Source organism: Callithrix jacchus, chromosome X (assembly GCF_049354715.1).
Source record: "Callithrix jacchus isolate 240 chromosome X, calJac240_pri, whole genome shotgun sequence".
NCBI lineage: Eukaryota > Metazoa > Chordata > Mammalia > Primates > Cebidae > Callithrix > Callithrix jacchus.
The window spans coordinates 68,505,772-68,645,120 of record NC_133524.1 but is presented as its reverse complement, the minus strand read 5'-3'; the positions used below and the strand labels follow the sequence as shown (position 1 = coordinate 68,645,120).

The following is a 139,349-nucleotide window of genomic DNA, read 5'->3' as shown; positions in this document are numbered from 1 at the left end:
GTGAAACATCATCTCTACAAAAATACAAAAATTAACCAGACAGGCCGGGCGCGGTGGTTCACGCTTGTAATCCCAGCACTTTGGGAGGCCGAGGTGGGCGTATCATAAGGTCAAGAGATTGAGACCATCGTGGCCAACATAGTGAAACCCCGTCTCTACTAAAAATACAAAAATTAGCCGGGTGTGGTGGCACGCACCTGTGGTCCCAGCTACTCGGGAGGCTGAGGTGGAAGAATCGCTTGAACCCAGGAGACAGAGGTTGCAGTGAGCTGAGATTGCACCACTGCATTCCAGACTGGCGACAGAGCAAGACTCCGTCTCAAAAAAAAATAATAATAACTAAAAATTAACCAGACATGGTGACACGCACTCGTGGCCCCAGCTACTTGGGGGGCTGAGGCAAGAGGATCCCTTGAGGTTGGGAGGTCAAGACAGCAGTGAGCCATGTTTATGCCACTGCAGTCCAGCCTCCACGGATGACAAAGCGAGATCCTGTCTCAACAACCAAAAAAAGAAAAATTCATATACGAGAAAGTTTAAGGCAATGATTTAAAAACTAGATAACCAGCCAGGCGCGGTGGCTCACAACTGTAAATCCCAGCACTTTGGGAGGCCGAGGCAAGTGGATCACCTGAAGTCAGAAGTTTGAGACCAGCTTAGACAACATGGTAAGACCCCATCTCTACTAAAAACACAAAAATTAGCCAGGTATGGTAGTGCATGCCTGTAGTCCCAGCTGAGGCAGGAAAATCGCTTGCAATTTAGGAGGTAGAGGTTGCAGTGAGCCAAGATCACGCAACTGCACTCCAGCCTGGGTGACAGAGTGAGATTCTGTCTCAAAAAAATAATAAAAATAGGCCGGGAGTGGTGGCTCACACCTGTAATCCCAGCACTTTGGGAGGCTGAGGTGCATGGATCACCTGAGGTCAGGAGTTTGAGACCAGCCTGGCCAACATGGTGAAACTCCGTTTCTGCTAAAAATAATCCTGTCAGCTGTGCGCCTGTAATCCCAGCTACTTGGGAGGCTGAGGCAGGAGAATCGCTTAAACCTGGGAGGTGGAGGTTGCAGTGAGCCAAGATCATGCCATTGGACTGCAGCCTGGGCGACAAGAAACTCCATCTCAAAAAATGATAATAACAACAACAATAATAATAAATAAAAATTAGATAACCTTGTCCTTCTGGGAGGCACTTGCTTAATGGTAAATACAGCAAGGAAAGCTGCAATTAGATTTAAAAGCAGACAAGCAAAAGTCTACAATGAACAGTCCTAAGCTGCTCTGCTTAGTCATGCCCCGTCCAGGAGAGAAAAAGACAGCACTGGGTGGCACCTCCTTTTACCATTTTGACAGGGGACACACACACACACACACACACACACCCAACTTCCTCCAAAAGTTCAGACCACACTTCAAAGCAGCCATGTACAAACAAGTCTGTTCTCGTTGCTCCAAAAGCTGAATGTCCTGCAGTCTAGGGTTTCTAAAAGAGACAAATGGCTCATGCTGGCACTCTTAACTGCTGACGAAGGAATATTGCCCTTATACTTCTTAGGTGCAGTCCCCAAGTAGCACCCAGAAGCTATAAGAGGATGCACTTCTTGGTGTTCTTCTTTGTGGCAGAGTAAAGCACAGCTCGGCCAGCTTCAAAAATACCTCTTGCACCCCATCCTGCATCAGGGCCAAATATTCCAGATACTTCACAGCCCCCACCTGCTTAGCCAGGGAAGTGCCTTGATGAGGAGTTGTGGGCACTAGGCTCTGCTTCTTCACTGTCTCAAGGTCACTTGGCAGGTCCCTCTTGGTGCCTACCAGCAGTTCAGGTACATCGGGGCAATGATGGGAGACCTCTGGGTGCCATTTATACCTCACATTGGCATACGAGGATGGTTTGCCAATGGAAGAACAAACAAAGATACTGGTCTAGGGGCAGGAGAGCGTTTGCGGTCAGTCATACTCATCTTGGCCAGCAGTGTCCCACACATTCAGGCTGACGATTTGGCCATCCACAGATGTCTGGGTGCTATATTTGTCATAGATAGTGGGGATATACTCCTCAGGAAAGACATTGTTGTATAACTGATGGGGAGGCAGGTTTTACCTATAGCCCCATCTCCTACAACCACACATTTGATTGTCTGCATTCCTCCCTTGCAGCATTATGTACAAGAACGAAAGAATATTCAGAGGTATTTGGTCAATGTAGGGAGCTAATGCTTTCTAAACATTCTCTCTGAGGAGAAGGTAAGGAGGATAAGATGCCCCCCACACTCTCTGTACCCTTAATGCCATAAAAAAATCAGCTGCAAAAGGTTGTATAAGTCGAGTTCTTACCCTGGAGTCTGTGGACTACTAGAGGATGGGCTTCAGTAAGTCCTAGAAGCCTCTTCTGAAGTTGTGTACAATACTATATATATGTGCATAAGTGAATTTTTCTAGAAAGAAGATCCAAAGCTGTCACCAGTGTCTCACAAAAGACTGTGAGTCCAAAAACATTAAAAACCATTCATACACATAGGTATTTGTGTTACAATGTTATCATAAGGTCTGGAATCACGGTATCGAAGGTACTCAAATATTGTAGGTGCTCAATAAATGTTTAGTAATTTTTTAAAATCATCATAGAAGGTTTCCAAGGTTGAATCAAGAAACATGGCTCTCACTTTGGGTCTCTGGCTATAGACCCAGGAGATGAACGTCCATTCCTAAAAAAAAGAAACATCACAATATTGGAGAGAAAGGCAGACAAGTCACACTCAGCTAGACAAATGGTTGAGAGTCCAGGCTCTGAAGTCAGAATGGCTGGAGTAAAAACCCAGTTCTCTCTCTAATCTTTGTGAACTTGGGAAAGTTTTTTTTTTGTTGTTGTTGTCGTTGTTGTTGTTTTTAGGCAGAGTCTCACTCTGTCACCCAGTCTGGAAGGCAGTGGTGCACCTCAGCTCACTGCAGCTTCTGCCTCCTGGATTCAAAGAAATTTTTGTGTCTCAGCTTTCCGAGTAGCTGGAACTACAGGCATACACCACCATGCCCAGCTAATTTTTGCATTTCAGGTAGAGACAGGGTTTCACCATGTTGACCAGGCTGGTCTTGAACTCCTGGCCTCAAGTGATCCACCTGCCTCTGCATCCCAAAGTGCTGGGATTATAGGCATGAGCCACCACCTGGCCAGAGAAAATTTTTAACCTGAGGTTAAATGAAAAAAGTCATGCGTAGTACTTATTAGTCCCTCTCACATAGACAGTACTCACTAAGTGTTAGAAGCTACTATGTCTTCTTAATAATTCTTCTACTATTCTACTACTACTGGAGAAGGCAAAAATTCTGTAATGTGGTTACAATGCTAGACAAACCAAGGGTCTCATTCCTTTCAACCTTATGTGAGTAAAACTACAGGTCATAACACCGCCATACTCATCCATTTCTTCATGAATCAGTATTTCAGAGTAAATGATATGGCAAAGATGATCTCCAAGAAGCATGTTTACTATGAGTTCCTATTTTATACCCTTACATTAATGCCCCATCAATGCCTTGCCCTCAATTTAGATCCCAAAGTACTACACTTTCTGAAGGTTCTTAACTACTGCCCTAATTTCAGACCTAATTCTTATAATAGTGCCTTCTTTAAGTGTCAGAGCACAGAGGAAAGGGCGTTAAATAATCATATATATCTGAGGCTGGGCACGGTGTCTCATGCCTGTAATCCCAGCACTTAGGGAGGCTGAGGTGAGTGGATCATGAGAACAGGAGATCGAGACCATCCTAGCTAACACAGTGAAACCCCATCTCTATTAAAAATACGAAAAATTAGCCGAGCATGGTGGTGCGTGCCTGTAATCCCAGCTACTCAGGAGGCTGAGGCAAAGAATCACTTCAACACGGGAGGCAGAGGTTGCAGTGAGCCGAGATCACCCCACTGCACTCCAGCCTAGGCAACAGAGCCAGACTCCATCTCAAAAATAATAATCATCATATATATTTGGTTACAGAAAAAAATATTAAGAATCAATTTATTTCTCACCTTGAGGATTTGGGGAAATAGATACATCACCCATCCTGTTGTCTTACTAGCTAAGGTCTACATTAGGCCCATATGATTGGCAAAAACAAAATAAACAGAACACCTCATTTTGGTCACAATTAAGAAAAGTGAGCCAGGTTTGGTGGCTCATGCCTGTAATCCCAGCATTTTGGGAGGCTGAGGTGGGAGGATTACTTGAGCCTGGGAGATTGAGGCTGCAGTGAGCTATGATCACAGCACTGGACTCCAGCCTGGGTGACAGATGGTGACCCTGTCTCAAAGAGAAAAGAAAAGCGGCCTTCAGAGTATACTTTCCACAAGGCCACTAGGGGTTGCTCTCTGCCCACACGGTGAGGCCGCCCACCTTCTTTAGCACAGGTTCCACAGTTAAAAGAAGTCCAGAGCATAATTTAACTCTGGTAGGAAACCACCCCAGGGTATTCACTGACCATCAGACTGTTCTTTTTCCAACCAGGAATAGGCATAAGGATCAAACACACAAGGTCGATAGAAAAGGGGCACAGTCACCACCACCTTCCTCAAGAATAGCCTTCTCCGACTTTCCTGATCTGGATAAATTTATTTCCCCTCTGAATTCCTACAACAATTACTGTCTATGCAACTCATTTTCCCAGCTTCCTCTAGGTATTATCCAGTGTCCAACACCTCTGCTCAGAGTCACTGCTTTCAGAACAACAGGACAACTTAGGCAGTTGCTGAACCAGAGTAAAACTCTTAGGCACAGGTCAGGCACAGTGGCTCACACCTGTAATCCCAGCACTTTGGGAGGCTGAGGAGGACAGATCACTTGAAGTCAGCTGTTCAATACCAGCCTGGCCAACACTCCAACCTGGGTGACAGAGCGAGACCCTGTCTCAAATAAATAAATAAATACATGAATAAAAACAAAATTCATATTGAAACTTAATGCCCAAATGTGGAAGTACTGAGAGGTGGGGTTTTCAAGAGGTGACTGGCTCTTGAGGGCCCTGTCCTCATGAATGGATTAATTCATTAATAGGATTAATAGATTAATGGCTTAATATGGGCTTGGAACTAGTGGTTTCATAAGAAGAGAAAAAGAGACCTAAGCAAGTATGCTCAGCCCCCTCACCATGGGATTCCCTGAGCCACCTCAGGACTCTGCGGAGTTTCCACCAGCAAAAAGGCTCTTACTAATTGTGGCCCCTCGACCCTGGACTCCCAGCCTCCATAATTGTAAGAAATTTCATCTTTTCTTTTTTTTCTTGCTCTGTTGCCCAGGCTGGAGTGCAGTGGCACGATCATTGCTCACTGCAGCTTCAACCTCCTTGGCTCAAGCCATCCCTGCACCTCAGCCTCCCAGTAGCTGGGACTACAGGCACATGCTACCATATTCAGCTAATTTTTTATTTTTTGTAGAGACAGGGTCTCCGTATGTTGCCCAGGCTGGTCTTCAACTCCTGGGCTCAAAGGATCCTCTTAGAGTGGCCTCCCAAAATGTTGGGATTACAGGCATAAGCCACCACACTCAGGAAAGAAGTACATTTCTTTTATTTCTTTTCTTTTTTTGTTGGAGGCAGAGTTTTACTCTTGTCACCCAGGCTGGAGTGCAATGGCGCGATCCTGGCTCACTGCAACCTCTGCCTCCCGGATTCAAGTGATTCTCCTGCCTCAGCCTCCCGAGTAGCTGGGATTACAGGTGCCCACCACCACGCCCAGTTAATTTTTGTATTTTTAGTAGAGACGGGGTTTCACCATGTTGGCCAGGATGGTCTTGAACACCTGACCTCAGGTGATCCACCCACCTTGGCCTCCCAAAGTGCTGGGATTACAGACGTGAGCCACTGCGCCCGGCCAAATTTCTTTTCTTTATAGATTTAAAAAAATTTTGGGGGGGGCTGGGCTAGGTTGTGTGAGCCTGTAATCCCAGCACCCAGCACTCTGGGAGGCCGAGGCGGGTGGATCCCCTGAAGTCAGGAGTTCAAGACCAGCCTGGTCAAGATGGTGAAAACTCCATCTCTACTAAAAATACAAAAATTAGCCCAGCATGGTGGTTGGCACCTGTAATCCCAGCTGTTCGGGAGGCTGAGGCAGGAGAATCATTTGAACCTGGGAGGCAGAGGTTACAGTGAGCCAAGATGGCACCATTGTGCTCCAGCCTGGGTAACAAGAGTGAAACTTCCTGTCAAAAAATATATATATTTCTTTGAGATGGAGTCTTGCACTGTCGCCCAGGCTGGAGTGCAGTAGCACAATCTTAGCTCACTGCAACCTCCACCTCCAGGGTTCAAGCCATTCTCCTGCCTCAGTCTTCCAAGCAGCTGGGATTACAGGCACCCACCACCAAGCCAGCTAATTTTTGTATTTTTAGTTGAGATGGGGTTTTGCCATGTTGCCCAGGCTGGTCTGTAACTCCCAGCCTCAAGTGATCCACCCACCTCAGCCTCCCAAAGTGCTGGGTGCTGGGATTACAGGCTTATACCACCCAGCCCGGACAAAAAAAAATTTTTTTGATCTATAAAGAAAAGAAATTTGGCTGGGCGCGGTGGCTCACGTCTGTAATCCCAGCACTTTGGGAGGCTGAGGTGGGTGGATCACCTGAGGTCAGGTGTTTGAGACCAGCCTGGCCAACACGGTGAAACCCCGTCTCTACTAAAAATACAAAAATTAGCCGGGCATGGTAACAGGCACCTGTAATCCCAGCTACCTGAGAGGCTGAGGCAGGAGAATCACTTGAATCCGGGAGGCAGAGGTTGCAGTAAGCCGAGATCGCACCATTGCACTCCAGCCTGGGTGCCAAGGGCGAAACTCTGTCTCGGGGCGGGGTGGGAGGATGGACAGCTTGTTTACCTCAGCACCAGCATCTGGCATTACGCTGTCCTGTTAAGGATCCTCGACAGCTTTCCCCTCCTCATCATCACTACTGTCCACACACTCCCGGAAGTTACACCGGGCAATGCACTGCTACGAGGGATTTTCAAAAGGGGGAAAAAAACTCTGAATGCTAGTAGCAAGGAAAGGATCTACCTAAAAAGGCAAACAATAAATAAAACAGAGCAACGCATGGCTCAGAGAAAAAAGTTGCTATGGAGAAGCAAGAGGAAACTAAAAATTGAGAGCTCATCATAGGCACAAGGCACTTTATCTTATTTAAGCCTTTCAGTAGCTCTGTGAAGTGGATATAGCAGCTTAGAGAGCTTTAGGTATTCCTAAAGGATTGGAAACTGGGAGAAGCCTGGAGCTGTAGAGACAGCACCCCAGAAGGCTCCTGAGTTAGTCATTCACTCCTAACCTTGGTATTACAGTGTCTTATAAGTCTTCCAATCTCATCTAGTAAAGCAGTAGTGTCCAATCTTTTGGCTCTGCTGGGCCACATTGGAAGAAGAATTTCCTTGGACCACACATAAAATATACTAATGATATGATGAGCAAAAAAAATTGCAAAAAAAATCTTTTTTTTTTTTTTAAAGAAAGTTTACAAATTTGTGTTGAGCCACGGGTTGGACAAGCTTTCTTAAAGCATCCCTCTCCACAGTCTGCCAAGCAGTCAACTTTCTCCTAGACTAGATACACAGTACGAAAGTCCCAGCCGGGCACAGTGGCTCACGCCTATAATCCCAACACTTTGGGAGGCTGAGGCGGTGGGGACCACCTACGGTCAGGAGTTCGAGACCAGCCTGACCAACATGGTGAAACCCCGTCTCTACCAAAAATACAAAAATTAGCCAGGCTTGGTGGCGTGCACCTGTAATCCCAGCTGCTTGACAGGCTGAGGCGGTAGAATCGCTTGAACTTGGAAGGCAGAGGTTGCAGTGAGCCAAGATCACACCATTGCACTCCAGTCTGGGAAACAAGAGCGAAACACCATCTTAAAAAAAATAAAATAAACAAGAAAGTATGGCTCAAGCATAGGGAAAAAAAGGCCCAGCAATTGGCATTATTAGTCAAAGACATTAATCACCTGTCTTAAATATGTTTAGTGAGCTAAAGGAAACCATGGACAAAAAATTAAAGCAAATTATTGAAATAATGTATGAAAAAAATGAGGATATTGATAAAGCGATAGAAAATAGAGCATGCAGAAGAAAGGATCACAAATTTGAAGACAAGTCAATTGAAATTATCCATTCCAAAGATCGGGGAAAAAGGAAGGAAGAAAAATAATCAGAGCCTGAGAGACCTATAGGACATCATCAGACATACCAACATATGCATTTTAGGAATACCAAAAGGAGCCTGCTGAGCAGTCTAGGGAAAAAAAAGGAATACCAAAAGGAGAAGAGGAAAAGAAAAAGGAAGAACTATGTATACAAATATTTGGCCGGGTGTGGTGGCTCACACCTGTAATTCCAGCACTTTCGGAGGCCGAGGTGGGTGGATCATGAGATTAGGAGTTCAAAACCAGCCTGATCAACATGGTGAAACCCCGTCACTATTAAAAACACAAAAATTAGCCGGCCATGGTGGTGTGCACCTGTAATCCCATCTCAGGAGACTGAGGCAGGAAAATCACTTGAACCTGGGAGGCATAGGTTGCAGTGAGCCAAATCGCACCACTGCACTCCAAACTGGGTGACAGAGCAAGACTCCATCTAAAAAAAATTATTTATATGTATAGAAATATATATACATATATTTAGTTATATGTAAAACTACATATACGTATGTAGTTTTAGAGACAGGGGCTCACTCTGTCACCCAGGCTGGAATGCGGTGGTGTAATCATAGCTCACTGCAGCCTCGAACTCCCTGGCTTGAGTGATCCTCCTGCCTCAGCCTCCTGAGTAGCTGGGACTACAGGCATATACCACCGTGTCTAATTTTTAAAAATTTTTTGTAAGGATAGGGCCCTTACTGTGTTGGCCAGGCTGGTCTTGAACTCTTGACCTCAAACGACCCTCCTGCATTGGCCTCCCAAAGTGTTGGGATTATAGACATGAGCCACCACACCTAGCCAGAAAAAAATATTTGAAGAAATAATGGCCAAAAACTTCTCAAATCTGAGAAAAGACATTAATATATATGTCAATAAACTCCAAGCAGAATAAACTCAAAGAGATCCACACCAAGATACATTATAGTCAAATTGTTGAAACCCAAAGACAAAGGGATAATTTTTATTTTTTTAGAGACAGGTCTCACTATGATGTTGCCCAGGCTGGCCTCAAGTGATCCTACCACCTCAGCTTTCCAAAGTGCCAAGATTATGAGTGCGAACCACTAGGCCCAAAATAACCACTAAACAAAAGAAACATAACATACAGAGAAGGAAAGAAGGGACTCACAATGGTAAACTACCAGAAAAATCAACTAAGTTTTTTAAAAAGGCAGTAATGGAACAACTGAGGAACGAAACCAATATAAGACAAAGAAACAAACAGATAAATGTCAAAAGTAAATCCCTCTTTATCAGTATTCACATTACATATAAATGGATTAAACTCTCCTAGTAAAAGGCAGAAATTAGCAGATAAGATTTTTTAAAAGATCCCTCTATATGCTGTTGATAAGAGTCTCATGTTAGATATAAGGACACAAAGAGGTTGAAAGTAAAAAGATTGGAAAAGATACTGCATGCAAATAGTAACCAAAAGAGAGCTGTGGTGGCTATATTACTGTCAGACAAAGTAGGCTTTACACCAAAAAAGTTAGAAAAAGGCTGTCCTTTTTCTAACTTCTCAGAATTGCTGTAGTGCAGCGTGAATTCTTTTGTCTGTACCACAGAAGTCCCACTCCCTGCTGTTTGATGAAGTGTCTTCCTTGAGTGGCCAAAAGCAGTGTTTTCACACCGAGGCTTTAACTAATAAAAATACTTGAGGCGTTTCCACAGTGCTTCCCCCGCAGGTGGCGCTGCTGTAGGATAGCATTTGGCACGGCCAGCTCCGTGGGCCACTCTGGTATCTCAGGGAGACGCATGGCCCATCAGCTAGTCTGGGAACCCGCCCATCTCCCCGTGACGTGGGCCGTCTGTTCCCTTCCAAACCTGTTTCATACAGTTCTTCAAAAACTGGGGTTTGAACCCGCATCTTACAAGCTGTGCATAAAAGATAAACATTCAGCTTAAGGAATTATTAAACAAAAACTTGCAGCCAGGTGCAGTGTCTCACGCCTGTAATCCCAGCACTTTGGGAGGCTGAGGCCGGCGGATCACAAGGTCAAGATCAAGACCATACTGGCCAACATGGTGAAACCCCATCTCTACCAAAAATACAAAAATTAGCAGGGTGTGGTGGCGCATGCCTGTAATCCCAGCTACTGGGGAGACTGAGGCACAAGAATTGCTTGAACCTGGGAGGCGGAGGTTGCAGTGAGCCAAGATCGCGCCATTGCACTCCAGGCTGGGTAACAGAGCGAGACTCCGTCTCAAAAAGAAAAAAACAAAACAAAACAAACAAAAAAAAGGTTTGTACAGCAAGAAGATATAACAATTATAAATATAAACATATATACACCTCTCTTAGTCCATTTTGAGTTGCTATAACAGAATACTCAAGCATGGGTAATTTATAAACAAAAGAGGTATTTAGCTCACAGTTGTGTAGGCTGGGAAGAGTAAGGGCATGGCCCTCGCTTCTGGCAAGGGGTTCATGCTACATCATAACATGGCAGAGAAGGTCAAAGTGGAAACAGACACCTGTGAACAAACAAACTTGAGGGGCATCCTGACTTTGTAACAGCCCATTTTTGCCAGGCACGGTGGCTCACACCTGCAATCCCAGCACTTTGGGAGGCCGAGGTGAGTGGATCACCTGAGGTCAGGAGTTAGAGACCAGCCTGGCCAAAACAGTGAAACCCCATCTCTACTAAAAATGCAAAAATTAAGGCCGGGCTCAGTGGCTCAAGCCTGTAATCCCAGCACTTTGGGAGGCCGAGGCGGGTGGATCACAAGGTCAAGAGATCGAGACCATCCTGGTCAACATGGTGAAACCCCGTCTCTACTAAAAATACAAAAAATTAGCTGGGCATGGTGGCGCATGCCTGTAATCCCAGCTACTCAGGAGCCTGAGGCAGGAGAATTGCCTGAACCCAGGAGGCAGAGGTTGCAGTGAGCCGAGATCGCGCCATTGCACTCCAGCCTGGGTAACAAGAGTGAAACTCTGTCTCAAAAAAAAAAAAAAATTCAAAAATTAGCCGAGTGTGGTGGCGGTTTCCTGTAATCCCAGCTATTTGGGAGGCTGAGGCAAGAGAATCACTTGAACCTGGGAGGTGGAGGTTGCAGTGAGCCCAGATCATGCCATTCCACTCTAGCCTGGGAGACAGAGGGAGACTCTATCTCCAAAAAATAAATAAATAAGAAAACCCATTACAAAAAATTATTTTATTTTATTTATTTATTTTAAGACACAGGGATTCACCATGTTGGCCAGGCTGGTCGAACTCCTGACCTTAGGTGATCCACCCACCTTGGCCTCCCAAAGTGCTGGGACTACAGGCGTGAGCGACCACACCTGGCCAAAACAATCCATTCCTGCAAGAACTAATCCAGTCTCATAAGAGCAGAAACATACTCCCTACCATAAGAGCAACACTAAGCCATTCAAGAGGGATTTCCATCTCACTCCATGAGCCAGACACCTCCCACTAAGCCCTACCTCCCAACATGGCCACATTGAGGATCAAATTTCAACATGAGTGTTGGTGGGTACCAAATCATAGCAGCACCTAATAACAGAGTTATTCGCCAAATATATAAGCCAAAATATATAAGGCAAAAATTGACAGAATTGAAGGGGAAAATACTTTAACAGTAATAGTTGGAGACCTCAATACCTCACTTTCGATAATGGCCAATATAACCAGACAAAGGATCAATGTAGAAATAGAAGATTTGAACAAAACTATAAACTAATTAAACCTAACAGACATATACAGAACACTGCACCTAACAATAGCAGAATACAAATTCTTCACAAGTACACATGGAACATTTTGAGTAAAGACCATATGTTAGGCCACGAAACAAGTCTCAATAAAATGAAACAGATTGAAATAATCTTTTGTGATCTGATCACAATGAAATGAAACTAGAAATCAACAGAATTACAACTAGAAAATTCACAATTTGTGGAAATTAAACAACACATTCTTTTTTTTTTTTAAGATGGAGTCTCACTCCATTGCCCAGTCTGGAGTGCAGTGGTAAGATCTTGGCTCATTGCAACCTCCTCCTCCTGGGTTCAAGCAATTCTCCTGCCTCTGCCTCCTGAGTAGCTGGGATTATAGGCTCCCGCCACCATGCCCAGCTAATTTTTGTATTTTTAGTAGAGACAGGGTTTTACCATGTTGGCCAGGCTGGTCTTGAATTCCTGACCTCAGGCAATCCACCCCTCCTCGGCCTCCCAAAGTGCTGGGATTACAGGTGTGAGCCACCGTGCCCAGCTGTAAACAACACATTCTAAAACAATCAGTGGGTAATAGAAAAAATCACAAGTGAAATGAGAAAATACCCTGAGACAAATTAAAATGAAAACACAAAATAGTAAAACTTATAGGACACAGTGAAAGCAGTGGGAAGAGGGAAATCTGTAGTTGTAAATACATATATTAAAAAAAGAGGCCGGGCGCGGTGGCTCAGGCCTGTAATCCAAGCACTTTGGAGGCCAAGGCGGGCAGATCACCTGAGGTCAGGAGCTCAAGACTATAAAAAAAAAAAGAAATGTTTCAGCCAGGTGCAGTGGCTCACGCCTGTAATCCCAGCACTTTGGGAGGCCGAGGTGGGCAGATCACTTGAGGTCAGGAGTTTGAGACCAGCCTGGCCAACATGGTGAAACCTTGTCTCTACTAAAAATACAAAAAATTAGCCAGGTGTGGGGGTGAGTGTCTGTAATTCCCACCTACTCGGGAGGCTGAGGCAAGAGAATTGCTTGAACCAGGAATGCAGAGGTTGCAGTGAGCTGAGATTGTTGACTGCACTCTAGCCTACACGACAGAGCGAGACTGCCTCAAAAAAAAAAAAAAGAAATGTCTCTAATTAATAACCTAAACATACACCTTAAGGAATGAGAATAAAAGAGGAACCTTTGGGAAGCTGAGGCAGGAGTACTGCTTGAGTCCAGGAGTTCAACACCAACCTGGGCAAGAGAGGGAAGGAAGGAAGGAAGGAAGGAAGGAAGGAAGGAAGGGAGGGAGGGAGGGAGGGAGGGAAGGGAGGGAGGGAGGGAGGGAGGGAGGGAGGAAGGAAGGAAGGAAGGAAGGAAGGAAGGAAGGAAGGAACCCAAATAAATCAGAAATGAAGATGGGAACATAATTACCAAACAACTTTCCCATCTTCACAGCCTACACCTTAAGATTAAAATGTTTAAAAACCCAAAGGGAGAGGCTGGTGGTAGTTGGAGGGTCACCATGAAGTTCAATCCCTTCGTGAACTCTGACCACAGGAAAAAGCACATGTGTCACTTCAGTACCCTCTCACATGTGCACAGGAAGATCATGTCATCCCCGTTCTTCAAGGAGCTTCGGCAGAAATACAATGTCCACTCCATGCCCATCCGCAAGGATGATGAGGTCCAGGTAGTTTGAGGACACTACAAAGGTCAGCAAATTGGCAAGGTAGTCCAGGTGTACAAAAAGAAATATGTCATCTACATCGAGTGGGTGCAGCGTGAAGGCCAACCGCACAACCTTCCATGTGGGCATTCACTCGAGCAAGGTGGTTGTCACCAGGCTAAAACTGGTAAGGATCAGAAAAAAAATTATTCAATGCAAAGCCAAGTCTTGATACGTTGGAAAAGAGAAAGGCAAATATAAGGAAGAACTTATTGAGAAAATACAGGAATAAATATAACCTGTTGTGCAACCATGGTTTACCTGTAGATATTTAGGCTAGTGTGTGTTTGGAACGTTACAGAATGTCTCTGGAACATTTCATTTCCTGTTTTGTTACTCGTGGCTCTGTAAATCTACTTTTGCAATTTTGATTAATAATTTTATGAATAAAAATGGGAAATACTTAAAAAAAAAACAACCCAGAGGGAGGTATTGAACCTGCCTTTGCAAAATTGTTACTGAGACAGTGAAAGAGATCTAATTTAACTGACTCCATCTTGCTTCTAACCTCCAAGCTGTCCTTGTTCATTCCTGGGCGCAGGCTGAACTAACTTTGAGAAAAACTTAGTTTATAGTTTAAACAAAGATGGTAACAGTCCTTTCCCAAAGCAGACCTCCTTCTTGAAGGCCTGGGGACTAGACTGCCTTTTTTTTTTTTTTTTTTTTTTTTTTTTTGAGACGGAGTTTCGCTGTTGTTACCCAGACTGGAGTGCAATGGCACAATCTCGGCTCACCGCAACCTCCGCCTCCTGGGTTCAAGCAATTCTCCTGCCTCAGCCTCCCGAGTAGCTGGGACTACAGGCACACACCACCATGCCCAGCTAATATTTGTATTTTTAGTAGAGATGGGCTTTCACCTTGTTGACCGAAATGGTCTCATCTCTTGACCTCGGGATCCACCCACCTTGGCCTCCCAAAGTGCTGGGATTACAGGCTTGAGCCACCGCGCCCAGCCGTAAACAGTAATTTCTAATCTTGTGACTAACGTTAGTCCTACAAAGGCAATCTAGGCCGGGCGAGGTGGCTCACGCCTATAATCCCATCACTTTGGGAGGCCGAGGCGGATGGATCACGAGGTCAAGAGATCGAGATCATCCCGGTCAATGAGGTGAAATCCCGTCTCTACTAAAAATACAAAAAATTAGCTGGGCATGGTGGTGCGCGCCTGTAATCCCAGCTACTCGGGAGGCTGAGGCAGGAGAATTGCCTGAACCCAGGAGGTGGAGGCTGTGGTGAGCCGAGATCGCGCCATTGCACTCCAGCCTGGGTAACAAGAGCGAAACTCCATCTCAAAAAAAAAAAAAAAAGAAAGAAATTACGGTTTACAGTCATGCAGCTGGAGGGTGCAAGATTCTGACCCTCCCTAAACTGCTCCTAAGATAGGTGCTTGAGATATTTTGCAGACCCTGCCCTTGATGGATCAGCTGGCACCACCCAGATCAATAAACTGGCTCATCTGATCTTGTGGCCCCCACCTAGGAACTAACTCAGCACAAGAAGACAGCTCTGACTCCCTGTGATTTCATCTCTGACCAATCAGCACTCTTGGCTCACTGGCTTCCTCCCACCCAGCAAGTTATCTTTAAAAATCCTGCTCCCAGGATGCTCTGGGAGACTGATTTGAGTAATAATACAACCCTGGTCTCTTGCAAGGCCAGCTGGCTCTCCTTGAATTGCTCTTTCTCTACTGCAATGCCCCTGTCTTGATAAATTGGCTCTGTCTAGGCCCTTGATAAGGTAAACCTGTTGGGCAGTTACAATTGTCAAGAACTGCAAAGTAGGCCAAGTGCGGTGGCTCATGTCTGTAATTCCAACACTTTGGGAGGCCAAGACAGGTGGATCACATGAGGTCAGGAGTTCAAGACCAGCATGGCCACTATGGTGAAACCCTGTTTCTACTAAAGATACAAAAATTAGCCAGGCACAGTGGTGTGTGCCAGTAATCCCAGCTACTCAGGAGGCTGAGGCAGGAGAATCACTTGAACCTGGGAGGCAGAAGTTGCAGTGAGCTGAGATCACCCCACTGCACTACAGTCTGGGCAACAGTGTGAGACCCTATCTCAAAAAAAAAAAAAAAAAAAAGAAAAAGAAAAAAGAACTGTAAAGTATAGAATACTACAGAATACTATCAATAATTGTATACCAACAAATTGTATAACCTAGATGAAATGCATAAATTCCTAAAAGCACATAATCTACCAAGACCAACCCATAAAGAACTAGAAATCCTGAAAAGATCTATAACTAGTAAGGACATTGAATCAGTAATTTAAAAAAATCTCCCAACAAAGAAAAGCCCAGAATCATATTGATTCACTGCTGAATTCTACCAAAAATTTAACAAAGAATTAACACTAATCATTCCTTTTTTTTTTTAACCTGAGACAGTCTTGCTCTGTCGCCCAGGCTGGAGTGCAGTGGTAAGATCTCAGCTAACTGCAACCTCCACCTCCCCATTTCAAGCAATTCTCCTGGTTCAGCCTCCCAAGTAGCTGAGATTACAGGTGCACACCACCACACCAGCCTAATTTTTGTGTTTTTAGTAGAGATGGGGTTTCACCATGTTGGTCAGGCTGGTCTTGAACTCTTGACGTCATGATCCACCTGCCTTGGCCTCCCAAAGTGCTGTGATTACAGGCGTGAGCCACAGTGCCTGGCCAAGAATTAACACTAATCTTTTTGATAGTCTTCTGAAAATTTAAAAAGGAGAGACCACTTCCTAGCTTATTCTATGGGGTCAGCATTACACTGATACCAAAGCCAGAGTAAGACACTACGAGAAAACTATAGACCAATATCCTTTATGAATATTGATGCAAAAACCTTAACAAAATGCTAGCAAACCAAATTCAGCAACATAGTAAAAGGTAATAGAGCATAACTAACTGGGATTTGTTCCTAGAAGGCAAGAATAGTTCAACGTAGGAAGATCAATCAATGAATATAACTACATTAATAGAATGAAGGAAAAAACCACATGATCATCTCAATTGATACAGAAAAAGTATTTGACAAAATCCAACATCCTATCATGATAAAAAAAAAACCAGTAAACTAGGAATAAAAGATAACTTCCTCAACATGATTTTTTAAAAAAGGCTCTATATGAAAAACCCATAGGTAACATCATACACAATGGTGAAAGATTGAAAACTTTCTTCATAAGATAGGGAATATCTGCCTTCACCACTTCTATTAAGCATAGTAGTGGAAGTTTTAGCCAGTAATTAAGCATGAAAAAGAAATAAAAGGCAACTAGATTGGAAAGGGAGAAGTAAGATTATCTCTTTTCATGGATGGCATGATAATATTGTGCTAACCTACTCTATATTAGCCAGACAGACTCCATTTTGCTGAGAGTCAGACAGACTCCATCTTAACCTCCCCCTCACCCCTCCTGCCATTTCTCCGTTGAGTACATATCTGGGTCATGTTCCTATACTGGGTCATGCTGTACTTAGAACTGTAGAAACATATAACCATTGTAACCATATCCTGCCTGGCAAGCCCACTTGTTATTGTGAATACCTTCCTCGATTGATTGTATGACAAGTACTGAATACCCCCCTTGGTAACCAACAATCAAGGAAACCGCTTCTGTATACCCTCCTTAGTAATCAACAATCATGGGAACCTCCTGCCTCCTGGTTACCAGCCTCCTTCTCTAACTCGATGTAAATTCTGCTTCAGCTATGCTCCCCCTCCTCTTTCCTAAGCAAGGTATAAAAAGGAATCAAGCCCCTTCCTTGGGGCTGAAAGATTTTGAGTGCTAGCCGACTCTCGGTTGCCAGCAATAAAGGATTCTCAGTTGGAACTGAGTGTGGTGCTTTCCTTCTAACTCGCTCGGGTATAACAGTATATATACACAAAACCCTAAAGATAACACAAAAAATGATTATAGCTAATAAGTGAATTCAGCAAAGCTGTAGTATACAAAATCAACACACAAAAATTAATTGAATTTCTATACACCAAAATGAAAACTACCAAACATTGCTGAATGAAATTAAAGAAGGCATAAATAAACGGAAAGATATCCTGTCTTCATGGATTGAAAGATATTGTATGATGAATTACTCCTCATATTTTTATGATAAAAATACGGCTCACACCTGTAATCCCAGCACTTTGGGAGTCCAATGCTGGTGGATCATGAGGTCAAGAGTTCAAGACGAGCCTGGCCAACATGGTGAAACCCTGTCTCTACTAAAAATACAAAAATTTTGCCAGGCGTGGTGGCACATGCCTGTAATCTCAGCTACTCAAGTGGCTGAGGCAGGAGAATCACTTGAGCCCAAGAGGCAAGAGGTTTCAGTGAGCCGAGATTGCACTACTGCACTCCAGCCTGGGCAACAGAGCAAGACTCTGTCTCAAAAAAAGAAGAAGGAAAAAAAAGAGAGCCCAGAAATAAATCCTCACATACATGGTCAATTGATCTTTTTTAGTTTTTATAATAAATTGACAAATTAGAGATGTAAATATGGGGTCCAAAGTGATGCTATGACTCATGAATATAAGTGGAATAATTAAATCAGGCTGATGAACACATTCAGCGCCTCAGATACTTACCATTTTTGTGGTAAGAACATTTGAAATATACTCTCTTAGTGATTTGTGTTTTGTTTCATTTTGTTTTATTATATTTTGTAGAGACATGGTCTCTCTATGTTGCCCAGGCAGGTCTCAAACCTCAAACTCCTGACCTCAAGATATCCTCCCACTTCAACCCCCCAAAGTGTTGAGATTGCAGGTGTGAGCCAGCACATCTGGCTTCTCTTAGCAATTTTGGAATGTACAATACATTATTATTTACTATATTAATTACACTGTGCAATATATCTCAATTTTTTTTTAGATGAAGTTTCCCTCTTGTTGCCCAGGCTGGAGTGCAGTGGCAGATCTTGGCTCACTGCCACCTCTGCCTCCCGGGTTCAAGCAATTCTCCTGCCTCAGCCTCCCAAGGAGCTGTGATTATAGGTGCGTGCCACCCGACTAATTTTTGTGTTTTTAGTAGGGATGGGGTTTCACCATGTTGGCCAGGCTGGTCTGGAACGCCTAACCTCAGGTTAGGCCCACCTCAGCCTCCCAAAGTGCTGGGATTACACGTGTAAACCACTGCACACAGCCTTATATCTCAAATTAAAAAAAAAAAAGTGTATCCCTCCTGTCTAATTGAGGCCTTGTACCCTTTGACCATCATCTCCCCATTTCCTCCACCCCTCACCCTCTGTTAAATACCATTCTACTTTCTGCTTTTTTGAGTTTGTTTTAGATTCCACATATTGTGAGAACAGTATTTACAGCACTATTCACAATAGCTCTGTTACGGAATCAACCTAAGTGTCCATCTGAATAAATAAAATGTGGTATATATACGCAACTGAATACTATTCATCCATAAAAAACAAGGACATTTTGTCATTTGTGGTAACATAGATGGAACTGGAGTACATGAGGCTAAGTGAAATAAGCCAGGCATGGAAAGACAAACACTATGTATTCTCAATTGATTTTTTTTTTATTGCATTTTAGGTTTTGGGGTACATGTGCAGAGCATGCAATACAGTTGCATAGGTACACACAGGGCAGTGTGTTTTGTTTGCTTTCTCCCCTTCACCCACATTTGGTATTTCTCCCCTGGCAATCCCTCCCCACCTCCCCCTCCCACTGGCCCTCCCCTTTTCCCCCTATAGACCCCAGTGTTTAGTACTCCCCTCTCTGTGTCCATGTGTTCTCAATTTTTCATCACCCGCCTATGAGTGAGAATATGCGGTGTTTCATTTTCTGTTCTTGTGTCAGTTTGCTGAGAATGATGTTCTCCAGATTCATCCATGTCCCTATAAACGACACGAACTCATCATTTCTGATTGCTGCATAATATTCCATGGTGTATATGTGCCACATTTTCCCAATCCAGTCTATCATCGATGCGCATTTGGGTTGATTCCAGGTCTTTGCTATTGTAAACAGTGCTGCAATGAACATTCGTGTGCACGTGTCCTTGTAGTAGAACGATTTATAGTCCTTTGGATATATACCCAGTAATGGGATTGCTGGGTCAAATGGAATTTCTATTTCTAAGGCCTTGAGGAATCGCCACACCGTCTTCCACAATGGTTGGACTAATTTACACTCCCACCAACAGTGTAAAAGTGTTCCTTTTTCTCCACATCCTCTCCAGCATCTGTTGTCTCCAGATTTTTTAATGATCGCCATTCTAACCGGCGTGAGAAGGTATCTCAATGTGGTTTTGATTTGCATCTCTCTGATGACCAGTGACGATGAGCATTTTTTCATATGATTGTTGGCCTCATATATGTCTTCTTTCGTAAAGTGTCTGTTCATATCCTTTGACCACTTTTAAATGGGCTTGTTTGTTTTTTTCCTGTAAATCTGTTTGAGTTCTTTGTAAATTCTGGATATCAGCCCTTTGTCAGATGGGTAAACTGCAAAAATTTTTTCCCATTCTGTTGGTTGCCAATTCACACTAGAGACTGTTTCTTTTGCTGTGCAGAAGCTGTGGAGTTTGATTAGGTCCCATTTGTCTATTTTGGCTTTTGTTGCCAATGCTTTTGGTGTTTTGTTCATGAAGTCCTTGCCTACTCCTATGTCCTGGATGGTTTTGCCTAGATTTCCTTCTAGGGTTTTTATGGTGCCGGGTCTTATGTTTAAGTCTTTAATCCATCTGGAGTTAATTTTGGTGTAAGGTGTCAGGAAGGGGTCCAGTTTCTGCTTTCTACACATGGCTAGCCAGTTTTCCCAACACCATTTGTTGAACAGGGAGTCCTTTCCCCATTGCTTGTTTTTGTCAGGTTTATCAAAGATTGTATGGTTGTAGCTATGTTGTGTTGCCTCTGATGCCTCTGTTCTGTTCCATTGATCTATATCTCTGTTTTGGTACCAGTACCATGCTGTTTTGATTACTGTAGCCTTATAGTATAGTTTGAAATCCGGTAGTGTGATGCCCCCCGCTGTGTTCTTTTTGCTTAGAATTGACTTGGCTATGTGGGCTCTCTTTTGGTTCCATATGAAGTTCATGGTGGTTTTTTCCAGTTCTGTGAAGAAAGTCGATGGTAGCTTGATGGGGATAGCGTTGATTCTGTAAATTACTTTGGGCAGTATAGCCATTTTCACAATATTAATTCTTCCTAACCATGAACATGGAATGTTTCTCCATCTGTTTGTGTCCTCTCTGATTTCGTTGAGCAGTGGTTTGTAGTTTTCCCTGAAGAGGTCCCTTACGTTCCTTGTGAGTTGTATTCCAAGGTATTTTATTCTTTTTGTAGCAATTGTGAATGGCAGTTCGTTCTTGATTTGGCTCTCTTTAAGTCTGTTATTGGTGTAGAGGAAGGCTTGTGATTTTTGCACATTGATTTTATATCCTGAGACTTTGCTGAAGTTGCTTATCAGTTTCAGGAGTTTTTGGGCTGAGGCGATGGGGTCTTCTAGGTATATTATCATGTCGTCTGCAAATAGAGACAATTTGGCTTCCACCTTTCCTATTTGAATACCCTTTATTTCTTTTTCTTGCCTGATTGCTGTGGCTAGAACTTCCAGTACTATATTGAATAGGAGTGGCGACAGAGGGCATCCTTGTCTAGTGCCGGATTTCAAAGGGAATGCTTCCAGTTTTTGCCCATTCAGTATGATATTGGCTGTTGGTTTGTCATAAATAGCTTTTATTACTTTGAGATACGTCCCATCGATACCGAGTTTATTGAGGGTTTTTAGCATAAAGGACTGTTGAATTTTGTCAAATGCCTTCTCTGCATCAATTGAGATAATCATGTGGTTTTTGTTTTTGGTTCTGTTTATGTGGTGAATTACGTTGATAGACTTGCGTATGTTGAACCAGCCTTGCATCCCTGGGATGAATCCTACTTGATCATGATGAATAAGTTTTTTGATTTGCTGTTGCAATCGGCTTGCCAATATTTTATTGAAGATTTTTGCATCTATGTTCATTATGGATATTGGCCTGAAGTTTTCTTTTCTTGTTGGGTCTCTGCCGGGTTTTGGTATCAGGATGATATTGGTCTCGTAGAATGATTTGGGTAGGATTCCTTCTTTTTGGATTATTTGGAATAGTTTCAGAAGAAATGGTACCAGCTCCTCGTTGTGTGTTTGGTAGAATTCGGCTGTGAACCCGTCTGGACCTGGGCTTTTTTTGTGTGGTAGGCTCTTAATTGCTGCCTCGACTTCTGACCTTGTTATTGGTCTATTCATAGTTTCAGCTTCCTCCTGGTTTAGGCTTGGGAGGACACAGGAGTTCAGGAATTTATCCATTTCTTCCAGGTTTACTAGTTTATGCGCATAGAGTTGTTTGTAATATTCTCTGATGATGGTTTGAATTTCTGTGGAATCTGTGGTGATTTCCCCTTTATCATTTTTTATTGCATCTATTTGGTTGTTCTCTCTTTTCTTTTTAATCAATCTGGCTAGTGGTCTGTCTATTTTGTTGATCTTTTCAAAAAACCAGCTCTTGGATTTATTGTTTTTTTGGAGGGTTTTTCGTGTCTCAATCTCCTTCAGTTCAGCTCTGATCTTAGTTATTTCTTGTCTTCTGCTGGGTTTTGAGTTTTTTTGATCTTGCTCCTCTAGCTCTTTCAATTTTGACGATAGGGTGTCAATTTTGGATCTCTCCATTCTTCTCATATGGGCACTTATTGCTATATACTTTCCTCTAGAGACTGCTTTAAATGTGTCCCAGAGATTCTGGCACGTTGTGTCTTCGTTCTCATTGGTTTCGAAGAACTTCTTTATTTCTGCCTTCATTTCGTTGTTTATCCAGTCAACATTCAGGAGCCAGTTGTTCAGTTTCCATGAAGCTGTGCGGTTCTGGGTTGGTTTCTGAATTCTGAGTTCTAACTTGATTGCACTATGGTCTGAGAGGCTGTTTGTTATGATTTCAGTTGTTTTGTATTTGCTGAGCAGTGCTTTACTTCCAATTATGTGGTCAGTTTTAGAGTAGGTATGATGTGGTGCTGAGAAGAATGTATATTCTGTGGATTTGGGGTGGAGAGTTCTGTAAATGTCTATCAGGTTTGCTTGCTCCAGGTCTGAGTTCAAGCCCTGGATATCCTTGCTGATTTTCTGTCTGGTTGATCTGTCTAAGATTGACAGTGGAGTGTTAAAGTCTCCCACTATTATTGTGTGGGAGTCTAAGTCTCTTTGTAAGTCGTTAAGAACTTGCCTTATGTATCTGGGTGCTCCTGTATTGGGTCCATATATGTTTAGGATTGTTAGCTCTTCTTGTTATATGGATCCTTTTACCATTATGTAATGGCCTTCTTTGTCTCTTTTGATCTTTGTTGCTTTAAAGTCTATTTTATCAGAGATGAGGATTGCAACTCCTGCTTTCTTTTGCTCTCCATTTGCTTGGTAAATCTTCCTCCATCCCTTTATTTTGAGCCTTTGTGTATCCTTGCATGTGAGATGGGTTTCCTGGATACAGCACACTGCTGGGTTTTGGCTTTTTATCCAATTTGCCAGTCTGTGTCTTTTGATTGGTGCATTTAGTCCATTTACATTTAGGGTTAATATTGTTATGTGTGAGTTTGACACTGCCATTTTGATGCTAGCTGGCTGTTTTGCCCGTTAGTTGTTGTAGATTCTTCATTATGTTGATGCTCTTTAGCATTTAGTGTGATTTTGGAATGGCTGGTACTGGTTGTTCCTTTCTATGTGTAGTGCCTCTTTCAGGAGCTCTTGTAAAGCAGGGCTGGTGGTGACAAAATCTCTGAGTGCTTGCTTGTTCGCAAAGGATTTTATTTTTCCTTCACTTCTGAAGCTCAGTTTGGCTGGATATGAAATTCTGGGTTGAAAGTTCTTTTCTTTAAGGATGTTGAATATTGGCCCCCACTCTATTCTGGCTTGTAGTGTTTCTGCCGAGAGATCTGCTTTGAGTCTGATGGGCTTCCCTTTGTGGGAGACCTTTCTCTCTGGCTGCCCTTAGTATTTTCTCCTTTATTTCAACCTTGTTGAATCTGACGATTATGTGCCTTGGGGTTGCTCTTCTTGTGGAATATCTCTGTGGTGTTCTCTGTATTTCCTGCATTTGAGTGTTGGCCTGTTTTGCTAGGTGGGGGAAATTTTCCTGGATAATGTCCTGCAGAGTATTTTCCAGCTTGGATTCATTCTCTTCATCACATTCTGGTACGCCTATCAAACGTAGGTTAGGTCTCTTCACATAGTCCCACATTTCTTGGAGACTTTATTCATTCCTTTTTGCGCTTTTTTCTCTGATCTTGGCTTCTCGTTTTATTTCATTGAGTTGATCCTCGACTTCTGATATTCTTTCTTCTGCTTGGTCAATTCGGCTATTGAAACTTGTGCATGTTTCGCGAAGTTCTCGTATTGTGTTTTTCAGCTCCTTTAATTCATTCATATTCCTCTCTAAGGTATCCATTCTTGTTATCATTTCCTCAAATCTTTTTTCAAATCTTTTTTCAAGGTTCTTAGTTTCTTTACGTTGATTTAAAACATGTTCTTTTAGCTCACAAAAGTTTTTCATTATCCACCTTCTGAAGTCTAATTCCGTCATTTCATCACAGTCATTCTCCGTCCAGCTTTGTTCCCTTGCTGGTGAGGAGTTTTGGTCCTTTCTAGGTGGCGAGGTGTTCTGGTTTCGGGTGTTTTCCTCCTTTTTGCGCTGGTTTCTTCCCATCTTTGTGGATTTATCCACCTGTCGTCTGTGTAGTTACTGACTTTTTGATTGGATCTCTGAGTGGACACCCAGATTGTTGATGATGGAGTATTTCTGTTACTTGGTTTTCCTTCTACCAGTCTAGTAGCCCCTTCGCTGTACGACCGCTGAGGTCCACTCCAGGCCCTGCTTGTCTGGGGTGCACCTGTAGCGGCTGCAGAACAGCGAGGGATGCTACCTGTTTCTTTTTCTGCTATCTTTGTCCCAGGATGATGTCTGCCGAATGTCAGTCTTATGGATATAGAGGGGTCAGGGAGTTGCTTGAGGAGACAGTCTGTAGGAGCTCAAGTGCTGAGCTGTGAGTTCTGTTGTTCATTCAGGGCTGCTAGGCTGCTATGTTTAGTTCTGCTGCAACCTAACTCGTAAGAAAACCCCTTTTTTTTTCCTCAGATGCTCTGTCTGGAGCGGGGTTGGGGCTTTCCTTGTGAGTGTCCGCCTCACTGTCCTGCCCAGCTAGGAGGCAGTCTAGTCACTTTTTGCCTGCCGAGGCTCCGCCCTGCTGGTGTGAGGTTCGCCCTTTTCCTGCAGGCTCCGCCCTTCTGCTGTGGTCTCCGCCCTGTTGCCTCGGGCTACGCCCTGCGGCGGAGTCTCTCTGTTGTACCGGGTTGCCTCGGCAGCGGCAGGCTGCGTCAGCAATGGGCGTGTACCTCAGTAGGGGCTGATTGCCTCGCTAATGGCTGACGCCCCTCCCCCGCGGAGCTGCACTTTAAAAAAAAAACCTATTCACCGGGAGCGTTTGGAGTCGCCGTTTTGTTTGTCGCACTGCGCTCCCCCAAACGCTGAGTCCCTGGGATTTCCTGGGCTGGGTCACAGTTCAAGACCCGTTCAGTCTCAAGTTCAGCCCTCTCGGGTCTTAGTTTGCGGGTTCAACAGGGCACCCGTAACAGTGCGCTTTTGTATGGAGCGCTGTGGAGCGCCTCTGCGCTCCGGCGCGGGCCGGAGCCGCACCGGCTGCCGGCTACGCCAGCGGAGACCTCTGCCTGGCGTCCCGCGTCTCTTTTATACCTGGGAATTTCCCCGTTCTGTGGGCAACTAAGATCCGTCTGGAAATGCTTCCCCGACTCACCCTCTCCGTGCGTCCAGGGAGAGCTTCAATCCTGGGTTGTTCTCACAGCGCCATCTTGAGTCCTCCCCTCTCAATTGATTTTTTTTTTAGACGAGGTCTTGCTCTGTTGCCCAGGCTGGAGTGCAGTGGCAGATCTAGGCTCACTGCAACCTCCGCCTCCTGGGTTCAGGTTATTCTCCTGCATCAGCCTCCTGAGTAGCTGGAATTACAGGTGTGTGACCACGCCCCGATAAGGTTTTTGTTTTTTTAATAGAGATGGTGTTTCACCATGTTGGTCAGGCTGGTCTTGAACTCCTGACGTCAGGTGATCCACCCACCTGGGCCTCCCAACGTGCTGGGATTACAGGTGTGAGCCACCACACCTGGCCCTCAATTGGTTTTTGACAAGTAGGTGCCAACAATATTAAATGGGGAAAAGAGACTCTCTTCAACAAATGGCGCAGAAAAAACTATATCCACATGCTAAAGAATGCAGTTGAATCCTTACCTTACCTTACCCCCCTTTTTTTTTTGAGACAGAGTCTTGCTCTGTTGCCCAGGCTGGAGTGCAGTGACACGATCTCTGCTCACTACAACCTCCACCTCCCTGGTTCAAGCGATTCTCCTGCCTCAACCACCCAAGTAGCTGGGATTACAGGCATGTGCCACCATGCCCAGTTAATTTTTGTATTTTTAATAGAGATGGGGTTCTGCCATGTTGGCCAGGATGGTCTGGAACTCATGGCCTCAAATGATCCACCTGCCTCAGCCTCTCAAAGTGCAAATTACAGGAATGAGTCACCACACCCTGCCACCTTATACCATATGTTTTTATTTTATTTTATTTTAATTTTTTAACTTGTATCACAAACGCTTTATTTAAAGGTCCATCTCAATTTACGTGTGGCAGCACAAAATAAAGGACCAGATCGTGACACACCATTTCCATCTCAAGTGGTCAAATCCAACATCCAAAACCCAGCGAGCAGCCAAACTCGGAGCAACTTCCAGGCCTCTCGCTCGGACTCCAACAGGGTCAGCACTTCGCCCTCGCGCATGGGGCCTTTTACATTGCGGATAGTGGAGCGGCTCGTGTCACCCATAAATTTCACGCGCACCTGCATGCACTGTTCCTGAGAACCGGTCCTGCCCAGGACCTTGGTGACTCTGGCCAACTTGATAGGCTGCACATGGCTAGTATCCATGATGGCGGCTCGACAGTGGTCTGGCGGAGAGCTATTTTATTTTTATAAAGACAGGATTTCACAATGTTGGTCAGGCTGGTCTTGAACTCCCGACCTCAGGCTATTCGTCCGCCTTGGCCTCCAAAGTGCTTGGATTACAGGCGTGAGCCACCACGCCCGGCCCCTTATACCATATTTTTAAAAAATTAACTCGCTAAGCGTGGTGGCTCACGCCTGTAATCCCAGCACTTTGGGAGGCCGAGGTGGGTGGATCTCGAGATGAGGAGTTCGGAACCAGCCTGGCCAAGTTGGTGAAACCCTGTCTCTACTAAAAATACAAAAATTAGCCGGACACTGCGGCAAGTGCCTGTAATTCCCAACTACTCGGAAGGCTGAAGCATTGGAATCGCTTGAACCCAGGAGGTGGAGTTTGCAGTGAGCTGAAATCGTGCCACTGCACTCTAGCTTGGGCAACAGAGCAAGACTTCATTCCAAAAAAACAAACACACACACACACACACACACACACACCCTTCCAAATTGATCAAAGACCTAAATTTAAGAACTAAAATTATAACACTCCAAAAAGAAAACATTGAGGTAAACTATGTGACATTTGTCTTGGCAATGATTTTTGGATATAACACCAAAAGCACAGGCAACAAAAGAAAAAACTGGATAAATTGGACCAAGTGCAGTGGCTCACACCTGTAATCCCAGCATTTAGGGAAACTGAAGTGGGAGGATCACTTGAGCCCAGGAGTTTAGGACCAGTCTGGGCAACATGGGGAGACCCTGTGTTTACCAAGTAAAAAATTAGCCGGGTGTGGTGGCACATACCTGGGGTCCCAGCTACTCTGGAAGGCTCAAAGGAAGCTTGTTTGAACCCAGGAGGTTGAGGTTGCAGTGAGTAGTGATTGCACCACTGTACTCCAGCCTGGTTGACAAAGCTGAAACCCTGTCTAAAAACATATATACACACACACACACACACACACACACACACATATAGAGGAAGAAATATCTATAAATATTTTTCATAGAATAAAACAAAAAAATAAAAAAGATATCTATAAATAAATTGGACTTCATCAAAATTTAAAATTTGCAAACATTAACGGACACTATCCAGAAAGTGAAAGACAACCCATAGAATGGAAGAAAATATTTGCAAATCACATACCTGATAATACTCAGAGCATGTGAAGAACTTCTACTACTCAAAAAAAAAAATCCTAATTCAAAAATGGACTGAAGATTTGAATAGATATTTCTCCAAAGATGATATACAAATGGCCAATAAGCACATAAAAAGATGCTCAACATGATTGTCATTAGGGAAATGACAAATGAAAAGTACAATGAGGCTAGGCACAGGGGCTCACGCCTGTAATCACAACACTTTGGGAGGACAAGGCGGGAGGATCCCTTGAGCTCAGGAGTTTGAGACCAGTCTGGGCAACCTGATGAAACCTGGACTCTACAAAAAATAGGAAAATTAGCTGAGCATGGTGGCATGCACCTGTAGTCCCAGCTACTTCGGAGGCTGCTTTCTGGGAGGCTGAGGCTGGAAGATCACTTGCGCCTGGGAGGTCGAGATTGCAGTGAGTGATGTTTGCACCACTGCACTCCAGCGTGGGTGACATAGTGAGACAAAAAGGAAAAACTACAGTGAGATACCACTCCACATCCATAGGATGGCTATGACTTTAACAAAAGAAAAATAAGTTTTGACAAAGATGTGGAGACATTGGAATCCTTGTACGTTGCTGATGTGAATGTAAAATGGTTGCAGCCACTGTGGAAAACACTTTGGCAATTCCTCAAAAAGTTAAATGTACAATTACCATATGATCCAGCAATTCTACTTCTTGGTATAGACCCAAAAAAATTGAAAACAGGAACTCAGACAGAGTCATATATTGCTTAATGACAGGGATACATTCTAAGAAATGCATCACTAGGTGATTTTGTCACTGTGCAAACATCATAGAGTGTACTTAACACAAACCTAGGCGGTATGGTGTACTACATACCTAGGTTATATGGTATAGCCCATTGCTCCTAGGCTACAAGCCTGTACAGCATGTATACAGGTTTGTACTGAATCCTGTAGGCAATTGTAACACAACAGTATTTGTGTATCTATTTTTTAAGGTTTTAAAAGTATTTATTTATTTATTTTGAGACAGAGTTTCGCTCTCATCACCCACGCTGGAGTACAATAGCCCTATCTCGGCTCACTGCAATCTGTGCCTCCTGGGTTCAAGCAATCCTCCCGCCTCAGCCTCCAGAGTAACTGGGATTACAGGTGCCTTCCATCACGATGAGCTAATTTTTGTATTTTTAATAGAGACAGGGTTTTACTACATTGGCCAGGCTGGTCACAAACTCCTGACCTCAAATGATTCGCCCGCCTCGGCCTCCCAAAGCGCTGAGATTACCGGCATAAGCCACAGCACTTGGCCATATTTGTATATCTAAACATATCTAAATACATAAAAGGTAAAGTAAAAATACTGTACTATAATTTTATGGTGCTTCCATTGTATATGTGATCCATCAATGACTGAAACATCATTATGCAGTACATGGCTATACTTGTACACAGTAGCATTATTCACAGTAGTCACATGTAGAAATGACCCATCAACAGATGAATGGGAGCTGGGCGAGGTGACTCATACCTGTAATCCTAGCACTTCGGGAGGCCGAGGCAGGTGGATGGCTTGAGCTCAGGAGTTCCACACCAGCCTGGGTGACGTGGCAAAACCCTGTCTCTACAAAAAATACAAAAATGAGCCAGGCATGATGGCAAGCGCCTGTGGTTCCAGCTACTCGGGAGACTGCAGTGGATTACTTGAGCTTGGGAGGTTGAGGCTGCAGTAAGCCATAAGCATACCACTGTCTCCAGCCTGGGCAACAGAGCAAGACCTTGTCTCAAATAACAACAACAACAACAACTACAACATAGGTGAAGCTCACAGACAATGTTGAATCAAAAAACATCAGATGCAAAAGAGTACATACTCTGTATGAGTCCATGTATATAAAATTTAAATATAGGCAAAACTGATCTTATGATTATAGAGGTCAGAATGTGGTTAATCTTGGGAATGGGTAATGCCTGAGTGGGAGCACAAGCAGCCAGCATTTGGTGGAGCTGGAAATATTCTGGGTTTTGTTTGTGTGTTTGTTTGTTTTGAGATGGAGTCTCATTCTGTTGCCCAGGCTGGAGTGCAGTGGCGTGATCTCAGCTCACTGCAACCTCTGCCACCCAGGTTCAAGCAATTCTCTTGCCTTAGCCTCCTGAGTAGCTGGGATTACAGACATGCAGCACTGCACCCCGCTAATTTTTGTAGTTTTTAGTAGAGGCAGGGTTTCACCATGTTGGCCAGGCTGGTCTTGAACCCCTGACCTTGTGATCTGCCCACCTCAGCCTCCCAAAGTGCTGAGACTACAGGTGTGATATTTTGTTTAGACGGAGTTTTGCTCTTGTTGCCCAAGCTGGAGTGCAATGGTGCAATCTCGGCTCACCAAAACCTCCACCTCCTGGGTTCAAGCAATTCTCCTGCCTCGGCCTCCTGAGTAGCTGGAATTACAGAGATGCGCCACCACGCCCAGCTAATTTTGTATTTTTTAGTAGAGACAGAGTTTCTCCATATTGGTCAGGCTGGTCTTGAACTCCCGACCTCAGTTGATCCGCCCTCCTTGGCCTCCCAAAGTGCTAGCATTACAGGCATGAGCCACCGCATCCAGCCAATATTCAGTACTTTGATCCGGGGAGAGGTTACATAGGTTTATACATATGTAAAAAATGTATAATTAAGATTTTTGCTTTTTACCATGCATTAAGTTAAATGCAATAAATGAAAAAAATGAATGAGTTAGACCATGTAGTGTTATGAAATGAATTCCAATATTTTTTATTTTAATTAATTAATTAATTAATTATTTTTTGGAGATGCACTATTGCTCTGTCGCTCAGGCTGGAGTGCAGTGGAATGAGCTCACTACAACATCTTCCTTCGGGGTTCAAGTGATTCTCCTGCCTCAGCCTCCAGAGTAACTGGGATTACAGGCACCTGCCACCACACCTGGCTAATTGTTGTATTTTTACTAGAGAGGGGGTTTCACCATGTTGGCCAGGCTGGTCTTGAACTCCTGACCTCAGGTAATCTGCCCGCCTCAGCCTCCCAAAGTGCTGGAATTACAGGTATGAGCCACTGCACCCAACCACAAGATACATTTTTATTATATATATATATATACACACACACACACACACATATATATGCACACATCCATCCATACAGTCAGTACACATATATATAGTACAGTGGCAGTTAAGTATAGGAAACAGTCAGAGGTAACAATAAGCACTGGGGTAAGTGCTGAAGCAGACCTTTGCTGTGAGTCTGAGATCATCTGATCCCTCATGGCCTATAGCCTAAGTTGTTGTTTATTGTTGTTGTTGTTGTTGTTTTGAGACAGGGTCTTGCTCTGTCATCCAGGCTGGAATTCAGTGACATGATCATGGTTCACTGCAGCCTCAACTTTTCGGGCTCAAGAGATCCTCCCACCTCAGTCTCCAAAGTAGCTTGGGACCACAGGCACTCGCCATCACACCCGGCTAATTTTTGTATTTTTCATACAGACAGGGTCTCACTATGTTGCCAAGGCTGGTCTTGAACTCCTGGGCTCAAGAGATCCTCTTGCCTCAGCCTCCCAAAGTGCTGGGATGACAGGAGGAGTGAGCCACCGAGCCTGACCTACAGTCTGTTGTTTAAAGGTCCCATGCTTTTAGGTGATGTCTAATTAGAGTTCAAGTGACAAACAGAGAAAACAGTGAAGCAGCAAAGTTAAAGAGAAAATAGCTGAGAACTCATGAAAGATGCCAATCTTCAAGATTCAGGAATCCCAAACGTGAAGGAAAAAGAAAGAAAGAAATCCTAACCCAGACTCATTGTAGTAAAACTTCAGAACATCAAAGAGAAGATCCTAAAAGGAGTAAGAGACTTTGTATCTGCTTAAGGAAGTATATAACACTACCTATGAAATATTCTTGCCAAAAAAAGGAAAAAACAGGACCCGATTGTAAATTTAATCGAGCATCTACATCTAATATTCAGGAAATACAGAAGAATACCATCACAGGGATGCAACCACTAAGATCCATTCTTTGAGGAGTTTTATAGCACAAACAATCCAGTTTTTTAACAAATAAATCCCACAGAAGAATAAAAAAAAGGGTGGATGGAAAGGATACCTATAGATTAAGAGATTTGAGAAACATCAACAAATCAGAGTATATAGTCCTTATTTGGATCCTGATTCAAACAAACTAAAAATAAACACAATCATTCTTGAGACAATAGGTAAAATCTGAACTGTCATTGTATATTTGATGATATTAAAGAATTGTTAATATTTTTGGAGTGGTGACTTTGTTGTAATGTTTAAGAAGAGTCCTGGGCCGAGCGGTGGTTCTCGCCTGTAATCCCAGCACTTTGGGAGGCCGAGGTGGGCAGATCGCTTAAGCTCAGGAGTTTGGGATCACCCTGACCAACATGGCAAACCCTGTCTCTACTAAAAAACAACAATTAGCTGAATATAGTGGCGTGAGCCTGTAATTCTAGCTACTCAGGAGGCTGATGCAAGAGAATCACTTGAACCTGGGAGGTTGCAGTAAGATCACACCACTGTACTCCAGCCTGAGTGACAGAGCAAGACTCTGTCTCAAAAAAAAAAAAAAGAGACTCCTTATATACTTTCTTAAATTGCATTTTGGGTAGACTCCTTATATTTTTGTGATGCATACCAAAATATTTATGGATGATATGAAAAGATATGATATTTTATATTTGCTTCAGAATGACCTTGAGGTGTGGGTAGGGGAGTGGGGATTAGGAGAATACAGGTTAAACGAGTTTGGCAATAATACATGGAACATAATTTCTATGTACCTGCCACCCAGCTTCAGTGGTTACATGGAAATTCAATATACTATTCTCTTACTTTTGTATGTTTGGAAATTTTTCCATAATAAAAAGTAGAGGGGGAAAAACAACCAAAGAGAAAAGACAAATTACCTATAAAGAAATGACTCGGCTGGGCGCGGTGGCTCAAGCCTGTAATCCCAGCACTTTGGGAGGCCGAGGCGGGTGAATCATGAGGTCAGCAGATCGAGACCATCCTGGTCAACATGGTGAAACCCCGCCTCTACTAAAAATACAAAAAATTAGCTGGGCATGGTGGTGCGTGCCTGTAATCCCAGCTACTCAGGAGGCTGAGGCAGGAGAATTGCCTGAACCCAGGAGGCGGAGGTTGCGGTGAGCCGAGATCGCGCCGTTGCACTCCAGCCTGGGTAACAAGAGCGAAACTCCATCTCAAAGAAAAAAAAAGAAATGACTCAGCCAGGCGTGGTTGCTCACACCTCTGATCCCAGTACTTTGGGAAGCCAAGGTGGGCGGATCACGAGGTCAGGAGTTCGAGACCAGACTGGCCAACATGGTAAACCCTGTCTCTACTAAAAATATAAAAATTAGCCAGGCTTGGTGGCGGGCACCTGTAATCCCAGCTATTCGGGAGGCTGAGGCAGGACAATCACTGTAATTGGGGAGGTGGAGGTTGCAGTGAGCCGAAATCACACCACTGCACTCCATCCTGGGTGACAGGGTGAGAATCCATCTCAAGAAAAGAAAAGAAATGACTCACAGCTTGACTTAAAAAATCAGGGCTAGGCCGGGCGCAGTGGCTCAAGCCTGTAATCCCAGCACTTTGGGAGGCCGAGGCGGGTGGATCACGAGGTCAACAGATCGAGACCATCTTGGTCAACATGGTGAAACCCCGTCTCTACTAAAATTACAAAAAATTAGCTGGGCACGGTGGTGCGTGCCTGTAATCCCAGCTGCTTGGGAGGCTGAGGCAGGAGAATTGCCTGAACCCAGGAGGCGGAGGTTGCGGTGAGCCAAGATCGCGCCATTGCACTCCAGCCTGGGTAATAAGAGCGAAACTCCGTCTCAAAAAAAAAAAAAAAAAAAAAAAATCAGGGCTTAGAACAGTGTCTATAGTATCCTACTATTTGTGTAAAAAATACCATTCACGTATATGCTTATATTTGCATCAGCTGTTCTTTGGTAGGAGACATAAAAATGAATAGGAATTAGACTTGTCAACACAGAAATTTGGAAACTGGAGAACAGAGATGGACAACTCTTCACATACCTTTTCTACTATTTGAATTATTTACTTTGTGCTTATAGTACCTTAAAAACATTTTTTTAGCCAGGCACTGTGGCTCATGCCTATAATCCCAGTACTTTGGGAGGCCAAGGCAGGAGGATTGCTTGAGCCTAGGAGTTCGACACCAGCCTAGGCAACATAGGAAGACTCCATCTCTACAAACAATAAAAAATAAATTAGTGGGGTGTGGTGGTGTGTGCTTGTAGTCCCAGCTACTTGGGAGGCTGAGGTGGGAGGATCACTTGAATCTGGGAGGTCAAAGCTGCAGTGAGTTGAGTCATAATTGCACCATTGCACTCTAGCCTGGGTGACAGAGCGAGACCCTGTTTCAAAAAAGAAAATTCTCAATAGGCTAGAAACTGTAGAAATCCACAATTTGATAAAGAGTTATCTATGAGAAAACAATTGCAGTCATCATACTCAATAGTGAAATACTAGTGTCATCTCTTTAAAGTTAGAACAAGATAAGAATATTCACCAGTCTTAAAACTATTACTACTACTCTGCAGATTTCTACTCAAAACATTAAGAAAAAAGAGTATAAAAGTTATAGCTGGGCACTGTGGCTTACGTTTGTAATTCCAGTGCTTTAGGAGGCTGAGGCGGGTGGATAATGAGCTCAGGAGTTCAAGACCAGCCTGGACAACATGGCAAAAACCCATTTCTTTCTTTCTTTCTTTTTTTTTTTTTTTGAGACGGAGTTTCGCTCTTGTTGCCCAGGCTGGAGTGCAGTGGTGTGATCTCGGCTCACCACAACCTCTGCCTTCCAGATTCAAGTGATTCTCCTACCTCAGCCTCCCGAGTAGCTGGGATTACAGGTGCCCACCACCACGCCGGTGAATTTTTTGTGTTTTTAGTAGAGACTGGGTTTCACCATTTTGGTCAGACTGGTCTCAATCTCCTGACCTTGGGTGATCAACCCACCTTGGCCTCCCAAAGTGCTGAGATTACAGGCATGAGTCACCGTGCCTGGACTTATTATTTTTTGAGACAGGGTATCTGTGTCACCCAGGCTGGAGTGCAGTGGCACCATCATAGCTCACTGTAGCCTTGAACTCCTGAGTTCAAGCAGTCTTTCTGCCTCAGCCTCATGAGTAGCCATGACTACAGGCATGTGACACTACACCTGGCTAATTTTTAAATTTTTTGTAGAGATGAGGTCTTGCTATGTTACCCAAGCTGGTCTCAAACTTCTGGCCTCAAGGAATCCTCATGCCTTGGCCTCCCAAAGTGCTGGGATTACAGGCTTGAGCCACCTCACCCAGGCAGTAACTGTTAACATTTTAGATGTGGAAGGATGTGTATGCCTTCTTTCCCAGCAATCTCGCTTTTAGAAATTTACCTCAAAATATATCTCAAGACCTCAGGTGATCTGCCCGCCTCAGCCTCCCAAAGTGCTAGGATTACAAGTGTGAGCCACCACACCCAGCCTATAAAGTTATATATGTAATTACACAGAAATTATAGAATAATAGTGGTTCTAAGTCATCCAGAAAGAAAAAAACAAACTTCTCCATATGTATATAGGTATCTGGTCAGACTTTTTCTGTCTCTACATGTTGTATGCCATCATATATTTGCAAGTGTATAGAAAAATGCTTGGAAAAATATATGCCAAACTGCTAATAGTGACTTTCTCTGAAGAATAAATTGGAGGGTTCAAATGTTTTATTTTTCATTGTATTCACTTCTCCAAGTCTGTTGCTTTTTAGAGATGAAGGAAGTTCATATCAGAATGTTGAATAAGTGTCACATGATGCAGGTATTCAAACCTATCTTCAGTGTTGACTTTTCTCATGAACTCCTATTATGCATTTACAATTAACTGCCTGCTACCATGTCCACTGGCACGTTTTGCTATTACTTCAAACTCATGCCTAAAATAAAATTCATTATCAGAATAATATTCAAATAATATTAGTTCCAGTTCATGGTTTTCCTATTTTTGTTAAAAGCACTAGCTTTCCACTTGTTACTTAAGCTTGAAGCATTGGAGTCATCTTATACTCTTCCCTCCTCATCAGAAATAAAAATTAAGTTCAGGATTTTCTTCTTTTTTTCTATTCTTTTATCTTTTTTTTAAACATCTCCTTCTTGAATTATCTTCTTTTTTAAAATAATATTTTACATGTCTCTCTCCTATCTATTTTTTTGTTTGTTTCTTTGATTTTTGGTTTTTGGGTTTTTTTGAGACAGAGTCTCGCTCTGTCACCCAGGCTGGCATGCAGTGGCATGATCTCAGCTCACTGCAACCTCCATCTGCTAGGTTCAAGTGATTCTCTTGCCTCAGCCTCCTGAGTAGCTGAAACTACAGGTGCGCACCACCACACCCGGATAATTTTTTGTATTTTCAGTAGAGACGGAGATTCCCCATGTTGGCCAGACTGGTCTCAAACTCCTGAGCTCAGGCAATCCACTTGCCTCAGCCTCCCAAAGTGCTGTGATTATATGTGTGAGCCACTGCGCCCAGCCTCTCTCCTATCTATTCTTTGTCATTCCAATATAAGTCCTGCATTCAACAAATATTTATTAATCATATGTGCTAGTTTTAGTTGCTGAGAAGAGTGCACTAAGATAGACTTACATTCTAGTGAAAGAGAAATAATGTACATGTAAACAAATAATTATGCAATATAATTGCTAACATATGTTTACCCTGTACCAGGCACTGGGCTAAGGGCTTCGGATATGTTAACACATTTAATACTCCTAATAATTCCATGATATAAGCCCAGTTATTATCCTCATTTTACAATTCAGGAAACTGACACATATAGCTCTTGAGTAGTCGAAGATCATATGGCTAGTAAGTAGAAAGACAAAATTTGAACCAAGGCAGCCTGATGTTATAGTTTGCCCTTTTAACAATCATGTTCTATTGCTTCTTATGTAATCAAACTTCAGTTGATAAGGGCTATGGGAAAAATAAAACAGGGTAATGTGATAGTCACTGAGACAGTAGGTGCTAATTTAGAGAAGATTGTCAAAAAAGGCATCTCTGAGAGGTTTTATTTATTTATTTATTTACAGACAGGGAATTACTGCACTCCAGCCTGGGCGACAGAGTGAGACTGTCTCAAAAAAAAATTTGATATATAATACATAGCCATAAATAAAAAAGTGTACTTTATTTGGATACCAACTCAAAGAAAAATTTGTAAAAAAATTTTCTGACACTTATGAAACGACTGGAATTTAAATACTTGGGCCGGGTGCAGTGGCTCATGCCTGATCCCAGCATCTTGGGAGGCCGAGGTGGGTGGATCACCTGAGGTCAGGAGTTCAAGACCAGCCTGGCCAACATGATGAAACCCTATCTCTACTAAAAATACAAAAAATTAGCTGGGCATAGTGGCAGCCACCTGTAATCCCAGCTACTCGGGAGGCTGAGGCAGTAGAGTCGCTTGAACCGGGGAGGCGGAGGTTGCAGTGAGCTGAGATAGCACCATTGCACTCCAGCCTGGGCAACAAGAGCAAAACTCCATCTCAAAAAAGAGAGAGAGAGAGAGAGAGAGAATTCCAGCTGGGCACAGTGGCTCACACCCGTAATCCCAACACTTTGAGAGGCTGAGGTGGGCAAATCTCTTGAGCCCTGGAGTTCCAAGAACAGTCTGGCCAACATGGCGAAACCATGTCTCTACAAAAAATTAGCTGGGCATGGTGGCATGTGCCTGTGGTCTCAGCTACTTGGGAGGCTGAGGTGGGAGGATCACCTGAGTCCAGGAGGTGAGGCTGCAGTGAGCTGAGATCACCACTGTACTCCAGCCAGGGCAACAGAGCAAGAACCTGTCTTAAAAAAAAAAAAAAAACCCCAGAGAATTCCAAGGAGTATCACATAGTACAGACGAACTGAGGAAGGAGTGAACTGTATACGTTCAGGGAATACAGAAGACCAGCATGGCCACATTACTTTAACTCCTACCTTTGGAACTATCTTTTAAATCCATTACCACCTCTTCCATTCTTCCTACTATAATGTTAATCTAGAGTCTCATTTTTCTCCCTTGGACCACTGCAATTACCTTTAACTCATTTCAGTGCCTCTGAGCTTCTCTCCCATCCTACCCAGTTAACTACTGTCACTGAAAGCTTTTAACTCTGTATAGTTTCTTTGGTGAGAATGCATTTATAATTTTACAACAGATGTCACTGACAAAATAAGATTCATTTAATGGAGAGGAGTGTTTGCTAAAAAGGTATTGCTGGACACCAGAGAGTATAGGCTCAGAATTTTCATGGCATGAAGTAAAAAAACACAAAAATACAGGTTTTGTAATCAGACCTGGATTTAACTCCCTGCTCTGACACTTGCCAGCAGTGTTAACTAAGGAAAATCACATAATGTCCCTGCGATTGTTTCCTCATCTATTAAAGAGAAATAGTGGCCAGGCCCGGTGGCTCACGCCTGTAATCTCAGCACTTTGAGAGGCTAAGGCGGGTAGATCACGAGATCAGGAGATTGAGACTATCCTGGCCAACATGGCGAAACCCTGTCTCTACTAAAAATACAAAAATTAGCTGGGCGTGGTGGCGCACGCCTGTAGTCCCAGCTACTTGGGAGGCTAAGGAAGAGAATCACTTGAACCCGGGAGGCAGAGGTTGCAGTGAGCCGAGATCACGCCACTGAACTCCTGCCTGGGCAACAGAGCAAGACTCTATCTTAAAAAAAAAAAAAAAAAGTAATAGGCCAGGCGCAGTGGCTCACACCTGTAATCCGAGCACTTTGGGAGGCTGAAGCGGGTGGATCACCTGAGATCAAGAGTTCGAGACCAGCCTGGCCAACATGGTGAAACCTTGTCTCTACTAAAAATTACAAAAATTAGCCAGTCATATGATTGTCGGCCTCATATATGTCTTCTTTCATAAAGTGTCTGTTCATATCCTTTGCCCACTTTTGAATGGGCTTGTTTGTTTTTTTTCTGTAAATCTGTTTGAGTTCTTTGTAAATTCTGGATATCAGCCCTTTGTCAGATGGGTAAACTGCAAAAATTTTTTCCCATTCTGTTGGTTGCCGATTCACTCTAGTGACTGTTTCTTTTGCCTTGAAGAAGCTGTGGAGTTTCATTAGGTCCCATTTGTCTATTTTGGCTTTTGTTGCCAATGCTTTTGGTGTTTTGTTCATGAAGTCCTTGCCTACTCCTATGTCCTGGATGGTTTTGCCTAGATTTCCTTCTAGGGCTTTTATCGTGCCAGGTCTTATGTTTAAGTCTTTAATCCATCTGGAGTTAGTTTTAGTGTAAGGTGTCAGGAAGGGGTCCAGTTTCTGCTTTCTGCACATGGCTAGCCAGTTTTCCCAACACCATTTGTTAAACAGGGAATCCTTTCCCCATTGCTTGTTTTTGTCAGGTCTATCAAAGATTGTATGGTTGTAGATATGTTGTGTTGCCTCCGGTGCCTCTGTTTTGTTCCATTGGTCTATATCTCTGTTTTGGTACCAGTACCATGCTGTTTTGATTACTGTAGCCTTATAGTATAGTTTGGAATCCGGTAGTGTGATGCCCCCCGCTGTGTTCTTTTTGCTTAGAATTGACTTGGCTATGCGGGCTCTCTTTTGGTTCCATATGAAGTTCATGGTGGTTTTTTCCAGTTCTGTGAAGAAAGTCAATGGTAGCTTGATGGGGATAGCATTGATTCTATAAATTACTTTGGGCAGTATGGCCATTTTCACGATATTGATTCTTCCTAACCATGAACATGGAATGTTTCTCCATCTGTTTGTGTCCTCTGATTTCGTTGAGCAGTGGTTTGTAGTTTTCCTTGAAGAGGTCCCTTACATTCCTTGTGAGTTGTATTCCAAGGTATTTTATTCTTTTTGTAGCAATTGTGAATGGCAGTTCGTTCTTGATTTGGCTTTCTTTAAGTCTGTCATTGGTGTAGAGGAATGGTTGTGATTTTTGCACATTGATTTTATATCCTGAGACTTTGCTGAAGTTGCTTATCAGTTTCAGGAGTTTTTGGGCCGAGGCGATGGGGTCTTCTAGGCATACGATCATGTCGTCTGCAAATAGAGACAATTTGGCTTCCACCTTTCCTATTTGAATACCCTTTATTTCTTTTTCTTGCCTGATTGCTCTGGCTAGAACTTCCAGTACTATATTGAATAGGAGTGTTGAGAGAGGGCATCCTTGTCTAGTGCCGGATTTCAAAGGGAATGCTTCCAGTTTTTGCCCATTCAGTATGATATTGGCTGTTGGTTTGTCATAAATAGCTTTTATTACTTTGAGATACGTTCCATCGATACCGAGTTTATTGAGGGTTTTTAGCATAAAGGGCTGTTGAATTTTGTCAAATGCCTTCTCTGCATCAATTGAAATAATCATGTGGTTTTTGTTTTTGGTTCTGTTTATGTGGTGAATTACGTTGATAGACTTGCGTATGTTGAACCAGCCTTGCATCCCCGGGATGAATCCTACTTGATCATGATGAATAAGTTTTTTGATTTGCTGTTGCAATCGGCTTGCCAATATTTTATTGAAGATTTTTGCATCTATGTTCATCATGGATATTGGCCTGAAGTTTTCTTTTCTTGTTGGGTCTCTGCCAGGTTTTGGTATCAGGATGATGTTGGTCTCATAAAATGATTTGGGAAGGATTCCCTCTTTTTGGATTATTTGGAATAGTTTTAGAAGAAATGGTACCAGCTCCTCTTTGTGTGTCTGGTGGAATTCGGCTGTGAACCCGTCTGGACCTGGGCTTTTTTTGTGTGGTAGGCTCTTAATTGCTGCCTCGACTTCTGACCTTGTTATTGGTCTATTCATAGTCTCAGCTTCCTCCTGGTTTAGGCTTGGGAGGACACAGGAGTCCAGGAATTTATCCATTTCTTCCAGGTTTACTAGTTTATGTGCATAGAGTTGTCTGTAATATTCTCTGATGATGGTTTGAATTTCTGTGGAATCTGTGGTGATTTCCCCTTTATCATTTTTTATTGCATCTATTTGGTTGTTCTCTCTTTTCTTTCTAATCAATCTGGCTAGTGGTCTGTCTATTTTGTTGATCTTTTCAAAAAACCAGCTCTTGGATTTATTGTTTTTTTGGAGGGTTTTTCGTGTCTCAATCTCCTTCAGTTCAGCTCTGATCTTAGTTATTTCTTGTCTTCTGCTGGGTTTTGAGTTTTTTTGATCTTGCTCCTCCAGCTCTTTCAATTTTGATGCTAGGGTGTCAATTTTGGATCTCTCCATTCTTCTCATATGGGCACTTATTGCTATATACTTTCCTCTAGAGACTGCTTTAAATGTGTCCCAGAGATTCTGGCATGTTGTGTCTTCATTCTCATTGGTTTCGAAGAACTTCTTTATTTCTGCCTTCATTTCGTTGTTTATCCAGTCAACATTCAAGAGCCAGTCATTCAGTTTCCATGAAGCTGTGCGGTTCTGGGTTGGTTTCTGAATTCTGAGTTCTAACTTGATTGCACTATGGTCTGAGAGGCTGTTTGTTATGATTTCAGTTGTTTTGCATTTGCTGAGCAGTGCTTTACTTCCAATTATGTGGTCAATTTTACAGTAGGTATGATGTGGTGCTGAGAAGAATGTATATTCTGTGGATTTGGGGTGGAGAGTTCTGTAAATGTCTATCAGGTTTGCTTGCTCCAGGTCTGAGTTCATGCCCTGGATATCCTTGTTTATTTTCTGTCTGGTTGATCTGTCTAATATTGACAGTGGAGTGTTATAGTCTCCCACTATTATTGTGTGGGAGTCTAAGTCTCTTTGTAAGTCATTAAGAACTTGCCTTATGTATCTGGGTGCTCCTGTATTGGGTCCATATATGTTTAGGATCGTTAGCTGTTCTTGTTGTATCGATCTTTTTACCATTATGTAATGACCTTCTTTGTCTGTTTTGATCTTTCTTGCTTTAAAGTCTATTTTATCAGAGATGAGAATTGCAACTCCTGCTTTTTTTTGCTCTCCATTTGCTTGGTAAATCTTCCTCCATCCCTTTATTTTGAGCCTTTGTGTATCCTTGCATGTGAGATGGGTTTCCTGGATACAGCACACTGATGGGTTTTGGATTTTTATCCAATTTGCCAGTCTGTGTCTTTTGATTGGTGCATTTAGTCCATTTACATTTAGGGTTAATATTGTTATGTGTGAATTTGATACTGCCATTTTGATGCTAGGTGGCTGTTTTGCCCGTTTGTTGTTGTAGATTCTTCATTATGTTGATGCTCTTTAGCATTTAGTGTGATTTTGGAATGGCTGGTACTGGTTGTTCCTTTCTATGTGTAGTGCCTCTTTCAGGAGCTCTTGTAAAGCAGGCCTGGTGGTGACAAAATCTCTGAGTACTTGCTTGTTCACAAAAGATTTTATTTTTCCTTCACTTATGAAGCTCAGTTTGGCTGGATATGAAATTCTGGGTTGAAAGTTCTTTTCTTTAAGGATGTTGAATATTGGCCCCCACTCTCTTCTGGTTTGTAGTGTTTCTGCCGAGAGATCTGCTGTGAATCTGATGGGCTTCCCTTTGTGGGTGACCCGACCTTTCTCTCTGGCTGCCCTTAGTATTTTCTCCTTTATTTCAACCTTGTTGAATCTGACGATTATGTGCCTTGGGGTTGCTCTTCTTGCGGAATATCTTTGTGGTGTTCTTTGTATTTCCTGCATTTGAGTGTTGGCCTGTCTTGCTAGGTGGGGGAAATTTTCCTGGATAATGTCCTGAAGAGTATTTTCCAGCTTGGATTCATTCTCTTCATCACATTCTGGTACACCTATCAAACGTAGGTTAGGTCTCTTCACATAGTCCCACATTTCTTGGAGACTTTGTTCATTCCTTTTTGTGCTTTTTTCTCTGATCTTGGTTTCTCGTTTTATTTCATTGAGTTGATCTTCGACTTCAGATATTCTTTCTTCTGCTTGGTCAGTTCGGCTATTGAAACTTGTGCATACTTCGCAAACTTCTCGTATTGTGTTTTTCAGCTCCTTTAATTCATTCATATTCCTCTCTAAGTTATCCATTCTTGTTATCATTTCCTTGAATCTTTTTTCATGTCTTTTTTCAAGGTTCTTAGTTTCTTTGCATTGATTTAATACATGTTCTTTTAGCTCACAAAAGTTTTTCATTATCCACCTTCTGAAGTCTAATTCCGTCATTTCGTCACAGTCATTCTCTGTCCAGCTTTTTTCCCTTGCTGGTGAGGAGTTTTGGTCCTTTCTAGGAGGTGAGGTGTTCTGGTTTCGGGTGTTTTCCTCCTTTTTGTGCTGGTTTCTTCCCATCTTTGTGGATTTATCCACCTGTCGTCTGAGTAGTTGCTGACTTTTCGATTGGGTCTCTGAGTGGACACCCAGATTGTTGATGATGAAGTATTTCTGTTACTTGGTTTTCCTTCTACCAGTCTAGCCCCTTCACTGTACGACTGCTGAGGTCCACTCCAGGCCCTGCTTGTCTGGGGTGCACCTATAGCAGCTGCAGAACAGTGAGGGATGCTACCAGTTTCTTTTTCTGCTATCTTTGTCCCAGGATGATGCCTGCCAAATGTCAGTCTTTTGGATATAGAGGGGTCAGGGAGCTGCTTGAGGAGAGAGTCTGTACTTTATAGGAGCTCAATTGCTGAGCTGTGAGCTCTGTTGTTCATTCAGGGCTATTAGGCTGCTATGTTTAATTCTGCTGCAACAGAACTCATTAAAAAAACCCTTTTTTTTTCAGATGCTCTATCTGGGGGGTGTTGGGGGCTTTATTTTTGAATGTCCGTTGCGCTGTTCTGCCCAGCTAGGAGGCAGTCTAGTCACTATTTGCCTGCCGAGGCTCCGCCCTGCTGGTGTGAGGTTCGCCCTGTTGCTGCAGGCTCTGCCCTTCTGCTGTGGTCTCCGCCCTGCTGCCACGGGCTATGCCCTGTGGCGGAGTATCTCTGTTGTATTAGGTTGCCTCAGCAACAGCAGGCTGCGTCAGCAATGGGTGGGTATCTCAGTAGGGGTGATTGCCTCGGTAATGGTGGATGCCCCTCCCCCACCGAGCTGCGCTTTCAGGGACCGTCTTCACCAGGAGCATTTGGAATTGCCGTTTTGTCTGTCCCACTGCGCTACCCCAAACGCTGTGTCCCTGCAATCCCCTGGGCTGGCCCACTGTCCAAGTCCCATTCAGTCTCAAGTTCAGCCCTCTCAAGTCTCAGGTTGCCAGTTCAACAGTGCACCCGGACAAGCGCGCCCTGTGCGGAGCGCTGTGTAGGGCTGGCCGCCGCCACCCCGGTTGCCAGCTGCACCAGCCAAAACCTCTGCCTGGCGTCCCGCGTCTCCTTTATACCTGGGGATTTCCCCATTCTGTGGGCAACAAAGATCAGTCTGGAAATGCGGCTCTGACTCACCTCTCCATGCATTCACCGAGAGCTTCGATCCTGGGTTTTTCTCACAGCACCATCTTGAGTCCTCCTCCGATAGTGATATCTTACATTGATGTAAGGCTTTTCCAAATAACATTTATTTATTTATTTATTTATTTATTATTTATATGGAGTCTCATTCTGTCACCCAGGTTGGAGTGCAGTGGTGCTATCATGGCTCACTGCAACTTCCATCTCCCAGGTTCAAGCAATTTTCCTGCCTCAGCCTCCGAAGTGGCTGGGACCACAGGTGCACAACACCACGTCTTGTCTAATTTTTGTATTTTTAGTAGAGACAGGTTTCACCATGTTGGCCAGGCTGGTTTTGAACTCCTGACCTCAGGTGAGACACCCGCCTCAGCCTCCCAAAGTGCTGGGATTACAGGTGCGAGCCACCATGCCGAGCCCCAAATAACTTTTACATATTTTTTTCTTTTTCTTTTTTTAAAATCAATGTACTCCCCAGGAAAACTCTTACATCTCTGATCACCCATTCTCTAACCTTTGTGAGATGCCCAGGCACTCCACATCTCAATTCATCAAGATCAAGTAATTATCTCCCAGTTACACGAGATTTCCCTCCCTCGTGCCATGAGCAGCCACTCCAACATTACAGTCTGAGACCCCTGCCTCCATTATCCTCTTCCTTTCTGCTCCCAAAGTCCCAGAAACTGCTAGAGGGAGAACCAAGTAGACAAATATAAATTCATGCCGTCCAATTTCAACTTGGCCCTTGCAGCTGCTCAGCAACTCTTTTATTTGTCTCATACATTCCCTGGCACTCTCCCACAGAGGCTGTTCCAGACCGTCCTCCTTCTTTTCAAACTACAAATTCCAGCCTCCCTCTTTTACTTCCAAAAACTTCATATTAGACACTTTCATTACATTAACTATCCCTCCTGCAACAAATCAATAATATCTTTCTCCCTCCCAGCTCAATCCTCTAGCCATTCAGTTTCATTCCTGGGAAAGCAATAAATGTTATTTATCTCTTACTTACCTTTCCAGAGATATTTTATGACTCTGTAAGCAAAAATATGGAAAAGAAGGAATTTGCACTGCTCATTAAAGATAAGAAGGACTGGGCAAGCATAGTGGCTCACACCTGTAACTCCAGCACTTTGGGAAGCTGAAATGGGAGGATCCCTTGAGCTCAGGAGTTTGAGATAACCCTGGGTTCAAATGATTCTCCCAGCGCTTTGGGAGGAGAAGGCAGGAAGATCGCTTGAGTCCAGGAGTTTGAGACCAGCCTGGACAACATCTAAGACCTTGTCTCTACAAAAAAATTAAAAATTGGCCAGGTGCAGTGGTTCACACCCGTAATCCCAGCACTTTGGGAGGCCAAGGCAGATGGATCACGGGGTCAGGAAACCAAGACCATCCTGGATAACATAGTGAAACCCCATCTCGACTAAAAATACAAAAAAACTATCCAGGTGTGGTGGCACACGCCTGTAGTCCCAACAACTTGGGAGGCCGAGACAGGAGAATCGCTTGAACCGGGGAGGCAGAGGTTGCAGTGAGCCGAGATTGCATCGCTGCACTCCAGCCTGGGCGAAGAAGCAAGACTCTGTCTAAAAAAAAAAAAAAAAAATTTAAAATTAGCTGGACATGGTGGTGCATGCCTGTAGTCCCCACTACTCAAGAGGCTGAGGCTGAGATGGGAGGATCACTTGAGCCCAGGAGGTTGAGGCTTCGGTGCGCCATGGTCATGCCACTGCACTCCAGCCTGGATGACAGAGCAGACTCTGCCTCAAATAATTAAAAAAAAAAAAAAAAAAAAAAAGCTGGGCTCAGTGGCTCACACCTGTAATCCCAGCACTTTGGGAGGGTGAGGTAGGTGGATCACTTGAGGTCAGGAGTTTGGGACCAGCCTGGCCAAGATGGTGAAACCCTGTCTCAACTAAAAATACAAAAAATTATACAGGCGTGGTGTCATGCACCTGTAATCCCAGTTACTTGGGAGGCTGAGGCAGGAGAATCACTTGAACCTAGGAGGCAGAGGTTGCAGTGAGCCGAGATCACACCGCTGCACCACTCCAGCCTGGGCAACAGAGCAAGACTCCATTTCCAAAAAAAAAAAGTAAGTAGGATTTGGATAGGTGAAGAGAAAGGAGATGATATTCCAACCAGAACAAACATCCCAGGCAAAGGCACAGAGGTGAGAATTAGTAAAATATATTTAGAAAACAGGGCATAGTGTAGAGTAATCCCCTGAGAAATAATCCCAGCTGCTTCCTCAACTGCTTCCTCTCCTTTTCCAGCTCTGACTTCAGCCCAATTGCCTCCCTGCTTGTCCTGTTCTACATACCACGTGGAAATCTGACACTACATGGCCCCTCACCCGTCCTATCTTGCCTGGACCTTTGTTACTATTTATTGAGCTTTGACCCCAACCATGTGTTTCAGTCTTGTTAAAGAGGTCCCAGGTCCTTCCTGAGTCACCTTCCAAGCCAGACACCTTCCATTTCCTTGCTTACATCATTAGAAACAGGACAATGAATATAAAAGATGCAATGTAGGCAGGGCATGGTGGCTCATGCCTGTAATCTCAGCACTTTAGGAGGCTGAGGCAGCTGGATCACAAGGTCAAGAGTTCAAGATCATCCTGGCCAACATGGTGAAATCCCGTCTCTACTAAAAATATAAAACTCACCTGGGTCTGGTGGCGGACACTTGTAATCCCAGCTACTCGAGAGGCTGAGGCAGGAGAATTGCTTGAACCCGGGAGGCAGAGGTTGCAGTGAGTTGACATCCTGCCACTGCACTGCAGCCTGGGTGACAGAGTGAGACCCCATCTAAAAAAAAAAATGCAATGTAAAGATGTTACTGATTTTTATCAATATATACAACTTACAAATCAAGGAAACATATTAAACTATTCAACAGAGTTGCAATTAGCAAAACTCAGACTGTATGAAATGCTACTGAAAAATAATTCCTTAAAAAGTTGCAGGGAAAAAATAAGATAAAGGGAACCTTTAACTTTTTTTTTTTTTTTTTTTTTTTTGAGATGGAGTTTTGCTGTCACTCAGGCAGGAGTATAGTAGTACGATCTTGGCTCACTGCAACCTCCATATCCCCTGCCCCACTTTTCAAGCGATTCTCCTGCCTCAGCCTCCCGAGTAGATGAGAATCCAGGTGCCTCCACACCCAGGTAATTTTTGTGATTTTAGTGGAAACAGGGTTTCTCCATGTTGGTTGGGCTGCTCTCGAACTCCTGACCTAAACTGATCTGTCCACCTTGGCCTCCTAAAGTGCTGGGATTACAGGTGTGAGCCATCGCATCCAATCTCTTTTTTTAAATATATATATATAGCCAGGGGAAAGCACGAACGCAGTCCCCCACTACCACAAATTATGCAGTCGAGTTTCCCACATTTGGGGAAATCGCAGGGGTCAGCACATCCAGAGTGCAATGGATAAGCCTTGCCCTGGGAAAATCACCTTCGTGATCATGGTATCTCCCCTGCCACCCAATCTCTTTTTTGAATTGGAGTCTCACTCTGTCGTCCAGGCTGGAGTGCAGTGGTGCAACCTCAGCTCACTGCAACCTCCGCCTCCTGAGTTCAAGCAATTCTCGTGCCTCAGTCTCCCGAGAAACTGGGACTACAGGCATGTACACCCATGCCTAGCTAATTTTTGTGTTTTTAGTAGAGACAGAGTTTCACCATGTTGGTCAGGTTGGTCTCAAACTCCTGACCTCAAGTGATCTGCCTGCCTTGGCCTCCCAAAGTGCTGGGATTTACAGGTGTGAGCCACCATGCTCAGCTCAGGAACCCTTAATTTAAAAGTGACATATATTGGGTCCAGACGCAGTGGCTCATGCCTGTAATCACAATACTTTAGGAGGCCGAGGTGGTTGGATCACTTGAAGTCGGTAGTTTGAGACCACCTGGCCAACATCGTGAAACCCCATCTCTACTAGAAATATAAAAATTAGCCGAGTGTGGTGGCCCTTGCCTGGAATCCTAGTTACTAGGGAGGCTGAAGCATGAGAATCCCTCGAACCCAGGAGGCAGAGGTTGCAGTGAGATGAGATCACGCCACTGCACTCCATCCTGGGCAACAGAGTGAGACTCCATCCCCCGCCTCCCTCAACAAAAATGACATATATTGGCATGCAGTTCTAGGCTTTTAAAAAAGTGATATAAGGCCAGGCACAGTGGCTCACACCTGTAATTCCAGCACTTTGGGAGGCCAAGGTGGGTGGATCACATCAGGGGTTTGAGACCAGCCTGGCCAATATGGTGAAACCCCATGTCTACTAAAAATAGAAAAAATTAGCCAGGCGTGGTGCTGCGCACCTGTAGTCCCAGCTACTCCGGAGGCAGAGGCAGAAGAATGGCTAGAACCTGGGAGGCGGAGGTTGCAGTGAGCTGAGATCATGCCACTGCACTCCAGCCTGGGTGACAGAGTGAGACTGTCTCAAAAAAAATTTGATATAGCCATCAATAACAAAGTGTAGACTTTATTTGGATATCAACTCAAAGAAAAACTTGTAAAAAATTTTTTGACACTTATGAAATGATTGGAATTTATTTATTTCATGAAAGAAAGAAAGAGAAAGAGAAAAGGGGGAGAGAGAACAGGAGTCTTGCTCTATTGCCCAAGCTGGAATGCAATCTAAAAGTAGTTATTAAAAACCTCTTTTATGCCGATAATTGTGCTTAACAGCGGAGACAGGAAGGAATAAGGAAAGAAAATAACAAACAGCCAACCAATATTTCATTTAAGTCTGTGACATGCTATGCAAATGCTGAAGAATGATTTACTTCCAATTATGTGGTCACTTTCAAAATAGTTGTAATGTGATACTGAGAAAAATGTGTGTTCTGTGGACCTGGGTTGAAAAATTCTATAAATATTCACTGAGTTTACTTGTTCCAGGTCTGAGTTCAAATCATAAATGTCCCTGTTAATTTTCTATCTCGTTGATCCGTCGAATATTAACAATGTGTTGTCAAAGTCTCCCGCTATTATTGTGCAGTAGTCCAAGTCTCTTTATAAGTCATTGAAAACTTGTTTTATGTGTCTGGGTGCTCCTATATTGGGTGCATATATATTTATGATCATTGACTCCTATTGTTGCATTGATCCTCTTATCATTATGTAATGTCCTTCTTTGTTTCTTTTAGTCTTTGTTACTATCAGAGTCTATTTTGTCAGAGACGAAAGTTACAACTCCTGTTTTTTTTTTCTCTCTCCATTTGATTGGCGAGTCTTCCTCCAACCCTTTGAGTCTTTGTGTGTCCTTGCTTATGAGATGGATCTGGATACAGCATACTGATGGGTTTTGACTTTTTATTCAATTTGCCTGTCTGTGTCTTTGATTGGGGCATTTAATCCATTTAAATTTAGGACTAATATTGATATTTGAGAGTTTAATATTGTCATTTAATGCTAGCTGGCTATTTTGCCCATTAGTTGATACAGATTCTTCATTATGGAGATACTCTTTACCTTTTGGTAAGTTTTTGGGATGACTGATACTGGCTGTTCCTTTCTGTGTATAGTGCTTCTTTCAGAAGCTCTTGTAAAGCAAGCCTGGTGATGATGAAATCTCTGAGTGCTTGCTTGTTCATGAAAAATGTTATTTTTCCTTAATTTATAAAGCTAAGTTTGGCTGGATATGAGATTCTGGGTTGAAAATTCTTTTCTTTGAGGATACTGAATATTGACCTGCACTCTCTTCTAGTTTGTAGGGTTTCTGCTGAGGGATCAGCTGTAAGTCTGATAGGCTTCCCTTTATGGGTAACCTGACCTTTCTCTCTAGCTGCCCTTAGAATTTTCTCCTTTATTTCAACCCTGCTGAATCTAACAATTATGTGTCTTGGGGTTGCTCTACTTGAGGAATATCTTTGTGGTGTTCTCTGTATTACCTGGAGATGAGTATTGCCCCACCTTACTAGGTTAGGAAAGTTTTCCTGAAGAATATTTTCCAGCTTGGATTCATTCTCTTCATGACATTCAGGTACACCTATCAAACGTAAATTAGGTCTTTTCATATAGTCCCATATTTCTTGGAGACTTTGCTCATTCCTTTTTACTCTTTCTTCTCTAATCTTGTCTTCTCGTCTCATTTCATTAAGTTGGTCTTCACTCTGGTATCTTTTCATCTGCTTGATCAATTGGAGTGTTAAAACCTGTGCATACTTCACGAAGTTCTCATATTGTATTCTTCAGTTCCATTAATTCACTTAATATTCCTCTCTAAATTGTCTATTCTCGTTAGGATTTCGTCAAACCTTTTTCAAGGTTCTTAGTTTCTTTACATTGGGCTAGAACATGTTCTTTTAACTCACAGAAGTTTCTTATTATCCACCTTCTGAAGCCTAATTCCGTTATTGGAACGCACTCGTTCTCCATCAGGCCTTGTTCCCTTGTTGATGAGGAACTGTGATCCCCTGTAGAGGGAGAGGCATTCTGATTTTGAGTATTCTCAGCCTTTTTATGCTGGTTTCTTCCCGTCATTGTAAATTTATCCACCTGTCGTCTTTGTAATTACCGACTTTCAAATTAGGTCTCTGAGTGGACATCCAACTTGTTAATGCCCAGCGCTGAAATCTGAGCAACGCACTGCACCGGCTAACACAGCTGCATTAAGATTCTTGGTGCTTTTCTGCCCGGGAGTCTCCAGTCTGGCTTCCCTCCTGAATCCCTTCTTCAATCAGGTAAATGGGCAACTCTGCCTTCGCAGAGCTCCAAACATCGACCAAAAGGGGACCCAATCCCATTTACTCTGCACCGAGAACTGCCACGCCGGCCACAAGAGTCACGCCGGCGACCAATGGGGCTCCTCTGCTGGGAATCTCCTGGTCCGTGAGCCACAAAAGTTCATCTGAAAGTGTGGCATCCTCTCGTTCTCTGCACTTTCACTGGGAGCTACAAGTCTGAGCTGCTAGTGATCGGCCATCTTGGATCTCTCCCTCAACTATTGGAATTTAAATACTTGGGCCGGGTGCAGTGGCTCATGCCTGATCCCAGCACCTTGGGAGGCTGAGGTGGGCGGATCACCTGAGGTCAGGAGTTCAAGACCAGCCTGGCCAATGTGAAACCCTATCTCTACTAAAAATACAAAAATTAGGCAGGCTTAGTGGTGCTCACCTGTAATCCCAGCTACTGAGGAGGCTGAGGCAGGAGAATCACTTGAACTTGGGAGGCAGAGGCTGCAGTGAGCAGAGATCACGCCACTGCACTCCAGCCTGGGTGACAGAGTGAGACTCTGTCTCAAATATTTATATATATATATAAAATACTTAGCATTTAATATATATATATAGATACTTAGTATTTAATATATATAGATATTAAGTATATATATATATACTTAGTATTTCATATATATTACTTAGTATTTAATATATATAAATATATTTATATTAAATATATTCTTATATATTTATATATTATATATTATAATTATATATATTTATATATATTAAATACTTAGTATTTGATGATATACGAAGGTATCTTCTTGGTATCTGATGATATAAAGGAGTTGTTGTTTATATGTGCTAATAGTATGACAATTATGATTTTTTAAAAAAGAGTTCTTAGCTTTTAGAGATATATACTGAAATATTTTCATTATACTATTCTACTTTTATACATGTTGTAAATTCTTCATTAAAAAGTTTTAAAACAATGATATTGAATTCTCAAGCATCTGATGAAAGTGTGCACATTAGTCTGAAGGAGTGGAACAGGAGGAGCTGGAATTTAAGAAGAGGACGGTCTGGAACAGCCTCTGTGGGAGAGTGCCAGGGAATGTATGAGACAAATAAAAGAGTTGCTGAGCAGCTGCAAGGGCCAAGTTGAAATTGGACGGCATGAATTTATATTTGTCTACTTGGTTCTCCCTCTAGCAGTTTCTGGGACTTTGGGAGCAGAAAGGAAGAGGATAATGGAGGCAGGGGTCTCAGACTGTAATGTTGGAGTGGCTGCTCATGGCACGAGGGAGGGAAATCTCGTGTAACTGGGAGATAATTACTTGATCTTGATGAATTGAGATGTGGAGTGCCTGGGCATCTCACAAAGGTTAGAGAACGGGTGATCCGAGATGTAAAAGTTATTTGGAAAAGCCTTACATTAATGTAAGATCTCACTGATTAACCAAGAGCCTCCCTGTTCCTCAGTTAGGCTTGTCAAAGATACTCTGCTAGGCTAGAGGGGTGTCATATCAAGCTCCTCTTCTAAGATCCCTTTTAGGTGTTTAGGTTTTAGATGTTTTCAAATGACTCTAGGACAGCTTTTAACAATACCTGAGGTTTTAATCAGTAGCGGTATGACCCCAGGCAAGCTATTTCTATTTTGGTCCCTAGTTTCCTCATCTATAAGCAGTTGTGATAACAATACTTACCTCACAGAGCTAGTGTGAGGATTAAATAAAATAATACGGGTAGAAATGCCTAGCACAGTGGCATTCTATACAGAATACTGTACTCCCTCAGCTGGTGACTACAGTCTCCTTTAATCCTGAAGCTGAAGCAACTGTGTGGTAAACATGTTATCACTTTATAGAGGAGCAAAACCTGACTGTCAAGAAAATCCTACTTTCTTACTGAAACATTATAAAATTGGATATTGGAGATGTGTCCACCCCCCTTCAATAAAAAATTCATCCAACTTTCCTAACATGCTGAGGTAAAAAACTTTCAGTGCAGAAAGAGAGTAGTAGCAGCAGTAATCATAATAGCAAACACGTGCTTACTGGATTTGAGCCTCAGAGGAATGATATGGCCTAGAGATTAAAATGTGAGTCATCTGCATGGGGGTGATATTTGAAGTCAGGTACATAACTGAGAGTGTCTGGAAAAGTTATATGAGAAGAGAGTAATCCTAGGACTGAGTCCTAAGGAACTGAATCACTGAATGGTCAGGTAGAAAAGAAGGAGTGTAAAAACGAGTCCCAGACCTTGTGACGCCAAGGCCACTGTGAGCAGCTATGAAGAGTTGACATTGAGCCCCAGCTGAGCTGAGGGCTCGAACTCTTCTGGTCTCCCAGGCCCGCCCCACCTGAAGAAATCAGTGGTGGATTAGCTGCAAGTAAGAGCACAGTGTACGTATCCAGCTTGCCCCTTTCCCTGACAAACAATGACTTGTACCAGATATTTTCCAAGTATGGCAAAGTTGTAAAGGTTACCATAATGAAAGATAAAGATATCAGGAAGAGTAAAGGGGTTGCATTTATTTTATTTTTGGATAAAGACTCTGCAAGAAACTGTACCAGGGCAATAAACAAATTATTTGGTAGAATGATAAAAGCAAATATTGGCCGGGCGCCGTGGCTCACGCCTGTAATCCCAGCACTTTGGGAGGCTGAGGTGGGCAGATCATGAGGTCAGGAGTTCGATACCAGCCCAGCCAACATTGTGAAAACCCATCTCTACTAAAAAATACAAAAATTAAGGCTGGGCACGGTGGCTCAAGCCTGTAATCTCAGCACTTTGAGAGGCTGAGGCGGGTAGATCACGAGATCAGGAGATTGAGACCATCCTGGCCAACATGGTGAAACCCCGTCTCTACTAAAAATACAAAAATTAGCTGGGCATGGTGGTGCACTCTTGTAATTCCAGCTACTTGGGAGGCTGAGGCAGGAGAATCCTTGAATCCGGGAGGCAGAGGTTGCAGTAAGCCGAGATCGTGCCACTGCACTCCAGCCTGGCAACAGAGTGAGACTCCGTCACCAAAAAAAAAAAAAAAAAAGGAAACATTGCTATTGACAATAAAAGAGCAGTAGCTGAGTTCATCTAAAGGCAAAACTACTTTGATAAATCTAAGTGCTGTGAATGTGGGGAAAGTGGACACTTAAGTTATGCCTGTCTGAAAAATATGTTTGGAGAACATGAGCCTCCAAAGAAAGAAAAAGAAAGCAAGCTCCTGAACCAGAAGAATTTGAGGAAATAGAATAAACTGAAGATGAAGGGGAGGATCCTATTCTTGACAGCCTCAGTCAGGCCATAGCATTCCAGTAAGCCAAAATTGAAGAACAAAAAAATGGAAACCCAGTTCAGGAAGCCCCTCAATTTCAGATGATTCAAGATGTCCAAGGATAAAGAAAACCACATATTTCAGTGATGAGGAAGAACTTTGTGATTAAAATTTTGCCCTAGCACAGTAATAAAAATCAAGATTTGTTAGTAACAACCTTGAAGAGCGAATTTTAATTAAAGTTTTAATAAAATTAAAGTAACAACCTTAAAGAGATAATTTTAATAAAATGTAATAAAATTAAACCTTGAAGAGCTAATTTTAATAAAAATAAGAAAAGTTAACACTATCATGTTAATACTATTATTGTCACCCCCCACCCAAAAAATATATTTTAAAAATTTATTTGAGGCCACGCTCGGTGGCTCACACATGTAATCCCAGCACTTTGGGAAGCCGAGGCGGGTGGATCACAAGGTCAGGAGTTCAAGACCAGCCTGGCCAAGATGGTGAAACCCTGTCTCTACTAAAAATACAAAAAATTAGCCAGGCACGGTGGCGGGCACCTGTAATCCCAGCTACTGGGGAGGCTGAGACAGGTCAATCACTTGAACCTGGGAGGCGGAGGTTGCAGTGAGCCGAGATCTTGCCACTGCACTGCCTGGGTGACAGAGAAAGACTCCGTCTCAAAAGAAAAGCCGTAATAAACTTTTCAGATAAATTTATTACTTTTTTAACTAGTAAAAGCAATAAAAATAAGAAAAGTTAGGCCGGGTGTGGTGGCTCATGCCTGTAATCCCAGCACTTTGGGAGGCGGAGGCAGGTGGATCACCTGAGGTTGGGAATTTGAGACCAGCCTGACCAACATGGAGAAACTCCCATCTCTACTAAAGATACAAAATTAGCCAGGTGTGGTTATGGGCACCTGTAATCCCAGCTACTGGGGAGGCTGAGGCAGGAGACTTGCTTGAACCGGGGAGGCAGAGGTTGCAGGGAGCTGAGATTGCACCACTGCACTCCAGCCTGGAGAACAAGAGCGAAACTCCGTCTCAAAAAAAAAAAATCTCAATGAGAGGGAAATGTTGAATAAACAGGGATAATTAATAGTGGAAGGTTTCTGGGGAGGTCTGAAGGGATAGGATACAGTAGGAAGAAATGAGAAGAATAAAGTACTGAGAGGATTTGTTCTCATGTAAGCAAATATGTAGATTTGATGGTGGGAAATGGGGGATTAACTGAGATCATGCATGCAAAGCACTCAGCATAGTGCCTGGCACAGTTAGTTTGTATTAGAAATGGTAATTATCGCTATTGTTGTTGTTATTCATGTCATATGCCTACTTGAAATTTCTCATGTTTTAGGCTTTGGCCTTGTGAAATGAGCTATTAACCTACTTTATTAATGCTATAAATTTCAATTTTTGCGGGGGGGACGAAATCTAGCTCTATCACCCAGGCTGGAGTGCAGTGGCATGATCTTGGCTCACTGCAACCTCCACCTCCCAGTTTCAGGTGATTCTCCTGCCTCAGCCTCCTGAGTGACTGGGATTACAGGTGTCTGCCACTACGCCCAGCTACTTTTTCTATTTTTATTAGAAATGAGGTTTCACCACCTTGGCCAGGCTGGTCTCGAACTCCTGACCTCAAGTGATCTGCCCACCTTGACCTCCCAAAATGCTGGGATTACAGACGTGAGTCACCCCGCCTGGCCTTCAAATTTTATATATTAAATTTATATACAACAAGGGTTACTTGAACTTTTGATTCCTCACCTCTGTTCTCTTCAGAATTTCTGAACACTTGCTGGTCCCGATTTTGATAAGAAGTTAGAAAAGAGTTGTACATTTACATTAATGAGCTGGGTATGGTGCGTCACTCATGTAATCCCAGCACTTTGGGAGGCCAAGGTGGGTGAATCACTTGAGGTCAGGAGTTCAAGACCAGTCTGGCCAATGTGGTGAAACCTCATCTCTACTAAAAATACAAAAATTAGCTGGGCGTTGCTGCATGTACCTGTAATTCTAGCACTTTGGGATGCTAAACTGAGCAGATTTCTTGAGTCCAGGAGTTCAAGACCAGCCTGGGCAATGTGGCAAAACCTCATCTCTACAAAAAATACAAAAATTAGCGAGGCGTGGTGCTGTGTGCCTGTGGTTGCAGCTACTTGGAAGGCTGAGGTGGGAGGATCACTTGAACCTGGGAGGTGAAGGTTGCATTGAGCCATGATGACACCACTGCACTCCAGCCTGGATGGCAGAGTAAGACACCATTTAACAACAAAAAAAGAGAGAGAGAGAGAGAAAGATCATTCCTCACTCCTCCTCTTATTAAGAATCTACATCTGGCTGGGCGCGGTGCCTCAAACCTGTAATCCCAGCACTTTGGGAGGCCGAGGTGGGTGGATCACGAAGTCAAGAGATCGAGACTATCCTGGTCAACATGGTGAAACCTCGTCTCTACTAAAAATACAAAAAATTAGCTGGGCATGGTGGCACATGCCTGTAATCCCAGGTACTCAGGAGGCTGAGGCAGGAGAATTGCTTGAACCCAGGAGGCGGAGGTTGCGGTGAGCCGAGATCACGCCATTGCACTCCAGCCTGGGTAACAAGAGCGAAACTCCGTCTCAAAGAAAGAAAAAAAAAAGAATCTACATTTGTTCAGGTGCAATGGCTCATACCTGTAACCCCAGCACTTTGGGAAGCTAAGGCAGGAGGATCTCTTGAGGTCAGGAGTTTGAGACCAGCCTGGGAAACATGGCAAAATCCTGCCTCTACTAAAAATACAAAAATTAAGCCAGGCATGGTGGCACACACCTGTAGTTCCAGCTTCTCAGGAGGCTGAGGCGGGAGAATTGCTTTAGCTGGGGAGGTCACAGCTGCAGGGAGCCATGATCATGCTAAAGCACTCCAGCCAGAATAAAACTCTGTCTCAAAAGAAAAAGAATTGGCTGAGAACGGTGGTTCATGCCTGTAATCCCAACACTTTGGGAGGCCGAGGTGGGCAGATCACTTGAGGCTAGGAGTTTGAGACTAGCCTGGCCAACATAGCAAAACCCCGTCTCTACTAAAAATACAAAAATTAGCCAGGCATGGTGCCGCATGCCTGTAGTCCCAGCTAATCGTGAGGATGAGGCAGAGAATCACTTGAGTCTGGGAGGCAGCAGTTGCAGTGATCACACCACTGTGCACCTGGGTGACAGAGCAAGACCCTGTCTTAAAAAAAAAAAAAATTACATTTTTTTTTTAAAGGCCTATAATACCTTTTTTTTTTTTTGAGATGGAGTTTCACTCTTGCTGCCCAGGCTGAAGTGCAATGGCTCACCACAACCTCCGCCTCCCAGGTTCAAGCGATTCTCCTGCCTCAGCCTCCCTTGTAGCTGGGACTACAGGCATGTGCCACCACATCCAGCCAATTTTGTACTTTTAGTAGAGATGGGGTTTTTCCATGTTGATCAGGCTGATCTCAAACTCCCGACCTCAGGTGATCCACCCATCTTGGTCTCCCAAAGTGCTGGGATTACAGGCGTGAACCACTGCCTGGCCTATAATGCCTTTTTTTTTTTTTAATATGTGGCATAGGCTATTATTGCAAAAGCAGAAGTGGTGAGGTATAATGCCTTTTTATCTCTCTTTTAAATCATTTTCAAAATCCTTGACCTAGAATTTTAAGCTCCTGTTAATCTAGCCACACTCCACTTAACTTTTTCATCTTCCTTCAACATAACCTCTGATATGTTACCAGTGCTTACAAACAGCAAGGGACTAAGTCTGGAGAGACTCTGAAGAAAAGCATTTATGTTTTACTCTACATACTTCTGCATTTAATTTTTTTTACAGTGATAATGTACTACTTTTGGAATGTAAAATGAAACATAATAAATAAAACAACTTTCACCCTAGTATGGCTCTCCCTAATCTTCCGCACCAATCAAAATTAATTTCTCATTCTTCAGATTTCCATTCAAATGCACAGTTGACACTTGAACAAGGGTTTTAACTGCACGGATCCACTTATATGGGGAGTTTCTTTTGCCTCTGCTACCCCTGAGATAGCAAGATCAACCCCGTATCTTCCTCCTCCTCCTCAGCCTACTCAATATGAAGAGAATGAGGATGAAGAACTTTATGATAACCCACTTCCACTTAATGAATAATAAATATATTTTCTCTTCCTTATGATTTTTTTTTTTTTTTTTTGAGAGGAGTCTGGCTCTGTCACCCAGGCTGGAGTGGATTGGAACGATCTCGGAAACCTCCGCCTCCCAGGTACAGGTAATTCTCTGCCTCAGCCAGTAGCTGGGATTACAAGTGCCTGACACCCTGCCCAGCTAATTTTTGTATTTTAGTAGAGATGGGGTTTCATCATCTTGGCCAGGCTAGTCTTGAACTCCTGACCTCATGATACACTCACCTCAGCCTCCCAAAGTGCTGGGATTACAGGCGTCAGCCACCACCCCAAGCTTTTTTTTTTTTTGAGACAAGGCCTCACTCTGTTGCCCAGGCTGGAGTGCAGTGCTGCAATCACGACTTACCGCAGCTTCGATCTCCTGGGCTCAGGTGATCCTCCCACCTTACCTTCCCAAGTAGCTGGGACTACAGGTGTGAGCTACCAAGCCTGGCTAATATTTTTGTATGTTTTTGTAGAGACAGGATTTTACCATGTTGCCCAGGCTGGTCTTGAACTAATCACAAGTGATCTGTCCACCCAAAGTGCTAGGATTATAACCCAGCCCCTTACGACTTTTTCTTTTTTTTTGAGATGGACTGTGGCATGTGACACCATGCCAATTTTTTGTATTTTTTTAGTAGAGTCAAGGTTTCACCATGTTAGCCAGGATGGTCTCAATTTCCTGACCTCAGATGATTCACCCGCCTTGGCTTCCCAAAGTGCTGGGATTACAGGCATGAACCACCATGCCCGGCCTTTTTTTTCCCTTATGATTTTCTTAATAACATTTTCTTTTCTCTAGCCTACTTTATTGTAAGAATACAGTACATAATACATATAACATTCAACATATGTGTTAATTGACTCTGTATGTTATTGGTAAGGCTTCTGGTCAATAGTAGGCTATTAGTAGTTAAGTTTTTGGGAAGTCAAAAGTCAACTATGGGCTGGGCACAGCAACTCACGCTTCTATCCCAGCACTTTGGGAGGCCGAGGTGGGTGGATCACGAGGTCAGGAGTTTGAGACCAGCCTGGCCAACACAGTGAAACTCATCTCTACTAAAAAAAAAAAAAAAAAAAAATTAGCTGGGCATGGTAGTGGGCACCTGTAATCCCAGCTACTCAGGAGGCTGAGGCAGGAGAATTGCTTGAACCCGGGAGGCAAAAGTTGCAGTGAGTGGAGACCGTGCCACTGCACTGTAGCCTGGGCGACAGAGAAAGACTGTCTAAAAAAAAAAAAAGTAGTCGACTATGTGGTGGCTAGGTGTGGTAGCTCATACCTGTAATCACAGCACTTTGGCAGGCTGAGATGGGAGGCTCACTTGAGGTCAGGAGTTTGAGACCGGCCTGGGAAACACTGTGAAACCCAGCCTCTACTAAAAATACAAAAAATTAGCCAGGCATGGTAGCGCATGCCTATAATCCCAGCTTCTTGGAAGGCTGAGGGAGGCATGCGAATTGCTGGAATTTAGGAGGTAGAGGATGCAGTGAGCTGATATCATGCCACTGCATTCCAACCTGGGCAACAGAGTGAGACTCTGTCTATAAATAAATAAATAAATAAATAATTTAAAAAAGAAGGTGAATGCATGGGGAGTCAGTGCCCCAACCTTGCATTGTTCAAGGGTCAACTGGACTTCTTTTTTTGCTTTCATTGCCCAGGCTAGAGTGCAATGGTGCGATCTCAGGTCACTGCAACCTCTGCCTCCCGGGATCAAGCAATTCTTCTGTCTCAGCCTCCCAAGTAGCTCGGATTGCAGGCATGTACCACCATGCCCGGCTATTTTTTTTTTTTTTGTATTTAGTAGAGACAGGGTTTCACCATGTTAGTCAGGCTGGTCTTGAACTTCTGACCTCAGGTGATCCACCCCCCTCAGCTTCCCAAAGTGCTGGGATTACAGGTGTGTGCCACCGATCCTGGCCTTGGACTTCTTAACCTTCACAGTTATGGTCAGTTAATTTTCAACTAGGGTACCAAGACAATTCAATGGGGAAAAAATAGTCTTTTCAACAAATGGTGCTGAGACAACTGGATATCCCTAAGCAAAAGCATAAGGTTGGACCCCTACTTCACATCGCATATAAATATTGATTCAAAATGAATCAATGACCTAAATATAAGAGCTAAAACTATGTAACTCTTAGAAGAAAACATAGGAACAAAAGTTCATGACGTTGGATTAGGTAATAGTTTCTTAAATAGGACATCAAAAGCATAAGCAACCAAAGAAAAAAGTAAACTGTAGTTCAGATTAACTGGGCGTGGTAGCACACGCCTATAGTCCCAGCTACTCAGGAGGCTGAGGCAGGAGAATCACTTGAACCCGGAAGGCGGAGGTTGCAGTGAGCCGAGATCGTGCCACTACACTCTAGCCTGGCAACAGAGCAAGACTCCATCTCAAAAAAAATTAAATCAAATTAATATTAAAATTAAATTTAAAAAAAACAGTACTTCATTAAAGTTTTGAAACAAAAAAATTAAAAAGAAATTAAACTTTTGTGTATCAAAGGAGACCAAAGGAAGACAATCCACAAAATCAAAGGAGGTATTTGCAAATCACATATCTGAAAAGAGACATCTCCAGAATACATTAAGAACTGTTACAACTCAATAACAAAAAGACGTATTAGTCAATTAACAAATGGACAACGGATTTGAATACACGTTTCTCAAAATAAAGTACCTAAATGGCCAATAAACACATGTAAAGATGCTAAACATCGGTCAGGTGCAATGGCTCATGCCCGTAATCCCAGCACTTTGGGAGGCCAAGGCAGGTGGATCATTTGAGGTCCGGAGTTTGAGACCAGCTTGGCCAACATGGTGAAAACCCGTCTCTACTAAAAATATAAAAATTAGCTGGGCGTGGTGGTACATGCCTGTAATCCCAGCTATTGGGAGGCTGAGGCAGGAGAATTGCTCAAACCCGGGAGGCGGAGGTTGCGGAGAGCAGATATTGCGCCACTGCACTCCAACCTGGGTGACAGAGTGAAACCCCATCTCAAAAAAAAAAAAAAAAAAAAAAGATGCTCAACATCATTTACCATTAGGGAAACCCAAATCAAAACCACATTGAGATTTCATTTCATACCCCTGAGGATGGCTACAGTAAACAAATAAAAAAGACATTAACAAATGCTGGTGAGAAAATGGAGAAATTGGAATCTCCTACACTGCGTGGGAATGTATAATGGTGTGGCCTACTTTAAAAGAGTCTGGCAGTTCCTCAAAAGGTTAAGGTTAACCATTTGATGCAGAGATTATACTCCTAGGTATATATCCAAGAGAAACAAAAACATATGTACACAGAAAAACTTGCACATGACTGTTTATACTACAGTGTATTCAAAATAGCCAAATAGCCAAAAGGGTAGTGGCTCACTCCTGTAATTCCAGCACTTTGGGAGATATCAAGGTGGGCAGATTGCTTGAACCCAGGAGTTTGAGACCAGCCTGGGCAACATGGTGAAAACCTGTCTTTACAAGAAATACAAAAATTAGCTGGGCATGGTGGCACATGCCTGTAGTCCCAGCTGCATGAAAGGCTGAGGTGGAAAAGTCAATTAAGCCCAGGAGGTCAAGGCTACAGTGAGCCGTGATTGCACCACTGCACTCCAGCCTGGGCAACAGAGTAAGACCCTGTCTCAAAAAAAAAAAAAAAGATCAGGGGTGGTGGCTCACACCTGTAATCCCAGCACTTTGGGAGGCTGAGGCGGGCGTATCACCTGAGGTCAGGTGTTCAAGACCAGCCTGGCCAACATGGTGAAACCCGTCTCTACTAAAAATACAAAAATTAGCTGGGCATGGTGGTGCGTGCCTGTATTACCAGCTACTCGGGAGGCTGAGACAGGAGAATCACCTAAACCTGAGAGATGGAGGTTGATGTGAGCCGAGATCACGCCAGTGCACTCCAGTCTGGCAACAGAGCAAGACTCCGTCTCAAAAAAAAAAAAAAAAAAAAAGGAAAGAAAAGCCAGGTGAGGTGGCTCACACCTATAATTCCAGCACTTTGGGAGGCTGAGGCAGGTGGATCACTTGAGGCCAGGAGTTCGAGACCAGCCTGGCCAACATGGTAAAACCCCATCTCTGCTAAAAATATAAAAATTATCTGGGCGTAGTGGTGGGTGCCTGTAATCCAAGCTACTTGGGAGACTGAGGCAGGAAAATTGCTTGAACCTGGGAAGTGGGGGTTTCAGTGAGGTGAGATCACGTCACTGCACTCCAGCCTGGGTGACAGAGCAAGACTCTGTCTCCAAAAAAAAAAAATCACCAAAAGGTGGAAACAACCCAAATGTCACTTAATTGGTGAACAGATAAATGAAGTGTGGTATATTGACACAAGAATTATTTGGCCATAAAAAAAGAATGAAGCTGAGCATGGTGGCTCACGCCTATAATCCCAGCACTCTGGGAGGCCGAGTGATCAGCACTCAGCCTCCCAGAGTGCTGGGATTACAGGGGGACAGATCACCTGAGGTCAGAAGTTTGAGACCAGCCTGGACAACATGATAAAACCCTGTCTCTATGAAAAATATAAAAATTAGGCCAGGTGTGGTGGCTCACGCCTGTAATCCCAACACTTTGAGAGGCCAAGATGGGTGGATCACCTAAAGTCAGGAGTTCGAGACCAATCTAACCAACATGATGAAACCCCATCTCTATCAAAAATACAAAAATTAGGGGCGGGCGCGGTGGCTCAAGCCTGTAATCCCAGCACTTCGGGAGGCCTAGGCGGGTGGATCACAAGGTCAACAGGTCGAGACCATCCTGGTCAACATGGTGAAACCTGTCTCTACTAAAAATACAAAAAATTAGCTGGGCATGGTGGCGCATGCCTGTAATCCCAGCTACTCAGGAGGCTGAGGCAGAATTGCCTGAACCCAGGAGGCAGAGGTTTCGGTGAGCCGAGATCATGCCATTCCACTCCAGCCTGGGTAACAAGAGCGAAACTCCGTCTCAAAAAAAAAAAAAAAATACAAAAATTAGCTAAGTGGGGTAGCAGGCCCCTGTAACCCCAACTACTCAGGAGGCCAAGGCAGGAGAATCGTTTGAACCCTGGAGGTGGAGGTTGCAGTGAGCCAGGATGGCACCATTGCACTCTAGCCTGGACAACAGAGAGCCACTCCGTTTCAAAACAAAAACAAATTTAGCCAGGTGTGATGGCATATACCTGCAATCCCAGCTTCTTGGGAAGCTGAGGCAGAAGAATCACTTGAACCCAGGAGGCAGAGGTTGCAGTGAGCTGAGATACTGCCACTGCACTCCAGCCTGAGCAACAGAGGGAGATTCTGTCTTAAAAGAAAAACAAAAAACTGAAATGCAGTACTGATACATGCTACAACATGGATGAACCTTGAAAATATTATGCAGAGTGAAAGAAACCAGTCACAAAAGACCATATAGGCCAGGTGCGGTGGCTCACGCCTGTAATCCCAGCACTTTGGGAAGCAGATCACTTGAGCTCAGGAGTTCGAGACCATCCTGGCCACTGTGGCAAAACCCCATCTTTACAAAAATTAGCCCAGCATGTTGGCGCATGCTTGTAATCCTAGCTACTTGTAATCCTAGCTCCTCAAGAGGCTGAGACATGAGAATCACTTGAACTCAGAAGGCAGAGGTTGCAGTGAGCTGAGATGGCGCCACTGCACCCCAATCTGGGCAATACAGTGAGACACCATCTCAAAAAAAACAAAGACCATATATTGTGTGATTGCATTTATGTGTAATGTCCAGAATATGTAAATTCATAACAGAAGAAAGTAGTAGATTATTGGTTGCCTAGGACTGTACACTTGAGAGGAAATTTAGAATGACTGCTAATGGGTCTGGAGTTTTTTGTGGAGTGATAACAGTGTCCTAAAATTGATGTGGTTCACAACTCTATGTGTATGTTAAAAATAACAGGCCAGGCATGGTGGCTCATACCTGTAATCCCAGCACTTTGGGAGGTTGAGGCAGGCAGATCGTTTGAGCTCAGTTTGAAAACAGCCTGGGCAACATGGGGAAATCCTGTTTCTACCAAGAATACAAAAAATTAACTAAGCGTGGTGGTAACACACACTTGTGGTCCCAGCTGCTCGGGTAGCTGGGGTAGGAGGATCTCTTGAACCTGTGGGGTGGAGGTTGCAGTGAGCTGAAATGGCGCCACTGCACTATAGACCTCATCTCAAAAATAATAACACCCATTTTACAGTTTAAATGGATAAATTGTGTGGTATGTGAATTGTATCTCAACAAAGCAGTAAAAAATAATGTACCAGGCTGGGTATGAGGGCTCACACCTCTAATCCCAGCACTTTGGGAGGCCAAGACAGGTTGACTGCCTGAGCTCAGGAGTTTGACACCAGCCTAGGCAAGATGGTGAAACCCCATCTCTACTAAAATATAAAAAATCAGCTGGGCATGCTGGAGGGTGCCTGTAATCCCAATTATTCAGGAAGCTGAGGTACGAGAATTGCCTGAACCTGGGAGGCGGAGGTTACAGTGAGCCAAGATCGTACCACTGCACCCCAGCCTGGACAACAAAGTGAAATTCTGTCTCAGAAAAGTAATAATAATAATAATAATAACGTACCACCGGAAGTGGTGGCTCATACCTGTAATCCCAGCAGTTTGAGAAGCTGAGGCAGGTGGATTACCTGAGGTCAGGAGTTCAAGACCAGCCTGGCCAACATGGGGAAACCCTGTCTCTACTAAAAATACAAAAAATTAGCCTGCATGCTGGCACCTGTAATCCCACCTACTCAGGAAGCTGAGGCAGGATAATCGCTTGAACTTGGGAGGCGGAGGCTGCAGTGAGCTGAGATCATGCCACTGCACTCCACCCTGGGTGACAGGGCAAGACTACGTCTCAAAAAAAAAATGTGCTTCTTCCATGGAGTCTTCCCTTTTTACTACTGTCCACATTAACCTTTCCATTCTTTTAATTCCTACAGCTCTTAAAAACTGTAGTACACCATTTAGCACTCAGTTAAACTATCTGATAATGTTTATCATTATTTCGTGTAGATTAGCCTTGACTTGTCAGCCAGGTTATTACTTTGTTGAAAGAAATGAGTAAGTCCTCTGTTTCTCAGGTATTTATAAACCACCTAACACATAACTGGGCACATATGAAGTACTCAGTAAATACCTGGTGGTCATGAGGAATAGATTGAACATGCATGTGCTTGTTTTCACAATATATATTGAACACACAGTGGGGGTAATAAATACAATCTTCGATAGTGAGGTGAGAGAATGACACTATGTGAAACTGAAGAATTCAAGATTTATTTAAGGGAAAAAACAGCATGGTTTGGACAGTTTTGTTCTCCCCTCCTTCAGCCTTCTGCTGCTCAATGACACCACATGGCCAACAATATCCTGGTCTCTAAGATTCTAAGGGAATCATTGAGGTCTTATCTAGGCACTGAACTGTCTAGTGTCACTATTCCCCCATTGCTTCCTCCTCTTCCTCCTCCTCTGTCCAGCTCAGATCATCATCTGAATCGTCAGATTCTTCCTCACCCATCTCTAACACAACCCCTGCCCTAGCCTTCTCAGCTAGTGCATCAGGGTGCTCCAGCTGGGCCCAGGATCCTGGGTCAACCTTGACCAGTGAGATTTCAACCCGAGATGGCATCAAGGAGACAGAGCTCTGCTCCACGTTTATGACCTGAGGAGGAGCAAAGGAAAACAGAAGAGAGAATGAGGAAATCAAAGGGTCAGGGTGGAGTGGTGACAAATGAAAGAGAAATTTTTATTTTAAATAAGGCGAGAATCAGTGATAGACTGGATAAAGAAAATGTGGCACATATATACCATGGAATATTACACAGTCATAAAAAAGGACGAGTTCATGTCCTTTGTAGGGATATGGATGAAGCTGGAAACCATCATTCTTAGCAAACTGACACAAGAACAGAAAACCAAACACCAAATATTCTCACTCATAGGCAGGTGTTGAACAATGAGAACACATGGGCACAGGGAGGGGAACATCACATACTGGGGTCTGTTGGGGATGGGGGGTTAGGGAAGGGACAGCATGGGGGGTGAGGAGGGATAACATTGGGAGAAATGCCTGATGTAGGTGACGGGGGGACGGAGGCAGCAAACCACCATGGCATGTGTGTACATATGCAACAATCCTGCAAGATCTACACATGCACCTCAGAACTTGAAGTACAATTTAAAAAAAAATAATTAAAAAATAAGTTGATGCCGGGCATGGTGGCTCACGCCTATAATCCCAGCACTTTGGGAGGCCAAGGCAGGCGGATCACCTGAGGTCCAGAGTTTGAGACCAGCCTGGCCAACATGGAGAAACCCCGTCTCTAAAAATAAATAAATAAAATAAGGTGAGAAAAAAGATAATGGAGGAAAAAGACAATGTAATAAGGGAAAGAAAGGAAAGAAATGAAAGAAGAAAAGGGAGAAGGCAGAAAGGAGGCAAAGAGAAGTGGGAAGAACAGGAGAGAGAGAGAAAATGAAAGCAAATGAAGAGAAAACCTCAATTTTCCTACTACAACTCCTTCTCTCAAGACACCCTCTATTCCAGTCTAGCCTCTCTTTCACCCCATCTGCCTCCCCCTCCTGTGCCCCCTGGTCTTCACTTACCCCCCAGAGCTTCATCTGTGCTTGGAATACACGGTTACCATCAAAGACGATGTGGACATGAAGCTGAGAGAAAAGAATTACAGGGGTAATAACAAACTCAGAAGGTCAGAACAGGTCATTACAACAGATAACCAGGTCAGAGGTGTGATCCACAGGTCAACCAGACAGCCCTGACCTAACAGCTCTCCTTTCTATAGGCGACTATAGAGCCTACAGGTTAACAGCATATGGCAAATCTGCCTGTGAGATTGCAGTATCACCCAATTCACTATCCCATCCAACATCAGATCATTGCTCACCTCAGTTTGACTGGCCTTCACCCAGTTAAATGCAGGAAGTGGAATCTGGCCATATACAGTCACCACTACTAAGGAATCTGTCTGGTGCCAATCATGGCGGCAAGATGCTGGCAGCTAAAGAGAAGATGTAAAATGAAGGTGGTAAGAATAAATTCTTAACCCAAGGAGGAGTTCTCACAATGCATATGGAGAAGAGACAGAGAGTCTCAAAAAGATTAACACAACCTCATATTGCAAAGACTCTGGGCTGTTGAGGGATAAGGAACAGAATATTATTTGGTCTGTACTAAAGGAAGACAGGGAGCTTGGCCATGTGGTACAGAGAGGGAGGAGAATTTACCTCTGAGATTGGGTTCTAATCAAGAATTCAGGAAAGCTGGGGCTCACCTGCTTCCCCCAGTCATGTCTACCAACTCTGCACCCTGGCTGTGCCAAGAATGCCCCAAAATCCAGGGTCTGGATGCCACAACAGCTCCAAGACTTCATCCTGAAGTAGGAAAATAATTCAACTGAATTCTCTCACCCCCAATCCCATCTTATGAACAAATATTAGGAGAAACATGTCTCATAGCCCACCCAGTCCCCTCCCTCACCCCTCATGGAATCGGGGTGCTCCTGGGTGGTAGGTACATGGAGCAGCATCACTCTCGGGGCCTTGGTAAACCTAAGAAGGATAAAAGAGAACCAGGTCATTCTAAGGTATACCCTACTTAGCCTTGTATCTGTACCCAGTCATCTCTCAGCCATGTGCTTGAGCCCCTCAAAACTCTCACTTACAGCATCACATCCTGGGTTCTGGCAGCTGGAACCAGTTCGAATCAGATTACTGTCAAGTCCTGGGCAAGGGAAACAGAGTCAGGAACTTATCCATCCCCTCACTCAATTGCTACTTCCACTAAATTCCAGTCTATGAAGTTGATCCCACTAAATTCGTCTATGAAGTTGATCCTACTAAAGACCCACCTACCTGCCCCAGGTTCCTGGTTTAATTCCTTCTGTTCCAATGCCATTTCCAGGGCTTGGGATATATTTAGCGGCAACAGCTTCAGAGGCAACTCTGACCTAAGGATTATGGGTGGTGATTTAGTTCTGACCCATTAGCTATGATTGCCAGCTCCAACACTCCCACTGATGGTAATGGAATTGAAGCCTGGTGAAAGTGAGGCAGAGTTGGAGAGGTTGGGTAGCAACCCCATTGCCAATTTTCATCTCTGTGGACCTCCCAAATACCTGAACCCTAGAGAAATCCCCAGCACTTCTCTTGCCCATCTACTCAGTTGCTCTAAACCTAACCACTTTTCTCTGCAGAACTGAGTCATATTCTCTTCCTTTTTATCTAATTGTGGACCTAATATGACTTCCAGAAGTTGCACATATTATTCCCACAAAATTTTTCTCTGCAGTCTCCTGGCTTGCCAATATGATATGAGATTTATCTTAAAGTTCTTTTCTAGAAAAAGAAAAAAGTCATTCTCAACAATCCCTTTTGTTATACACTAAGGATGTATTTGTGAGGGGCTATCTACTCTGTTGATTCAGATCTCTATCCGATCATCCCATACCACATTAGAGGAAAGGGCATTATTTCCAGACACAAATTTCCCCTAAGGCACAGGATATACACCATCCAAACCCTGACAACTGGCCCTCCTCACATCCCTGGTCTCTAGTTACCAGTCCTCAATGACCCAATGACCCATTAATCACTCCTAGGAAGCTGCATGAAAATAGGAAAAGTCCAGGGGCCTCCTCCTCTTTACTTGGGCCTCTCCCGGTGCAAAGTCTCTGCTGACTTTGGAATCACATTCAGAGGTTTTTGCTCCTGAAGTGAACTGCTTGTAGCAGGGCCTTCAGGTTGAGGGGCCTCAGGAAGCTTCTCAGCACAGTGTGGTCCCATAGTACAGCCCTAGTATAGATAAGGAGATAAGGATTATTAATAGAATCCTTCTATTGAGGGCAGAATCCAAGTACATAAATAATTTACCTTGATGTTTAAGAACTCAGAGAAATCTACAGTTCGCTTTCGGCAGCAGGACCAACCCTGATAACGAGAGACCCAGATCAGCTTAGCTTCCTAGGTATCTCTTCTGGGAAATGCTCTTGCTAACCCCCATCACTTATTCCTCACCTTAAGTGCATCATGGAAGATTGGGACCCCAGGGTGATGGCAACAGGAATCTGTGGACATCAGTACAAGTTATCAAGGAAGGGAAGATAACTATACGAAGTATCATTTCTCACCTCTTCCCTGGGTTAATGTTTATGGTTTCTTTCCATATGTGAAAAAAAAAAAAAAAAACAGCGAAGGCTGAAGACCACTCAGACCAATTAAACTAGGGCAGGTAGTTTCTTTCCCTGCTCCTCAAACATACTGCCCACCAGCTGACCACTCCCCAATACCCACACAGAGTCCCTGGCCAGGTCAGGATTATTTACTCACCAGGAAGGTTGGTATTAGGGTCAAAGTGCTGCCCACAGCCTTTGTTACGGCAGAGTAGAGACATGGAAGCGTTGGTAGGATTACTGAAAGGGTATTTCAAGGAGTCTGGCTGCCGAATGGGGAACACCTCTTAGTCTGGAGGCTTTTAGCTGCCTGAAGGGCCAGCTGTTTCTATCTTTAGTTCAGGAGGCGTACACCTCCTAACATGGGCAAGGGAACTTCAATTGGTCTTCCCAGCCAATAGGAAAGAGCTCAGGAGCATTTTAGCTCTGAGGCTCAGGAAAGAAGGATCAGGCAGAGTAGGGCTTACAACTTGGGTGAGGTCAGCTCACCACTACTGAGACAGTTTTAGATTCACCATGCCAATTCCAAGCCTTGGACCTATCAGCAGCTGCTCATAAACAACTACCAATTTGGAGACCTCCCCCACCCCCCAGCTCACTGAGTTGAGCCCATTTTCTTTCAAAGGGGCAACTTTCCTCCATTATTACTTCCATTTAGTGTCAACAGCACTAGTCCCTCCAAACCACTTCAGTCATTTTACACATCTCATCCCCACCTCCTGTTTTAGATTAATACTGCAATCAGTCATAAAGGCTTCCCATTATAGAGCCTACTGCTCATCACCTAAGGTAACTCCCCTCCCTCCCTTCCCATTCAAAAACAGCACAGAAAATTAAAAGGCTTAAAATGTATTTTAATAAGTTGATGTTGCATTACTGCTCCATTTCTCAGAAAAACTCCAAATTTATCAGACAAATCAAACACGGTACACTGATGAAAAAAATGCACAGCGTGACTACCTAAGATAGGCAAATCTAAGAGCTACTGTCAAGACTTTCAGTATACAGCAACCCTGTTCCCAAGATTGTACTAGGCCTATCAAGAAAAACTGTGAACAGTAACATTATAGACACAAAAGGGTCATTCCTGGGATCCTCACCCAAGAAAAAGATGGAGGTAAGTTAACACAAGATTTTTTTTTTTAAAGATATACTAAAATGAAAATCTCTAAGAGAAAATGTCTTCTTTAGGTCATGAAGGGGTAATATATGGGATATAACACAACCGTATGTTCGTTGCCTGTGACCTTTGTGGACTGCCTGAATTCTCACCTGGGAGTGAATGGAGCAATGGGACTAAGGTCATTGGGGGAGGTTTGGTTTCTGTGGTGTATGTGGCAGTTTCTCTGGGGCTGGGGGAGTATTAAGGATAAGAAAGCAAATGAGGCTGGGCACAGTAGCTTGCGCCTGAAATCCCAGCACTTTGGGAGGCTGAGGAAGGTGGATCACGAGGTCAGGAGTTCAAGACCAGCCTGGACAAACGAACTCGGGAGGCGGAGGTTGCAGCGAGCCAAGATTGCACCACTGCACTCCAGACTGGGTGACAGAGAAACTGTCTCCGGGTGGGTGGGAAGCAAGCAAATGAAACAAGATGGACAAAAACAAAACAAAAAACCCGGAATGATCAAGATTAATGAGCTCTAAGTGGATCCACTTTGCAATGATTTCCCCAGGCGCTCAACAATCACATTTGAGACTTCAGGAATGCACCACACAGAACTGATTAAACATTATACGACACATTATTTGTTTATACCACCACTCCCTTGCCCAGCATACTCCCTATAGTACAGGTAGGGTAGATCTAACTATTGTAAGGAATCCCTAACACTTTTCCAGGGTAGAATTCTGGCTAGTCCAAAAAGGGTCCTTCTTTTAAGGGTTTTGAGAAACTAGACACTGCAACTTTATTAGTATCTGCGACGTTTGTTTGGAGCGAATTCAGCTCCAGGAGCTGCACGGTTGAATGCAGGAGGAGTTCCACCAATTGCCCCAATTCCTTCCATTGTAGCAGCCTGACCAAAGCGTTCAGTTGTTGGTGGGGTCTTAAAGAGAAAAAAAAACCAATATTGTAACAGAGTCATTGTTCTAAGCTTCCCACCTATCTATAGTACCTCCATTGGAGGCCATTTCCATTCAACTATTCAAGGATCCCGATGGCAGGAGTAATCAAGTCTGTTTAGAGGATAACCCCAAAAGGTTGTCTGAATTAGGGACTTAACCAATCATCTTACCTTTAACGTTTTAGCCACTAATGACTAAGCAACATCACATACAATCCTAAATTCCTAGGTTAGCTGTTATAGCCAAATACTTTATCCTGAGCTAGGTATCTGAGCAAGGGCAGGCTATCTTAAAATACCCAGTTTTGGCTGGGCATGGTGGCACATGCCTGTAATCCCAGCTACTCAGTAGGCTAAGGCAGGAGAATCACTTGAACCCAGGAGGCGGAGGTTGCAGTGAGCCAGATTGAACCACTGTACTCCAGCCTGAGTGACAAGAATGAACTCCATCTCAAAACAAAAACAAAAAAACTATCCAGTTTTGGCATTATCAATGTTTTTCTTTTTGGTTCCCTGACCAGGAAACGGGCATGATCAATTTTTAACACCACAACCAAAACAACCTCAGGATTGCATGAGCCATGAAGTATTTGGATTCGCAACTATTTTATGTGATAATGCCTACCCTGCATTGACTTCCCTCCAAAACAACCTGTTACCCATGGTGCAACTACACAGTCAGACTGGCCAGTCAGACAGTGGCATTTACTTAACTCCTAGATTAAGTCAAGACGGAGTTTGCTCAAGATTCAAAAATAAAGATCTTGAGGTTACATTTAATGGATATCAGCAGTCCTAACTAAAGACTGCTATCTGGGCCAGGCACAGTGGCTTACGCCTGTAATCCCTGCACTTTCGGAGGCTGAGGTGGACAGATCATCTGAGGTCAAGAGTTCGAGACCAGCCTGACCAATATGGTGAAACCTTGCCTCTAAAATACGAAATTAGCTGGACATGGTGGCACGTGCCTGTAATCCCAGCTATGTGAGAATTGCTTGAACCTGGGAGGCGGCGGTTGCAGTGAGCCAAGATTGCGCCATTGCATTCCAGCCTGGGCAACAAGATCAAAACTTTTTATCTCCAAAAAAAAAAAAAAAAAAAAAAGACTGCTATCTGTAGCAAATTGAGGTAGGCCTAGGGGCTGTGAAAACAATGCCTGTTCTCCTACCACCATTTAGAGGTACTGTAGAGCCCTGCAGTTTATTACCAATCCCAAAGTTCCATCCGGCATCATAGTGGCAGGTCCTGGAGGAGCTGGGGTACCAGCTGGCACAGGAGCAGGGGGCATGGCACCTCTGTTGTTTATGCCCATAGCACCTAAAGCAGAGTAGTGTGATCAGTACAAGGGAGAGAGACTGTTAACTCTCTTTCCATGCCAAAGGAAATAATTCAACAAGACCGCTGGGCGAAGACATGCACGTCACCGGTAGGAGAAGCTACACAGTTCACCAGGGACCAAACAAAAAAGGAAATTAGAGCCATTAACCTCCTAAGTCCTTACCTCCCATAGCCATCTGACCCATCCGAATCTCCTGCTCTCTCTGAAAAACAAAAAATACTCAAGACAGTCCAAGACAGCAGTGCATTCTACAACAATCCATCAAAGACCACACGTGGATAACCCATCCCAAGAGCACTGATACCAAGCTGTGGAGCACAACCCTTGATAGTTGTGCAACAAATTCAAGGTCATGGAGCTACTAGGACACAAGTCAGTCTCCTATTATGAACAGAGAGGTGAAAGGAAGGGGGAAGAGATTTCTTCTAAAAGTTCCAACCTGTACAATTGCAATCACAGCAGAGGAGTAGCCAAGGTTGTATATCTCTTCCTATAGAGTCTAAACAGAATACAGCAGGACTCAGTTTTTCATCCTAAATTGCCTGTGAGGCAAGAACTCCTCTTCAGGCTGGGCACGGTGGCTCACACCTGTAGTCCCAGAACTTTGGGAGGCCGAAGCAGGAGGATCACCTGAGGTCGAGAGTTCGAGACCAGCCTAGCCAACACGGAGAAACTCCGTCTCTACTAAAAATAAAAAAATTAGCTGGGCATGGTGGCACATGCCTGTAATCTCAGCTACTCAGGAGGCTGAGGGAGGAGAATCAATTGAACTTGGGAGATAGAGGTTGCAGTGAGCTGAGATTGCACCACTGTACTCTAGCCTGAGCGACAAGAATGAACACTCCGTCTCAAAACAAAAACAAAAAAACTATCCAGTTTTGGCATTATCAATGTTTTTCTTTTTGGTTCCCTGACCGGGAAACAGGCATGATCAATTTTTAACACCACAACCAAAACAACCTCAGGATTGCATGAGCCATGAAGTTTTTGGACTCACAACTATTTTATGTGATAATGCCTACCCTGCATTGACTTCCCTCCAAAACAACCTGTTACCCATGGTGCAACTACACAGTCAGACTGGCCAGTCAGACAGTGGCATTTACTTAACTCCTAGATTAAGTATAGAGACGGAGTCTGCTCAAGATTCAAAAATAAAGATCTTGAGGTTACATTTAATGGATTATCAGCAGTCCTAAAGACTGCTATCTGGGCCAGGCGCAGTGGCTTACACCTACGATCCCAGCACTTTTGGAGGCTGAGGTGGGTGGATGATCTGAGGTCAGGAGTTCAAGACCAGCCTGACCAACATGGTGAAATCTTGCCTCTGAAATACAAAATTAGCTGGGTATGGTGTGCCTTTAGTCCCAGCTACTCAGCTGATGCTGAGGCAGGAGAATCGCTTGAACCCAGGAGACGGCGGTTGCAGTGAGCCAAGATCGTGCCACTGCACTCCAGCCCGGGCAACAAGAGTGAAACTCTATCTCAAAACAACAACAGCAACAAAAAGAACTCCTCTTCAAACCTTACTGCTCCTCCTCATGAATTCTTTTTTCTAAAGTGCTATTTCACAACACAGGAAAATTGGTTATAACCGGTATCCTAGCAGACAATTCATGGTGAGTCAGGCTTATCACGACTGGCCTGGTACATCATGGGTACATGGGAGATATACCGCATCAGGGAAGGTCCCCTTGAATCCTTCCTGCTGTCGCCGCATCATTTCTTCTTGCTGTCGCCGCATCTCTTCTTCACGGCGCCTGCGCTCTTCCTCCTGCCTACAGAGAGTCATCAAGGCATTTAAGAGGCATTTCAGAACTTGAGCAGATTAATAGGGACTCAGCCAAGGAGATCGCCCTACTGAAAACGATCACAGTTCACCAGGAAACTCACTGTTAAGTGTGCCTAGCCCTGAGGCAACCCCCAAAGGAACCTCATGAGACCAGCACTCAGCTGCTTTCTTTTTAGCGGCTAACTCCCAGAACCAAAGGCAGCTAAACATCTCCAATCCAAACAGAAAACCCGAGAAGCAGCCAGGAAATATTTGCCAACATGTTTACAAATGCATGAGGTAGCATGGCAGTAGGAAAGAGGAATGAGACATTACCTTTTAGAGTTGTCAGGGAAAAAGAGTTCGAGAAAAGTTACCTGAGCTCCAGCTGCTTTCGTTTTTGCACCTCTTGGTTATGCAGCTCTTCCATCCTCCGAAGTTCTTCTTGGCGCCTCATCAAATCTAAAGAAACAACAGACTATTTCTCATTGCCTTCTTATAGATCTAATGACTTTCTATCAATAAATATCCAGAAGGCAAAGAGGATATAATTCCTTTGGTGCCACCTGTGGTGTCCAGATTCCAAAATGAAGTCAAACCTATCATTTCCTTCTCCACAGAATCCAGTATCTCTGCCACATCTCCAACCCTATTTATACCAAAATCAACACAGAACACTTCTGAGTATAAAAGCAGAGATCTAGGCCTTTCTGCTAACTGATACAAATAAACTTATTTTAAAAAGTCATTTTGTCCTTTCAGCTTTAAGACTTATAGGCCCAGACTCACCCTGTCTCATTAGCATGACCTGGTGCTCATGGCGTGCAGCTTCCATCTCCATCTCTAGCTTCTCACGAGCCTCCTTGATGTTGCGGTCCACTTGGTCCTGCTGCTGCTTCTCCATCTCAATGAGTGCCTTCCAGCGCATGGCATACTCATACTCAAAGGAGCCAGGCTGTGCAAATCTGGGTGGCTGCTCTCGTTCCCTATAGGCAAGGTTCCTAGGTTACTAACTTTGTCCAGGATTACCCCAGCTAACTATTGCATTCCTTCTGAGGACCAAGCCAATGGCTGCCAGTGAACATGTGCAACAAAGACCTGCCTTTTTTACATATGCCCTTGTAAGCTTCCTTAAGAAGCAAACACCTAATAGGGAAATCCATCAAGACCACATACTTGTGAAATTGCTGGTTCTTTATAACCAGCTTCTCTGGAAGTCCCTCTTCATCATCTAACTGGTCCATAGGCTCCACAGTCACAGGACGAGGAAATCTGGGAGAAAGAACAAAGTTCAGTGTTAATCAAATCATACCCCACACCACGCTTCTTCTCTACACATGCTGCTGGCACAATGAATTAGCTAGGGCTCAGGACTGGACAAACACTTCTGAAGAAATTTTTTATACCTAACAGCATTATAGAAAATGGGGGTTCATAGGACAAAAATCAGGCTTCAGATCTCTGAATACAACCTCAAAAAGATGTTCCAAGAGAGTAGGTACAATACTTAAGGACAGGTCAGGCGCGCTGGCTCACGCCTGTAATCCCAGCACTTTGGGAGGCCGAGGCGGGTGAATCATGAAGTCAAAAGATCGAGACCATCCTGGTCAACATGGTGAAACCCCATCTCTACTAAAAATACAAAAAATTAGCTGGGCATGGTGGTGCCTGCCTGTAATCCCAGCTACTCAGGAGGCTGAGGCAGGAGAATTGCCTGAACCCAGGAGGCGGAGGTTGCGGTGAGCCGAGATTGCGCCATTGCACTCCAGCCTGGGTAACAAGAGTGAAACTCCGTCTCCAATAAAAAAAAAAAAAATTAAGGACAGCCGAAACATCTGATTATCTATAGAACTCTGAGAAAATGACTTGCAGTAAACACTAAGAGATACTACATGCACAAATCAACTTTTCAGAGCTCTAAAACTTCAAAGTAAAGAGAGACGTAATACTGACTAAATGACAGCCTAATGACTGACTAAAAATGTATTTTTCGTAATTGTCATCCTACTTCTATTAATCTAAGATTATAGTAAAAATCATATGAGAAAGCTCACTTAGTACCAAAAGGCTTTTTTTTTTTTTTTTTTTTTGAGACAGTCTTGCTCTGTTGTCCAGGCTAGAGTGCAATGGTGCGATCTCAGCTCACTGCAACCTCTGCCTCCCGGGTTCAACAGATTCTCCTGCCTCAGCCTCCTGAGCAGCTGGATTACAGGCACCAACCACTGCAGCTCATTTTTTTATTTTTCTTTCTTTCTTTTTTTTTTAAATTATAGTATTCTGTACAGTAACATTAATTTTTTTATTTTTAGTAGAGATGGGGTTTCACCATCTTGGCCAGGCTGGTCTCAAACTCCTGACACCTCATGATCCATCCACCTCGGCCTCCCAAAGTGCTGGGATTACAGGCATGAGCCACTGTGCATGGCCTAGTACCAAAAGTCTTTAAATGAACATAGAAACATGGTTACTACTAAAGGCTAACTCTCCAGGCCATGGAAGGAATCAACAATCTAAGGTCTATGTCTGAAAATGACCCTCACTTACGTGGTTAGCAGGAAGGAGCCTTCACTGCATCTGTCCAGAGCTTTCCGAGCAGCTGGCTTCCCTGAGAACTCAACAATGCCTTTTCCCGAGGGCCTTCCTCGATCATCCACAATCACTACAGCCCTTTCCACCTGGCCAAACACAGAAAAAGCTTCTTCCAGAAGTTCGTTGGACACATACTGAGGAAGGTTTCGAACTGTAAGGGATGCACTATGGCAGGCAAAGCGCACACGCAGCTGCTTTCCACGGAGTGGCATATTGTCCAGCTCCACTTTGGCAATCTCTGCTAGGGTTCGTGTTTCCTAGGAAGAGGAGGAAAATTAGAATAACTCAGTTTGACAAAGAATACCTTAGCAGCCATCAACAGTCTAAAGAAGTGTAGTTCAGTAACAAAATATCTTCCCCCTAAAAACTTGACAAGCAAGGCCAGGCGCAGTGGCTCAAGCCTGTAATCCCAGCACTTTGGGAGGCCGAAGCGGGTGGATCACGAGGTCAAGAGATTGAGACCATCCTGGTCAACATGGTGAAACCCCGTCTCTACTAAAAATACAAAAAATAAGTGGGGCATGGTGGCGCATGCCTGTAATCCCAGCTACTCAGGAGGCCAAGGCAGGAGAATTGCCTGAACCCAGGAGGTGGAGGTTGTGGTGAGCTGAGATCGCGCCATTGCACTCCAGCCTGGGTAACGAGCAAAACTGTCTCAAAAAAAAATTAATGGTGTCCTTCAGCTATTTGGCCACCCTAGTTGCTTCTGATGGCCATGCAATAAATCACATGTAATTCTACAAGTTAATAACACTTAGGTGGTCATCACTTTCATAGGTATTCTCCCAAGTGACAAGAGATCATCCAGAAAACAAACACCATTGGCCGGGCACTGTGGCTCACAAGGTCAGGAGATTGAGACCATCCTAGCTAACACAGTGAAATCCCATCTCTATTAAAAACACAAAATATTTGCTGGGCATTGGTGGCACACACCTGTAGTTCCAGCTACTTGGGAGGCTGAGGCAGAATTACCTGAACCCAGGAGGTGGAGGTTTCAGTGAGCTGAGATTACACCACTGCACTCCAGCCTGGGTGACAGAGCATGACTCCGTCTCAAAAATAAATAAATAAAATAAAATATTCTGGGTGGTGGATTTGAGGGTCGTCTCTGTTTTCCTTTTTCTTTGAGACAGTCTTGCTCTGGCACCCATGCTGGAGTGCAGTGGTGCAACCTCCACCTCCCGGGTTTAGGCGATTCTCCTGCCTCGGCCTCCCGAGCAGGTGGGACTAAAGGCGCACACAACTACGCCCAGCTAATTTTTGTATTTTTTAGTAGAAATGGGTTTCAGCATGTTGGCCAGGCTTATCTCAAACTTCTGACCTCAAGTGATCTGCCTGCCTTGGCCTTCCAAAGTGCTAGGATTACAGACATGAGCCACTGCACATGGCCTAACTTTTGCTAGCTATGTACCAGAATCATGTATACCCTCCAAGAAGCCTCTTCGGAACCATAAACCTTGATGGGATCCCTTTCATATTACTAAAAAGAAATCTGATACCCAGAAAAAATGACTTGCCTTATAGTCTAGAGTTAGCAGCAGATTGGAATGAAAACCAGTTCTGATCACCTCATCCAGTGATCCTGCTGTCACATTATTCTCATCCATTTATGAAGGTAGATACTGTCTAGAAATGTTTTCCTCTCACATAATTCCCTAAATTAAACCAGATTTTAAAATAAGGCCTACACTTACAAATGGTTAAGATGGTAAATTTTACATTATGCATGTTTTACCATCATTAATTTCCCTTTTTTTTTTTTTTTTTTGAGACGGAGCCTCACTCTGTGGCCATGCTGGAGTGCAATGGCGCGATCTTGGCTTACGGCAATCTCCGCCTCCCGGGTTCAAGAGATTCTCCTGCCTCAGCCTCCTAAGTAGCTGGGACTACAGGCGTGTGCCACCACACGCAGCTAATTTTTAGAGAAGGGGTTTCACCATGTTGGCCAGGATGGCCTCCATCTCGATCCTCCTGCCTCAGCCTCCCAAAGTGCTGGGATTATAGGTATGAGCTACCATGCCCAGCCACCATCATTAATCGCCCAGGCTGGAGTACAGTCCTATGGTCATAGCTCCGTGTAACCTCAAACTTCTAGGCTCAAGCAACCCTCTTGTCTCAGCCTAGTTAAGTAGTTAGGACTACAGGCACACACCATGCACCTGGCTAATCCAATTTAAATGTTTTTTTTTAAAGATACAAATAAATCAGGCACAGTGGTGCATGTCTGCTGTCCCAGCTACTCAGGAGGCTGTGGACAAGAGAACTGCTTAAGCCCAAGAATTCAAGTCCAGCCAGGGCAACACGGTGAGACACCTATCTCTTTTAAAACGAGATACAAATAAAACTGTCTCTTAATGGTTATGAAAAGTCTTAAGACAATATATATGCAGAAGCTTGGGAAATAAATTATATAAACCTTTATCATTAATAATTTCTTTTTCACTTTTTCTGGAGGAAAACAGTGATCAGCCAGGCACGGTGGCTCAGGCCTGTAATCCCAGCACTTTGGGAGGCTGAGGCGGGTGGATCACGAAGTCAAGAGATCAAGACCCACCCCGGTCAACATGGTGAAACCCCGTCTCTACTAAAAATACAAAAAATTAGCTGGGCATGGTGGTGCGTGCCTGTAATCCCAGCTACTCAGGAGGCTGAGGCAGGAGAATTGCTTGAACCCAGGAGGCAGAGGTTGCGGTGAGCCAAGATCGTGCCATTGCACTCCAGCCTGGGTAACAAGAGCGAAACTGTCTCCAAAAAAAAAAAAAAGTTCCTAAGGGCATACTTTAGCTCCAGTATCCTAGGCAAAAAAAACCTGTTATCTTTGAAACAAAACTGTGAGGAAAAATTGAAGTGTGCATTTTTGCAGTTGTTTCATCAATAAGCTTTTAATGGGCTGGGCACCGTGGTTCACGCCTATAATCCCAGCACTTTGGGAGGCCGCGGCGGGTGGATCACGAGGTCAAGAGATAGAGACCATCCTGGTCAACGAGGTGAAACCCCATCTCTACTAAATATACAAAAATTAGCTGGGCATGGTGGTGCGTGCCTGTAGTCCCAGCTACTCGGGAGGCTGAGGCAGGAGAATTGCTTGAACCCAGGAGGCGGAGGTTGCGGTGAGCCGAGATCGTGCCATTGCACTCCAGTCTGGGTAACAACAGCAAAACTCCATCTCAAAAAAAAAAAAAAAAAAGCTTTTAATGACCAAATCACCTGCTAATTATTTCCAGTGCCTATTTTCCCATCTCCATTATTCCCCAGCTTCCCCACCTTTAGAGCACATGCCTCAAAAGCCAACAGTTGCTCACCAAGCGGATAAAGCCAAATCCTTTATCCTTATGAATGAAGACTTCGCCTGCCTTTCCATATTTCTCAAACAGTTTCCTCATTTCTTCCTCAGTGATGTCGGGAGGAAGATTTCCCACAAAGAGACGGCTTCGTTGGGTAAAGGTCTTCTCTCCTGGTTTCCTAAAATTCTTCAGGTCAATAGTCAAGCCTTCATCTGAGAGAAGACACATAACCACTTAAAAGACTGGGGAAAGATTATCACAGTCGAATCCTCAAAGACATATAACCACTGCTAGATTAGGAAACATAACTTGTAGAGAATGCAAACATCATTTCCCAAGGCAACCTAACCACTTATTAGTAAATTGCGCCTTAGAATGTGAAAGCAGTATGCAGAGATCTTCAAGGACATCTGAACAGCTCTATGATGGGCCAGAAGCCAAGCTGGACTAATCAAGGGAGAAAAAAATATAGAAGCTACCGGCCAAAGAGAAAATTTAAGCAATTCAAGGAGCCCTATGTTCCAAGGGATCAGATTTTAACATTCAAAATGTAACTTCAGATGAGAACCAAAAAAATTTTTTTTAAGTAACTGTTCCATTTTCCTAATCTCTCACCAATTTTCATAACCTTAGTTCCCATTCTTTCAGGCTGGGAGCAACAGAATGACGAGTTAGGAAAGAGCAATTCTTTTTTTTTTTTTTGAGATGGAGTTTTGCTGTTGTTACCCAGATTGGAGTGCAATGGCACAATCTCGGCTCACCGCAACCTCCGCCTCCTGGGTTCAAGCAATTCTCCTGCCTCAGCCTCCCCAGTAGCTGGGACTATAGGTGCGCACCACTATGCCCAGCTAATTATTGTATTTTTAGTAGACGGGGTTTCACCATGTTGACCAGGATGGTCTCGATCTCTTGACTTCGTGATCCACCCGCCTCGGCCTCCCAAAGTGCTGGGATTGTAAGCGTGAGCCACCACGCCTGGCCTCCAGGAAAGAGCAATTCTTTATAGTAATCTCTGTTAACAAAGCTGGGATTGGTTCTAGTCTTAGAGGCATACAAATGGTACTCAAAGTTTACTGACTGAACGGGAACATATATTTAAAACTTTTTTCCAATGAGCTGGTACAGGCTCAAGGCTAACCGTATAATACTCAATACCAGACTTCTCCATTTAAGCCTAAAGATTTATTCTGGCTGCGGGGGAAGGGGGGGGGGTGTTAAAAAAAAAAAAAAGACTTATTCTATATTCTTTTTAACTACCAGTCATCTGACGACTACCTCTAAGAACCAAGCTGAGATAAAACATGCAGATGTCTGTTTAGCAGTAGAATGTGCCAACACAGCAGAGCAACCTACACTCAACTGCTATCATACATGTTTTCTCCTTGGTTCCGGAGAATAATTAGCCTTTCCCATCATAAGAAGTATTAAGAGGTAAAGAGGGAAAAGAACAAAGGTGTGCCATAAAGGCTATTCCTTTATAATCCCAAGAAACAAATCTAAAAACCAAGAAACCATTCCCAGTGGGAATCTATTTCTACTCCATCACCTAGCATATACACACTTTGGCTGCTGGCCTGTTGCCCATTTGCAGGTATTGGCGGTGGTGGTGGCTGCTGCTGTTGCTGCTGGTGGTGCTGCTGCTGGTGGTGATGTTGATGATGCTTTCTTGGAGTATGGTTTTGCTTCTCCAAGTTAAAAGTTTTATTACTCTGCATTTTTGCACCCTATAAAGAAAAAGTAGACTATTAAATAGATTCAATACTAATAAACACAACCATTCACCTTCCTGATGACTTATATGTCATTAATCAGCTTTGGTACTCTGGCTTTTGCCAGAGGCAAACAATTAGTAACAACCACGACAAAGGAGAACAATTCAAAAATCTATCAGTGTGGCCAGCGGTGGTGGCTCATGCCTATAATCCCAGCACTTTGGGAGGCGGAGGCGGCTGGATCACGAGGTCAAAAGATTGAGACTATCCTGGTCAACAATGGTGAAACCCCGTCTCTTAATAAAAACACAAAAATTAGCTGGGCATGGTGGTACATGCCTGTAGTCCCAGCTACTCAGGAGGCTGAGGTGAAAGAATTGCTTGAACCCAGGAGGCGGAGGTTGCGGTGAGCTGAGATCGTGCCATTGCACTGCACCCTGGGTAACAAGAGCGAAACTCCGTCTCAAAAAAAAAAAAAAAAAAACCCAGGCCGGGCACAGTGGCTCAAGCCTGTAATCCCAGCACTTTGGGAGGCCGAGGCGGGTGGATCACGAAGTCAAGAGATGGAGACCATACCGGTCAACATGGTGAAACCCTGTCTCTACTAAAAATATAAAAAATAAAAAATTAGCTGGGCATGGTGGCATGTGCCTGTAATCCCAGCTACTCAGGAGGCTGAGGCAGGAGAATTGCCTGAACCCAGGAGGCGGAGGTTGCAGTGAGCCAAGATGGTGCCACTGCACTCCAGCCTGGGTAACGAGAGCGAAACTCCGTCTCAAAAAAAAAAAAAACAAAAAAAAACAAAAAACTATCAGTGTTGTATATGAAAACCATGCTAAAAAAAAATCTTGCATTCTAGAAGTTATACAATATAGTAAAAGTCAAACAAAAAAGGAAAACAAAGAAAAACATAAATTAAAAGGCCAATGCAGTGGCTCGTGCCTGTAATCCCAACACCTTGGGAGGCAGAGGTGGGCAGACTACTTGACTTCAGGAGTTTAAGACCAGCCTGGGCATCATGGTGAAACCCCATCTCTACCAAAAAATACAAAAATTAGCTGGGTGTGGTGGCATGCACCTGTGGTTCCAGCTACTTGGGAGGGCTGAGATGGGAGGATCACTTGAGCCCAGGAGTTCAAGATCAGCCATCCTAGACATTACAGTGAGATCCCATCTCTACGAAAAAAATTAAAAATTACCCAGGCATAGTGACACACACCTGTAGTCCTAGCTACTCAGGAGGCTGGGGCTGGAGGATCACTTGAGCCCAGTTAGAGGCTGTAGTGAGCCATGATTGTGCCACTGCACTCCAGCCTGGGCAACTGAGAGACATCTTGTCTCAAATAAATTAAATAAAAATCTAAATACAACCAAGCATCAGCAGTTACACTGCACATAGAAACTAAATGAGTACTGGATGAAAACAGCTTGCACTAGAATGGCTTAAGGAACTTTCCAGTCCAATACTATACATTAATAGGAAACTACTTTTCCAAAAGAACCCACTCTTAAAAACTGGCCCCATCACACATTAAAAGCACATTTTAAAAACAAAATAATTGAAACAAATTCTAGTTATCACAAGGACAAAAACTAGTAAAGTCTTGTCTTCTCTGGTACCTACCAATCCTAGCCCACAGTACATACTGTGTAAACAGTGGTACAAGTATGGGCTGTGAGGTTAGGCATCCTTAGGTTTGCCTTGTGTTCCTAAACTGTGTACTACTTTAGTAGTAAATTATTCTGTACCTGTTTCTTCAGCTGTTCTTTTTTTTTTTTGAGACGGAGTTTCGCTCTTGTGACCCAGGCTGGAGTGCAATGGCGCGATCTCGGCTCACCGCAACCTCCGCCTCCTGGGTTCAGGCAATTCTCCTGCCTCAGCCTCCTGAGTAGCTGGGATTACAGGCACGCACCACCATGCCCAGCTAATTTTTTGTATTTTTAGTAGAGGCGGGGTTTCACCAGGTTGACCAAGATGGTCTCAATCTCTTGACCTCGTGATCCACCCGCCTCGGCCTCCCAAAGTGCTGGGATTACAGGCTTGAGCCACCGCACCCGGCCTTCTTCAGCTGTTCTAAAGGGGATGATAAAAATACTGGTCTCTCAAAGTGGCTATAAGAATAAACATGTAAAAATACTAGCTCACTACTGGCTACAGTAAGCACTCTAAATATTTATTAATCACAATGGAAAGACAAATGACTACTAAAGCAATAAAAGCAAATATAAAAAGATAGGCCGGGAGTGGTGGCCAATGCCTGTAATCCTAGAAGTTTGGGAGGCCAAGGCGAGCAGATCACCAGAGGTCAGGAGTGTGAGACCAGCCTGACCAACATCGTGAAACCCCGTCTCTACTAAAAATACAAAAACTAGCCAGGTGTGGTCCCAGTTACTTGGGGAGGCTGAGGCAGGACAATCACTGGAACCCAGGAGGTGGAGGTTGCAGTGAGCAGAGATCCTGCCACTGCACTGCAGCCTGGGCAACAAGAGTGAAACTGCCTCAAAAAAGAAAAAAAAAAAAAAAAAAAAGATAAACAGGCTGGACACAATGGCTCACATCTGTAATCCCAGCATTTTGGGAAGTCTAGGCAGGAAGACTGCTTGAGCCCAGCCCTGGCAACATAGTGAGTCCCATCTCTATAAAAAATATGTATAAAAAAATTAGCCAGGCATGATAGCACATGCCTGCAGTCCCAGCTACTTGGGAAGCTGAGGCTGCAGTGAGCTGTGATCATGCCATTGTATTCTAGCCTGGGCAGGCAGAATGAGATTCTGTCTCAAAAAAACAAAATAATAATAATAAAACATTAAATTCTATCATTTAAAAATCGACATATGATTAAAGAGAAAACAAATGCTCTGTGCTCCCAAACATTGAAAAGAAAAAAAAAAGAGGCCAGCATGGTGGCTCTGGCCTGTAATCCCCGCACTTTGGGAGGCCGAGGTGGGAAGATGGCTTGAACCCAGGAGGAGTTTGAGACCAGCCTGGGCAACATAGCAAGACTCAGTCTCTGTTTTTACTGGGCTCAAGCAGTCCTCCAGTGGCTCATGCCTGTAGTCCCAGCTACTTGGGAGGCCGAGGCTGGAGAATTAACTTGAGCCCAGGAAGAGGAGGTTACAGTGAGGCGAAATCATGCCACAGCACTTCAGCCTAGCCAACAGAATGAGAGACCCTGTCTCAAAAAAATAAATAAACAAATAGGCTGGGAGCGGTGGCTCATGCCTCTAATCCCAGCACTTTGGGAGGCCAAGGCAGGCAGATCACCTGAGGTCAGGAGTTAAGAGACCAGCCTGGCCAACATGGTGTGGCAGCATGCACTTGTAGTCCCAGCTACTTGGGAGGCTGAGGCAGGAGAATTGCTTGAACCCAGGCAGCGGAGGTTGCAGTGAGCTGAGATGCTGCCATTGCAGTCCAGTCTGGGTGACAGAGTGAGACTTGGTCTCAGAAATAAATAAAAAGAAAAGAAAAAAGAAGAGCCGGGCACAGTGGCTCACGCCTGTAATCCCAGCACTTTGGGAGGCTGAGGCAGGCAGATCACAAGGTCAGGAGATCAAGACCATCCTGGCTAACACGGTGAAACCCCATCTCTACTAAAAATACAAAAAAACTAGCTGGGCGTGCTGGCACACACCTGTAGTCCCAGCTACTCGGGAGGCTGAGGCAGAAGAATCACTTGAACCCCGGAGGCGGAGGTTGCAGTGAGCTAAGATGACACCACTACACTCAGCCTGGGTGATAGAGGGAGACTTTCTAAGAAAAAAAGATAGGCTGGGCCCGGTGGCTCACACCTATAATCCCAGCCCTTTGGGAGGCCGAGGCAGGTGGATCACGAGGTCAAGAGATCAAGACCATCCTGGTCAACAAGGTGAAACCCCATCTCTACTAAAAATACAAAAATTAGCTGGGCATGGTGGTGCGCGCCTGTAGTCCCAACTACTTGAGAGGCTGAGGCAGGAGAATTGCTTGAACCCAGGAGGCGGAGGTTGCGGTGAGCCGAGATTGTGCCATTGCACTCCAGTCTGGGTAACAACAGTGAAACTCCGTCTCAAAAAAAAAAAAAAGAAAAAAAGATTACTGGTATAATCCAGACTGAATTCAAAAGTTGAGTTTTAAAATGAAAATTTTTAACTTTATCAGGTTAACAAACTGAGGACAGTCTTCCTTGTTCAAGGACAGTTCAGGAATTAAAAGGACAATGTCAATCCTAAATCCTTTCCCTCAAACACAAGACCCTCTAATAAGAATTTAGCTGAAGGAGGCCAGGCACGGTGGCTTACGCCTGTAATCCCAGCACTTCGGGAGGCCGAGGTGGGTGGATCATGAGGTCAAGAGATCGAGACCATCCTGGTCAACATGGTGAAACCCCGTCTCTACTAAAAATACAAAAATTAGCTGGGCATGGTGGTGCGTGTCTGTAATCCCAGCTACTCAGGAGGCTGAGGCAGGAGAATTGCCTGAACCCAGGAGGCGGAGGTTGCGGTGAGCCGAGATCACGCCATTGCACTCCAGCCTGGGTAACAAGAGCGACACTCAGTCTCAAAAAAAAAAAAAAAAGAATTTAGCGGAAGGAAAAATGCAAAAAAGGATCTTTATCAGCATCGTATTATTAATACTATATGTTCCCTTTAAAATAGAGAAAATTAGGCCAGGCTCAGTAGCTCACACCTGTAATCCCAACACTTTGGGAGGCCAAGGTGGGAGAATCACATAGACAGGAGTTTGAGACCATCCTGGCCAATATGGTGAAACCCAGTCTCCAAAAAAAAAGAGAAAATTGGCCCAGGCATGGTGGCTCATAAAGGTGAGGAGTTCAAGACCAACCTGGCCAATACGGTGATACCCCGTCCTCTACTAAAAATACAAAAATTAGCCAGGGGTGGCACCTGTAGTCCCAGCTACTTGGGAAGCTGAGGCAGGAGAATTGTTTGAACCCAGGAGGCGGAGGTTGTAATGAGCTGAAATCGTGCCACTGCACACCAGCCTGGGCAACAGATGAAGACTCTGTCTGAAAGCAAAACAAACAAAATTGCTGTGGCTCATGCCTGTAATCCTAGCACTTTGGGAGACTCAGGCAGGTGGACTGCTTGAGGTCAGGAGTACAAGACCAGCCTGACCAACGTGGTAAAACCCTGTCTCTACTAAAAACACAATTTTTTTTTTTTGAGACGGAGTTTCGCTCTCGTTACTCAGGCTGGAGTGCAATGGCGCGATCTCGGCTCACCGCAACCTCCATCTTCTGGGTTCAGGCAACTCTCCTGCCTCAGCCTCCTGAGTAGCTGGGATTACAGGCACGCGCCACCATGCCCAGCTAATTTTTTGTATTTTTAATAGAGATGGGGTTTCACCATGTTGACCAGGATGGTCTCGATCTCTTGACCTCATGATCCACCTGCCTTGGCCTCCCAAAGTGCTGGGATTACAGGCATGAGCCACCACACCCAGCAACAAAACACAAAAATTAGCTGGGCATGGTGGTGGGCTCTATAATCCCAGCTATTCAGGAGGCTTGGGCAGAATTGCTTGAACCTGGGGGGCAGAGGCTGCAGAGATAGTGCCACTGCACTCCAGCCTGGGCAACAGAGAGTCCATCTCAAAAAAATATATTAGTAATACAGAAAATTATATTTCTCAGATGAAAGAAATGCGACAAAGACTTGATAACTACTAATGCTGATGGTATGTGTATGGGAATACTTTCGTGTGTATAAAAACATTCCAAAAAATAAGGAATCCTAATCCATTTTATGTCACATCCCACCAAAACTGAAAACAGCAATGCAATCACCAAATTCTGTATCCAAAAGTTGTTTAGTAAGACAGTAGGTGCCGGTCGGTCGCAGTGGCTCACGCCTGTAATCCTAGCACTTTGGGAGGCCGAGGTGGGTGGATCACCTGAGGTCAGGAGTTCAAGACCAGCCTGGCCATCATGGTGAAACCCCATCGTTAAACAAACAAAAAAATAGTTTAGTAAGACAATAGGGTAACTAGAGCTATCAAGATATCCATTCGGTCTTTAATTCAGAAATTCTACTCCTGGATATTTATCCTAATAATTTTAAAATTAAAAACTACACCCATGAAAATGTTCATTGTAATGGCCTTTATGGTAACAGAACAATAAAAATGACTTAAATTCCCAAAATTAGGAAAATGGTTTTCATTAAATTATGGTACATCTATACAACAAAGTGTTCACAGCATTAAAAATTACGTAGACCACATAAACATGTATGTGGAGAAAAGGTTTTTTTTTTTAAAAAAAAATGTGAATATAGAGAAGGTACAGAAAGTAGGCAAAAACGAAAACAACTGCATTGCTTGTAGGTTACTAACGATTTTTCAATTCACTATTTCATTCAAAAAAATATTCAGTGAATGCCTACTATCTGTTAGGCACTATTCTAGGTGCTTGGAGTGATCAGTGAAAAAAGCAGATTCTTGCCTACAGAGCTTACTTCTAGTGAGAGACTAATTATATAGTATTTAAGAAGAGGAAAGTGCTATGGGAAAATAAATAAAAATGGGGGAGGAGGGGGTAAAGTGGATAGGGAATGGAAGGAGGCAGATGGTAAACCTCACTCAACATTTGACATTTAAGCCAAGACTTAAATTTTCACATTTATATCATTTAATCAATCTTATGTTTCTCATTAATGTTCTAAGGTATCAGAAATTACAAGTTAAAATTTTATTTAAAAATTTTTAAACAAATTACAATTATGTACTTATTACAAAATGCATTTTAACATAGAAAATTTAGAAAAAAATTAAAATCCATAGATCTACCACTAATAACACTGTTAACATGTTTGTATACCCTTCTAGTCATTAATTTATGTATTTGAAATGAGATACTATTCTGTAACCTGTTTTTTACTTTATGATATATCATAAACAGCTTTCACGTCATTAAATCTTTTACATTAACAAACACAGTATTCAGTTGTCAACCAAGTCCCTATTGTATTGGACACCTGCGTTGTTTCTACTTTTTCACCATTATAATCAATGCTCATAGCTAAATCTTTGGACATACCCATGTAGATATTCCTCCCAGTTTTCCATTCTTGCTTAATTAAACATACATTATCATTTCAGTGACTGATATCGCACTCTTGCATATTCGGTGACTGATGTCGCATTCTTGTATATTCCTCATTTCTGCTAATGTCAACATCATTATAATTTTTAATGCCTATATAAAATCCACCAGGATGTACACTAATTTACTAAACTACTCCCTACAATAATAAGACATTTAGGTGGTTGTTTTGGGCTTTTCCTATTACAATGCTGCAGTAAATGTCTTCTGGCTTTAGGCTTTGTTTCCATTTAATTATTTCCATAGGATACGTTGTTAAAAATAGAATCTATCCTGTTGACTCTTGCAGCATAGTACAACATTGTTTTCTCAAAAAGTTGTAAGGATTTTAAATACCATGAGCAGATGTAGCAGTTTCATGGCAAATGAGTTACCTTAAAAATAGGAAATCATGTTTTAAAAAATAAGACATAAGCCAGGGGCAGTGGCTCACGCCTGTAATCCCAACACTTTGGGAGGCTGAGGTGGGTGGATCACTAGGTCAGGAGTTTGAGACCACCCTGGCCAACATAGTGAAACCCCGTTCAAAACACAAATAAATAAAATAAGACATAAAAGAAGTTAAAACATACAAAATCTAAAATCCACTCTGGAAACAGTTGGGGGCATCAAAATCAATTATTTTCCTATTTGGGGTCCAGGTGTTAATATCTCTCTTCCCGTGGCCCCAGAGAGGCCAAAGATGGAATGCACTAGAGTAAGACTGTCATACTGTATAAAGCACCTAGAAGACTGCCCACCAAGTACCAAGCACCTCGAGAAATATTTCTTCCCATCACCTATTTCTGATGACCACCAATATAATTTGGAAATACGTGCAGAACCCTCTTCAGAATAATAAATTAATGGTCGCCTAAATACTGGGCCTCTGAAAAGAGAACACAGCACAAAGATCAGCAGCAAAGACTTCTTTCTACTTACTTGTCCACAAGACTAATAATCCTGATGAAGAACTTTGAGAGAAAATATGCATTGCTGGTTGAGAAAGACTACTTACTGGGCATGCTAGTTAGACAAATGTTTAGGTACGAGACCAAACACTACATCACACATATGTTAAATCTAAATAATTGTTCCGTCGATTTTCAGCAGAAGGGTCAACTTTTTAGGTAACTAAGGGGAAAATCTGATATCAATTTACCAGACTGAGATGGCCGCCTGGATGGCCAGCTCGAAAGCTGTGAAATGATCTAAGGTCCTTTTCTAAGGGTTTCTTAGGACTTTTCACTTAACAAGGAAGGTGGACAAACATACAGTATAAATAGAGCCAGTGCCCCCCCAACTAGAGTTGCCAGATTTCACAAATAAAATACACAACCCACAAATGGAATTTCCAATTTAACTGAAACTATGCAACGTATACTCAAAAATAATTGGTTGTGTAAGTGAAATTCTAACTCAACTGGGTGCCCCGTGTTTTGTCTGGCAACCCTACCCCTTACACCTACCTCAACTTCGATTGAAGACAGCAAAGTGCCTCCCAGTCCTCTCTAACCTCGACTTCTCTGTTAAAAAACGCAAAGAAAGGTGTCAGCTATGGTAAGAGTTTCTCAAACAGGAAAGTAAAATACTCGATGCAAAATCCATAAATATGTTTCATTTTAAAAAGTGATGCTATATAAATGCGTCAAGGAGCTAGGCGGTAGACTAAAAAAAGGGCATACAGAAATCTGACTACGAAAGCGGTGGCCTCCGAACGTGCAGAGGAACTTTCCAGCTAAGACTTTTGACAAAGAAATATCGCTCGAGGGGCCTCACATGCCCATTCTGAATTAATGGCCTCGTGGGGCCGAGAGGAGCAGCGCCCAACAAAGCGCCTCCTCCAACCAACCAGGACTTCAGCGATCTCTCATAATAGACCCCACACCGTAGGGCCCGTGGCGGCTCAGAGACCAGCAACTTACTGACACTGGCAAGATTCGGAGACGAGTTACACAAAGAAACAGGGCAGGAGCGAAAACGGGGAAAGCCCGAGGCGAAGCGAGTAAAGAGGTGGGCCCCCGCGGGTGGGCAGAGAAGGCAGTGCGGCGGCGGAGACAAGGCCTCAAGGGCCCTCGGAAACGCCATCCCCTCTTCCAAACCTAGCGTCGCCCGAGCCTTTTCCTTCGCTGATTGTTTCAAGAAATCCCAGTACCCTCCCAAATAAGAACAAGCCGTCCCAAAAACTCACCCTCTACCGACTAATCTCTCCTCGGTGTAACGGCGACGCTACACGGCCTCTACCGTCCCGAGAAAAGAGCGCGCGACCGCCGGAAACGAGACGACGGAGCTCGGTGCCTCCCAAGGGGTACAAAGCGGTGTTCTCGATTGGTTAGCTGAACTGCTAATCAAGGTTTATCTCCCGAGGCGGAATCATTTTTCCGCCATTTCTTAGATTCTATTGGCTGCCGAACGCTAAAGGCTTGAGTTGGTGTGAACGACAGATGGGGACAAAGAGTGCGGCTTTATACCTAATGCGCATGTGCAAGCGGCCTGGCGCGTGAGACGGAAAAGGAAAGGGGGAGGGGGAAAAGGAAAGGGAGAGGAGCTGGGGGTGGGGGTCGGAAGGAGAGACATAAATGCACTAACTGAAAGACTGAAAGACCAAGTGGTGGGAGGGGGAAAGGAGAAGAGAAAATGGGAGAGTCAAGTGGAAAGAGGGAGAGGAAGGGGAGAAAATGTGCGCGTAGGCGTGCTCGGAGAATTTCTGCACTGCGCCTGTGCAAGATGCAAGAGTAACAATGTCATTGTATTCAATGTGATAGATTTGGCCTCGCCATGTTTCTTTTTTCACACTTCCTCGTTAGGGCTTGCATCCTGACACCTCATACTTAATCAGATTTCTAGGTGCTTCTCCTGTTGCTAGGGCTACTTGGGAAACGCAACTGAAATAGTCCACTCTTTGGTCATGGTTACAGACAGGAGGTGGGGGAGGAGAGGAAGCATCACACCTTAGTCTCTGCGTGATTACACAGAATTGTAACCAGCACCCTCATTTCCATGGTAACCAGAAAACCTAGCAGTCCAAACGTCACTATTGTTCCTATGATTTACAGAGAGCTTCAACAGGTGTCATCATGGCCATGGATATATTGTAGGCCTACAGCTCAGATACTCCGTAAGAGGCCTATTAGTAACTAACCTTGATTGTTTCAGTAATGCCTAACTCGCCTCGCCCCAGTAGTTAACCGAAGACTACAGGGATCAATTGATAGGTATTTGTTGTTAATTCCCACTAATTCACACTCAGGGTTGCAGGGTATACCAATGGGCACCACCTTATGTGGGACACAATGATCTAGACTTGCTGTCTGCAATGATGGAAAGGTCCTATGTCTGCTGTGTTCAGTATGGCAGCTACTAACGATAAGTGGCCCTTGATAGATGACTAATGTGGCCAGGTGCAGTGGTTTAGGCCTGTAATCCCAGCACGTTGGGAGGTCGAGGCAGGCGGATAACCTGAGGTCAGGAGTTCGAGACCAACCTGACCAACATGGAGAAACCTTGTCTCTGCTAAAAATACAAAAAATAATTAGCCGGGCATGGTGGCGCATGCCTGTAATCCCAACTACTCGGGAGGCTGAGGTAGGAGAATCGCTTGAACCCAGGAGGCAGCGGTTGTGGTGAGCCAAGATCGCGCCATTACACTCCAACATGGGAAACAAGAGCCAAACTCCATCTCAAAAAATAAAAAATTAAAATTAAAAAAATAAAATATGACTAATGCAACTGAGGACCTGAATTTTTAATTCTGGCTGGGTGCAGGTATCATGCCTATAATCCCAGCCCCTTGAGAGGCCGAGACGGGCAGATCACCTGAGCCCAGGAGTTCGACACCAGCCTGGGTAACATGGCAAAACCCCATCTTAAAAAAAAAAAAAAAAAAGCAAAAATTAGCCGGTTGTGGTGGAGCATCCCTGTAGTCCCACCTACTCAGGAGGTTAAGGTTAATGTGGGAGGTTAGCTTGAGTGTGGGAAGCAGAGGCTACAGTGAGTGGAGATCCCACTCCAGCCTGCGTTACAGAGTGAGACCCTGTCTCAATTAAAAAGAAGAAGAAGGAAACTAATACTTACTCATGGGTAAAAAAAATCAAACAATACTCAACTGTATAAAGAGAAAAGTCTCCCCCTCTACTCATTCTCTAGAGGTAGCAATTATGACCACTTCCTTGCATTTCTATTCCCTATGTATGTACTGTCCTGGCCAAACAGAAATGTTGTTATTTATTTATTTATTTTTTTGCTTATTTATTTTTTTTGAGACAGAGTTTCGCTCTTGTTACCCAGGCTGGAGTGTAATGGCGTGATCTCGGCTCACCGCAACCTCTGCCTCCTGAGTTCAGGCAATTCTCCTGCCTCAGCCTCCTGAGGAGCTGGGATTACAGGCACACGCCACCCTGCCCAGCTAAATTTTTTTTGTATTTTTTAGTAGAGACGGGGTTTCACCATGTTGACCAGGATGGTCTCTATCTCTTGACCTCATGATGCAAGCGCCTTGGCCTCCCAAAGTGCTGGGATTACAGGCTTGAGCCACCGTGCCCAGCTGTTTATTTATTTATTTAGAGACAGAGTCTTGCTCTGTCATCCAGGCTGGAGTGCAGTGACACAAACACAGCTCACTGCAACCTCTGCCTTTCATGTTCCAGCAATTCTCCCGATTCAGCTCCCTGAGTAGCTGGGACTACAGGCGGGCACAACTACACCCAGGTAATTTTTGTATTTTTTGTAGAGACGGTTTCACCACGTTGCCCAGATTGATATTAAATTCCTGGGTGTAAGCAATCCTCCCGCCTCTGCTTGGCAAAGTGCGGGGATTACAGGCATGAGCCACGCAAGGTTAAGACCACTTTTTTTTTTTTCCGAGACAGAGTCTCACTCCGGCATCCAGGTTAGAGTGCAGTGGCGTGATCTCGGCTCACCGCAACCTGCACCTCCTAGGTTCAGGCAATTCCCCTGCCTCAGCCTCCTGAGTAGCTGGGATTACAGGCACCTGCCACCACACCTGGCTAATTTTTGTATTTTCAGTAGAGACAGGATTTCACCATGTTGGCTAGGCTGGTCTCAAACTCCTGACCTCAAGTGATCTGCCCACCTCAGCCTCCTAAAGTGCTGGGATTACAGGCTTGAGCCACTGCGCCCAGCCGGATTCAGTAACATTTTAATGAATGTATACATTGTTAATAAAATAAGTAGAGGGCCGGGCGCGGTGGCTCAAGCCTATAATCCCAGCACTTTGGGAGGCCAAGGCGGGTGGATCATGAGGTCAAGAAATCGAGACCATCCTGGTCAACATGGTGAAACCCCCGTCTCTACTAAAAATACAAAAATTAGCCGGGCACGGTGGCATGTGCCTGTAATCCCAGCTACTCAGGAGCCTGAGGCAGGGGAATTGCCTGAACCTAGGAGGTGCAGGTTGCGGTGAGACGAGATCACGCCATTGCACTCCAGCCTGGGTAATGAGAGCGAAACTCCGTCTCAAAAAAATAAAATAAAATAAGTAGAAAGCTGTTCATGCAAACAAATAGTTGCAATATCTTATGCAAATAAAATAATAGTAGCATATTGGAGATACAGTAGCAGTTAAGGGTAACATGGATCTGCTTCAGTAGATCAGGAATGGCCACACAGGAAAAAATACCCTTGAATTGGTTTATTTATTTATTTATTTATTTATACACAAGATCTGGCTGTCACCAAGGCTGGAGAGCAGTGACATGAACACGGTTCACTGTAGCCTTGACCTCCTCGGCTCAAGCAAGTCTTCCTACCTCAGCCTCCAAGTGGCTGGGACTATAGGCACTCACCACCACACTTGGCTAATTTGTTTGTAGAAACGTGGTTTTGCCATGTTGCCCAGGCTAGTCTTGAACTGGGCTCAAGCCATCATCCTGCCTCTGCCTCCCAAAATGCTGGGATTACAGGCATAAGACACTTTGCCTGATATGAACTGGTTCTTGACCAAGATAATGAAGTCAAGGAGGTCTTTGTGCTAAGTGTCAGAGGCAGAATGATATGCTTTGGTAGTTTTTCATGGCTGTAGAGAAGTGGGGAGACTGTGGTAGGAAATTAGGCTAGAGACATAGGCAAAGGTCAAAAAAATTAAGGGCCTGTGCTATGCTTAGAAGTTTGTACTTTAATCTGTAAGTGATGGGGAACCATTGAAGGGTTTTTTAAAAATAATTTATATTACTTATTTTTTTTTGAGATGGAATCTCACTCTGTCACCCAGGCTGGAGTGCAGTGGCGTGATCTCGGCTCACTGCAACCTCTGCCTGCTGGGTTCAAGTGATACTCCCATCTCAGCCTCAGCGTCTTGAGTAGTGGGGACTACAGGTATGCACCACCATGTCCATCTAATTTTTAATTTTTTTTTTCAAGACAGAGTCTCGATTTCTTGCCCAGGCTGGAGTGCAGCGGTGCAATCTCGGCAACATCTGCCTCCTGGGTTCAAGCGATTCTCCTGCCTCAGCCTCCCGAGTAGCTGGGACTACAGGCATGTGCCACCACACCTGGCTAATGTTTTCTATTTTTAGTAGAGACAGGGTTTCACCACATTAGCCGCCCGCCTCAGCCTCCCAAAGTGCTGGAATTACAGGCATGAGTCACCATGCCCCACCATATTGCTTTTTCTGATTATGAAAGTAATATATGCTTTTTGAGGGAAAAATTGGAAAATGCACAGAAGAATAAAAATTATCCCACTGTCCAGAAATAATTGTTAACATTTTGGTATTTTTTTCTTCCAGATATACACACACATAGATAGATACATACATACAATACATACGTAGACACATAAATACATAGATGGAATGATAGATATATAGAGACAGATAAAATAATTTATTTTCCATTCATGATAGGACTAAATTTTAGAAAATCACTGTATTAGTTTCTGGGGTGGTTGTACAAATTACCACAAATTTGGTGGCTTAAACAAGAGAAATTTATTTTCTCACAGTTCACAGAATTCTGAAATCATTATCACTGAGATGAAATCAAGGTGTTGGTAGGGGCACACTCCTTTCAGAGGCTCTAGGAGAGAATCTGTTTCTTGTCTCTTCTAGCTTCTGGTGGCTGCCGGCATTCCTTGGCTTGTGGCCCTTTCACTCCAATCTCTGCCTCCGTCATCACATGGCCTTCTCCTTGTCTCTGTGTAGCAAATCTCTCTCTCTCTCTCTTATCAGGACATTTGTCATTGCATTTAGGGCCCAGCTGGATAATCTCCCCATCTCAGGATCCTTAACTTAATCACATCTGCGAAGTCCTTCTTTTCTGCCATATAAATTAACACTCACAGGTTTCAGGGAAGAGGACATGGATATAACCCTGGCAACAGAGTGTAGAGTAGATTGGAGAAGATATGCTAGGAGATAGGGACACCAATTAGAATACAATCATGATTGTCTGGGAAGCTTGGCAAAAAAAGTAGAATACAATGATAATTCAAGTCAGAGACCAGGAAGTCCTGAATTAAGGCAGTGGTTGTAGGGGCAAAGAAAAGGAAACCAAATTAAGATATTTAGAAGGTAAGATCAAGGGAACTTAATAATCAGTTAAATGTAGGAGGTAAGGAATGGAAAAGACTAGAATGATTCCCAGGTTTCTTATTTGGGTGCTTGGAAGTCTGGTTGTGCCACTAACCAGGATAGTAAATAGAGGCAGAAGAGCAAGACTTGGGGAAAGTCAATCAGTGCAGTTTTGGTCATGTTGAGTTTAAGTATATGCAGAATGTCCAGGTGGAGACAGCATGTAATTGGCTATAAGCCAATTGAAATGCAGCTCTAAATCTCAAAATAGAGTTCTGGATTGTCAACATAGACAATGTTTGAGTGAAGCTGAGGGCATGAAGGAAGGAGAAAACTAACGTTAAAAAAAGAAAAAGGCCGGCCGGGTGCGGTGGCTCAAGCCTGTAATCCCAGCACTTTGGGAGGCCAAGGCGGGTGGATCACGAGGTCAAGAGATTGAGACCATCCTGGTCAACATGGTGAAACCCCCGTCTCTACTAAAAATACAAAAAATTAGCTGGGCATGGTGGCGCATGCCTGTAATCCCAGCTACTCGTGAGGCTGAGGCAGGAGAATTGCCTGAACCCAGGAGGCGGAGATTGTGGTGAGCCGAGATCGCGCCATTGCACTCCAGCCTGCTTAACAAGAGTGAAACTCCGTCTCAAAAAAAAAAGAAAGAAAGAAAGAAAGAAGAAAGAAAGAAAGAAAGAAAGAAAGAAAGAAAGAAAGAAAGAAAGGAAGGAAGGAAGGAAAGAAAGGAAGGAAGGAAGGAAGGAAGGAAGGAAGAAAGGAAAGGAAAGAAAAGGAAAGAAAAGAAAAGAAAAGAAAAGAAAAGAAAAGAAAAGAAAAGAAAAGAAAAGAAAAAGGCCTGGTGCAGTGGCTCACACCTGTAATCCCAGCACTTTGGGAGGCCAAGGCAGGCGGATCATGAGGTCAGGAGATCAGCACCATCCTGGCTAACACAGTGAAACCCCGTTTCTACTAAAAATACAAAAAATTAGCCGGGTATGGTGGCATGTGCTTGTACTCCCAGCTACTTGGGAGGCTGAAGCAGGAGAGTCACTTAAACCAGGGAAGCAGAGGTTGCAGTGAGCTGAGATCGTGCCACTGCACTCCAGCCTGCTGACAGAATGAGACTCTGTCTCAAAAACAAAAACAAACAAACAAACAAAAAGATGACCTAGGACAGAAACCTGCAAAACGTCTACAGTTAAGAGGCAGGTGATGATGGAGAGGAGCCAGCCAAAACAACAGAGAAAGAAGATCCAAGCAAGGTTTTGAGAGGCCACTTTTTTCTTTTCTTTTTTTTTCCTGAGATAGAGTCTTGCTCTATTGCCCAGGCTGGAGTGCAGTGGCTTGATCTCAGAGGCTCACTGCAACCTCCACCTCCTGGGTTCAAGTGATTCTCCTGCCTCAGCCTCCCAAGTAGCTGGGATTACAGGTGTGCACCACCACGCTCAGCTAATTTTTCTATTTTTAGTAGAGATGGGGTTTCGCCATGTTGGCCAAGCTGGTCTTGAACCCCTAACCTCAGGTGATCCACCTGCCTCAGCCTCCCAAAGTGCTGATTTTACAGGCCTGAGCCACCTCTCCCAGCTGAGAGGCCATTTTTTTCTACGTATCATTATCAATTACATACTATTTGAATACTTTCAAGGTACTGAACATGATAATTGGGGTTTATCAATACTAAGGATTTCTGTCGTTGATAAATAATGAGTAACTAGATACACAAATATCAATCAAGAAAAAGTGAATGGCTCAGTGTGCAACACTCTGCTTTAAGGATTATAGTGAATGACACTTGTATTCAATATTGTACTTAGAGATGCTAGCCAGAGCAATTGACATACAAAAGAAATAAAAGGTATCCAGAATGTAAAGGAAGAAGTCAAATTGTATCTATTTGCGGATGATATGATGTTGTATATAGAAAACCATAGGGAACATACTAAAAAAACCCTATTAGAACAAAGAAATGAATTCAGCAAGGTTTCAGGATATACAGAAGTCAACATACAAAAGTCAAGTATATGTCTATACACTTGCAATGAACAATTTGAAAATGAAATTAAGGAAACATCACAGCCATGACATGTACTACAAAAAGAAAATAAGAAAAAAATTAAGGAAACAATTTCATTTATAATAGCATCAGAAATAATAAAATGCTTAGGAATAAACGTAACAGCAGAAGTACAAAACTATACTCTGAATACTACAAAATATTGTTTTGTATTGTTTTGCTTTTGATACAGTCTTACTGTGCCACCCAAGCTAGAGTGCAGTGGCTTAATCTCAGCTCACTGCAGCCTCTGCCTCCCGGGTTCAAGCGATTCTCCTTGGGAATCATTGATGCCTCAGCCTCCAGAGTAGCTGGAATTATTGATGCAAGCCACCATGCCTAGCTATTTTTTTTTTTTTCTATTTTTAGTAGAGACAGGATTTCACCATGTTGGCCAGGCTGGTCTTGAATTCCTGGCCTTAAGTGATGCACCTGCCTCGGCCTCCCAAAGTGCAAGGATTACAGGAGTGAACCACTGTGCCTGGCCTCAAAACACTGTTAAAAGATATTGGGGCCGGGTGGGGGGGGCTCACGCCTGTAATCCCAGCACTTTGGTAGGCTGAGGAAGGCGGACCACAATGTCAGGAGTTCGAGCCTGGCCAACATGGAGAAACCCCGTCTCTACTAAAAATACACACACACAAAAAAATCAGCCGGACGTGGTGGAGTGCACCTGTAATCCCAGCTACTCAGGAAGCTGAGGCAGGAGAATTGCTTGGACCCAGGAGGCAGAGTTCGCATTGAGCCGAGATTGCACCATTGCACTCCAGCCTGGGTGACAGAGCAAGACTCCGTCTTGATAAATAAATAAATAAATAAATAAATAAGGGCTGGGTGCAGTGGCTCACACTTGTAATCCTAGCACTTTGGGAGGCCGAGGTGGGTGGATCACTTGAGGTCAGGAGTTCAAGACCAGCCTGGCCAACAAGGTGAAACCCCCTTCTCTACTAAAAATACAAAAAAAAAAAATAGCCAGGCGTGGTGCGAATGCTTTTAATCCCAGCTACTCAGGAGCCTGAGACAGGAGAATCACTTGAACCTGGGAATAGGAGTTTGCAGTGAGCTGAGATAATGCTGCTGCACTGCAGCCTGGGCGACAAGAGCAAAACTCAGAAAAAGAAAGAAAAGGAGAGAGAGGAAGAAGGGAGAGAGAGAGAGGAAGGGGGGAAGGGGGAAGGGGGGAAGGAGGGAAGGGGGGAAGGAGGGAGAGAAGGAAGGAAGGAAGGAAGGAAGGGGATCTAAATAAATGGAAAAACATCTGGTGATTGTGAATCAGAAGGCCTAATGTTGTTAAAATGGCAATATTCCCCAAGTTAACAAACACATTCAATACAATCCCTATCAGAATCCTAGGTTATCTGTAGAATTTGACAAGCTGATTCTAAAATTCTTATGGAATTGCCAGGGATACAGATTTAGCCAAAACAACTTTGATAAATAAAACAAGAGCAAAACTGGAGGACTCACACTTTCTTTTTTTCTGAGACGGAGTTTCGCTCTTGTTACCCAGGCTGGAGCGCAATGGCGCGATCTCAGCTCACCGCAACCTCCGCCTCCTGGGTTCAGGCAATTCTCCTGCCTCAGCCTCCTGAGTAGCTGGGATTATAGGCACGCGCCACCATGCCCAGCTAATTTTTTGTATTTTTAGTAGAGACAGGGTTTCACCTTGTTGACCAGGATGGTCTCGATCTCTTGACCTTGTGATCCACCCGCCTTGGCCTCCCAAAGTGCTGGGATTACAGGCTTGAGCCACCGCGCCTGGCCTCTTTTTTTCTTTTCTTTCTTTCTTTCTTTTTTTTTTTAACAAGGTATTTTCAGGCCAAGGACTCACATTTTCTAATTTCTCTCTTTTTTTTTTCTTGAGATGGAGTCCCGAGTAGCTGAGATTACAGCCATGTGCCACAATGCCTGGCTAATTTTTGTATTTTTAGTAGAGACAGGGTTTCACTATGTTGGCCAGCCTGGTCTCGAACTCTTGACCTCAAGTGATCCGCCCACGTTGGTCTCCCAAAATGCTGGGATTAGAGGCAAGAGCCACCGAACCTGGCCTATACAACTCTTAAAAGAAAACATAGGGTTAAATCTTCATGACCTTGAATTTGACAGTGAATTCTTAGCTATAACACCCAAAGCAAAGACACCAAAAGAAAAAATAGATAACTTGGACCACATCAAAATTGAAACTTTGTTGGGGCGGGGGTCTTTAAAAAATCAAAACTTGGTGGGTGGGGATGAAGGCAAAAAAATTTAAAACTTTGATGCTTCAAATTACATTATTAAGAAAATGAAAAAAATTCCACACAGAATGGGAAAAAATATTTGTAAATCATACATCTGATAAGGGGCTTGTATTCAGGACATACAAAGAACTCTTCCAACTCAATAATAAAAAGACAAATAAACCAGGTTCGGTGGCTCACGCCTGTAATCTCAGCACTTTGGGAGGCCGAGGTGGGTGGATTACCTGAGGTCAGAAGTTTGAGACCAGCCTGGCCAACATGGTGAAACCCTGTCTCTACTAAAAATAAAAAAATTAGCCAGGCGTGGTGGCGTATGCCTGTAGTCCCAGCTACTCAGGAGACTGATGCAGGAGAATCACTTGAACCTGGAAGGTGGAGGTTGCAGTGAGCCGAGATCGTGCCGTTGCCCTCCAGCCTGTCAACAAGAGCAAAACTCAATCTCAAAAGAAAAAAAAAAGACAAATAGCCCAATTCAAAAATGGACAAAATTATAAACAGCCATTTCTCCAAGGAAGATATACAAAAGGCTCAAAGTACATGAAAGGATGCTCAACATTATTAGTTATCAGAGAAATGCAAATCAAACCCACAATGAGATACCATTTAACCACTAGGATGGCTAGTATCAAAGTCAGATAGTAACAAGTGTGGACGAGGATGTGAAGAAACTGGAACCTTCCTAGTGGGAATGTAAAATGGTACACCTATTTTGGAAGACAGTCTGGCAGTTCCTCAAACAATTAAACGTAGAGTTGCCATGTGACCCCGCATTTCCACTGCCAGTTATTCACCCAAGAAAATTGAAAATGTATGTTCACACAAAAACTTGTACACAAATGTTTATAACAGCATTATTAATAGCCAAAATGTGGGAAAAGCCCAGATGTACAACTGATAAATGGATAAATAAAATACGGTCTCTCCATACAAGGAATATAATTCAGCCACAAAAAGAATGAACTATGGTATATTCTACAATGTGGATGAACCTTGAAAATATGCGAAGTGGCCGGCATGGTGGCTCATGCCTGTAATCCCAGCACTTTGGGAGGCTGAGGCAGGTGGATCACCTGAGGTCAGGAGTTTGACACCAGCCTGACCAACAAGGTGAAAATCTCTACTAAAAGTACAAAAATTAGCTGGACAAGGTGGCAGGCTACTCGGGAGGCTGAGACAGGAGAATTGCTTGAACCCAGGAGGCAAGATTGCAGTGAGTCGAGATCATGCCACTACACTCCAGCCTGGGCAATGGAGCAAGACTCCATCTCAAAAAAAAAAAAAAATGCTGGTCAGGCGCGGTGGCTCAAGCCTGTAATCCCAGCACTTTGGGAGGCCGAGGCGGGTGGATCACAAGGTCAAGAGATCGAGACCATCCTGGTCAACATGGTGAAACCCCGTCTCTACTAAAAATACAAAAAATTAGCTGGTCATGGTGGCGTGTGCCTGTAATCCCAGCTACTCAGGAGGCTGAGGCAGGAGAATTGGCCGAACCAGGAGGCAGAGGTTGTGGTGAGCCGAGATCGCGCCATTGCACTCCAGCCTGGGTAACAAGAGCGAAACTCCGTCTCAAAAAAATAAAAAATGCTAAGTAAACAAAGGCAACCACAAAAATCCACATATTATATGATTCCATTACATAAAATGTCTCAAGTAGGCAAATCTATGGAGACAGAAAGTAGCATGGTGGTTGTTTAAGGCTGGGAGGAAAATAAATAAATACATAAAATTTTAAAAAAAATACAAAAATTGGCTGGCATGGTGGCTCACACCTGTAATCCCAGCACTTTGGGAGGCTGAGGCAGGTGGATCACTTGAGACCAGGAGTTCGAGACAAGCCTGGCCAACATGCGAAACCCTGTCTCTACTAAAAATACCAAAAAAAAAAAAAAAAAAATCGCTGGGCGTGGTGGTGGGCACCTGTAATCCCAGCTACTCGGGTGGCTGAGGCAAGGGAATCACATCATCGGGAGACAGAGGTTGCAGTGAATGGAGATCACACCATTGCACTCCAGCCTGGACAACAAGAACGAAACTCCGTCTTAAAAAAAAAATTAATTAAAAAAATAAAGGCCGGTTGCGATGGCTCATGCCTGTAATCCCAGCACTTTGGAAGGCCAACTTTTGTATTTTTGTAGAGAGAGGTTTCACCATGTTGGCCAAGCTGTTCTCTAACTCCTGACCTCAGGTGATCCACCCGCCTTGGACTTCCAAAGTACTGGGATTACAGGTGTGAGCCACCTCGCCCAGAACCTTTTTTTTTTAGGCAGAATCTCGCTCTGTCACCCAGGCTGGAGTGCAGTGGCACAACTGTTCACTGCAACCTCTGCCTTCCTGGTTCAAGCAATTCTCTGCCCCACCCCCCTGAGCAGCTGGGATTACAGGCCTGCATGACCACACCCAGCTGATTTTTGTATTTTTAATAGAGATAGGGTTAGGCCATGTTGGCCAGGCTGGTTTTGAACTCCTGGTCTCAAGCTACACACCCACCTCGGCCTCCCAAAGTGCTGGGATTAGAGGCATGAACCAATGTGCCCAGCATTTTTTTTTTTTTTTGAGAGAGTATTGCTCTGTCACCCAGGCTGGAGTGCAGTGGCAGGATCTGAGCTCACTGCAAATACACCTGGCTAATTTTGTATTTTTAGTAGGGACAGGGTTTCTCCATGTTGGTCAAGCTGGTGTTGAACTTCCGACCTCAGGTTATCAGCCCTCCTCAGCCTCCCAAAGTGCTGGGATTACAGGCGTGAGTCACCGCACCCGGCCTTAATTTCTTTTAAGTGTTTCAGGGCCAGCATGGTGATTCACTCCTGTAATCCTTGCATTTTGGGAGGCTGAGGCAGGCAGATCACTTGAGGCCTGGAGTTCGAGACCAACCTGGCCAACATGGTGAAACCAGCCACTCTTATTCTTAGTGTTAGTGTTTTGTAGCATTCCAAAGTACCCTGGGGGGCCGGGCATGGTAGCTCACGCCTGTAGTCATTGCTCTTTGGGAGGCTGAGGTGAGCAGATTGCCTGGGCAACATGGTGAAACCCTATCTCTACTAAAAATACAAAATTATGCCAGGCATGGGGGTGCATGCCTGCAATCCCTGCTACTGGGGAGGCTGAGGCTGAGGCAGGAGAATCGTTTGAACGCAGGAGGCGGAGGTCGCGGTGAGCCAAGATCATGCCATTGCACTCCAGCCTTCGGGCAATAGAAACAAAACTCTGTCTCAAAAAAAAAAGAATAAGAGTAAGAATCCAGCTGGGTGCAGTGGCTCATGCCTATAATCCCAGCACTTTGGGAGGCTGAGGTGGGCGGATAACCTGAGGTCAGGAGTTTGAGACCAGCCTGGCCAACATAGTGAAAACCTGTCTCTACAAAAAATACAAAAAGTACCTGGCATAGTTGTGCATGCCTGTAATTCCAGGTGCTCGGGAGGCTGAGGCTGGAGAATCGCTTGAACCTGTGTGGCAGAGGTTGCAGTGAGCCAAGATTGTGCCACAGCACTCCAGCCTGGATGACAGAGCGAGACTCCATCTCAAAGAAAAAAAAAAAAAAGAATCCATGGCCAGGAGTGGTGGCTCACACCTGTAATCCCAAATTCTTGGGAGGCCAAGTTGGAATATAGTAAGACTATATCTCTTGGCCGGGCACGGTGGCTCAAGCCTGTAATCCCAGCACTTTGGGAGGCCGAGGCGGGTGGATCACAAGGTCAAGAGATTGAGATCATCCTGGTCAACATGGTGAAACCCGTCTCTACTAAAAATAAAAAATAAAAAAATTAGCTGGGCATGGTGGTGCATGCCTGTAATCCCAGCTACTTAGGAGGCTGAGGCAGGAGAATTGCCTGAAACCAGGAAGCGGAGTTTGCTGTGAGCCGAGATCGCGCCATTGCACTCCAGCCTGGGTAACAAGAGCGAAACTCCGCCTCAAAAATAAATAAATAAATAAAATAAAATAAAATAAAAAAATTAAAAAAGACTATATCTCTACGAAATGAAAAACAAAAAATAGCTGGGAATGATGGCATGTCCTCCCAACTACTTGGGAGGCTGAGGTGGGAGGATGACTTGAGCCTGGAAGGTCAAGGTTGAAGTTAGCCATGATCATGCCACTGCACTCCAGCCTGGGTGACAGAGACCCTGTATCAAAAACAAACAGGGCTGGGCGAGGTGACTCCCACCTGTAACCAGCACTCTGGGAAGCTGAGATGGGCGGGTCACTTGAGGTCAGGAGTTCGAAACCAGCCTGACCAACATAGTGAAACACCGTCTCTACTAAAAATGTAAAAATAGCTGGGCATGGTGGCATGTGCCCACCATAGTCCCAACTACCTGGGAGGCTAAATTAGGAGAATTGATTGAACCCAGGAAGCAGAGGTTGTAGTAAGCCGAGATCACACCACTGCACTCCAGCCTGGGCAACAGAGCGAAAATAGCAGTGGTCATCTCCCAGTGATAGAATATGAATTATTACTGCTTACTTCGTCAGACTTTCTGTGCTTTCCAAAATTTTTACAGTAAACATTTATTTATAATTTTGTAGTCAGAAACAAAACAATGTACACTTATATGAAAGAGTCCTCCCAAGCACACGGACTGCATTTTTACATATTTTATAGTGCTTACAGAACTTTAGGAGTGATTTTTTTTTTTTTTTTGAGATAGAGTTTCACTCTTGTTACCCAGGCTGGAGTGCAATGGCGCGATCTCAGCTCATGGCAACCTCCGCCTCCTGGGTTCAGGCAATTCTCCTGCCTCAGCCTCCTCAGTAGCTGGGGTTACAGGCACGTGCCACCATGCCCAGCTAATTTTTTGTATGTTTAGTAGAGATGGGGTTTCACCATGTTGACCAGGATGGTCTCGATCTCTTGACTTCGCAATCTACCCTCTTCGGCCTCCCAAAGTGCTGGGATTACAGGCATGAGACACCGCGCCCGGCCCAGGAGTGATTTATTTATTTATTATTTTTTCTTTTTATTTTTTACAGATTAGTCAGGAAAATATTTATTATTATTATTTTGAGACAGAGTCTCACACGGTCACCCAGGCTGGAGTGCAGTGGTGCGATCTTGGCTCACTGAAACCTCTGCCTCCTGGGTTTAAGCGATTTTCCTGCCTCAGACTCCCAAGTAGCTGGGAGTGATTTATAGTGGCAAATAACAAGTAGTAGAATTGAGTAGGCTGTGTGCGGTGGCTCGCGCCTGTAATCGCAGCACTTTGGGAGGCTGAGGCAGGCAGATCAGGTCATGAGATTGAGACCATCTTGGTCAACATGGTGAAACCCTATCTCTACTAAAGATACAAAAGTTAGCTGGGTGTGGTGGGGCTTGCCTGTAATCCCAGCTACTTGGAGCCTGAGGCACGAGAATTGCTTGAATCCAGGAGGTGGAGGCTGCAGTGAGCTGAAATCGTGCCACTGCAGTCCAGCCTGGCAACAGAGTGAGACTCTGCCCCCACCAAAAAAAGAATTGAATCTAATAGTATACTACCACAGAGTATAAAGTAGTATGCGATAACAGTAACAAGGCTCAAAATCAGAGATAAATTGCAGGCTACACTCTTCCTTCTCCTGAAATATCTGCCCATTCGATGTTAGAGCCTTTCATATGTGGCTGATACACATTCAAATTTACCAACTGTGGCCACTCTTGGCCTAGTCAAAAACAAAATATATATTAATCTTAAGTATACAAAAGCTCCAGTTTGGGAAATCCCAGACCTCCCATGAAACCAGATGTATTTCTTTTATAACAGTAACCAAAGTGCTGGGATTACAGGCGTAAGCCTCCGCACCTGGCCGCAAAACTGCATCTCAACAAGAAATACAAATATGAGCTGGACGTGGTGGTGTGCACCTGTAGTTCCAGCTACTCAGGAGGCTGAGTCAGGAAGATCACCTGAGCCCAGGAGGTCAAGGCTGCAATGAGCTGTGATGGAGCCACTGCATTCCAGCCTGGGCAACAGAGTGAGACTCTGTCTCAAAAAAAAGAAAAAGTTAAACAATGTTGAAAGGCTATTGTCTGCCTGGAATATTTTATTTTATTATTTATTATTAATTATTATTTTTTTTTGAGACGGAGTTTCGCTGTTGTTACCCAGGCTGGAGTGAAATGGCACGATCTCGGCTCACCGCAACCTCCGCCTCCTGGGTTCAGGCAATTCTCCTGCCTCAGCCTCCCGAGAAGCTGGGATTACAGGCGCGCACCACCATGTCCAGCTAATTTTTGTATTTTTAGTAGAGACGGGGTTTCACCTTGTTGACCAGGATGGTCTCGATCTCTTGACCTTGTGATCCAACCCACCTCGGCCTCCCAAAGTGCTGGGATTATAGGTGTGAGCCACCGCGCCCGGCCTCTTTGAACAAATGTATACTTGCATGTATCCACTATTACAGTATCATGTGCTTCATTCGTTTTTTTTTTTTTTTTTTTTCAAATGTGAGGTTTTGTTTTGTTTGAGACAGAGTGCTCTTCTGTCACCCTGGGCTGGAGTGCAGTTGGGCCATCTGAGCTCACTGCAATTTCTGCCTCCCAGCTCAAGTGATCCTCACACCTCCACCTCCTGAGTAGCTGGAACTACAGGTGTGTACCACCACACCTTGCTGATTTTTTGTATTTTTGTAGAGAAGGGGTTTCACCATGTTGCTCAGGCTAGTCTGGAACTCCTGGGCTCAAGGGATCCATCTGCCTCAGCATCCCAAAGTGCCAGGATTAAAGGCATGAGTCACTGAGCCCGGCCTAAAATGTGGTTGTTAATGACTACATCCATTGTATAACCAAAATCCCCTATTAATGGACATTTAGACTGTTTCCTCATCTGTTTTAAAGATGAGAAAACTAAGGCCCTTCACTTGACAAGTCACTTGTCCAAAGTCACCTGGCTAAAACATGGCAGAGCTGAGATTAGAAATCTGTTGTGACTCCAGAACCCATTCTTTTTTTTTTTTTGAGACGGAGTTTCGCTCTTGTTACCCAGGCTGGAGTGAAATGGCGCCATCTCGGCTCACCGCAACCTCCGCCTCCTGGGTTCAGGCAATTCTCCTGCCTCAGCCTCCCGAGTAGCTGGGACTACAGGTGCGCTCCACCATGCCCAGCTAATTTTTCTATTTTTAGTAGAGATGGGGTTTCCCCTTGTTGACCAGGATGGTCTCTATCTCTTGACCTTGTGATCCACCTGCCTCGGCCTCCCAAAGTGCTAGGATTATAGGCGCGAGACCCATTCTTAGGCTACCACACTGCATCTGAATTAATAATACGCCACTTAACCCCGTTAGATCAGCTCCCTTCAACTTGAAAGACAGTGACCAGGCACCTCCACAAGCAGAGCAGCCAAGGATTCAAGTATATGTTGAGGAGGGCAGGCAATACAAAAAAATTAGGTGGCCTAACTGAGATGGAACAAGCAGAAAATGCAAAGGGGAGGTCCAAGAATAGAAATAAACAGGAGGTAGGAGATGGGTACACAGAATGCTGGTTAAAATAAAGAGAAAGCTGGATTTGGGAAACCTAAAAGTAAGAAACTCTGGCTTTTATCTGTTTGTGGGAGGGAGCAAAGATAACCTCAAGGCCATGTGGGGAGCTAGGAAGGATAAGGCTTCTGGGTAAAGGAATGAGAAAAAGGAGGGTAAACTCCCGAGGACTACAAGGCCAGGAGACTCTTTGTGTGGGAAGAAGGGAAGGAGGAGAGGCCAGAAGTCAACGAGGCAGGATAGAATAGGCACTGGACACCAAACCTTCCTGTTCCTAAGGAGACTTCCTTCCAGACTGAGCCTCCTCTAGTAGCTCAGCTACTAAATGCTCTCAGCCCTTAGGGGCTGGAGTGGGAAGTGGGGAGTGGGGATTGTAAAGTGTTCTAACTATTAATATAATGCAGACTGAGAATGGATCCTGGCACATATTTTGTAAAGGCAGTAGGCTTAACGCTAGTGCCACCTACCCCTACTCCACTTCTCTAGCCTGACCTCAGCCACACCCACAGGCTAAGGACCATCCAGGAGGGGGGGAGCGTGAGTGTGTTAGCGCGCCTGCGTGCTCGTGCGCACGAGAAAAGCAGAGACAGAGACCGAGACAAAAAGAGACGGGGAGGGGGAGAGAGAAAGAGAGAGCGAGAAGAGAGAGACAGACAAGGACTGAAAGGGGGCGGGAGGAGAGAGGCAGAGAGAGAGTGACAGAGTGTGTGTGTGTGTGTGTGTGTGTGAGAGAGAGAGAGAGAGAGAGAGAGAGAGAGAGAGGGAGCGATCGGTCAGCCTTGGTGAGGGAGGAGAACTCCAGAGATAATGCAGGGAGCTCCTGCTGGAAGACTCAGGGAGAAGATCCCAACTTACCCTAAGACTGTTGAGAGAGTAGGGGGTGGCTTTGCAGGACCTGGTTTGGGGGTCCTCAAGCAGTAACGGTTACTGCAAAGGCGTTGTCACTCCGCCAGAGCCATTTAACCCGACCTGTGTAGCTGGGGATCAGGCTTCAGACACCCCATAACTCTGAATCTCCGACTGTTTAGGGGGCCCCAGGGCTGCAGACAAGGGGAGGAGGGGCACGTGAGGGCTGGGTCCCTACCTCCCCCCATCCTCCGCTGTCACTCACTACCCCAACAGTCGCCCAGGGGGCGGGCCCCGGAGAGGTGGGGATGGGGGAGGGTAATCTTGGCAGGCGCCTGCTGCATGGCGTAGGTAGGGACTATTGAGGGGGGCGGGCGCCGAGGGGGTTGAACACGAGTGGGAAGCGAAGAGAGACACGGGGAGGGGGAGGGGACCGGGAACCATTTGAATGAGAGGAGGGGATCACGGGTAGAGTGGGCTCCAGGAGGTAGGGCGGGCAGGGTGTGACGGGGGCCAGACTCTTGAGCCAGGTAAGGGAAGCAGGTGCGTAGATCTGTGTTTTTTTTGGGTGAGCGCACTCGGCCCTTGGGTGGAAAGGGGACGCCGCCTTTCCCGGGGGGCCGGCTTCAAAGCTCCAGAGGCTATCTTTTCCTTCTCAACTAACGGGGCCCCGGGCGGGGGCTCAAGCGCCGTCTCCAGTGGCTGTACTCCACTCCGCAATTTCCAGGCGGCCACTGGACTGGGAGTCTCGCGCCGGGGGCCGGCGCTGTCTCGCGAGCCCCCTCCTCGAGCCAGCCAATGGGGTTGGTTGCTGGCACCGCCCGCCCGCCTGGTGCAGAGCGCTGGGCGCTGCGAGCGGCGCTGCCATTTAAAGGGGCCGCGACCCCTGTCCCGGCTGCTAGGGAGGGAGGTGGAGAAGGAGCGCGGGGCCGTCGCTGTTTGCAGTTCTAGGCTTGTAGCCTTTACACTAACCCCGCCGCAGGTAGGGGTCGGGCCTGCTCAAGCCGAACCGAACCTGCAAGCGGTATCTTGCGGTAGCCGGGAGGGGGTCTGAGGAGAGATCGCAGCTCCAAAATGTCTCCCTGTAAATGCCTGAGGTTGGGGGTGGGCAACAGGAGAAGGGAGGACTGGAGGAGCAATGGGAAAGGGGGACGGGGCTGAAGAAGTGGGAGACCTGAAAGGTAACTGGGGGGAAGGGGTTACGTAGGGCAATTTGTGGGGGCGGGGGAAGGGCCGAGGGAGGACCTAGCAACGCAGGGGGGGGTGGGGCCAGACAGGGTGGGTAAAGACTGGGGAGCTGGGGGGCTCCAGCAGAGTGGGGAGGGAATGGAAACTGAGATCGCGGGGGCGGGAAAGGCTCCTGGTGTCGACGGCCTTAGGAGACTCGAAGGGGGCGTTCAGCCTGAGTTGGGGGGGGGTGAAAGGTAAGGGCGGAAGGGAATGGGAGTTGCAGTCGAGTGGGGGGGTGGGCGGGTGGAAAGACCGACTGCCTGGCCAGTGTGGGCACGGGGCCAGGGCGGGGAACGCCTCTCCCCACTGGGGGCGCTGTATGGGGGGGGGAGTGGTCATTAGGACTGAAGCCTTCGGAAATGCTTGTAGATTGTGGTGATGGGGCTGTTCAAGAGAAATCCAAGTGGATGATGGGGTGTGTCTCAGAGCCTATATAAGAAGGAATTCTGACTAAGACCACCTCTATTGCCCCCTCTTCCACTCCTACTCTGCAGCCCATATCTAGCCATACTCATGGACCCCAGTGATTTCCCCAGTCCATTTGACCCATTGACCCTGCCAGAGAAGCCCCTGGCTGGAGATCTACCAGTAGACATGGAATTTGGAGAGGATCTGCTGGAATCCCAGACTGCCCCAACTCGAGGATGGGCCCCCCCTGGCCCTTCTCCATCCTCGGGAGCCCTGGACCTGCTTGATACCCCTGCTGGCCTGGAAAAAGACCCTGAAGTCCTGGATGGAGCCACTGAGTTGCTGGGGCTGGGGGGGCTGCTCTATAAAGCCCCCTCTCCCCCAGAGGTGGACCATGGTCCTGAGGGGACCCTGGCATGGGATGCAGGGGATCAGACCCTAGAGCCTGGACCGGGGGGCCAGACCCCTGAGGTGGTACCACCTGACCCAGGGGCTGGGGCAAATTCTTCTTCACCCGAGGGGCTGCTAGAGCCTTTGGCTCCAGATTCTCCAATAACCCTACAGTCCCCACATATTGAAGAAGAGGAGACCACCTCCATGGCTACTGCGAGAAGGGGCTCCCCTGGGCAGGAGGAGGAGCTTCCCCAAGGGCAGCCACAGAGCCCAAATGCCCCCCCTAGCCCTTCAGTGGGAGAGACTCTGGGGGATGGAATCAACACTTCTCAGACCAAACCTGGGGGCTCTAGCCCGGCTGCACATCCTTCCTTGCCAGGTAGGTTGCCTAATTATCTGGAGAGTCAGGGCTAGGAGATGGGTGGTAAGGGAGGGTGGCTGTGTGCTGTGCGAAGTAGTGGGGAGGAGGAGGGTGGAGAGATAAGAGTAGGGATGTGTGTGGGGAAGGACTTGGGGTTTAGGAGGGAGGAGTAGGGTGGTGTGGAGAGGAAGATTAAGGAAAGTAGGGGTGGGCACAGGCTGTGGGGGAGGAATGGGGTAAGGTTTCAGGGAGTGTAGGTTGGGAGGAGTGGATTTGGTGGGAAAGGTTCCCTTTTTCTTACCCCAGCGGGCTTTTGGTGCCAGAGTCCGTCCTTCAGGATTTAGGGAAGTATACCAGGCTTCTTGGTTCTAAGACTTTTACAGCTTTGTGGTTCTAAATGGGAGTGGGGTTTCTGGGTTTGATGAATGGTAACTAGGTTCTAGAGCCCCTAACAGCATAAGGATTTAGGCAGAGTTGTAGAAATGCAGGGTCTAGGATTGAATCTTTGATAGGGGAGGGACAGTCTTGATTTGAAAGGCTCTAGTTTCTCCCGTCTTCTGCCTAGTGGTGTGCCTCTGTCAGGCTGTGGTGAGGGTCTTGGGGCTTCTATAACCATCCGAATCCAGGGAAATCTACCCAGACACTGATGTGTCCTTTTCCTTTTGCTACCTTTGGGTGGTTGTGTGTGTTTTTCATTGGTAAAATATAAATTCTTAATGAAAAGTATATTACCTGTATTTCCTTAACCCTCAAGGACTGGGACAGAAAACTAGTGGGAAGGATAGAATTTTTTAATGGAATAGCTGCACGTGCCCCCCCCTTAGTACAGTGCCCAAGGTAATCCTGAGAGAGGCCCCAAGAAGCCACAGGCACTTGAGTTTTCCCTTTCAGTTTTGACTAAGTTCTTCCCCAGGAATGGAGGCGGGGGTTGGGCCGGGGAGGGGGTGGTGAGGGGGTGGTGAGGGCAGGCTCAACATTTAGGCTGCCTTCTGCTTCCTTTGCAGGAGATGGCCTGACTGCGAAGGCGAGTGAGAAGCCGCCTGAACGGGTGAGGGGGAGGGGATTGGAAGGAGTCTGGTTCCCCCTTAGCTCTGGGAAGGACAGACCCTTCATTTTCCCTCCCAGATGTTGTTCTGTAGAGAGTGTGTGTAAGGAGAGTTAGGAGGAGGGAGGGAACACTACTGTCTACTGCTTGTTGGGGAGAAAGTCCAGCCTCCTTTTCTCCCTTCCTCCTAAGGGCTGGGTCAAGGGTCCCTACTCTCCCTTCCCCCTCCCATCTCCTATCCCCCCCCTCAAACCCTGTACTAGTGTTAGCCTGGCCAGGGTGTCAGTTTTCCACCCCTCCCGTCTTTCCAAGGTACAGAAGAGAAGCGAGCGCGTTAGGAGAGCAGAACCTCCAAAACCTGAGGTTGTGGATTCCACTGAGAGCAGTAAGTAGGATTTGAGGAAGTGTGACCTGGGAGTTCTGGGTGTGGAAGAGAGCCAAAAGTGGCATGCGGCAGGGCATGGATCTTCTAGCTCCTGTAGTCCTGCTCTATGCAGTTCGAGAAGTACTCTCTATGTCTCTGCTATGTGTTGGCATGGGAACCAGGGGCAGTGGGGGAAATTGAAAACAAGAGCAGTGAGAATGGTGAGTTTCCTGTTTCATCTATGCCATCTCGGTCTCCAAATCTACTTTAGAGCCTCTCTCTTTCCCTCCTTGGGAAGTTACAGAGTAACCAAGGGAGAGAGACACCAAGGTCTTATACTAATGTAACAAGGGCCAGGTTGTAAAGGCTGGAACAACTGGGATTCCAGGAGAGGGACTGAACTGTTGATCAGGGGATGGTTGGAGACGTGGTTTGGTGGCCTTTCTCACGTCCACCTCCCTACTTCCTCAGTTCCAGTGTCAGATGAGGATTCTGATGCCATGGTAGATGACCCCAATGATGAGGACTTTGTGCCATTCCGGCCCCGGCGCTCTCCTCGAATGTCCCTACGTTCAAGTGTGTCACAAAGGGCTGGGCGCTCTGCAGTGGGCACCAAGATGACTTGTGCACATTGCCGGACACCACTGCAGAAGGGGCAGACTGCCTATCAGCGCAAGGGGCTGCCTCAGCTCTTCTGCTCGTCATCCTGCCTCACTACTTTCTCCAAGAAGCCTTCGGGCAAAAAGACCTGTACCTTCTGCAAGAAGTGCGTGAGGGTCTTGGGGGCTATGCAGAGGGCAGGGATCTGGGCAGGAGTATGAGTAAGACAGAGACTGTTGGTAAGAACCTAGCAGGCCGGAGCTGGGCAAATGAGTGATATAGGGAGGGAGTCTGTGGTCACTGATCCTGGAGGAGGAGGGGAAGCTGAGGAAACGAGAGGGTGGTCCTGAGTGAATATTCAAACCTGTTCCCACCTCTAGGGAGATCTGGAACACCAAGGACTCGGTTGTGGCGCAGACTGGTTCCGGAGGCTCCTTCCATGAGTTCTGTACGTCTGTCTGTCTCTCCCTGTATGAGGCCCAACAGCAGCGCCCGATCCCCCAGTCTGGGGATCCCGCGGATGCCACTCGCTGCAGCATATGCCAGAAGACTGGAGAGGTGAGGACACTCAGTAGGGGGCTGATTTACAGGGCCTGGCCAGCCCTGACCTGCCCCTCCCATCCCGGGGCTGCAGGGGCCAGACCCTGTGGAAAGGGGAGTGGGGAGGAAGGGCGGCCATTATGAGGGAGCATATTCAAGGACAGAGCTTCTCCAGGATGTGCGCAGCTGGCCTTCCTTACCTCCCAGGACCTCACCATCAAGTCGGCAGCCTGAGGTGCAGGTTGGGGGGTCCCTGGGCCCACTGTCTGCTCTGAAGGTCTAGGGTGAGGTGGGGGGTGGTGGCCAGGCCCTAGCTAAGGGTGTGTGTGTGTGTGTGTGGCAGGTCCTGCATGAGGTCAGCAATGGCAGCGTGGTGCACCGACTCTGCAGCGATTCTTGCTTCTCCAAATTCCGGGCCAACAAAGGACTGAAAACCAACTGTTGTGACCAGTGCGGGGCTTACATCTACACCAAGACCGGGAGCCCTGGCCCCGAGCTCCTCTTCCACGAGGGCCAGCAAAAGCGGTTCTGCAACACAACCTGCTTGGGGGCGTACAAGAAGGTGGGGCCGAGGGAGTAGTGCATTAGAGGGCTGTGGAAGGGGGTGTGGTTCTTGGGTGATAAATAAAGGTGGCTGATGGGTCAAGGGCTGGGAGAAATAAAACAAATAAAGGGGGTTTCAATTGTATCTGTTACGTTTTATTTTTGAAGCTGGCTGGTGGATACACAGGTCTTTGTTATATCATCATCTATACTTTTTTTGTATGCCTGAAATATTTCATGTTTAAAACATTTAAAAAATAAAAGTGAAGGGACAAATCCAGCCTCAGCCTCTCCTTCCCCATCCTCACAGAAAAACACACGTGTGTACCCATGTGTCTGGTGCAAGACCCTGTGTAAGAACTTTGAGATGCTATCACATGTGGATCGTAATGGCAAGACCAGCTTGTTCTGTTCCCTGTGCTGTACCACTTCTTACAAAGTGAAGCAGGCAGGGCTCACTGGTAGGTGCAAAGCCCTCTTCTCTGAGTCCCCTGCTGGCCTTCTCTCTACCTCCCATATTCCCCTCTTCCAGAGTAATCCCTGCTGCCCAACCTCAGCCCCAACCACATCTCCCCGTGGATTTTCTGTTCCGTCTCTGCACTACCTTACACCTTCTGTGTGCTCTCTCTCTCTCTCTTTCTTTCTCTCCCTTTTCCTCTCTCTCATTCTCTCTATGCCCCAGGCCCTCCCCGACCCTGCAGCTTCTGCCGCCGCAGCCTCTCTGACCCCTGTTACTACAACAAGGTGGACCGCACAGTCTACCAGTTCTGCAGCCCCAGCTGCTGGACCAAGTTCCAGGTACTCAGACCCTGGACCAGGGATAGAAGGGTGTGGCAACATAAAGACGGTCAGAAGATTGGGGTAGGCAGGCCTGGGCAGAGCAAAGAACAAGCCTGACTCCCCTTCTCCACTGCTGCACACATCTTGCCCCTCCCTCCTTACTTGTCTTCCTTCCCTCCAGCGCACAAGCCCTGAGGGGGGCATTCACCTGAGCTGTCACTACTGCCACAGCCTCTTCAGTGGCAAGCCTGAGGTCTTGGACTGGCAGGTAAGAGCCCCACCCCCACCCACATCTTGCCACATGACCAGACCGTCTGAAGGGGTCCTTCTACTTGGCCCATGCTGGGCCAGATATTACAGCTTGTCCTCCTCGCCCTGTGCCCCCACTTCAGGACCAGGTGTTCCAGTTCTGCTGCCGTGATTGCTGTGAGGACTTCAAGCGGCTTCGGGGTGTGGTGTCCCAGTGTGAGCACTGTCGGCAGGAGAAACTCTTGCATGAGAAACTCCGATTCAGCGGAGTGGAGAAAAGCTTCTGCAGTGAAGGTAAGGAGATGGGGAAGGGCAGAAGACACTGTAACTCCCAGCCAGGAAGAATGGAGAGAAAGGGAGGGAGTCTGGGAAAGTGGTCCATGAGGCAAAGCCTTCTGCCTGTGATACTCTACCCCCATCTCCTCTAAGGCTTTGGGCACAAGGGGCTGCTTAGAGAGAGGTTTCAGGTGTCCTGCCTTGTAAAGATTGGGTCTTGTGCCCTTGGGTTTCTGTCTCTCTGGACACTCTTTCCTCTTCCCTCTTTCCAGGCTGTGTGCTGCTATACAAACAGGACTTCACTAAGAAGCTGGGCTTGTGCTGTATCACTTGTACTTACTGCTCCCAGACTTGCCAGCGCGGAGTCACTGAGCAACTGGATGGCAGCACTTGGGACTTCTGCAGTGAAGACTGTAAGAGCAAGTACCTGCTGTGGTACTGCAAGGTAAGAAGGGTCAGCACACTAGCGAGCCAGGAAAGAGGGTGGTGGGGAGCATGGGCTGTGGTACTGAGCTTGGGTGTGGGCAGATCTCCAGGGAGGGCAGCCAGCCTTCCATCTCTAAGCGGCCCGATCTCTGAGGGGAGGAGTATGGCTTATCCCAGGGGAAAGAAAGTACCTGTCACATTTTAGGGAAGCAGGTCTGACCATCCTGTTGACATCCTCAGGCTGCCCGGTGCCATGCCTGTAAGCGCCAGGGGAAGCTGCTGGAGACCATCCACTGGCGTGGGCAAATCCGTCATTTCTGCAACCAGCAGTGTCTGCTGCGCTTCTACAGCCAGCAGAACCAACCCAACCTGGATACCCAGAGTGGGCCCGAGAGCCTCCTGAACAGTGAGTCCCAGGCAGAGAGCACTCTCTGTTAGAGGGGGCCTGGACTCTCCTAATCCTAAGCCTGGCCCCTTTCTCCTTCCTCTTGCATTCACCTCATCGCTGGCCAAATAGGGTGTGGTACTGTGAACTGTATTCTCTTTTAGCTTCTGGACCCTGCAGGTACCAGGGTGAGTCTTATTTAAAGCTTCTTGGAGTTGGCATCTACTGATTTTCTATGAAATGTGTATTTTTAGGGAGTGGGTGCCTATCCAGGTACGATGGGGCATGTAGGGATTATGGTTAGTTTTTTGAGATAAGGAGATCTCAGCATAAACTCTACCTTTAGTGAGACTGCTATTTCTCGAATGTTACCCCTCCCCTCCACAACTCCAGGGATACCAAACTCTTCAGGCTATCTAAATGGAAGGTTTCAAATGTGGGTTGTGGGGGAAAGTGTAATGTTTCATTCCCCAGGAGCAAAGAATCTTCTTGGCTGCTGTTGCTGGGGCGTATAGGAGACTAGATCTGGGATAGCAAGGGGGACAGATCCTAGAACTTCCCATCGGTATTTGGTGTACCTGTTAATGAAGCTGTCCTAAAACAGGCGTAAGGAAAATGGACAGCTAGTCCCTTGGATGAGAGCATTCATTTGTTTTGATCTACAGGTCAGTCTCCTGAGGCAAAACCCCAGACACCCTCTCAAACCAAAGTGGAGAACAGCAACACAGTGAGGACTCCAGAGGAAAATGGGAATTTGGGCAAGGTCGGAGCAAAAGCCAAGGGGGAGGATAATCTCAGAGGAGGGTACGGTGGTTGGAGGCACAAACGTTCCTTTATCTGCAGATTCCTCTGAAGACCCGATCAGCTCCCACTGCTCCCACCCCTCCTCCACCCCCGCCGCCCCCAGCAACACCCCGCAAAAACAAAGCTGCCATGTGTAAGCCGCTGATGCAGAATCGGGGCATCTCCTGCAAGGTGGAGATGAAGTCCAAAGGGAGTCAGACAGGTGAGCCAGGGTACCTCGATGCCACAGGCTGTATTCCAGAGTCCTAGGCCTGCCAGCCCTATATCCAGGAACTGGACAAGGGGATTTCTTAGGTGGCTGAAGCCTCATGCATATGGTTGTCCTGGAATCACAGAGGTGTCTTTCAGTCTTTGGTTTAAGGGCAGTTTTGTGACACTGAGCACATGTTAGAGCTTTTGGCGGGTCACATGTGACCAGTTCAGCAGGGTCTCTGAGAAGACCCCTTCTTATCCACAGAAGAGTGGAAGCCACAGGTGATCGTGCTGCCCATCCCAGTGCCCATCTTTGTGCCAGTGCCTATGCATCTGTACTGCCAGAAAGTCCCAGTGCCTTTCTCAATGCCTATCCCGGTAAGTTTCCCTGCCTTTCCTGGCTGGGTCCTCCTTTCCTCTTCCAAGTTTGAGATCCACCCTTTCCCCTTACTCCCATCAACTGTCCCTCTCACTCTCATAATCTCCTCCTCATCTGCTGGTATGGTTCTTGGCATTTAGTTGGGATTCGTGCCTCCAGGTGCCTGTGCCCATGTTCTTGCCCACTACCTTGGAGAGCACAGACAAGATTGTAGAGACCATTGAGGAGCTGAAGGTGAAGATCCCTTCCAACCCCTTGGAGGCTGACATCCTGGCTATGGCAGAAATGATTGCAGAGGCTGAGGAGTTAGACAAGGCCTCATCTGACCTTTGTGGTATGCCATAGATGGTGGCAACGAGGGAGACAGGGTGTTAGCAGCGTGTCACTGCCTGAGGGGGTGGTATGGGTGATCTTGGTGCCTAGTAGAATGGGAGGGTAGCTGGGATCACCCCTGAAAGTTTGTGAGGGTATAGCAGGAGCTTGTAGCCACTGAGCCAACTTCTCTGCTTCCCAGATCTTGTGAGCAACCAGAGTGCAGAGGGACTCCTGGAAGACTGTGACCTGTTTGGGCCTGCTCGAGATGATGTCCTGGCCATGGCAGTCAAGATGGCCAACGTCTTGGATGAGCCTGGGCAAGACTTGGAGGCAGACTTTCCTAAGAGTGAGTAAGGTTGGAGCCATGCCCACTGAGTACGGTAGCATTTGTGCCATCAGGAAGGGAGTGTTCCTTGTGTCCCTGAGCATGACCCTGAAAAGTGTTCATTGTGATTCTAAGACAGAAGGTTCTCACAGGGAGCAGTGCCAAGAGACCAGGACAGGTGCACTCTTTTAGACTTATGAGTCATGGTTTTTTTTTTCCCTTTAATTTTTAAACCGTAAAAGAACATAAAATTTCACCATGTTCAACATGTTTACAGTTCAGTAGTGCTGAATATATTCACGTTGCTGTGTTTTGTTTTTGTGCCTCTGAGCATGCTTTTTGGTATAGCTTTACTAGTTCCTTTGGCTCATCTAGTTATAAAGTTGGCAAGTAGCAGGGGTGGGGTGGGAGTTCTGCAGGGTTGAGATCTTAAGAAATTGATTTTTTCTTTCTTTCCTTATATTAGATCCTTTGGACATTAATCCCAGTGTAGACTTCCTCTTTGATTGTGGCCTGGTAGGGCCTGAGGACGTGTCTACTGAACAAGACCTTCCCCGAACCATGAGGAAGGTAGGGCTGGGGTTACTGTATGTACCAAAGAAGAATGGCGGCCCAAAGGGGAGAGGACGCGAGAGCCAAGCCAGCAACCATAGTTTGACATTCCCTAACCTCCTTTCTCCAACAGTAGAAGTACTGAGATAAAGCCAAACTTTGCCCTCCTCCCATTTCACAAGGTCATCAAAGCTGTTCCTGGGACTCTGTGCTATGGAAGCTTGCTGTGTGCTTACATCAGCCCCTGCCCCAGCCAGCAGTAAATATGGTGTTGACTAGCTTTAACCTTGCGTCTGGCCTTACCTCTGCCACGCCCCTGCTTTCTCTTCCCCTCCAGGGTCAAAAGCGGCTGGTGCTTTCCGAAAGCTGTTCTCGGGACTCCATGAGCAGTCAGCCTAGTTGTACTGGACTCAACTATTCTTATGGTGTCAATGCTTGGAAGTGCTGGGTGCAGTCAAAATATGCCAACGGAGAAACCAGCAAGGGTGATGAGCTGCGCTTTGGCCGTAAGTAACTGGGGGTTGGGGTGGGGGTAGGGGAGACAGGAGCAGGGAGGAGGAGGGAAAGGGGAAGAGGGTCTGGGCCTGTGATTCAGCTGAAGATGTCTAGGAGTGATAAGGGTATGATCACTTAAGGATGCCCTGTGAAGAAAGGGAGGAGTTGTAGATTAAAAGGGAAATGCTGTCTAGGTTCCAGGTTAGGGACTTTTTCTGTAATTGTTCAGGAGCTAGGCATGACTAAGGGATGAAGGGGTTAACAGTGGTGGAGCTAAGTGAAATTCTCCATATAGAGTTTTTCTTAATCCTGTCCACCTGTACTACATATCACTGCAGCCAAACCCATGCGTATCAAAGAGGATATTCTTGCCTGCTCAGCTGCTGAACTCAACTACGGTCTGGCCCAATTTGTGAGAGAAATCACTCGACCCAATGGTGAACGATATGAACCTGACAGTATCTACTATCTGTGTCTTGGCATCCAGCAGGTACCTCTCATGCACTGCCTCACTTCCTGTCACTGTTAACACAGCAGGCGGGGTTTAACCAGAAATGATTCTGGGTTGGGCATGGTGGCTCACGCCTGTAATCCCAACACTTTGGGAGGCTGAGGGAGGAGGATTGCTTCAAGCTAGGAGTTTGAGACCAGACTGGGCAACCAAGTGGTACCCCATCTCTACTCAAAACATATTTTTTGGGCCGGGCACGGTGGCTCACGCCTGTAATCCCAGCACTTTGGGAGGCCAAGGCAGGTGGATCACAAGGTCAAGAGATTGAGATCATCCTGGTCAACATGGTGAAACCTGTCTCTACTAAAAATAAAAAAAAATTAGCTGGGCATAGTGGCACATGCCTGTAATCCCAGCTACTTAGGAGGCTGAGGCAGGAGAATTGCCTGAACCCAGGAGGCAGAGGTTGCGGTGAGCCGAGATTGCACCATTGCACTCCAGCCTGGGTAACGAGCGAAACTCCGTCTCAAAAAAAAAAAAAAGAAAAAAAAAAAATTTTTAAATGAAAAAATATATACATTCTGTTGCACTCCCTGTTCCTCATCTTGTTCCTTACCTCAAGCAGGCAGCTTACCTTTAATCTCCTATTCCAAATAGAACATGAAATATCAATGTTCTTCTAAAATCAAAACTGCATTCCAGGACTATTGGCCAAGGAGCAGTCTTCAATGCTATTCAGGTCCCCTTTGTAATCTTTAAGCCCATTCTAGGAGGGGAGGGATAGAGCCAGGCTCCTTGAGTGCTGGGTAATGTTTAGTTCCCACTAGGAGAAGTCAGCCACATATTACCTGACAAGGAGGTATGGGCTTCTGAAGAACGTCTCCAAGCCTCCTCCTCTTCCAGCAAACCCTGAGTAGCTGAGAGCTGTAGGTAGACCTGGGGAAAGTGCTCGAAGCCACCTAATCAAGCAGCTGTTTCTCATCATCTCTTAATGATTAAGGATGCCATACCTGGGAGCTTCAGCATCATTATCTTTCTTCTAGGACCTACAGTCTAGCCTTATGTATGTCTGCTTTTCTTTCCACAGTATTTGCTGGAAAATAACCGGATGGTGAACATTTTCACGGACCTTTACTACCTGACTTTTGTTCAAGAACTCAACAAGTCTCTGAGTACCTGGCAGCCTACACTCCTCCCCAACAGTAAGGGACAGGGATGTAGCAACCCCTACACCCTTTCTCCATTCTTCCAATTCACCATCCAGAGAGTCCTGTGCAGTTTGGTGTGCCACTCTTCACAAAGGGCCCGAGGGCAGGAGCGTGTAGCTGGATGCCTCAGGGTTTAGAGTTAAAGGAGCACAGGAGCACCTGTACTTGAACATGAGGAGGGGATCAAGACTTAGGTCTGAAGAGCTATCTCTAGGACCAGAAAAATATGGCCTGGGTTTGGGTGGTAAGTAAAGAAAGAAAGTAAGAAATCGTGGGACTCGGCCGGGCGCGGTGGCTCAAGCCTGTAATCCCAGCACTTTAGGAGGCTGAGGCGGGTGGATCACCAGGTCAAGAGATCGAGACCATCCTGGTCAACGTGGTAAAACCCCATCTCTACTAAAAATACAAAAAATTAGCTGGGCATGGTGGCGCGTGCCTGTAATCCCAGCTACTCAGGAGGCTGAGGCAGGAGAATTGCCTGAACCCAGGAGGCAGAGGTTGCGGTGAGCCGAGATCGCGCCATTGCACTCCAGCCTGGGTAACGAGCGAAACTCCGTCTCAACCAAAAAAAAAAGAGAAATCGTGAGACTCCTCAAGGTTTACATTTACCTGTCTGCAACTTGAGGGTGGTGAGAGATGTTCCAAATGCAGGTGTGGAAAGTATATATTTTTAAAAGCCCAGTCCCACTGTGTAGTGTAGCAAGTGTAGCAGAGTGACAGCATTTTATATACAAAGGTTACTCACCAAATGGAATCGTGGGAAATGAGCAGGGCACGTGGGATGGGTAGTGGTTGAGTTTGGGTAGCCACACCCTCCTGACCAGCCTCTCTCCCTTGACCATTATAGATACAGTGTTCTCTCGAGTGGAGGAGGAGCACCTCTGGGAGTGTAAGCAACTGGGGGTCTACTCGCCCTTTGTCCTCCTCAACACCCTCATGTTCTTCAACACTAAGTTTTTTGGGCTGCAGACAGCTGAGGAACACATGCAGCTCTCCTTCACCAATGTGGTGCGGCAGTCCCGCAAGTGTACCACCCCTCGGGGCACCACCAAGGTGGTGAGCATCCGCTACTATGCCCCAGTCCGCCAGAGGAAAGGGCGAGGTACGAGGTTGCCCCCTCCCCTGTGCTTTTGCCCCTTCTCTGCCTTCCCTTTCCATGCCCCACTATAACCCAGCATACCTGCCAGATCGGCCCTCTCCTTGGCCCCTAGCTTCCTTCTCCTTCCGTTCCTGTGTGCAGAAAGGGTAGAAACGGCCAGTCTTCCTACCTGATGGGCAATGGCTGTCACATAAATAGGAGGTCATCCTGTGGCCTGTTTCCCGCCTTTCCTCGTTTAAGACACTACTTGCTTGCCTGCTTTTTCTGGGCGGTGGACAAGGAGGAAGCCGTTGGGTGTGTTTGGCTCTAAGGGAAGGTAGACTGAATGAATGACAGGCTTTCTGTGATTTTTGGCTATCAGGCCTAACAATCACTGCACCTTGGTTTCCATTTTTTTCTGTCCCTGGTATTCTGTCCTGTCTGAGTATAGTTCCCAAGGTCCCTTCTCTGGACCCATGCTTCTACTGGACTAACGCACAAGGGGTTGGGGTCATTGCTGTTTCTCTATCCCAAAAGGCAAGCTCACCCTTGCAATAGGGTCTGTTTTATCAGTTGTTTTTTTTTTTAAATAACTTCAGAGATCACCTTTTCAAGAGAGCAACTTGGGAGTTTTTAATGAGAAAGTTTGGCAGTGGGAACTGGGGAGGGCTGAGTAACAACAGCCCGACAGGATGTGGGGCTGGCGTGGGAGAGACTGACCTCTTCTTCCACCTCAGTCTTGATGAGACTGTATTTTGTGTCATGACAGTGTCTCCCTCTACCCTGGACAGTGCTCTTGGATGTGGCTCATGGAGCCTCTGCTCTTAACAAGTCTGAGTCATTTCCCTCCCCTGCAGACACAGGTCCTGGAAAACGGAAGAGAGAAGATGAAGCCCCTATCTTAGAGCAGCGTGAGAACCGCATGAATCCCCTCCGCTGCCCTGTCAAGTTCTATGAATTCTATCTCTCAAAATGGTGAGTTGGTGAGTTGGCAGGAAGAGCATTAGCATGGGGACCCGAGGGATCTACTTTGCCTCGGTACTGATCTTCTGTCCTGCCACCCCCACCCCACCCCCGATGTTGCAGTCCTGAAAGCCTCCGGACTCGCAACGATGTGTTCTATCTGCAACCTGAACGGTCCTGCATCGCCGAGTCACCTCTCTGGTATTCTGTGATCCCCATGGACCGCAGCATGTTGGAGAGCATGCTCAATCGCATCCTGGCTGTGCGTGAGATTTATGAGGAACTGGGTCGTCCTGGGGAGGAAGACCTGGACTGAGCTCATGTGCCATCCACATCCATCTTTCACATCAATGTCTGTCCTGCGGCCATGTCCCCTCAGGGTGACAGGTCCAGGAACCAATGCTACTCATTCTGAAGGGCCCTCACTGCCCCCTTCTGCTCACCCATTCCCTGCCTTCTCTAGGAACCTCTGGCTTTTACCACTTGACAACCACGGGACCCTGGTCTTCTGTACTCAGGGGCTGGTCTCCCAGAGATGGGCAAAAGCCAGCTTGCCCATTTTTTTTATGCGTCAGAGTAAACCCCTCCTTCTGGGTCCATTCTCTGGGTGGAGTGTTAATAGCTCTGGTGATCCTGTTGGCTTTGTGTTTCCTGACCCATCCCGCATGGGTAAAGCCTCTTGTTCCTAGGTATGACCTAGGGAAAAACCCAGCTGCCTTCTCTGCCCTATGCCCACTCCCTTCTCTTCCCTAGAACCACATAAAACAGTCTTATCTGAAAGGTATGAAGCAAACTATGAAAGTGATGAGGGGACCATTTACCTAAAACACAAAGCTTAGACACTTTTCCCCTTCCGTGAAATAATAGGTTGTTGGCACCCTCTCACCACTGCGTACCCACCCTGGCAAGTACCGACCCTTGGTGCTGCCATTTAAAAAATGTTCCAAATGCCTTCTTTTCCTCAGAGGCAGAGAATGACTAAGTATGGGGAGCAGACTACTGGTGTGCAGACTCCTGTCCCCTTGGTTTCTGTGTTTGTCTCTCTGCCATCTTGGGTTGCCATGAGCCATGGTGTCAACATGCTTAGCCCCCTCTAACTGCCTCCCTTTAGTTCAATGGACAGCTCCCAAGGCAAAAACTACCTTCTGACTTGGGTTGAGGCTGGGTTCCCCTCTTTTGTTTCCCCTACTCCCATCGTAAGAGCCAGGCCAAGCCTGTGGGGGCTTGAGTCATGCAGGATGGGATCTGTGGTCAAAGGACAGGTGAGGAGCTGTGGGCACGGGGCCTGCCCCCACTGCCTACATCTTTTCTCTTCCCCATCTTGCCTTTGAGGTCCCAGAAAATGATTAGCTTCTGGCAAAGGGGGCACCCAGTTCTTTCCCTGTTGACTTTGCTGTTTCCCAGGCTCCTTTTTGTGTTTTTATAACTGTCACCAGTTAGCGACTGTTTAAATTGTATATATTGTTCTGAGGCGCCTGGCCTGTCCCTTCAGTGAGCCATGCCCACCCTTGTGTTGTAGTGAGAAGCTGTTGTCACGACTAACCTGTCTCTGAAATTGTTTGTTTCAAATAAAGAGTTAAAATTGTCTTTTTTCTTTTCTGGGTGATGGATATAGAGGAGCAACGTTGGAACTTCAAATATCTCCAAGTATAAAGAAGTCAGGTGGTATTTGAGAATTGTTCTTACTTTACTGAATGAATCTACTGGGAATGTGGTCTTTTTTATAACAAGTTTCCAAACACTTAAGGAAAAAAATATTCACTAGCCATGTATTAAGAAACTAGTATGTTTAAAGACCTAGATCACATGCTTCAAAAAAGACAGACTGGTTAGACCAGGATCCAATCCCCAGCAGGCTCCCAGCCTATAGGGGAGACCAAATAGTACACAGTTAGTCCTAATACAGGCAGAATAAAATAAATAGTGCTATGGGAGAACAGAGGAATAAAGCACTCACTTCAGGTTTACAGGGAGGCTGGGTGTGGTGGCCTATGCCTGGAACTTTGGGAGACCAAGGTGGGAAGATCCCTTGAGCCCAGGAGTTCAAGACTAGCCTGGGCAACATGGCAAAACCCCATCTCTAACAAAAATACAAGAATTAAGCTAGGTGTGGTGGTGCACACCAGCAGTTGCAGCTATTGAGGAAGCTGAGGCTGGGGAGGATGGTTTGAGCCTAGGAGGCAGAGGTTGCAATGAGCCGAAATCACCACACTGCACCCCTTCTGGGTGACAGAGTGAAACTGCCTCAATAAAAGACAACGTGTTTATAGGGAGGCTATGTAAGGGTTTACCAAGGGAGGTGGCATTAGACCTGGGCCTCAAAGACAAAGTGGAAAGGGTTGGGAGGTCACAGAGATAGGGGTGGGAAGTGCAAGGCTGAGATTTTTCCAACCAAGGGGTAGTAGCCAAGCTGAGACTATGCCACTGCACTCCAGCCTGGGTGACAGACTGAGTGAGACTCTAGCTGAAAAAAAAAAAAAATGGGAATTGAGCATGAACCCCAGGTTTCTCTTTTTTTTTTTTTGAGACAGTTTCGCTCTTGTTACCCAGACTGGAGTGCAATTGCGCGATTTCAGCTCACCGTAACCTCCACCTCCGCCTCCTGGGTTCAGACAATTCTCCTGCTTCAGCCTTCTGAGTAGCTTGGACTACAGGCACACGCCACCATGCCCAGCTAATTTTTTGTATTTTTAGTAGAGACGGGGTTTCATCATGTAGACCAGGATGCTCTCCATCTCTTGACCTCGTGATCCACCCACCTCGGCCTCCCAAAGTGCTGGGATTACATGCTTGAGCCACTGTGCCTGGCCAAACCCCAGGTTTCTAACCTTGATGACTGGGAGAGTGAGATGCCTTTAACCAAGATGGGTAGCACAGGAACAAGTTTTTTGTTTTTTGTTTTTTTTCTGAGACGGAGTCTCACTCTGTCACCAGGCTGGAGTGCAGTGGTGTGATCTCGGCTCACTGCAAACTCTGCCTCCTGGGTCCAAGCGATTCTCCTGCCTCAGCCTCCTGAGCAGCTGGGACTACAGATGTGTGCCACCACATCCAGCTAATTTTCATATTTTTAGTAGAGATGGCATTTCACCATGTTGGCCAGAATGATCTTGATCTCTTTTGTTTTCTTTTTTAAATATTTAAATTTTCTTTTCAAGATCAGGAATGATGGTCTCGATCATCTGCCCGCCTCGGCGTCCCAAAGTGCTGGGATTACAGGCGTGAGCCACTGTGCCTGGTTGTTTTCTTAAAGGGGTGTGTGTGTGTGTGTGTATGTGTGTGTGTGTTTTGTCAGGGATAGGAGAAGGTCAGTAATAAGTTGAGATTTTAATCACATTGGTTTCGAGACGCCATTGAAACACCTTTGTGGTGCGCCATGCAACATGGCACAGCAGAGAGAACACCCAGACTAGAGTTTCTATAGGTCTGCCGTAAAATCTTGGGCAAGACAACCTTTTTGAGCCTCACCTAAAAAATGAGCTCATATTCTGCCCTGACTTTCTCACAGAAGTGTTAGGAAGGTCAGATGAGACAACAAACGCAAAAGAGCAAATATTGATGCTACATGTTATCATATGTATTAGGCACCTAGAAATTCAAGTCTGAGGCTTAGGAGAGATGAGGTGTTAATTTAGAAGTCATCTGCAGAGTTCCTCGCTGAAGCTCTGGGAGTACACAAGGTCACTTGGGAAAATAGAGTGAAGAGAGAAGAAGACAAAAAACCCACAGTACTTTGAAGAATGTCTGTAGTTAACCAAAGAAAGGCACTGAGAGGAAGAGACCAGAGAAGTCGGAGGAGCCCCAAATCTGCCAGATGCCTAAGATAGCTACCTGATGAAAAACTGTCCTTCCAGTCCAGGCCAAGATGAAGTCTTAAATTTACCTTCTTGCATTCATGACAGGGTGCCAAACCATCCTCTTCCTCTTACCTCCCTCCCTGTTGAAACAGAAGGGCCTGTTGTCATTTGTTCAACTAGATATGTACTCTATGCTGAGCCTCCTCTTACTCACTATGAGTACAAAGATGAATAAGAACCTGGGGTCGGCCGGGCGCAGTGGCTCATGCCTGTAATCCCAGCACTTTGGGAGGCCAAAGTGGGTGGAACATTTGAGGTCAGGAGTTCGAGACCAGCCTGGTCAACATGGTGAAACCCCACCTGTACTAAAAATACAAAAATTAGCCGGGCATGGTGCCTGTAGTCCCAGTTACTCGGGAGGCTGAGGCAGGAGAATCGCTTGAACCCAGGAGGCAGAGGTTGCAGTGAGTCATGATTGTACCACTGCACTCCAATCTGGGTAGCAGAGTGAGACTCTAGCTCAAAGCTAGAGTCTCAAAAAAAAAAAAAAAAAAAGAAAAAGAAAAAGAAAAAAAGAACCTGGGGTTTACTCTTGAGAAGTCCCTAGTCTGACAGGAAAGACCAGGGCTGGCACTGGGTGAGGCAATTGAGGCACCTACGGTGAAAAATATAAGAGGGCACTTGCTCTCGGGGTCACACAAGTACGGGGTTGGCATTTGCATTACCCTGAGAGGGAGTGCCTCCTTACAGTTGCATTCTAGGTGCCTTGATTGCCTTACCCTAGTCCTAACCCTGGGAAAGACATGTCAATAAAATAGCCAAGGTAGAATGTAATTGTTTCTCACTCTCTCCCAGGAAATCAAGAAAGATTACAGAGGTGGCCAGGTGCAGTGGCTCACGCCTGTAATCCCAACACTTTAGGGGGCCGAGGTGGGCAGGTCATTTGAGGTCAGGAGTTTGAGACCAGCCTGGCCAACATGGTGAAACCCTGTCTCTACTAAAATATAAAAATTAGCTGGGCATGATGGTGGGCACCTGTAATCTCAGTTACTGGGGAGGCTGAGGCAGGAGAATCACTTGAACCCCAGGAGGTAGAGGTTGCAGTGAGCTGAGATGGCACTACTCACTCCAGCCTAGGCAGCAAAATGTGACTCCATCTTAAAAAAAAAGAAAGATTACAGAGGTGACATGAGAGCTGGGGTTTCATGAAGAGTGAGCAATAGCTTGTCAGGCAGAGCAGAGCTGTAAGGATCAGTGTGAACAGGCATGGAGGTGTAACAGTACCAAGTGTCTGGAGGAAAGGGTGGCTGGGCTGCAAAGCCGGTAGAGAGGACACAGTGGAAAGGCTGAGGGTGGTGGGAGGTGTTGCTGAGAAGAGAGGTCAGGTTGTGAAAAGCACTGAATGCTGTGCCATGCCACACCCTGCTAGAGTGACCAACCATCTCTGTTTGTCCAGGACTTCCCCAGTTTTAGCAATGAAAGTTCAGCATCCTGAGAACCCCTCGGTCCTGGCAAGCTGGGATGGCCATACTTTGTCCTAGATAGTCTTCCTGTTACACTTTCTCCTAGAAGCAGTGGAAAGCCATGAAAGACTTTCACTAAGAATTGGCAGGATATGCTTCACATTTTAAGGTGACTCTAGCATGTCTGGGGGAGATGTAGAACTGGGTGCTGAAGAGATAGATCCAAGATGGCCGACCACTAACAGCTCAGGATTGTAGTTCCCAGTGAAAGCTCAGAGAACGAGACGACGCCACATCTTTAGACGAATTTTCATCACTCACCGATTAGCCGATTCCCAGTGGAGGAGCCCCACGGGTCGCCAGCGCGACTCTTGTGGCCGCCGCAGCGGTTTTGCCGGCGTCTCGGTGCGGCAGCTCTTCATGCAGAGCCAACGGGACTGCTACCCCTACTGACCGGAGTTTGGAGCTCCGGGAAGTCAGAGCCGCTTGTTGCAGACTCAAGAGGGAAGCCAGACCAGAGATTCCCGGGCAGAAGAGCACCATCACTCTTATCGCTGCTATTTAGGCTGCCACAGTGGGTTGCTCGGATCCCAGCACTGGGAATCAATAAGTCGGACGTCAACTCAGAAACCTAATTAGAAAGGCGGTTCATCTACAATGAAGGGAAAAAAACAGCCTAAGAAGGCCGAGTATACTCAAAATCAGAACCCATCAGCAACGGAACAAGCCCTGATGGAAAAGGACTCATCAGCAACCGAACAAGCCCTGATGGAAAAGGACTCATCAGTAACGGAACAAGCCCTGATGGAAAAGGACTGTGTTCCATTATCTGAAGTAGGCTTTAAAAGGTGGATGATAAGAAACTTCTGGGAGTTAAAGGAACTTCTTCTAACCCAATGTAAAGAAACTAAGAACTTGGAAAAAAGGTTCAAAGAAATGTTGAAAAGAATAGACAATATAGAGAGGAATACAAATGAACTTATGGAGTTGAAAAATACAACACGAGAACTTAGTGAAATATGTACAAGCTTAAACAGCCGAATGGATCAAGCAGAAGAAAGGGTATCAGAGGTCGAAGACCAACTTAATGAAACAAAACGACAAGACAAGAATAGAGAAAAAAGGATAAAAAGGAATGAGCAAAGTCTCCAAGCAATATGGGACTATGTGAAAAGACCTAATATACGCTTGATTGGTGTACCTGAATGTGACGGAGAGAATGAATTCAAGCTGGAAAATACTCTCCAGGACATTATTCAGGAAAATTTTCCTAATTTAGCAAAGCAGGACACTATTCAACCCCAGGCAATACAGAGAACACCACAAAGATATTCCTCAAGAAGACCAACCCCAAGGCACATAATCGTTAGATTCACCAAGATCGAAACGAAGGAGAAAATATTAAGGGCAGCCAGAGAGAAAGATCAAGTTACCCATAAAGGTAAGCCTATTAGGCTTACAGCAGATCTCTCAACGGAAACCCTACAAGCTAGAAGAGAGTGGGGGCCAATATTCAATATACTTAATCAACAGAACTTTCAGCCCAGAATTTCATATCCTGCCAATTTAAGCTTTACATTTGAAGGAAAAATAAAATCTTTTAGGAACAAGCAAGTACTCAGAGATTTTATTACCACCAGGCCTGCTTTACAAGAACTTCTAAAAGAAGCATTATACACAGAAAGGAACAACCAGTATGACCCTTTCTAAAAATACACCAAAAAGTAAAGAGCATTACCATAAAGAAGAATTTTTATCAACGAAAGGACAAAATAGCCAGTTAATATCAAATGGCAGCAACCCTAAATTTAAATCGTCCAAACCTCCCAATCAAAAGATACAGACAAAATCTAACGGTATATCCAAAGATATACACAGACTCAAAATAAAGGGTTGGAAAAAAAAAACGTACCAACCAAATGGAGAGCAAAAATAAATAAATAAAAAGCAGGAGTTGCAATTTTCACATTTGACAAAATAGATTTCAAAGCTACAAGGATACAAGGGTAAAAGGATTAATGTAATAATAAGAGATCTTAACACCCAGATACATAAGACCCATAATGAGATTTAGATTCAACAAGACAGAAAATTGATAACGATATCCGGGACTGGAACTAAGATCCAGAACAAATAAAGTCAATAGAGCTCTCCATTTTAAACACACAAAATATACATTATCCACAAAATCTAACGATATATCTAAAGATATACAAAGACTCAAAACAAGGGGATGGAAAAAAACTCACCAACCAAATGGAGAGCAAAAATAAATAAATAAAAAGCAGGAGTTGCAATTCTCACACTTAATAAAATAGATTTCAAAGCTACAAGGATGCAAGGGTAAAAGGATTAATGTAACAATAAGAGATCTTAACACCCAGATACATAAGACACATAATGAGATTTAGATTCAACGAGACAAAAAAATTGATAACGATATCCAGGACTTGAACTCAGAGCCAGAACAAATAAACACAATAGAGGTCTTCATTTTAAACACATAAAATATGCATTAACCACTTTAAACACTCAAAATATTGATCGGCCATTATTGAAACTCATTTTAGGAATGAAGTAATATTCCTTTTTCCCTCTTTTTCTTTTTTTCCCCTTCTTTTTCTCTTTTTCCCTCTAAAAAAAAAAAAAGAAAAAAAGAAAAGAACTGGGTGCTGAAGAAACTCGAGGGGCAGTTATAAGGATGAAGTATGGTATAGAAATGGTTAGTGCTGGCTGGGTATAGTGGCTCACACCTGTAATTCCAGAACTTTGGGAGACCAAGGCGGGCGGATCACGAAGTTCAGGAGTTCAAGACCAGCCTGGCCAACATAGTGAAACCCTATCTCTACTAAAAAAATACAAAAAATTTAGCCGGGCATGGTGGCAAGCGCCTGTAATCCCAGCTACTCAGGAGGCTGAGGCAGGAGAATCCCTTGAACCTGGGAGGCGGAGGTTGCAGTGAATAGAGATCAAGCCAATGCACTCCAGCCTGGGAGACAAAACAAGACTCCATCTCAAAAAAACAAACAAACAAACAAACAAAACAATCCAGCAACAAAAAACAAATGGTTAGTGCTTAACCTTTGGCATCTGCCAGATGTGAATTCCAGTTCCCCGGCTCGGCCCTTTCTTTCCTATGTGACCAAGGCAAGTTACTTAACGTACTTGAGCCTTCGTTTCCTCATCTGTAAAATGGAAACAATATGGATCTTGCCTCAGCGATAGTGAGGATTAAAGGAGGTAATGTAGCGCAGTGCCAGGCATGGAGCAAGTGTTTTAATCCAAGTTCACTCTCATCCATGTTATCAGTTAGATTCTGGCAAGGCCTGAAGGAAAGCAGCAGTGGCAATGGGGACGCTGAGGAGGAAAGGGATTGGAGAAAGATTTGAAAAGCAGAATTACCAGAACTTGTTTATCAGTTAGTTGATTATATTTTAGTGTGAATGAGTTCTCCCAGGTATCTGCGTTTCAAGACAATTATCTCTAACTGAAGAATGAAAGGCTTTGTCCTTTGAAGAAAGCTGGAGCAGAAACAGAAAGGGATTAGGGAGACTTCGGAAAACAAAGTATGTGTTTGGGACCCCTAAAGTGAAGGGAGAGAAAGGGTGACAGTTTCAAAAGCTTATCTTGACTTAGGCCAAACAAGGGTAAGGGATTCTGAATAACTGCCTCTCCCCATCTTCCCTGCACTCCCCAAGTTGCCTCCCTTCCTTCCCAGGGAAGGACAATTTCTGGATCCTGCTCCAGGTTGACATCCTGGGAAGGGCCCTCTCCCCCCAAAACTGCCCTTCCCTGCCTGAATGCAGAGCAGCCCCTTCCTCAACTTTCACCATTTCTCTCTTAACCTTAGGGGTCCTGTACAAATATTTTGTTTTCCAGCATATTAGTATTCAGGGATATTTTCACATCATACGGAGCTCCCCACCTCCACCCCACCCCCTACATCCTGAAACACTTCCTAAAGCAGCCTACAGTGGTTCCTTTGGCTTTTTTGTTTGTTTTTTTTTGAGACGGAGTTACGCTCTGTCGCCAAGCTGGAGTGCAATGGCGCGATCTAGGCTCACTGCAACCTCTGCCTCCTGGGTTCGAGCAATTCTCCTGCCTCATCCTCCCAAATAGTTGTGACTACAGGCATGCACCACCATGCCCAGGTATTTTTTGTATTTGTAGTAGAGATACGGTTTCACCATGTTGGCCAGGATGGTCTCCATCTCTTGACCTCTTAATCTGCCCGCCTCCGCCTCCCAAAGTGTTGAGATTACAGACAGGCGTGAGCCACCGCGCCCAGCCTTATTTGTTTGTTGTTGTGTTTACTTTTTTTTTGAGAGGGAATCTCACTCTGTTACCCAGATTCGAGTGCACTGGCGTGATCTTGGCTTACTACAACCTCCCAAAGTTCTGGGATTACAGGCATGCCCTGGTTCAAGTGATTCTTGTGTCTCAGCCTCCCGAGTAGCTGGGATTACAGGCGCCCACCACTGCACCTGGCTAATTTTTTTATTTTTAGTAGGGACGGGGTTTCGCCATGTTGGCCAGGCTGGTCTGGAACTCCTGACCTCAAGCTATCCACTGACCTCGACCACCCAAAGTGCGGAGATTACAGGCGTGAGTCACTGTGCCTGGCCAGAGTGGTTACTTTGGATTAGAGGAAACAGCACAGGTTTTGGATTAGAATGGGACTAGGTTTTAATTCTAGCTCTGCAGTGCAACCTTTGGACATATTACTTAACCTCTCTGAGTCTCCATTTCCTCATCTGCAAGTATGGGGATAATAATAGCTACCTTGCCAGTACTAAGATTATACATGTCAGTGCTTAATTTAGCACCAAATCTGGCATGTACTAGGTGCTCCATAAACACAGTCTCCTTAGTCTCCTTTCCTTTCATCCACCTAAGCCATTTCTTTCTTTTCTTTCCTCTCTCTCTCTTTTTTTTTTTTTGAAACAGAGTCTTTCTCTGTTGCCCAGGCTGGAGTGTCCTGGTATGATCTCAGTTCACTGTAATCTCCACCTCCTGGGTTTAAGAGATTTTCCTGTCTCAGCCTCCCAAGTAGCTGGGATTATAGGCAGCTACCACAAAACCCGGCTAAATTTTGTACTTTTAGTAGAGATGGGTTTCACCTTGTTGCCCAGGCTGGTCTCAAACTCCTGACCTCAGGTGATCTGCCTGCCTCAGCTTCCCAAAGTACTGGGATTGCAGGCATGAGCCACAGCGCTTGACCCACCTAAGTCATTTCTAAGTCTGATAATAAGGTTTTAGACCATATTATAATTGGGACACATCCTTTTCATTAAAACTACATTAAGAGTTAAGGCATGGCTGGGTGCAGTGGCTCATACCTGTAATCCCAGCACTTTGGGAGGCAGAGGCAGGTGGATCATGAGGTCGGGAGTTCAAGACCACGCTGGCCAACATGGTAAAACCCAATCTCTACTAAAGATACAAAAAATTTAGCTGGGTGTGGTGGCAAGCACCTGTAATCCCAGCTACTCAGGAGGCTGAGGCAGGAGAATCGCTTGAACCAGAGAGGTGGAGGTTGCAGTGAGCCGAGATCACACCATTGCACTCTAGCCTGGGCAACAGAGAGAGACTCCGTCTCAAAAAAAAAAAAAAAAGGCACTCCCCTCACTGCCATCCTTCCACATACATGCGAATGTGGTCATATGTGCCAATACAATAATACATATGCATGCAAACATACAGATTTGCTTGCTTAAGCACACGCACATGACAGTGGATAGTCAGACAGTCAAGAAGACATGTAAGGCCAGGCACAGTGGCTCATGCCTGTAATCCCAGCACTTTGGGAAGCTGAGGAGGGAGGATCACTGGAGCTAGGAGTTTGGGGTACCAGTGAGCTATGATGGTACCACTGCACTCCAGCCTGAGCAACAGAGTGAGACCCTGTCTAAAAAAAAAAGCAAGCGGCCAGGCGTGGTGGCTCACGCCTATAATCCCAGCACTTTGGGAGGCCGAGGCGGGTGGATCACGAGGTCAAGAGATCGAGACCATCCTCGTCAACATGGTGAAACCCCGTCTCTACTAAAAATACAAAAAAAATTAGCTGGGCATGATGGCACGTGCCTGTAATCCCAGCTACTCAGGAGGCTGAGGCAGGAGAATTGCCTGAACCCAGGAGGCGGAGGTTGCGGTGAGCCAAGATCGCTCCATTGCACTCCAGCCTGGGTAACAAGAGCGAAACTCCGTCTCAAAAAAAAAAAAAAAAAAAAAACAAAAAATTAGCTGGGCATGGTGGTGCGCACCTGTAGTCCCAGCTACTCGGGAGGCTGAGGCAGGAAAATTGCTTGAACCCAGAAGGCGAAGGTTGCGGTGAGCCGAGATCGTGCCATTGCACTCCAGTCTGGGTAACAAGAGCGAAACTCCGTCTTAAAAAAAAAAAAAAAGCAAGCATGTTATATAGGTGAGAGAGTTTAACTCAGTGTTTGAGACAGTTGTTGAATAGCTGGAGAAATGGCAAAGATGGTGAGATGAAATAGTAACTGTTTGAAGTGCTTTTTTATATATAATGGACACATTTCATCCTCACTACAGCCCTGTGGCACAAGTACTCATGTTTTACAGGTGAGAAAACTAAGGTCTAGAGTGGCCAAGTAACACGGTCAAACTCACACAGGTAGGAAGTAAACAATGCTCTTTTTTTTTTAATTGCATTTTGGGTTTTGGGTTACATGTGAAGGACATGCAAGATTGTTGCATAGGTACACACATGGCAGTGTGATTTGCTGCCTTCCTCCCCATCACCTATATCTGGCATTTCTCCCCATGCTATCTCTCCCCAACTCCCCACCCCCTGCTGTCCCTCCCCAATTTCCCCCCAACAGACCCCAGTGTGTGATGCTCCCCTCCCTGTGTCCATGTGTTCTCATTGTTCAGCACCCACCTATGAGTGAGAACACCAGGTGTTTGATTTTCTGTTCTTGTGTCAGTTTGCTGAGAATGATGGTTTCCAGGTTCATCCATGTCCCTACAAAGGACATGAACTCATCGTTTTTGATGGCTGCATAATATTCCGTGGTGTATATGTGCCACATTTTCCCTGTCCTGTCTATCATCGATGGGCATTTGGGTTGGTTCCAGGTCTTTGCTATTGTAAACAGTGCTGCAATGAACATTTGTGTGCATGTGTCCTTACAGTAGAATGATTATGTTTTTTTTTTGAGACGGAGTTTTGCTCTTGTTGCCCAGGCTGGAGTACAATAGTGCAATCTTGGCTTATCACAATCTTCGCCTCCCAGGTTCAAGGGATTCTCCTGCTTCAGCCTTCCTGGGTAGCTGGGATTACAGGCATGTGCCACCACGCCCTGCTAATTTTGTATTTTTAGTAGAGATGTGGTTTCTCTATGTTGCTCAGGCTGGTCTCGCACTCCCGACCTCAGGTGATCCACCCGCCTCAGCCTCCCAAAGTGCTGGGATTACAGGCGTGAGCCACCTCGCCCCAGCCAACAATGCTCTTAGTCACTGTGTTACACTGACTGCATAGGGGCTTCAGTTGTGGTGCAAAAATGGAGAACAGTTGGTCACCATTCTGTGTAAATTACCCTTTCTCCTTGAAGTCCACTTTCAAATCATTACGGCCTTTCTTCGATAGTTCACTGTCAACTTTAACACATCTGTTTGTGCAAAGGTCGGCCCTGATATGGATCTCCTGAAGACCTCTACAGTCTGTCCATGATCATGAGTACAGAATTGCCTGTTAGTCTAGTAGGGCCCTAGCTTTTATGTCAGAAGGGCTTCTATGTGTGGTACTGGAGTCCAGACTCCTATGCAAACCTGCATGCATTTCTATGAGCGTCTTCACTGACCAGCCCCGACCTGCTTTGCCAGTCTCACCTCCTACTGCAACCACCCCACTCCTCATATCATGCATTTTCTGCTCTAGTCACAGTGAACACACTCTACTCTCTCAAGACTCTGAACCTGTGCGCATGCCTATGTTTTCTACCCAGCTGCCCTGAATTTCACAGATTACTAAGCACCTACTATGTGTTAAGCTTATGCAAGTGATTACCACACAATGGCTTCTTCTTCTTTCTTTCTTTCTTTTTTTTTTTTTTTTTTTTGATATGGAGTCTCGCTCTGTCACCCAGGCTGGAGCACAATGCAATGATCTCAGCTAACTGCAACCTCCGCCTCCTGGGTTCAAGTGATTCTCCTGCCTCAGCCTCCTGAGTAGCTGGGATTACAGGCACATGCCACCATGCCCAGCTAATTTTTCTATTTTTAGTAGAGACAGGGTTTTGCCATGTTGGCCAGGCTGGTCTCGAACTCCTGGCATCAAGAGATCCACCTGCCTCGGCCTCCCAAAGTGCTGGGATTACAGACGTGAGCCACCACACCTAGCCTCTTTATTTTTTTAAGACACAGATTTTATGAGATAATAAATTTGTATGTCTTTCTCTTTCTTTCTTCTATCTTTCTCTTTCTTTCTTTCTTCTTTCTTTCTTCTTTTCTCTCTCTCTCTCTCTCTCTCTCTCTCTCTCTCTCTCTCTCTCTCTCCCTCCCTCCCTCCCTCCCTCTCTCTCTCTCACTCTCTCTCTCTCTTTTCTTGTTTTTTTTGAGACAGAGTCTTGCTCGGAGTGTAGTGGAGCGATCTTGGCTCACTGCAACCTGTGCCTCCCAGGTTCAAGTGATTCTCTTGCCTTAGCCTCCTGAGTAGCTGGGACTACAGGTGCCTGCCACCATGCCCAGCTAATTTTTATATTTTTAGTAGAGACAGGGTTTTGCCATATTGACCAGGCTGGTCTTGAACTCCAGACCTCAAGAGATCCACCTGCCTTAGGCTCCAAAAGTGCTGGGATTACAGGCATGACCCACCACACCTGGCCTGTGTGTTTTTCTTTTGTGTGTGTGTGTGTGGTGGTTGTAGCAGTATTTTTTAGAGATGAGGTCTCACTGTGAGTAGCCCAGGCTGCTCTTCAAGCGATCCTCCCACCTCGTCCTCCTGAGCAGCTGGGGTTACAATGTGTGTCACTGCACCTGGCACCACATAATATGATAGGCACTCTTATCACATACACCACAATCACGTTGTGGGAATCGAGTGGAGGGGAAGACTCATTTTCTCCAAGGGACTTGGTCAGCGGGGAGAGAAGAGTTGATGGCTTCACAGAGGAAACAAGGTTTGAGATGAGTTTTTAATGATTAGGAGTTTGCCAGTCAAAGGAAGAAAAGGAAACCTCCAAATTACCTTTGGCTCTTCCACACCCCGCAACTCAGACGTGAAGTCCTCTTGTAGGTTCTGCATCCAAAATGTCTCTCACACCTGTCTCCTTCATATTCCTCTGCCACAGTCCTAGTCCTACAGGCCCCACTTGGGCTATTGCAACAGCTCCATAATAACAGGTCTTTTTTTTTTTTTTTAAGAGACAGCGGCCGGGCTTGGTGGCTCACGCCTGTAATGTAATCCCAGCACTTTTGGAGGCCGAGGCGGGTGGATCACTTGAGGTCAGGAGTTCGAAACCAGCCCGTCCAACATGGCAAAACCCCGTCTCTACTAAAAATACAAAATTAGCTGGGCATGGTGGTGCATGCCTGTAATCCCAGCTACTCGGAAGGCTGAGGCAGGAGAATCACTTGAACCTGGGAGGTGGTGGTTGTAGTGAGCCAAAATCATGCCACTGCACTCCAGCCTGGGCAACAAGAGCAAAACTCCGTCTCAATAATAATAATAAAAAAAAAAGAGACAGAATCTCAATATGTCGCCAATTTAAGATTGGTCTTAAATTCCTAGGCTCAAGGAATCCTCCCACCTCAGCCTCCCGAGTAGCTGGGACTATAGGTGTGCCACTGTGCCTGGCAGTATCTGGTCAATCTGTCTTCAATCCCGAGTTCAGACTCCATGCAGCTGGTGGCTGAGCTTCCAAACACATAAGTTTGAAAGTATTACCCCATCATCCTTTTTTTTTTGAGAAAGTATCTTGCTCTGTCGCCCAGGCTGGAGTGCAGTGGCGTGATCTCAGCTCATTACAACCTGTTCTAGCCTCCCCTGCCTCCCCTTTTCTAGCGATTCTCCTGCCTCCACCTTCCAAGTAGCTGGAATTACAGGCGCCCACCACCACACCCGGCTAATTTTTGTATTTTTAGTAGAGACGGGGTTTCACCATGTTGGCCAGGCTGGTCTCAACTTCCTGACCTCAGGGGATCCACCTGCCTCGGCTTCCCAAAGTGCTGGGATTACAGATGTCAGCCACCATGCCTGGCCTTTTTTTTTGGTGAGGGACTCTGTCACCCAGGCTGGAGAGCAGTCACGTGGTCTTGTCTTCCTGCAACGTCCACCTCCCGGGTTCAAGCAATTCTCCTGCCTCAGCCTCCTGAGTAGCTGGGAGTACAGGCGTGTGCCACCATGTCTGGATAATTTTTGTATTTTTAGTAGAGACAGTGTTTCACCATGTTGGCCAGGCTGATCTTGCACTCCTGGCTTCAAGTGTTCTGCCTGGCTTG

The 139,349-nt window shown here is 45.2% G+C and overlaps 3 protein-coding genes, 1 non-coding gene and 3 pseudogenes across 17 annotated transcripts; 2 read left to right on the top strand and 5 right to left on the bottom strand.

The window, feature by feature from the left end:
* Window positions 1-1,581: 1,581 nt before the first annotated feature.
* LOC118150614 (rho-related GTP-binding protein RhoG-like) lies at window positions 1,582-2,143 on the bottom strand (annotated as a pseudogene).
* Window positions 2,144-26,143: 24,000 nt separating this feature from the next.
* On the bottom strand, window positions 26,144-26,526 carry LOC100390008 (ribosomal protein S28 pseudogene; annotated as a pseudogene).
* A 20,824-nt stretch (window positions 26,527-47,350) lies between these two features.
* On the bottom strand, window positions 47,351-47,513 carry LOC118150864 (U1 spliceosomal RNA). The gene has a single exon (XR_004738989.3). It is a non-coding gene; the product is annotated as a U1 spliceosomal RNA (small nuclear RNA).
* A 4,807-nt stretch (window positions 47,514-52,320) lies between these two features.
* LOC128930615 (zinc finger CCHC-type and RNA-binding motif-containing protein 1 pseudogene) lies at window positions 52,321-54,135 on the top strand (annotated as a pseudogene).
* Window positions 54,136-65,384: 11,249 nt separating this feature from the next.
* ITGB1BP2 (integrin subunit beta 1 binding protein 2) lies at window positions 65,385-69,592 on the bottom strand. 4 transcript variants are annotated; one of them, XM_035288826.3, is made up of 11 exons: window positions 69,475-69,592; window positions 69,163-69,212; window positions 69,019-69,075; window positions 68,795-68,940; window positions 68,002-68,096; window positions 67,812-67,870; window positions 67,628-67,698; window positions 67,422-67,521; window positions 67,035-67,148; window positions 66,736-66,798; window positions 65,385-65,791 (listed from the first exon to the last, which is right to left on the bottom strand). In XM_035288826.3, the coding sequence occupies exons 1-11, from the start codon at window positions 69,536-69,538 to the stop codon at window positions 65,564-65,566; spliced, it is 1,047 nt and encodes a 348-aa protein (XP_035144717.1). In that variant the 5' UTR covers window positions 69,539-69,592; the 3' UTR covers window positions 65,385-65,563. The 4 variants fall into 4 exon arrangements, with proteins under 4 accessions (XP_035144717.1, XP_035144718.1, XP_035144719.1 ...); XM_035288827.3 differs by lacking the exon at window positions 69,019-69,075; XM_035288828.3 differs by lacking the exons at window positions 69,019-69,075; window positions 69,163-69,212.
* A 558-nt stretch (window positions 69,593-70,150) lies between these two features.
* NONO (non-POU domain containing octamer binding) lies at window positions 70,151-91,418 on the bottom strand. Of its 2 annotated transcripts, XM_002762976.5 has the most exons (12): window positions 91,352-91,418; window positions 90,630-90,686; window positions 81,928-82,090; window positions 80,385-80,578; window positions 77,035-77,336; window positions 75,667-75,762; window positions 75,280-75,476; window positions 74,868-74,952; window positions 74,395-74,497; window positions 72,882-72,921; window positions 72,588-72,697; window positions 70,151-71,362 (listed from the first exon to the last, which is right to left on the bottom strand). In XM_002762976.5, exons 3-12 carry the CDS (start codon window positions 82,079-82,081, stop codon window positions 71,228-71,230), a joined length of 1,416 nt encoding a protein of 471 aa, XP_002763022.1. In that variant the 5' UTR covers window positions 82,082-82,090; window positions 90,630-90,686; window positions 91,352-91,418; the 3' UTR covers window positions 70,151-71,227. The 2 variants fall into 2 exon arrangements, with proteins under 2 accessions (XP_002763022.1, XP_008987714.1); XM_008989466.3 differs by lacking the exon at window positions 90,630-90,686.
* An 18,155-nt stretch (window positions 91,419-109,573) lies between these two features.
* On the top strand, window positions 109,574-125,218 carry ZMYM3 (zinc finger MYM-type containing 3). 10 transcript variants are annotated; one of them, XM_035288825.3, is made up of 25 exons: window positions 109,574-109,620; window positions 110,994-111,679; window positions 112,666-112,709; window positions 113,025-113,091; window positions 113,542-113,836; window positions 114,051-114,228; window positions 114,554-114,772; window positions 115,064-115,214; window positions 115,436-115,551; window positions 115,715-115,801; window positions 115,926-116,076; window positions 116,331-116,503; window positions 116,725-116,890; window positions 117,535-117,632; window positions 117,713-117,875; window positions 118,131-118,243; window positions 118,404-118,578; window positions 118,759-118,905; window positions 119,351-119,454; window positions 119,774-119,942; window positions 120,270-120,421; window positions 121,470-121,584; window positions 122,438-122,692; window positions 123,526-123,643; window positions 123,755-125,218. In XM_035288825.3, exons 2-25 carry the CDS (start codon window positions 111,013-111,015, stop codon window positions 123,945-123,947), a joined length of 4,116 nt encoding a protein of 1,371 aa, XP_035144716.1. In that variant the 5' UTR covers window positions 109,574-109,620; window positions 110,994-111,012; the 3' UTR covers window positions 123,948-125,218. The 10 variants fall into 10 exon arrangements, with proteins under 10 accessions (XP_035144716.1, XP_035144711.1, XP_035144715.1 ...); XM_035288820.3 differs by having other exon boundaries at window positions 113,019-113,091; XM_035288824.3 differs by having other exon boundaries at window positions 109,574-109,799.
* The last annotated feature ends 14,131 nt before the right edge of the window (window positions 125,219-139,349 follow it).

Bases quoted from the DNA above. Each gene is read 5' to 3' on its own strand.
- ITGB1BP2 (XM_035288826.3), bottom strand. From the start codon at position 69,538: ATGTCTCTACTCTGCCGTAACAAAGGCTGTGGGCAGCACTTTGACCCT. The intron at 68,941-69,018 runs GTAAATTATTTA...TATCTATACTAG, and splicing joins CTGAGTTCTTAAACATCAAG to GGCTGTACTATGGGACCACA. The intron at 67,522-67,627 runs GTGAGGGAGGGG...TTCCTACTTCAG, and splicing joins GCACCCCGATTCCATGAGGG to GATGAAGTCTTGGAGCTGTT.
- NONO (XM_002762976.5), bottom strand. From the start codon at position 82,081: ATGCAGAGTAATAAAACTTTTAACTTGGAGAAGCAAAACCATACTCCA. The intron at 74,498-74,867 runs GTAACTTTTCTC...GACTCTCTGTAG, and splicing joins CGAAAGCAGCTGGAGCTCAG to GCAGGAGGAAGAGCGCAGGC. The intron at 72,922-74,394 runs GTATATCTCCCA...TTTGTTTTTCAG, and splicing joins AGGGGACCTTCCCTGATGCG to AGAGAGCAGGAGATTCGGAT.
- ZMYM3 (XM_035288820.3), top strand. From the start codon at position 111,013: ATGGACCCCAGTGATTTCCCCAGTCCATTTGACCCATTGACCCTGCCA. The intron at 116,504-116,724 runs GTAAGAAGGGTC...TGACATCCTCAG, and splicing joins ACCTGCTGTGGTACTGCAAG to GCTGCCCGGTGCCATGCCTG. The intron at 118,244-118,403 runs GTAAGTTTCCCT...TCGTGCCTCCAG, and splicing joins CTTTCTCAATGCCTATCCCG to GTGCCTGTGCCCATGTTCTT.